The 144,179-nt window shown below is 41.9% G+C and overlaps 2 protein-coding genes across 2 annotated transcripts in view; one reads left to right on the top strand and one right to left on the bottom strand.

The window, feature by feature from the left end:
* Positions 1-6,747, top strand: part of PCNX4 (pecanex 4) — a 269,881-nt gene extending 263,134 nt beyond the window's left edge. The window contains exon 12 of the mRNA XM_053697302.1: positions 6,164-6,747. Within this exon, the coding sequence (XP_053553277.1) occupies positions 6,164-6,415 (252 nt within the window). The 3' untranslated portion in view covers positions 6,416-6,747. The remainder of the gene's footprint in view (positions 1-6,163) is intronic.
* Positions 6,748-34,259: 27,512 nt separating this feature from the next.
* Positions 34,260-137,360, bottom strand: DHRS7 (dehydrogenase/reductase 7). The gene is made up of 7 exons (XM_053697301.1): positions 137,164-137,360; positions 136,929-137,081; positions 131,996-132,102; positions 116,725-116,964; positions 80,115-80,237; positions 40,134-40,349; positions 34,260-35,215 (listed from the first exon to the last, which is right to left on the bottom strand). The coding sequence occupies exons 1-7, from the start codon at positions 137,294-137,296 to the stop codon at positions 35,177-35,179; spliced, it is 1,011 nt and encodes a 336-aa protein (XP_053553276.1). The 5' UTR covers positions 137,297-137,360; the 3' UTR covers positions 34,260-35,176.
* Positions 137,361-144,179: the final 6,819 nt, after the last annotated feature.

The following is a 144,179-nucleotide window of genomic DNA, read 5'->3' as shown; positions in this document are numbered from 1 at the left end:
TGTCATTTTCCCTCTTTGGGATCGGTAAGCCATTTTCTTAGACTCATAACAGAATGAAGGCTTATTAATGGACTATATACTGGTTGACACTATTGTGGGCTAAATCGATTGCTTTATTCAATATTTATATATGTTTTGAAGTGTTTTTAAAACTTGAGAATAATTGGTAACGTTTTTAAGCGCCAGGCAGTCGTTTAGACACCTTTCCCAGTCAGGAAGGGCCTTTCACTATAGTAGGCAGAGCCTCATTTTCGCGCCTTAATTGCGCAGTTTCTTTTGGATGCAGTGCATGCAGCTTCATGTGAGAGGGTCTGGTGGCCATTAAAAACGTTCCTGGAAGGCTTATTTCGGTGGCGAATAACCCCCAAGGACAGGTGAAGCTGCAGCAAACGCTGCGGCTGGGACTGTAGTGGGTTTAAAATTGTGAATTGATAAAACAGCTCCGGTTTCCTCATTTAAGGGGCTACAAACTTGAAAATTGGGGTGCAATACTTTTAAAGCATTAAGACACTAGGGTGCAAATTTGGTAAGAATCGGATATTTCCTTCATAGTTTTTCACACATGCAGAAATAAAGTGTGCTCTGTTTAACATTTAAAGAGACAGTAACAGTTTTGTTTAAAAACGGTTTTATTGCATTAATAGCCTGTATAAGCCTGTCTAACATGTCTGTACCTTCAGATAGAACATGTTCTGTATGTATGGAGGCCAAGGTGGTCCCCCCTTTAAATGTATGTGATAATTGTGCCATGGCGTCCAGACAAAGTAAGGACAGTACTGTCACATTTAATAAGGTTGCCCAAGATGATTCCTCAAATGAAGGTAGTGGGGGTAGTTCACCATCCTCTCCTTCAGTGTCAACTCCAGTTTTGCCCGCGCAGGCGACACCTAGTACATCTAGCGCGCCAATGCTTGTTACTATGCAACAATTAACGGCAGTAATGGATAATTCTATAGCTAATATTTTATCCAAAATGCCAGCATTTCAAAAAAATTGCTCAGTTTTAAATACAGTAGAGCAAGAGTGCACTGACGATAATTTATCCGTCATACCCTCACACCAGTCAGAATTGGCAGTGAGGGAGGGTTTGTCGGAGGGAGAAATTTCTGATTCAGGAAGAGTTTCTCAACAGGCAGAACCTGATGTTGTGACGTTTAAGTTAGAGCATCTCCGCGCCTTACTTAAGGAGGTACTAACTACTCTGGATGATTGTGACTCTTTGGTCATTCCAGAAAAATTGTGCAAAATGGACAAATTCCTAGAGGTCCCTGTGCACCCTGATGCCTTTCCGATACCTAAAAGGGTGGCGGACATAGTGACTAAGGAGTGGGAGAAACCAGGCATACCTTTTGTCCCACCTCCTATATTTAAGAAAATGTTCCCCATGGTCGACCCAAGGAAGGACGCATGGCAAACAGTCCCTAAGGTTGAGGGGGCAGTTTCTACGCTAGCCAAACGCACGACTATTCCCATTGAGGACAATTGTGCTTTCAAAGATCCTATGGATAAAAAATTGGAGGGTTTGCTTAAAAAGATTTTTGTTCAGCAAGGTTTCCTCCTCCAACCAATTTCGTGCATTATTCCTGTGACTACGGCGGCGTGCTTTTGGTTCGATGAACTAGAAAAGTCGCTCAATAAAGAGACTCCATATGAGGAAGTCATGGACAGAATTCACGCACTTAAGTTAGCTAATTCCTTTATTTTAGATGCCACTTTGCAATTGGCAAGGTTAGCGGCGAAAAATTCAGGGTTTGCAATTGTGGCGCGCAGAGCGCTCTGGCTAAAATCTTGGTCGGCGGATGTATCTTCCAAGACAAAATTGCTTAATATTCCTTTCAAAGGTAAGACCCTTTTTGGGCCAGAATTGAAGGAGATTATTTCAGACATCACTGGGGGAAAGGGCCATGCCCTCCCACAGGATAGGCCTTTCAAGGCTAAGAATAAGTCCAATTTTCGTTCCTTTTGTAACTTCAGGAACGGACCGTCTCCTAACTCTGCAGCCTCTAGACAAGAGGGTAACGCTTCCCAGGCTAAGCCAGCTTGGAAACCAATGCAAGGCTGGAACAAGGGTAAACAGGCCAAGAAGCCTGCTGCTGCTACCAAGACAGCATGAAGGGGTAGCCCCCGATCCGGGACCGGATCTAGTAGGGGGCAGACTTTCTCTCTTTGCTCAGGCTTGGGCAAGAGATGTTCCGGATCCCTGGGCACTAGAAATAGTCTCTCAGGGTTATCTTCTAGAATTCAAGGAACTTCCCCCAAGGGGAAGGTTCCACATGTCTCGCTTATCTTCAGACCAGATAAAGAGACAGGCATTCTTACATTGCGTAGGAGACCTATTAAAGATGGGAGTGATACACCCAGTTCCAACAGCGGAACAAGGTCAGGGGTTTTACTCAAACCTGTTTGTAGTTCCCAAAAAAGAGGGAACTTTCAGACCAATTCTGGATTTAAAAATTCTAAACAAATTCCTCAGGGTTCCATCATTCAAAATGGAAACCATTCGAACGATTTTACCTACAATCCAGGAGGGTCAATACATGACAACCGTGGATTTAAAGGATGCGTACCTACATATTCCTATCCACAAAGATCATCATCAGTTCCTAAGGTTCGCCTTTCTGGACAAACATTACCAGTTCGTGACTCTTCCGTTCGGTTTAGCCACTGCTCCCAGAATCTTCACAAAGGTGCTAGGGTCCCTTCTAGCGGTTCTAAGACCGAGGGGCATTGCAGTGGCACCTTACCTAGACGACATTCTAATCCAAGCGTCGTCTCTTTCCAGATCAAAGGCTCATACAGACATTGTATTAGCCTTCCTCAGGTCTCACGGGTGGAAGGTAAACGTGGAAAAGAGTTCCCTGTCCCCGTCTACAAGAGTTCCCTTTCTGGGAACAATAATAGATTCTGTAGAAATGAAGATCTTTCTGACAGAGGTCAGAAAATTAAAGCTTCTAAAGGCGTGTCAAGTTCTTCATTCTATTCCTCAGCCTTCCATAGCTCAGTGCATGGAAGTAATAGGTCTAATGGTGGCAGCAATGGACGTGGTTCCTTTTGCTCGAATTCATCTAAGACCATTGCAACTGTGCATGCTCAGACAGTGGAATGGGGATTATGCAGACTTGTCTCCCCAGATTCAAGTAGACCAGTTAACCAGAGACCCACTCCGTTGGTGGTTGACTCAGGATCACCTGTCTCAGGGAATGAGTTTCCGCAGACCAGAGTGCGTCATTGTCACGACCGACGCCAGTCTATTAGGCTGGGGCGCGGTCTGGGACTCCCTGAAAGCTCAGGGTCTATGGTCTCGGGAAGAGTCTCTTCTCCCGATAAACATCCTGGAACTGAGAGCGATATTCAATGCGCTCCGGGCTTGGCCTCAACTAGCGAAGGCCGGATTCATAAGATTCCAGTCGGACAACATGACGACTGTAGCTTACATCAACCATCAGGGAGGAACAAAGAGTTCCTTGCGATGATAGAGGTATCCAAGATCATCAAATGGGCGGAGGATCACTCCTGCCATCTATCTGCAATTAAACATCCCAGGAGTAGACAACTGGGAGGCGGATTATTTGAGTCGTCAGACTTTCCATCCGGGGGAGTGGGAACTCCACCCGGAGGTCTTTGCCCAGTTAACTCAATTATGGGGCATTCCAGACATGGATCTGATGGCGTCTCGTCAGAACTTCAAGGTTCCTTGCTACGGGTCCAGATCCAGGGATCCCAAGGCGACTCTAGTGGATGCATTAGTGGCGCCTTGGTCGTTCAACCTAGCTTATGTGTTTCCACCGTTTCCTCTCCTTCCCAGGCTCGTAGCCAGGATCAAACAGGAGAAGGCCTCGGTGATTCTGATAGCTCCTGCGTGGCCACGCAGGACTTGGTATGCAGACCTGGTGAATATGTCATCGGCTCCACCATGGAATCTACCTTTGAGACAGGATCTTCTAGTGCAAGGTCCATTCGAACATCCAAATCTAGTTTCTCTGCAGCTGACTGCTTGGAAATTGAACGCTTGATTTTATCCAAGCGTGGGTTTTCGAATTCAGTGATAGATACTCTGGTCCAAGCCAGAAAACCTGTGACTAGAAAGATTTACCATAAAATATGGAAAAAAATATATCTGTTGGTGTGAATCCAAAGGATTCTCCTGGAGTAAAATTAAAATTCCTAAGATTCTTTCCTTTCTCCAAGAGGGTTTGGATAAAGGGTTGTCAGCGAGTTCTCTAAAAGGACAGATTTCTGCTTTATCTGTTTTGTTACACAAACGCCTGGCAGCGGTGCCAGATGTACAAGCTTTTGTACAGGCTTTGGTTAGAATCAAGCCTGTTTACAGACCCATGACTCCTCCTTGGAGTCTAAATTTAGTTCTTTCAGTTCTTCAAGGGGTTCCGTTTGAACCTTTACATTCCATAGATATCAAGTTACTATCTTGGAAAGTTCTGTTTTTGGTTGCTATTTCTTCTGCTAGAAGAGTTTCTGAATTATCTGCTTTGCAGTGTGATCCACCCTATCTGGTGTTCCATTCAGATAAGGTCGTTTTGCGTACCAAACCTGGTTTTCTTCCAAAAGTAGTTTCCAACAAGAATATTAACCAGGAAATAGTTGTTCCTTCTCTGTGTCCGAATCCAGTTTCAAAGAAGGAACGTTTGTTACACAATTTAGATGTGGTCCGTGCTTTAAAGTTCTATTTAGAAGCAACAAAGGATTTCAGACAAACTTCATCTTTGTTTGTCGTTTACTCTGGTAAGAGGAGAGGACAAAAAGCTACTGCTACCTCTTTTTCTTTCTGGCTGAAAAGCATCATCCGATTGGCTTATGAGACTGCCGGACGGCAGCCTCCTGAACGAATCACAGCTCACTCTACTAGGGCTGTGGCTTCCACATGGGCCTTCAAGAACGAGGCTTCTGTTGATCAGATATGTAAGGCAGCGACTTGGTCTTCTCTGCACACTTTTGCCAAATTTTACAAATTTGATACTTATGCTTCTTCGGAGGCTATTTTTGGGAGAAGGGTTTTGCAAGCCGTGGTGCCTTCCGTTTAGGTAACCTGATTTGCTCCCTCCCTTCATCCGTGTCCTAAAGCTTTGGTATTGGTTCCCACAAGTAAGGATGACGCCGTGGACCGGACACACCAATGTTGGAGAAAACAGAATTTATGCTTACCTGATAAATTTCTTTCTCCAACGGTGTGTCCGGTCCACGGCCCGCCCTGGTTTTTTAATCAGGTTTGAAAAATTTCTTTCTCTATACACTACAGTCACCACGGCACCCTATAGTTTCTCCTTTTTTTTCTCCTAACAGTCGGTCGAATGACTGGGGGGCGGAGCCAGAGGAGGGGCTATATGGGCAGCTTTTGCTGTGCTCTTTGCCATTTCCTGTTGGGGAAGAGAATATTCCCACAAGTAAGGATGACGCCGTGGACCGGACACACCGTTGGAGAAAGAAATTTATCAGGTAAGCATAAATTCTGTTTTTTTACAACTTTCCAATTTACTTCTATCTGAGATGTTTCATTCTCGTGGTATCCTTTGTTGAAGAAGCAGCAATGCTCTACTGGCAGCTAGCTGAGCACATTGGGGAGCCAATAACAAGAGATATACATGTGCAGCCACCAATTAGCAACTCCTGAGCCTACCTAGGTATGCTTTTTGACAAAGGATATCAAAAGAACAAAACAATATAGAAAATAGAATTAAATTGGAAAGTTGTTTAAAATTGTTGCTCTATCTGAATCGTGGAATTAAAAAATGTGTGCTTTTGTCCCTTTTTAAGTTTAAACAGCAGCACTGAATACATTGTTACCATTTAGGAAGTACAGACTTGCCATACTTTCTCAATGCCTGGGGGAGGGACCTTGGTGATAGTAAAGTGTTAGTAGCCCCTCCTACACACACACTTTTTTTCATTCCTTTATTGAAGTGGGCAGTATAGCCAATGGGAAGCCGCACCGCTTGGTCTATTGCTGGCAGTGTAAGCGCACTCCTGAGCCTTGCAAAACAAATGGCCTAGCAAATGAATTAAAGAGACATTTCATGAGTTTTATGCTTGTTTAGCTAATACAGGAGAGCCTATTACATCTGTAGAAATACATCCTTAATAAAATAAGCTGTGGCTGACCAAGATGTATGCACTTTGTATTGTTCTAACCTACTTTATTCTGTCTTAGGGGGTCTACACTGGAAGAGTCCTCACCCTTCAGGAGCAATTGGTACAAATAGGCAAGTTAAACGCAGAAGCAGTTCGTGGCCAGTGGGCGAATCTGTCATGGGAGCTGTTGTATGCCACAAACGATGACGAGGAGCGCTACAGCATTCAGGCACATCCTGTGCTCCTGCGGAACCTAACGGTGCAAGCTGCTGACCCTCCCCTTGGATACCCGATTTATTCTTCTACACCCATCCACGTGCCTTTGTATTAACCCGGTTACACTTTTCTATACTGTGCTCTCTGCATGTCAGGTCGCGGCACTAGATGCCACTGTTGGACTTGGTGTTCCTTCATATTTTGTGTTTTTTATCTTACTTGCCTGTTTATTTTATAATTATCTGCATGTAAATATTCCTTCCCAAATATTTGCTCTTCACGTTACCTCTAGACAAGTGCACCGAGTTGCATTTACATGAATACTATAGCAATTTGACAAGTTACTTGTTTTCCTTGTAAATATGTACACTTACAAAACCTGTAACATTTGTGCAAAATGTGTATAGTCGGATTTTTGTTAATAAAATAATTTTTGATTCTAGTAAATTTAATGTTTGTCTTAAATTTATTTTCTGTGCGTTGGGCTGGAGTTTAACTTCCTCGTAGGTGAATAGCAGGATTTAGTGAAACACTGTCAATCAGAAGCATATTTACAGGAGTTTCATTTAAATGTAGGTATTTTTCTCCAACATAGGTGTGTCCGGTCCACGGCGTCATCCTTACTTGTGGGATATTCTCTTCCCCAACAGGAAATGGCAAAGAGCCCAGCAAAGCTGGTCACATGATCCCTCCTAGGCTCCGCCTACCCCAGTCATTCTCTTTGCCGTTGTACAGGCAACATCTCCACGGAGATGGCTTAGAGTTTTTTAGTGTTTAACTGTAGTTTTTATTATTCAATCAAGAGTTTGTTATTTTGAAATAGTGCTGGTATGTACTATTTACTCAGAAACAGAAAAGAGATGAAGATTTCTGTTTGTATGAGGAAAATGATTTTAGCAACCGTCACTAAAATCCATGGCTGTTCCACACAGGACTGTTGAGAGCAATTAACTTCAGTTGGGGGAACAGTGTGCAGTCTCTTGCTGCTTGAGGTATGACACATTCTAACAAGACGATGTAATGCTGGAAGCTGTCATTTTCCCTATGGGATCCGGTAAGCCATGTTTATTACGATCGTAAATAAGGGCTTCACAAGGGCTTATTAAGACTGTAGACTTTATTTGGGCTAAATCGATTCATTATTAACATATATTTAGCCTTGAGGAATCATTTTATCTGGGTATTTTGATATATTGATATCGGCAGGCACTGTATTAGACACCTTATTCTTTAGGGGCTTTCCCAAAGCATAAGCAGAGCCTCATTTTCGCGCCGGTGTTGCGCACTTGTTTTTGAGAGGCATGGCATGCAGTCGCATGTGAGAGGAGCTCTGATACTTAGAAAGGACTTTCTGAAGGCGTCATTTGGTATCGTATTCCCCTTTGGGCTTGGTTGGGTCTCAGCAAAGCAGATACCAGGGACTGTAAAGGGGTTAAAGTTCAAAACGGCTCCGGTTCCGTTATTTTATGGGTTAAAGCTTCCAAATTTGGTGTGCAATACTTTTAAGGCTTTAAGACACTGTGGTGAAAATTTGGTGAATTTTGAACAATTCCTTCATGTTTTTTCGCAATTGCAGTAATAAAGTGTGTTCAGTTTAAAATTTAAAGTGACAGTAACGGTTTTATTTTAAAACGTTTTTTGTACTTTGTTATCAAGTTTATGCCTGTTTAACATGTCTGAACTACCAGATAGACTGTGTTCTGAATGTGGGGAAGCCAGAATTCCTATTCATTTAAATAAATGTGATTTATGTGAAAATGACAATGATGCCCAAGATGATTCCTCAAGTGAGGGGAGTAAGCATGGTACTGCATCATTCCCTCCTTCGTCTACACGAGTCTTGCCCACTCTGGAGGCCCCTAGTACATCTAGCGCGCCAATACTCCTTACTATGCAACAATTAACGGCTGTAATGGATAATTCTGTCAAAAACATTTTAGCCAAAATGAACACTTATCAGCGTAAGCGCGGCTGCTCTGTTTTAGATACTGAAGAGCATGACGACGCTGATAATAATATTTCTGAAGGGCCCCTAACCCAGTCTGATGGGGCCAGGGAGGTTTTGTCTGAGGGAGAAATTACTGATTCAGGGAACATTTCTCAACAGGCTGAACCTGATGTGATTGCATTTAAATTTAAGTTGGAACATCTCCGCATTCTGCTTAAGGAGGTATTATCCACTCTGGATGATTGTGACAAGTTGGTCATCCCAGAGAAACTATGTAAAATGGACAAGTTCCTAGAGGTGCCGGGGCTCCCAGAAGCTTTTCCTATACCCAAGCGGGTGGCGGACATTGTTAATAAAGAATGGGAAAGGCCCGGTATTCCTTTCGTCCCTCCCCCCATATTTAAAAAATTGTTTCCTATGGTCGACCCCAGAAAGGACTTATGGCAGACAGTCCCCAAGGTCGAGGGAGCGGTTTCCACTTTAAACAAACGCACCACTATACCCATAGAGGATAGTTGTGCTTTCAAAAATCCTATGGATAAAAAATTAGAAGGTTTGCTTAAAAAGATGTTTGTTCAGCAAGGTTACCTTCTACAACCTATTTCATGCATTGTCCCTGTCGCTACAGCCGCATGTTTCTGGTTTGATGATCTGATAAAGGCGGTCGATAGTGATTCTCCTCCTTTGGAGGAGATTATGGACAGAATCAATGCTCTCAAATTGGCTAATTCTTTCACCCTAGACGCCACTTTGCAATTGGCTAGGTTAGCGGCTAAGAATTCTGGGTTTGCTATTGTGGCGCGCAGAGCGCTTTGGTTGAAATCTTGGTCGGCTGATGCGTCTTCCAAGAACAAGCTACTTAACATTCCTTTCAAGGGGAAAACGCTGTTTGGCCCTGACTTGAAAGAGATTATCTCTGATATCACTGGGGGTAAGGGCCACGCCCTTCCTCAGGATCGGCCTTTCAAGGCCAAAAATAAACCTAATTTTCGTCCCTTTCGTAGAAACGGACCAGCCCAAGGTGCTACGTCCTCTAAGCAAGAGGGTAATACTTCTCAAGCCAAGCCAGCTTGGAGACCAATGCAAGGCTGGAACAAGGGAAAGCAGGCCAAGAAACCTGCCACTGCTACCAAGACAGCATGAAATGTTGGCCCCCGATCCGGGACCGGATCTGGTGGGGGGCAGACTCTCTCTCTTCGCTCAGGCTTGGGCAAGAGATGTTCTGGATCCTTGGGCGCTAGAAATAGTCTCCCAAGGTTATCTTCTGGAATTCAAGGGACTTCCCCCAAGGGGGAGGTTCCACAGGTCTCAGTTGTCTTCAGACCACATAAAAAGACAGGCATTCTTACATTGTGTAGAAGACCTGTTAAAAATGGGAGTGATTCATCCTGTTCCATTAAGAGAACAAGGGATGGGGTTCTACTCCAATCTGTTCATAGTTCCCAAAAAAGAGGGAACGTTCAGACCAATCTTAGATCTCAAGATCTTAAACAAGTTTCTCAAGGTTCCATCGTTCAAGATGGAAACCATTCGAACTATTCTTCCTTCCATCCAGGAAGGTCAATTCATGACCACGGTGGATTTAAAGGATGCGTATCTACATATTCCTATCCACAAGGAACATCATCGGTTCCTAAGGTTCGCATTCCTGGACAAACATTACCAGTTCGTGGCGCTTCCTTTCGGATTGGCCACTGCTCCAAGGATTTTCACAAAGGTACTAGGGTCCCTTCTAGCTGTGCTAAGACCAAGGGGCATTGCTGTAGTACCTTACTTGGACGACATTCTGATTCAAGCGTCGTCCCTTCTTCAAGCAAAGGCTCACACGGACATTGTCCTGGCCTTTCTCAGATCTCACGGATGGAAAGTGAACGTGGAAAAGAGTTCTCTATCCCCGTCAACAAGGGTTCCCTTCTTGGGAACAATAATAGACTCCTTAGAAATGAGGATTTTTCTGACAGAGGCCAGAAAAACAAAACTTCTAGACTCTTGTCGGATACTTCATTCCGTTCCTCTTCCTTCCATAGCTCAGTGCATGGAAGTGATCGGGTTGATGGTAGCGGCAATGGACATAGTTCCTTTTGCGCGCATTCATCTAAGACCATTACAACTGTGCATGCTCAGTCAGTGGAATGGGGACTATACAGACTTGTCTCCAAAGATACAAGTAAATCAGAGGACCAGAGATTCACTCCGTTGGTGGCTGTCCCTGGACAACCTGTCACAAGGGATGACATTCCGCAGACCAGAGTGGGTCATTGTCACGACCGACGCCAGTCTGATGGGCTGGGGCGCGGTCTGGGGATCCCTGAAAGCTCAGGGTCTTTGGTCTCGGGAAGAATCTCTTCTACCGATAAACATTCTGGAACTGAGAGCGATATTCAATGCTCTCAAGGCTTGGCCTCAGCTAGCGAGGACCAAGTTCATACGGTTTCAATCAGACAACATGACAACTGTTGCGTACATCAACCATCAGGGGGGAACAAGGAGTTCCCTAGCGATGGAAGAAGTGACCAAAATCATTCTATGGGCGGAGTCTCACTCCTGCCACCTGTCTGCTATCCACATCCCAGGAGTGGAAAATTGGGAAGCGGACTTTCTGAGTCGTCAGACATTGCATCCGGGGGAGTGGGAACTCCATCCGGAAATCTTTGCCCAAGTCACTCAGCTGTGGGGCATTCCAGACATGGATCTGATGGCCTCTCGTCAGAACTTCAAGGTTCCTTGCTACGGGTCCAGATCCAGGGATCCCAAGGCGGCTCTAGTGGATGCACTAGTAGCACCTTGGACCTTCAAACTAGCTTATGTGTTCCCGCCGTTTCCTCTCATCCCCAGGCTGGTAGCCAGGATCAATCAGGAGAGGGCGTCGGTGATCTTGATAGCTCCTGCGTGGCCACGCAGGACTTGGTATGCAGATCTGGTGAATATGTCATCGGCTCCACCTTGGAAGCTACCTTTGAGACGAGACCTTCTTGTTCAGGGTCCGTTCGAACATCCGAATCTGGTTTCACTCCAGCTGACTGCTTGGAGATTGAACGCTTGATTTTATCGAAGCGAGGGTTCTCAGATTCTGTTATCGATACTCTTGTTCAGGCCAGAAAGCCTGTAACTAGAAAGATTTACCACAAAATTTGGAGAAAATATATCTGTTGGTGTGAATCTAAAGGATTCCCTTGGGACAAGGTTAAGATTCCTAGGATTCTATCCTTCCTTCAAGAAGGATTGGAAAAGGGTTTATCTGCAAGTTCCCTGAAGGGACAGATTTCTGCCTTGTCGGTGTTACTTCACAAAAAACTGGCTGCTGTGCCAGATGTTCAAGCCTTTGTTCAGGCTCTGGTTAGAATTAAGCCTGTTTACAAACCTTTGACTCCTCCTTGGAGTCTCAATTTAGTTCTTTCAGTTCTTCAGGGGGTTCCGTTTGAACCCTTGCATTCCGTTGATATTAAGTTATTATCTTGGAAAGTTTTGTTTTTAGTTGCAATTTCTTCTGCCAGAAGAGTTTCAGAATTATCTGCTCTGCAGTGTTCTCCTCCTTATCTGGTGTTTCATGCAGATAAGGTGGTTTTACGTACTAAACCTGGTTTTCTTCCAAAAGTTGTTTCTAACAAAAACATTAACCAGGAGATTATCGTACCTTCTCTGTGTCCGAAACCAGTTTCAAAGAAGGAACGTCTGTTGCACAATTTGGATGTTGTTCGCGCTCTAAAATTCTATTTAGATGCTACAAAGGATTTTAGACAAACATCTTCCTTGTTTGTTGTTTATTCCGGTAAAAGGAGAGGTCAAAAAGCAACTTCTACCTCTCTCTCTTTTTGGATTAAAAGCATCATCAGATTGGCTTACGAGACTGCCGGACGGCAGCCTCCTGAAAGAATCACAGCTCATTCCACTAGGGCTGTGGCTTCCACATGGGCCTTCAAGAACGAGGCTTCTGTTGATCAGATATGTAGGGCAGCGACTTGGTCTTCACTGCACACTTTTACCAAATTTTACAAGTTTGATACTTTTGCTTCTTCTGAGGCTATTTTTGGGAGAAAGGTTTTGCAAGCCGTGGTGCCTTCCATTTAGGTGACCTGATTTGCTCCCTCCCTTCATCCGTGTCCTAAAGCTTTGGTATTGGTTCCCACAAGTAAGGATGACGCCGTGGACCGGACACACCTATGTTGGAGAAAACAGAATTTATGTTTACCTGATAAATTACTTTCTCCAACGGTGTGTCCGGTCCACGGCCCGCCCTGGTTTTTTTAATCAGGTCTGATAATTTATTTTCTTTAACTACAGTCACCACGGTACCATATGGTTTCTCCTATGCAAATATTCCTCCTTAACGTCGGTCGAATGACTGGGGTAGGCGGAGCCTAGGAGGGATCATGTGACCAGCTTTGCTGGGCTCTTTGCCATTTCCTGTTGGGGAAGAGAATATCCCACAAGTAAGGATGACGCCGTGGACCGGACACACCGTTGGAGAAAGTAATTTATCAGGTAAACATAAATTCTGTTTTTTCCTTCAAAATATTAAATTTCAGGATTCAGATAGAGCACTGGTTTCAAACCTGTCCTCAGGGCTCCCCAACAGGCCAGGTTTTCAAGATTACCTTGGGTGAGAGCAGGTTAATAACTAGGTTTACTAATCAGCTGATTGTTTCACCTGTGCTCAAGTTCAGATATCCTCAAAATGTGCCCTGTTAGGGAGACCTGATGACAGGTTTGAAAACCAATGAGAGCATGAAATTGTAAACAAATGTCGCCAATTTAATTTATTCTGCTGGTATACTTCATTGAAAAGCATATACATGTAGCTGAAAGTATTGGTACCCTTCCACTTTTTTAGGAAAACGCACAATTTCCTTCCTAAGATAGGGAGAGTCCACGGCTTCATTCCTTACTGTTGGGAAATACAACACCTGGTCACCAGGAGGAGGCAAAGACACCCCAGCCAAAGACTTAAATATCCCTCCCACGTACTCATTAACCCAAGTCATTCTTTGCCTTTCATCACATTAGGAGGTGGCAGAGAAGATTCGGAGAGTCCTGAAAAAGGGTATCTACCTTCTATATAGGACTGGAGTTTTAAGTAGTCATGTCTAGAGTATTGATGAAAGTTAGAGTCTGGAGATGCAGGGAAAGTTTTTCTGCAAAACCATCCAGACTACTGCTAACAGCTCCTAAGCCATCAGTGTTGACGAGTTTCACTGCCTGCTTTCTCTCACTCAAGACCATGTCAGGAGCACTGCTATAAGACTGTCATACTGAGCTCAATAACATTGTTAGCCTGGGTTTCCAGTGGGCGGGTCGGATGTGTAGCAAGATGGCGCTGCAGCTGTATCCGTGATACCCGCGCTTGTTTCCTCTAGGCGGTTGGGACCCTAAAAATCGCTGAGGACTCTGTTGCAGCCAGGGCGCAAGATTGAGGGGAGACTACAATATCTAGAGCCCCTCTCACTGTGAAGTCACAAGTGCGGCGCAGCACGCACGAACCAACAAACCGTAGGAGAACGGGCTATATGCGGCAGGAGAGCTGCACAGCAGGAGAGCAACTTTAACTGTTTACAATACCTCCAGGCTGCGGTCACCACCCTCACCAGACTCACAGATCAGACAGGGGCCAAATCCGTTCACTTCTTTTAGGTCTTATACCAGTGCCTGGAGGTATTGTAAACAGTTAAAGTTGCTCTCCTGCTGTGCGGCGCAGCACGCACGAACCAACAAACCTTAGGAAAACGGGCTATATGCGGCAGGAGAGCTGCACAGCAGGAGAGCAACTTTAACTGTTTACAATACCTCCAGGCACTGGTATAAGACCTAAAAGAAGTGAACGGATTGGGCCCCTGTCTGACCTGTGAGTCTGGTGAGGGTGGTGACCGCAGCCTGAGACGCAAAAAAGGCGAGGGTATGTGAGTATTAATGTGATACCACCTTGTTTGAGAGGTTAGGTCTTAAATACCTTTTAGGAATAAAGGGGCCACTAGCTATGAAAGCCATGTGAAGATGTCGGCAGGGGCTGAAGAAGAAGGTAAAGAAATGTAAACAATTATCTGTTGTTGCAAAAAATCACTGGAGTCTGGCTGGACTGAGCTAAAAAAGGAAAGAAGGGCTGGTATAAGCAGATAGGAGAAGGGGGTCTTGAGTGGCACCTCTCCCTTGTATTCAACTCTAGTCTACATGCCCCCCTCCTTTTATATCCACTATTCTCTTCTATAAATTTACTTTGTCTGGGGAGAGCTTTAAGGAACTATGATTGTTTAAAACCCTGTACCTGTTCACACAGCTAGGAAAAGCATAAACTCCCTATACTCTTTGTTTGCCACGTTACTTAAAGTTTTGAAAGAAGAAGGCCAAAGTAACATTTATAGCTTTAAGTACGGGGACTTGTTCACCCCAACATGGGACTATACAGAAATATAATTGATGGTTAAAAGAAAGTTAGCAGCTATTATTTTTTTATTTTTTGTTGTTTTGTTTGTTGTGAGGTCTCTTAGAGAGATCAAAACTGAAATATAGAGAATTCTTGCTGGGCCTTTATTCTCACAGTCAGGTTAAGGTTATCCATATACACACTTTTTTCTTTTTTCTCTTTTCTTTTCCTCTTCACTTTTTTTTTTTGCTTCCGTGATCCACACATGTACACAATATAGTGTCATTAAATTAAATACACAACACAACTATATATTGGAAAACTTTCACTAAAAAAAAAAAAAAAAATCACTTCCTCAGAGCACACTAGCTCTGTCAATATCTTTTTGTCAGATTGTCACTTTTTTTCAAAATCCCACTTCTGCACATTTTTTCTTTTTACTATGGATAAGTATATAAATCAAACTAAAAATAAGTCACCAGCAATGACTTCTAGGAGTAAGGAAAAATAAATAAAAATAGTACTGAAACCTTAACAGAACCTGCAACAGAAGGTAACATGCAGATAGACATGCAATTACTTATGAAAAATATGACAGATGTATTTTTTCCTAAATTTGAACAAATTAAATCTGATAAACACATTGACTAGTGAAATAAGACAATTCTCTTTAAGATTAGCTGAGGCCGAACATCGGATCTCTGGGCTAGAGGATAGTCAAGTAGAGGTTAAAGACAAAGTTGAATCTAATGAAAAGAGAATTACTATGTTACTACAGAAAGTGGATGATTTAGAAAATAGATCCCGTAGAAATAATGTTAAGCTAATAGGGGTGCAGGAGACCATACACCATAATGATCTAGCAAAGTTTGTAACAGTAACATTACCCAAAATGCTGGAAATACAAGAGATAGATAAACCACTTATTATAGAAAGGGTACATCTTATAGGCCCCTTCAATGAAGAAAGGCATACTGAGAGGCCAAGACCTATCATTATGAAACTTTTGAAATTTCAAGACAAGGTTAAGCTTATGCAAGGATATAGAAGAAAGAAAGAAATATTTTTTGAGGATAAAATAATTTTTCTCTTTTCAGATTACTCTAGTGAAGTAACAAATAAAAGAAGAGATGTCTCCATTTTGTACTAGGATGATTAAGGAAGGCATCAATGCAACAATGCTATACCCTGCTAGAATTAGAGTACAGACAGGCTTGGAAAGTGAAATATTGGAAAATATTAATGAAGTTAAGATATTTGTCTAAACTTGTAAAGGAGTAGATTCTGAACGGTTTGATGATCTGGGATTTAGTTATGTGGATAAATGTATTTATTGTTAGGGTATCGTGTTTTTTTTTTTTGTTTTTTTTTTCTCTCTCGCTCCTCTTCCCCTCTCCTTTCCCCTCCGCCCTTCTCTGTCTACCTCTACGCTTATCTTAATTAGAGTCCAAAGAAAATGACACAGCATATAAACAATAAACCAGGATTTAGATGTGTCTCCTGGAATGTCGGCGGCATCACCTCCCCCAAAAAAAGGAAGGCTAAAATTAAACATTGTAAAGATATGGGAGCAGATGTAGCCCTCATTCAGGAGACGCACCTTAAGGGTGAAGAACTTTTAAAATTAAAAACAGGATGGGTGGGAGAGGTGGTAGGAACCCCCTGCAAGAAAAGAAAAAAAGGTGTTGCTATATTACTGAGAAAAGGCTTCCTTTACTCAACTCTGGCAGCCGAGTTAGATCCAGAAGAGATATATGTTATCTTGAAAATAGAAGTAGGTAAGGAAAAATTTACATTATGTAATGTTTACGGCCCGAATGAATATTCCCCAGAATTTTGGGTTAACTTACAAATTAAACTAATGGAAAGTCAGGAAGGAAGTTTGATTGTGGGAGGTGACTATAACATGGTTTTTCAAACACCGTTGGATAGATACGGGTTAATAAAAATGGCAAGAAGAACAAAAAGAGATAAGTTAGAGGCCAAACTTTTGAAAGTCTTCATGACTAGTCTTGATTTAAAAGATATATGGAGAATAAATTACCCAATAAAAAGAGAATATACTTGTGCTTCTAAGGCACACAAAACCTTTTCTAGATTAGATATGTTTTTAGTTTCAGATAAAATGATGGGGGCAAACACTAAAGCCGCTATCAATAACATTACAATCTCAGATCACAGCCCCATTCTGTTAGACATTAATTTAGATAGCTCTCGGTATTTCTTTAGAAGATTTTGCTTCCCAACATATCTGATAAATAACCCTGAATTTAAGGAACATCTTAATCAGAAATGGCAGGAATATATCTCCCTAAACCGAACCTATATAGATAAACCTGAGATAATGTGGGAGGCCTCTAAAGCAGTAATGAGAGGAGAAATAATATCATACATTAGTAAATATAAGAACAAACAAAAGAATAGAGAAAAAGAAATAATAAACAATCTCACTTTATCATATAATAACTACTTAGAAAACTCTACGTCTCAAAATTGGCGTAAATATATAGAGGCAAAAAAAGCTAGGGACACATGGCTGATATATTCCTCCACTCAACAAGAACTGAGACAGGGAGCAAATTTCTATAGATATAGGAATAAGTCAGGGAAATGTTTGGCAAAAACAGTTAAGAAAGCTCGGAAATCCACATTTATAGAGACAATAAAATGGGATCAGAGGGTGTGTAAAAATACAGAAAACATAATGGAGGGTTTTTTAGATTATTATCAAAAAGTATACACCTCACAGAAACCAGATACTAAAAATAAGACATAATTTTGGGCTAAGATAAAATTACCTAAAATTACTCAGGAGATAATGTCCAAAATTATGCTTCCCATAACAGAGGAGGAAATTAAGAAGGCAATTAATAAGTTAAAGTATTGTAAGTCTCCAGGACCGGATTTGCTTCCAAATGAATATTACAAAATGATGGTAGAATATATAACACCGACCCTGGAGTCCTTATTTAACTCGTATTTTATAAATAATAAAGGGATGTCCTCAAACTTTACAGCATCATGAACAACTTTAATACTTAAACCCTATTAAACACTGATTACAAACTATTAACAAGTATAATTGCCGAAAGATTTAAAAATTCTTTGAATTCCCTAATTCACCCAGACCAAACAGGTTTTATAAGAGGAAGAAATTCGACATCTAACATAAGAAAAGTATTTGTTGCGTTAGATTATATTAACAGAGAAAAGAAAAAGAAAAACATCCAGAAAGAAGCAGCCCATGATGCGGCTATAATTTCCTTAGATGCGGAGAAAGCTTTTGACTCCGTAGAATGGGATCATCTATTTTCGGTAATGTCTCAATTTGGCTTTCATGATAAACTCATTAGCTTTTTTAAAGAACTATATAATTTTCCAACAACGACCTTACTAATAAACGGCAATTATCCAAAAATATTAGGTTAGAAAGAGGAACGAGACAGGGCTGTCCACTGTCTCCACTTCTTTTTGACCTAGCAATTGAACCCCTAGCAATTAGTTTCAGAGAAAGAATTCAAGGGATAAATATAGGCAAGTTTGAGCTCAAAGTATCATTGTACGCAGACAATTTACTTTTGTTTGTTAGTAATTTAGAGAAAAACATCCCGATAATTGTAGATACTATAGCAAAATATAGCTCATTCTCTGGCTATAGAATTAACAATTCTAAGTCACAAATGTTGTGGTTGCATAAAACTAGTAAAATGGATGAAAAGAAAAAAGTTTTTGATGATTCTCATGAACACATAAAATACTTGGGAATTCATATTGCCACATCAGAAAAGAACTGGTACAGGTTGAACTTTTCTCCATTGATAACCAATGTGAGAGAAGACATTAAATGGGTTAAATTACCAATTTCACTTACTGGGAGAATAAACCTTGTTAAAATGATAGTTATTCCTAAAATCTTATATTTGATGCAGAACATCCCAATCCCAATGTTAAAGAGGGACATAAAAATACTAAATAAAGTAATCGTACACTTTATATGGAATAACAAAAAACCCAGAATAGCTCTTAAAAAATTATGTTATCCTAAGGAAATGGGAGGCCTGGCCCTCCCTCATCTAGAGTTCTATAACTGGATTGCTCTGGGAAAGTTCGTAGTGGAATGGTTAGCAGGCAATACGTACTATACAGTCCCGTAGCTGGAAGAAAATCTAGCCCATCCGTATAGGGTTCACAACCTCCTCCATATTACATGGAACAAACTCCCAGTCGAAATTAAACAAATCAAGACACTTTCGTGTCCAATTAAAGCCTGGCAAAAGATATGTGAGAAACTAGAAATCAAATTTGGGATGTCTAAACATATCTCTTTTCAAAAAAAATCCTGACTTCCCAGAAGCTATTAACTCAGCTATATTTAGCAACTGGAATACTAAAGGTTTGAGATACACTTATCAATTGCTGAATGAAGCTGAGGGAAATATTAAACCATTTGACATGGTGAAGCAAGAATTTCAAATTTATAATAAAGATTTCTCTTGTTAAGTGTATCCAGTCCACGGATCATCCATTACTTGTGGGATATTCTTCTTCCCAACAGGAAGTTGCAAGAGGATCACCCACAGCAGAGCTGCTATATAGCTCCTCCCCTCACTGCCATACCCAGTCATTCTCTTGCAACTCTCAACTAAGATGGAGGTCGTAAGAGGACTGTGGTGTTTTATACTTAGTTTATTTCTTCAATCAAAAGTTTGTTATTTTTAAATGGTACCGGAGTGTACTGTTTATCTCAGGCAGTATTTAGAAGAAGAATCTGACTGCGTTTTCTATGATCTTAGCAGAAGTAACTAAGATCCTTTGCTGTTCTCACATATTCTGAGGAGTGAGGTAACTTCAGAGGGGGAATAGCGTGCAGGTTTTCCTGTAATAAGGTATGTGCAGTTAAAATATTTTTCTAGGGATGGAATTTGCTAGAAAATGCTGCTGATACCGAAGTAATGTAAGTAAAGCCTTAAATGCAGTGATAGCCACTGGTATCAGGCTTATTAATAGAGATACATACTCTTATAAAAGTGTATTTCAAAAACGTTTGTTGGCATGTTTAAACTTATTGGGGCCTAGTTTTTTCCACATGGCTGGCTTGTATTTTGCCTAGAAACAGTTCCCTGAGGCTTCCCACTGTTGTAATATGAGTGGGAGGGGCCTATTTTAGCGTTTTTTTGCACAACAAAAATTACAGACACAGACATCCAGCTTCTTCCTGCATGATCCAGGACTTCTCTGATGGGCTCAAAAGGCTTCAAAAGTCGTATTGAGGGAGGTAAAAAGCCACAGTAGAGCTGTGGCAGTTGTTGTGACTGTTTAAAAACGTTTTTGTCATTTGTTATTCCGTTTTTGGTATTAAGGGGTTAATCATCCATTTGCAAGTGGGTGCAATGCTCTGCTAACTTATTACATACACTGTAAAAATTTCGTAAGTGTAACTGCATTTTTTCACTGTTATTTCAAAATTTGGGAAAATTTGTGTTTCTTAAAGGCGCAGTAACGTTTTTTTATATTGCTTGTAAACTTGTTTTAAAGTGTTTTCCAAGCTTGCTAGTCTCATTGCTAGTCTGTTTAAACATGTCTGACACAGAGGAACCTACTTGTTCATTATGTTTGAAAGCCATGGTGGAGCCCCATAGGAGAATGTGTACTAAATGTATTGATTTCACCTTAAACAGTAAAGATCAGTCTTTATCTATAAAAGAATTATCACCAGTGGGTTCTGTCGAGGGGGAAGTTATGCCGACTAACTCTCCCCACATGTCAGAACCTTCGCCTCCCGCTCAAGGGTCGCACGCTAATATGGCGCCAATTACATCAGGGACGCCCATAGCGATTACCTTGCCAGGACATGGCTGCAATCATGAATAATACCCTGTCAGAGGTATTATCTAGATTGCCTGAATTAAGAGGCAAGCGCGATAGCTCTGGGGTTAGGAGAGATACAGAGCACGCAAATGCTGTTAGAGCCATGTCTGATACTGCGTCACAGTATGCAGAACATGAGGACGGAGAGCTTCAGTCTGTGGGTGACATCTCTGACTCGGGGAAACCTGATTCAGAGATTTCTAATTTTAAATTTAAGCTTGAGAACCTCCGTGTATTGCTTGGGGAGGTATTAGCTGCTCTGAATGACTGTAACACAGTTGCAATTCCAGAGAAATTGTGTAGGCTGGATAGATACTATGCGGTGCCGGTGTGTACTGACGTTTTTTCTATACCTAAAAGGCTTACAGAAATTATTAGCAAGGAGTGGGATAGACCCGGTGTGCCCTTTTCCCCACCTCCTATATTTAGAAAAATGTTTCCAATAGACGCCACTACACGGGACTTATGGCAGACGGTCCCTAAGGTGGAGGGAGCAGTTTCTACTTTAGCAAAGCGTACCACTATCCAGGTTGAGGACAGTTGTGCTTTTTCAGATCCAATGGATAAAAAATTGGAGGGTCACCTTAAGAAAATGTTTATTCAACAAGGTTTTATTTTACAGCCCCTTGCATGCATTGCGCCTGTCACTGCTGCGGCGGCATTCTGGTTTAAGGACCTGGAAGAGGCCATCCAGACAGCTCCATTGAATGAAATTATTGACAAGCTTAGAACGCTTAAGCTAGCTAACTCATTTGTTTCTGATGCCATTGTTCATTTGACTAAACTAACGGCTAAGAATTCCGGATTCGCCATCCAGGCGCGTAGGGCGCTATGGCTTAAATCCTGGTCAGCTGACGTGACTTCAAAGTCTAAATTACTCAACATTCCTTTCAAGGGGCAGACCTTATTCGGGCCTGGCTTGAAGGAAATTATTGCTGACATTACTGGATGCAAGGGTCATACCCTTCCTCAGGACAGGGCCAAATCAAAGGCCAAACAGTCTAATTTTCGTGCCTTTCGAAATGTCAAGGCAGGAGCAGCATCAACTTCCTCCGCTTCAAAACAAGAGGGAACTGTTGCTCATTCCAGACAGGCCTGGAAACCTAACCAGTCCTGGAACAAGGGCAAGCAGGCCAGAAAGCCTGCTGCTGCCCCCAAGACAGCATGAAGGAACGGCCCCCTATCCGGAAACGGATCTAGTGGGGGGCAGACTTTCTCTCTTTGCCCAGGCGTGGGCAAGATATGTTCAGGATCCCTAGGCGTTGGAGATCATATCTCAGGGATATCTTCTGGACTTCAAAGCTTCTCCTCCACAAGGGAGATTTCATCTTTCAAGGTTATCAGCAAACCAGATAAAGAAAGAGGCATTCCTAAGCTGTGTGCAAGACCTCCTAGTAATGGGAGTGATACATCCAGTTCCGCGGACGGAACAAGGACAGGGATTTTATTCAAATCTGTTTGTGGTTCCCAAGAAAGAGGGAACCTTCAGACCAATCTTGGATCTAAAGATCTTAAACAAATTCCTCAGAGTTCCATCATTCAAAATGGAAACTATTCGGACCATCCTACCCATGATCCAAGAGGGTCAGTACATGACCACAGTGGACTTAAAGGATGCCTACCTTCACATACCGATTCACAAAGATCATCATCGGTTCCTAAGGTTTGCCTTTCTAGACAGGCATTACCAATTTGTAGCTCTTCCCTTCGGGTTGGCCACTGCCCCGAGAATTTTTACAAAGGTTCTGGGCTCACTTCTGGCGGTTCTAAGACCGCGAGGCATAGCGGTGGCTCTGTATCTAGACGACATCCTGATACAGGCGTCAAGCTTTCAAATTGCCAAGTCTCATACAGAGATAGTTCTGGCATTTCTGAGGTCGCATGGGTGGAAAGTGAACGTGGAAAAGAGTTCTCTATCACCACTCACAAGAGTCTCCTTCCTAGGGACTCTTATAGATTCTGTAGAGATGAAAATTTACCTGACGGAGTCCAGGTTATCAAAACTTCTAAATGCTTGCCGTGTCCTTCATTCCATTCCACGCCCGTCAGTGGCTCAGTGCATGGAAGTAATCGGCTTAATGGTAGCGGCAATGGACATAGTGCCATTTGCGCGCCTGCATCTCAGACCGCTGCAATTATGCATGCTAAGTCAGTGGAATGGGGTTACTCAGATTTGTCCCCTCTACTAAATCTGGATCAAGAGACCAGAGATTCTCTTCTCTGGTGGCTTTCTCGGGTCCATCTGTCCAAGGGTATGACCTTTCGCAGGCCAGATTGGACGATTGTAACAACAGATGCCAGCCTTCTAGGTTGGGGCGCAGTCTGGAACTCCCTGAAGGCTCAGGGATCGTGGACTCAGGAGGAGAAACTCCTCCCAATAAATATTCTGGAGTTAAGAGCAATATTCAATGCTCTTCTAGCTTGGCCTCAGTTAGCAACACTGAGGTTCATCAGATTTCAGTCGGACATCACGACTGTGGCTTACATCAACCATCAAGGGGGAACCAGGAGTTCCCTAGCGATGTTAGAAGTCTCAAAGATAATTCGCTGGGCAGAGTCTCACTCTTGCCACCTGTCAGCGATCCACATCCCAGGCGTAGAGAACTGGGAGGCGGATTTTCTAAGTCGTCAGACTTTTCATCCGGGGGAGTGGGAACTCCATCCGGAGGTGTTTGCTCAACTGGTCCATCGTTGGGGTAAACCAGAACTGGATCTCATGGCGTCTCGCCAGAACGCCAAGCTTCCTTGTTACGGATCCAGGTCCAGGGACCCGGGAGCAACGCTGATAGATGCTCTAGCAGCTCCTTGGTTCTTCAACCTGGCCTATGTGTTTCTACCGTTTCCTCTGCTCCCTCGACTGATTGCCAAAATCAAACAGGAGAGAGCATCGGTGATTCTGATAGCGCCTGCGTGGCCACGCAGGACCTGGTATGCAGACCTAGTGGACATGTCATCTCTTCCACCATGGACTCTGCCTCTGAGGCAGGACCTTCTAATACAAGGTCCTTTCAATCATCCAAATCTAATTTCTCTGAGACTGACTGCATGGAGATTGAACGCTTGATTCTATCAAGGCGTGGCTTCTCCGAGTCAGTCATTGATACCTTAATACAGGCTCGGAAGCCTGTCACCAGGAAAATCTACCATAAGATATGGCGTAAATATCTTTATTGGTGTGAATCCAAGAGTTACTCATGGAGTAAGGTTAGGATTCCTAGGATATTGTCCTTTCTCCAAGAGGGTTTGGACAAAGGCTTATCAGCTAGTTCTTTAAAAGGACAGATCTCTGCTCTGTCTATTCTTTTGTACAAGCGTCTGGCAGAAGTTCCAGACATCCAGGCATTTTGTCAGGCTTTGGTTAGGATTAAGCCTGTGTTTAAAACTGTTGCTCCCCCGTGGAGCTTAAACTTGGTTCTTAAAGTTCTTCAGGGAGTTCCGTTTGAACCCCTTCATTCCATTGATATTAAACTTTTATCTTGGAAAGTTCTGTTTTTGATGGCTATTTCCTCGGCTCGAAGAGTCTCTGAGTTATCTGCCTTACATTGTGATTCTCCTTATCTGATTTTTTATTCAGACAAGGTAGTTCTGCGTACCAAACCTGGGTTTTTACCTAAGGTGGTTTCTAACAGGAATATCAATCAAGAGATTGTTGTTCCATCATTGTGTCCTAATCCTTCTTCAAAGAAGGAACGTCTTTTGCATAATCTGGACGTAGTCCGTGCCTTGAAGTTTTACTTACAGGCTACTAAAGATTTTCGTCAAACATCTGCCCTGTTTGTCGTTTAATCTGGACAGAGGAGAGGTCAAAAAGCTTCGGCAACCTCTCTCCTTTTGGCTTCGGAGCATAATACGCTTAGCCTATGAGACTGCTGGACAGCAGCCCCCTGAAAGGATTACAGCTCATTCTACTAGAGCTGTGGCTTCCACCTGGGCCTTTAAAAATGAGGCCTCTGTTGAACAGATTTGCAAGGCTGCGACTTGGTCTTCGCTTCACACCTTTTGAAAATTTTCAAAATTTTACACTTTTGCTTCTTCGGAGGCTGTTTTTGGGAGAAAGGTTCTACAGGCAGTGGTTCCTTCCGTTTAAGTTCCTGCCTTGTCCCTCCCATCATCCGTGTACTTTAGCTTTGGTATTGGTATCCCACAAGTAATGGATGATCCGTGGACTGGATACACTTAACAAGAGAAAACATAATTTATGCTTACCTGATAAATTTATTTCTCTTGTAGTGTATCCAGTCCACGGCCCGCCCTGTCCTTTTAAGGCAGGTCTAAATTTTAATTAAACTACAGTCACCACTGCACCCTATGGTTTCTCCTTTCTCGTCTTGTTTCGGTCGAATGACTGGATATGGCAGTGAGGGGAGGAGCTATATAGCAGCTCTGCTGTGGGTGATCCTCTTGCAACTTCCTGTTGGGAAGGAGAATATCCCACAAGTAATGGATGATCCGTGGACTGGATACACTACAAGAGAAATAAATTTATCAGGTAAGCATAAATGATGTTTTCTTTACTTTTCTACAGGCCAGGCACTATGTGGGAGAATTAGTTAAAATAAATGGTTATGAATGGGGATGGGAAACAATTAACCCTTTAATAAAGTTAGTTAAAGTCGGGATCTCCTCTATCTCACCGTGGTATAGACTAATTATAGATAAAGAAGGGAGAAATAATCTTGAATTTCTTCTAGAAAAATGGCTTGTTGATATTCCGACTAAAGAAGGAAAAGTAGAAAGTATAAGTGAATCTTTGAGTAGAATTGAAAAAGTAACTCTCTCTACTACCTGGAGAGAAACACATCTTAAACTTCTATACAAAGCATACTATACTCCTAAAAAGGGGGTAGCCTGGGGAACTCACAATTTATAAAATGCCCAAAATGCAGACTTCATGCAGCAAATTTAATACATCTTATATGGTCTTGTCCAATTATTAGGCAGCTTTGGTACAGGCTTGAATTTTGGATGAGAAAATGGGTTAACAGAGACATTAAGCTAGATTTGGACCAAATAGTTTTTTTGGCAAAGCATGAAGAAGTGGGAGAGGAGTGGAGGTTTGTAAATGCGGCTATCTTATCGCTTAGAAATATAATTTTTAGTAATTGGAATAATGAACAAAAGATTACATTTGAAGAATGGAAAAATTATATTATAAAACAGATAGTTATAGAACAATATGATACCCCTCGCTTTAATGAATTTGAAGTACAGAAATTTTTTAGAAAGTGGTTTATATTTATACGAACACTTCCGGAAGATACTAAAAAGCAGCTGATATACCCATTTAGGAATTCAGAGACCATGCTCAATTTAAATTTAAGAGAGAGACAAGACAGAACATAATCTTGGAGGGGTAGGGTGAGGGGAGGGAGTTTTTTTGTTGTTGTTTTTTTGGTTTGTTTAGTTATGTTTTGTTCTAACACAATATCCATTTACATTATATTTTGTTTTGGTTTTTGGGAAAAATAAGGGAGAAAGCAGATTCTAATTACGGGTTACATATGCTATCCGGGCCATTGGAAAATAAGAAGAGACGAATTGGTACTTAGCACTGCACTGTTTATGATTAGGTATATTCCTTTGTTTTGTTTTTTTGGTTTTTTTTGTAAAAGATGGTGATAACTGTATTTCAATGTATAATTGTTAAACCCATACCATTCTGTGGCAATTGTTTAAAATAAGATATATTGTTTATGGATCTGCTTTAACCTAAGGATACCCAAGTTGGTGTCCGAAAATAAAAAGTTAAAAAAAAAAAAAAAAAGACTGTCATACTTGAGAGGCTGTTTTCTGTTCCACAGCATGGTTTCTGGAGGTAAAATTGTTTCAATTTTTACACATAAAACACTATAACAGGGTCACAGTGTAGCTCCTTTATACCTTCATAGGATCCAGGGTTAATATCCTCTAAAGGGGGTTTATTACAGTTAGGGTTAATTAATCAGTGTATTAATTATTTACATGCTGCATTGTGTGATTTCTTTCCTGGGCTGATAGACTGTGTGTTTTTGGCTGAAACAAACAGGTTTCACTTTTAAGTTTCACTTTCTTTTTGAAAGTGTTGCACAGCTATTACTTGCTGTACTTGTAATAACGGGAATAAGAAGCCTTCCAAAAACAAATCGGCATGAAGGGGCGGCCCCCGGTCCGGGATCGGATTGTGTAGGGGGCAGACTGTCTCTTTTATCAGATGCCTGGTTCAAGGACGTACAGGATCCGTGGGTCCTGGAGTTGGTATCTCAGGGATACAAGATAGGCTTCAAATCGCAGCCGCCAAGGGGCAGATTCCTTCTCTCGAATCTGTCTACCAGACCAGAAAAGAGGGATGCCTTTCTAGGTTTGGGGTTTTATTCAAACCTTTTCGTGGTCCCAAAGGAAGGAGAGAACTTTACGCCCAATTCTATACCTAAAGTGCTCAGTGTCCCTTTCTTCAAGATTATGACGATAAGGTCCATGGTGGTTATGATTTTTGTATAAAAGCACAATTATATTTCCAGTTCCTCTTTTTGTATGCTTTTTTACTCCTTATTTTATCACCCCACTACTTCGCTATTCGTTAAACTGAATTGTGGGTGTGGTGAGGAGTGTATTTATAGGCATTTTGAGGTTTGGGAAACTTTGCCCCTCCTGGTAGGATTGTATATCCCATATGTCACTAGCTCATGGACTCTTGCCAATATGAAAGAAATGAATTTATCAGGTAAGTTCTTACATAAATTATGTTTTTCTTCCTAAGGTTGTGTCAGATCGCAACATCAATAAGGAGATTGTGGTTCCTTCCTTGTGTCCTAATCCTTCTTCATCAAAGGAACGCTTACTTCACAATTTGTATGTGGTTCGCGCCTTGACGTTCTATCTTCAAGGTACTAAGGAGTTTAGACAATTTTCCTCTTTGTTTGTTGTCTATTCTGGGAAGCGTAAGGGGCAGAAGGCTACTTCGACTTCCCTATCTTTTTGGTTAAGGAGCGTCATCCGCTTAGCTTACAAGACAGCGGGACATCGTCCTCCTGAAAGGATAACGGCTCATTCCACTAGAGCAGTGGCTTCCTCTTGGGCCTTTAAGAACGAGGCCTCTATGGATCAGATTTGTAAGGCGGCTACCTGGTCCTCCTTACATACTTTTTAAAAATTTTACAAGTTTGATATTTTTGCTTCGGTTGAAGCAGCTTTTGGGAGAAAAGTTTTGCAGGCTGTGGTGCCCTCAGAATAGGGTCCGCCTCTTCAATTTGTTTCCTCCTGTTATTCAATCAGTGTCCTCTGGAGCTTGGCTATAGTTTTCCCAACAGAAAGGAATGAAGTAATGGACTCTCCCTATCTTAGAAAGGAAAACCTAATTTATGCTTACCAGGGAGATTCCACGACCCCTGCCCGTTTTTTTCTTGTCTATGGGCGGTCCCTATTATTTATTTTATTCTTCTGGCACCATTTATACCCAAATGTTTCTCCTAATTTTCCTTGTTCCCTCAGCAGAATGACTAGGGTAATGAGGAAGTGGGAGGGATATTTAATCCTTTGGCTGGGGTGTCTTTGCCGCCTCCTGGTGGTAAGGTGTTGTATTTCCCAAAAGTAAGAAATGAAGCTGTGGACTTTTTTTGGTATATTTCACATGTAATAGAACAGAAACTTCACTTTTATAACTTCACATATAATTTTAAACAGTAAAACAAAAGAACGGCACAAAAAAATATATATTGTTACTTTTAACCTAATATTTCATAGTACAGGCCTTTGCAGACAATAACTGCATCAAGTGCTTTCTGTAGCTCTGAATAAGATTTCTACACTTTTCTACTGGGATTTTGTCCCACTGTTCTTCAGCAAACTGCTTCAGTTCTCTCAGGTTTGGTGGGTGACTTTTCCCAATTGCAATTTTCAGCTCTTTTCACAGATGTTTGATGGGATTCAGATCTAGGCTAACAGAAGGCCACTTTGTAACGGTCTAATGTTTTCTTTTTATCCATTCTTGGTTGCTTTTTGAGGTATGTTTAAGGTCATTATCTTGCTGTAGGACCCATGACCTGTGACTAAGACAGAGCTTTCTGACACTGGGCAGTACGTTTTGCTGCAGAATGCCTTGATAGTCTTCTGATTTCATCATGCCCTGCACATATTCTAGGCTCCTGATGGCAGATGCAGCAAAGCAACCCCAAAACATCACTGAGCCTCCTCCATGTTTCAAGGTAGGGATGGTGCTCTCTTCTTTGAAGGCTTCTTTTTTTCCTTCTGTAAACATGGAGGAGTTGTGATTTGCCAAAAAAGCAGTACTTTTGTTTTGTGTGTCCAAAGGACATTTTTCCAGAAGGACTGTGACTTGTCAACATGCATTTTTGCTAACTCCAGATGGGCTTTTTTTGTGATTCTCTCTTGTTTGAAGTTGTTGGTTCTTTCTCCACCAATTGAACAATCTGTATCATTCTTGGGTCAATTTTCCTCTTGTGGCCACCTCCAGGGATGTTGGCTACAGTCCCATGTGCCTTAAACTTCTTAATAACATTGGCAAAATTTCTCACAAGAACATCAAGCTCTTTAGATATGGTCTTTGACTATGCTTGGCTGTTACTTTCTTTCTACTCTCCTTTGGTTCTTTTCCATGTTCAGTGTAATACACAGTGACACACAACAGCAGAGTGAGTACTTTTGTCCATTTAAACTGGCTGAGTGAGTGATTATAAGACTGAAGACACCTGTGATACTAATTAAACGAGAATAGTCTGCTCCAAGTGTCACTACAAAACATTTCTTTATTGTAACGTCTAAAGGGTATCAATAGTATTGTCCAGGTAATTTTAGAATTTCTTTATAGAATAAGTATTTGCTCCATGCATTGTGCACAATTTATGGATGACAAAAGATATTTTAATTTCAACACATTTCAAGGCGAATGATGCATTATTTGATTAAAATGCAAGGGTACCAATACTTTTGGCTACATCTACCTAGATAGGCTCAGAAGCGTGATTCCATATGCTCAACATCGTATAACACTGTGTTGAGCATAAATAGTTAAAAACACTGCTGACATATAGACCTTAGGACATGTGCAAGCTCCTCAGCCTGCCTAGGTTTGCTCTTTAACTGAGGTCACCAAAAGAACAAAGTAAATTTGATGCTAATTGGAAGGTTATTTATACTAATATTTCAGTATCCTTTATGCATTTTCTGCAAATACTTATTGGCTTTATAGGTATTTATAACTGTGGCTCAGTGACCATTAACAAGAAGTATGCACCAGCCAATGAGCATTAGTAGAAAGTGACCATCAGCCAATGAGAATTGGTAGAAGGTACAAAACTGACAGCGCAATCAGTTTCATTTTATATTTAAAAAGCTTTTTTAACACAATGTATTTGCATACATTTACAGTATATAAACTATAATAGTCATTTAAAGCTTTTTATGTTTTCAGATGTATCCAAAAATGTTTGTTAGAGGTGTCTGTTATGTGCATATTTATTACATACTGTATATTCTGTTGCCATTTATTTCTGATATGGATACTGTTTTTCAGTGAATTTTATTGTGGTCCTTTGAGTTTACAACTTATAACACTGGATATACATTATACAGGAGTTAGTTTGAGAACTAAATTGGGGTAAAAAATGGGGTAAATTCAGATTTTAACATTTATAAAAGAAAGTAAGGAGAAGGAGCTAAGGGAGTACAGCCGGAGATGTTAGAGAAAAATGCCCCCAAGATTACCGGCCAATAGCTGGATATCTCGGCGTTGGGTGGGGACACACCTCACACACCCCTCAACAGGCAGAAAAAGACTTCTGGAATCAAGGCGAATTCAGATTTCACATCAGCATACAACCAGCAATATAACTTTTATCTGACCTGTATTTGCACAGGAATGGTTTTATATTTGCCATGGTCTGTAAAGACTTAATCATTTTAGATGAACTAGAAGAGGACTTTTGCATTTGTATTGCAAATTTTACAATTCCATTTATATAATTTAATCAGTGCAGTGCGCATGATCTCTGATTTTAGTAGCAAAAATGGTACGGAATGTGGGCTAATTACTAATGGCACATACATAAAGACATATACTGTTTACACACATAAATATGTACACATATATAGACATATACTGTATACACATATATAGACATATATGCAAGTACATTGGAGCCCTTTGCAGTCAAGTGGATAAAAACATGTAAAAACATATTTATGCAATATTCATATTTAATTTAGGTTTTAACTATGTATTTACTGTAAATATTTTACATTCCAATGTTCTTCACATAGGGGAATATGTTCTATGAATTTTTAAATAGATATTCTTATAAATATATGTATATATCTATACCTATATATATAATAGTGTATATATATATATATATATATATAGCAACGAATGGGTTTGTGATATCAGCGCAAATTAGGTGTAAGTCTCAGAAAATTCCTATTAAAGAATGCTAATATAACACTATGCAGCCCCAAATTACCTATTAGGACTGTGGGATCCCCAAACCCCACAATCCTAATATAGAGAAAATATTGAGCCAAGACAAAGTAAAATATGAGGGGCGCTCAGTGTGAAGAAGAGTGTATGTTGACAGAAACTGGGTGGTATGAACTCAGCCGAGAATATTGTCAATAATCGCAATAAGAACAAAAGAAAGTGGGAACAATGTATCAAGTGGTATAAAAAGTGTTCCCACAGTTGGTAATAACCCAATGATTGAAGGTCGGAGGGGTCTAGTTGTAGTCGCTATAAATTGTTACAATATACAATATTAGACTACGATTCAAATATGGAGCACACGATAATAAACCATAAACAATAAACACTCATATATAATATATTGTGCAAAAGACCCCAAGTGACAAAAATACAAATGAAATGCGCAAAGTACAAGTGTTAGACACACAAATAGTGATAAAATGACAGTCCTTAGATGATACTAAGTAAAAGTGGTGAGAGTCCCAAAACTGTGTGGCACACTTTCCCCTCAGGGGATTCAACTTACTCTCCTTAACCTCAATCAGTATGAGGTAAGTGTCGCACAGGGTAAGTAGAATAAGCTCCTTCGTGGTATCAGGTGTCCACCGGCTTGGAAATGTCTCCCGGCACCTCCGCTCACGGTCAGCCGCACACAGCACTCACAGATCAAAACTGCGCTTTTGTTCTTATTGCGATTATTGACAATATTCTCGGCTGAGTTCATACCACCCAGTTTCTGTCAACATACACTCTTCTTCACACTGAGCGCCCCTCATATTTTACTTTGTCTTGGCTCAATATATATATATATATATATATATATATATACACACACAGTATCTTACAAACGTGAGTACACCCCTCACATTTTTGTAAATATTTTATATCTTTTCATGTGACAACACTGAAGAAATGACACTTTGCTACAATGTAAAGTAGTGAGTGTACAGCCTGTATAACAGTGTAAATTTGCTGTCCCCTCAAAATAACTCTACAGGATATCATCTATGTACCTTGAGTACAGGACCAGGTCCGCGCTGGCTGGGCATGAGTTCCAGAATATCTGTTCCCATTGGCCTATATAGAGATTAGCGTAGCTCGGCGCGAACCTGGTCCCCATTGCTGTACCACACAATTGCTTGTAGAATTTTTTGTCATTAAAAAAGTAATTGTGGTTTAGAATGTAATTTATACTCTCTAGTATAAATGTATGTTGTTCCTCAGGTACTTCTGGGTCTTTTCTGAGAAAGACGTTCACAGCTTCCATACCTGCTTCGTGTGGTATGCTTGTATAAAGCAGTGTCACATCGCACGTGGCCAGTATGTATTTCTTGTCCCAGACCAGTGTGGCTAGGACTTGGGTGGAGTCTCTAAAATATGATGGAAGTCTAGTGACGTATTTCTGTAAGTTCTTGTCAACATACTCAGAGAAGTTTCCTGGATAAGGACCCTATTCCTGATATGATGGGCCTTCCTGGCGGATTTTCTAAAGATTTGTGGATTTTTGGCAATTGGTAGAAAACTGGAGTGATCGGATGTGATACTTTGATGTAATTGAACTCTCTTTCATTAAGTACTCCTTGTGTTTTGGCCTTTATAAGCAGATCTTCTAGTTCTTTCTTATATTTCGCCACTGGATTATTACAGAGTCTTTGATAGGTCTTTCCATCGTTTAGAATTCTTCTGCATTCTTTGTCATACTTGTCTCTATCCATGATGACTATACCGCCACCTTTTCTGCCGGTTTTATTATCAAGTCGTAGTTCTTTTCTAATTTTCTAATGGTCTCTATTTGGGATCTTAATAGGTTGTGTTTAATGCGTTTGGTCTTCGCAGAACTTAAATTTCTGATGTCTTGGCAGACGTTAGCCTTGAATGTTTCGATGGCGCTACCTTTACTACTAGTTGGATAGAAGCTTGATGGTTCTGCCAAATAAGGCAGTAAATAAGTAAGTGGGTGGAGTTTCACTATAGAAAAACAACTGCAGTGAAGTGTTAATTTGTTTTCAAAATGTTTACCCACAGCTGATATGTTATTCTATAGCAAGACAACAGAAATGTCTTGTGATCACAATTTGTTTAGTGTCCTTTTAATTGATCCAAATTAAAGGGACATTCCAGCCTAAATTGGAGTCTATGGATGCATTTCAGTTTGGAATAGAAGACATTGTGTAATATAAATGTATTAGCAAAAATGCTTCTGATAGAAGCTATAGCTGTTTCAAAAGTGTATTTAAGTATGCACCGTGCACCAGCATTTTATACACAGCACTTGCTCACAGAGCCTAAGATGCTGGCACCATCTATTAATGACGCATTTTATTCTTTGCTGAAAGCTTTGAGCAGCTACACTATTTAAAATGCTGGTGCACTGATAATATCTAGGTATGCTTCACATGCACGTGCAGAGAAAATAACACTACAGTAAAATAGTGATAACCTTTACTAGAAGCATTTTTGGAAATGCATGCATATTGCAGTAATTTCTATATAAAGATGTAATTTATCTATGCGCTTTTAAATTTTGACTGGAATGTCCCTTTAAATGCTGTAAAAAAGAAAAAGGTGAAGTCTGTCAATCATCTCAGGTATTTTCATATTACGACTGTCCCAGACGAGGTAGAATATGTTAATGTTAGCCGCATTTGCCAGGTAGTTTGAAGAACAGCCAAGAGGAGAATTAATGAAACACAATTTTTTTTTCTTTCATGATTTAGAAACATCAGCAATTTTAAGCAACTTTACAGTTTACTTCTATCATCTAATTTGCTTCATTCTCTTGATATCCTTTGTTGAAAAGCAAATCTAAATAGGCTCAGTAGCTGATTATTGGTGGCTGCATATAGATGCCTCGTGTGATTGGCTCACCTTGGTGCATTGTTATTTCTTCAACAAAGGATATCTGACTAAAGAATGAAGCAAATTAGATAATGGAAGTAAACTGGTATTCTGAACCATGACAGAAAAATGTTTCATGTCCCTTTAAGTCCATGCTATTGAAAGGCTATGTAAACACAACCAGCAGAAGAAATTACACTCCCAGTGGGGTGTAGAAGAGAAAACTAATAAAATAATTTTCTATTGCTCTCTCTAAGTATATACCTTTGGTTTACAGACAAATATAAGATAAGCAGCAAGTGTGTGTACACAAAGCGATAACATCATGAGATCTGATTTTACCTGCAAGCTCAGCCCATTGTAATAGGCTGTGGTTTAAAAGCACAAAACCATCTGTTTCATATACACAAATAAACCTGAAGATGTAATTTCTCATGCATTTTATACTCTGCAGCTGGCATAACAAGTCATTAGAACTACAAATGTGCAATACACTGTTCCTTTAACACATTTTTTTTATTATACAGTTTCACATAGGAGTATAAAGAATAAATGGGAAGGCAATTTAAAGGGACAATCTAGTCAAAATCAAACGTTCTTGATTCAGATAGGGTATTCAATTTTAATCAACTTTCCAATTTACTTTATCATCAAATTTGCTTTGTTCTCTTGGTATTCTTAGTTGAAAGCTAAACCTAGGTAGGCTCATATGCTAATTTCTAAGACCTTGAAGGCCGCCTCTTATCTGAATGCATTTTGACATTTTTCACATCTAGAGGGTGTTAGCTCATTTTTGTCATATAGATAGCATTGTGCTCATGCCCGTGGAGTTATTTATGAGTCAGCATTGATTGGCTAAAATGCAAGTCTGTCAAAGAAACTGAGATAAGGGGCAGTCTGCAGAGGCTTAGATACATGGTGATCACAGAGGTAAAAAGTATATTAATATAACTGAGATAAGGAGCAGTCTGCAGAGGCTTAGATACAGAGTGATCACAGAGGTAAAAAGTATATTAATATAACTGAGATAAGGGGCAGTCTGCAGAGGGTTAGATACAGGGTGATCACATAGGTAAAAAGTATATTAATATAACTGAGATAAGGGACAGTCTGCAGAGGCTTAGATACAAGGTAAAAACAGAGGTAAAAAGTATATTAATATAACTGAGATAAGGGGCAGTCTGCAGAGGCTTAGATACAAGGTAATCACAGAGGTAAAAAGTGTCTTAATATAACTGAGATAAGCAGCAGTCTGCAGAGGCTTAGATACAAGGTAATCACAGAGGTAAAAAGTATATTAATATAACAGGGTTAGTTATGCAAAACTGGAGAATGGGTAATAAAGGGATTATCTATCTTTTAAAACAATACAAATTCTGGTGTAGACTGTCCCTTTAAATTCTTTTTCACTCTGCTAGGATTTCTTTTTTCCGAAATATGAAGAATCGGCATCCTGTAAAAAATACAAAATAAATAAATTAGATTATAAAACATCATTTTCAAGAATTAATCAGGTGAGCAAATGACAAGAGACAAATGTGTGTTGTGGCCAACCACCAGTTAGCTCCTAGTAGTGCATTGCTGCTGCTAAGGACATATGCTTTTCAACAATGGATACCAAGAGAACAAAAATAATAGAATTGTCTTAACATTTTTTGGTGTATCCTGAATTATGAAAGTTTAATTTTGACTTTCCTGTCCCTTTAAATATGTCCTTTTTCTACTACAATGTTTTTTCCAAATATATTGATATTATCTAAAAATATCCTATTATATAAAAAGCAAAGTGTGTTTGTCCGAAGCTGTCATGCGAAGTAGAGACAGCACGAGGACAAACACACCTGGCTTTACCTGTCATGCTGTTGCGGCGAAAGTGGGCATGGGTGTGGTCGGGGGCGTGGCCGGGCGCAAGAGAGGGGAGACAAATAGAAAGAGAGGGGGAGAGACAAAAAGAGATAGGAAAGAGGTAAAGAGAGGGGGAAGAGCAGAAGAGAGGGGGGAGAGAGAAAAAGAGAGGAAAGAGAGACAGAGCAAAAGAGAGCAAAAAAAGGAGAGAGAGACAGAGCAAAAGAGAGGGGGGAGAGAGCAAGAGAGGGGGGAGAGAGAGAGCAAAAGAGAGGGATGGAGAGAGAGCAAAAAAAAGGAGAGAGCGCAAAAGAGAGGGGGGAGAGAGCGCAAAAGAGAGGGGGGAGAGAGACAGTAAAAGAGAGGGGGGAGAGAGCGCAAAAGAGAGGGGGGGGAGAGCGCAAAAGAGAGGGGGGAGAGCGCAAAAGAGAGGGGGGAGAGACGGCAAAAGAGAGGGGGGAGAGACCGCAAAAGAGAGGGGGGAGAGCGCAAAAGAGAGGGGGAGAGAGAGAGAGCGCAAAAGAGAGGGGGAGAGAGAGAGTGCAAAAGAGAGGGGGAGAGAGAGTGCAAAAGAGAGGGTGAGAGAGAGCGTAAAAGAGAGGGTGAGAGAGAGCGTAAAAGAGAGAGAACACAAAAGAGAGGGGGGAGAGAGCGCAAAAGAGAGAGGGGGGAGAGAGAGCGTAAAAGAGAGGGGGAGAGAGAGCGCAAAAGAGAGGGGGGAGAGAGAACAAAAGAGAGGTGGAGCGAGAGAGAGTGCAAGAGGGAGGGGGAGACAGCAGAAAAGAGAGGGGGAGAGAGAGAGCAAGGGGTGGGAACGCTGTTCTGCAAAAAATGCCCTGTGTGAATGGGCTTTAGGACTAGTCTTTATATATTTTACTAATTGCCATTTTATTTATATTTTTCTTATGGCTATGCATATTTATTTGTTTAATGCATATCAATCCCTTTAAATTCTTATCCAAAATGTATCTACAAAACTTCCAATAGACTTTAAAGTTGAACTTTGCAAAAAAGTCATCAGGTAAGATTTTCTAAAGGATTGCAATATGTCACTGGGTGTATTTGTAACATATTTAGGGGTCTATTACAATTATTTAGAAAAGTTATAACACTTTGTTTTACAAAATTCATTATTAAAGTCTATGAGATTTTTGCACATAAAAATTTTGATAAAGAACTGTAATAGCTGTTTATTTTTCAAATATACTATACACATGGGCAGTAATAGACAGATACATGCACACACAGACAGTAATAGACAGATACATGCACACACACAGACAGTAATAGACAGATACATGCACACACAGACAGTAATAGACAGATACATGCACACACACAGACAGTAATAGACAGATACATACACACACAGACAGTAATAGACAGATACATACACACACAGACAGTAATAGACAGATACATGCACACACAGACAGTAATAGACAGATACATGCACACACAGACAGTAATAGACAGATACATGCACACACAGACAGTAATAGACCGATACATGCACACACAGACAGTAATAGACAGATACAGGCACACACAGACAGTACTAGACAGATACAGGCACACACAGACAGTACTAGACAGATACATGCACACACAGACAGTAATAGACCGATACATGCACACACAGACAGTAATAGACAGATACATGCACACACACACAGACAGTAATAGACAGATACATGCACACACAGACAGTAATAGACAGATACATGCACACACAGACAGTAATAGACCGATACATGCACACACAGACAGTAATAGACAGATACAGGCACACACAGACAGTACTAGACAGATACAGGCACACACAGACAGTACTAGACAGATACATGCACACACAGACAGTAATAGACCGATACATGCACACACAGACAGTAATAGACAGATACATGCACACACACACAGACAGTAATAGACAGATACATGCACACACAGACAGTAATAGACAGATACATGCACACACAGACAGTAATAGACAGATACATGCACACACAGACAGTAATAGACAGATACATGCACACACAGACAGTAATAGACAGATACATGCACACACAGACAGTAATAGACAGATACATGCACACACACACAGACAGTAATAGACAGATACATGCACAAACAGACAGTAATAGACAGATACATGCACACACACACAGACAGTAATAGACAGATACATGCACACACAGACAGTAATAGACAGATACAGGCACACACAGACAGTACTAGACAGATACATGCACACACAGACAGTAATAGACAGATACATGCACACACACACAGACAGTAATAGACAGATACATGCACACACACACAGACAGTAATAGACAGATACATGCACACACAGACAGTAATAGACCGATACATGCACACACAGACAGTAATAGACAGATACATGCACACACACACAGACAGTAATAGACAGATACATGCACACACAGACAGTAATAGACCGATACATGCACACACAGACAGTAATAGACAGATACATGCACACACAGACAGTAATAGACAGATACATGCACACACAGACAGTAATAGACTTTTTGAAATGGAATGTAGCACAAATGTCTGCATCTACCAACCAGCTTGAAAGTACTGTACAGTGGGTATTGAAAATAATCACACGTTGTTGCTTTGAAGCCTGAAATAGAGACAGACACAGTTTTTGTTTATCCAGTTGTAATTACTCAGTGCAACTTATAACATCGAAGTAAAAGATATACAACCAACATGTCAGGCAAAAATAAAGACAATTCAAAAACAGAATCACTGTGTTTGAAAAAGGATCACCCCCTTGTGTCAGTATTTTGTTGAACCACCTTTTGCTTTAATTACAGCATTTAGTCTGTTGGGATATATCTATACTAATTTTGTACATCTAGCCTGTGCAATATTTGCCCACTCTTTGCAGAACTGCTCCAGTTCCGTTACATTTGATGGTGAGCGTTTGGGGACTGCAATCTTTAAGTAATGACACAGATATTCAATGGGGTTTAAGTCTGGGCTCTGACTACGCCATGCAAGGACATTCACATTTTTTTCCTTCAACCACTGTGTGGTCATTTTTGCTGTGTGCTTTGGGTCATTGTCATGTTGAAAGGTAAACTTTCTTCCCATTGACAACTTCCTAGCAGATGGCAGAAGATTTTCCTCAAGAATTTGACGGTATTTTGCCCCATCCATTAGACCTTCTATCCTGACAAGTGCTCCAGGGCCTGCTGCAGAGAAACACCCCATAACAGGATATTACCACCTACATGCTATACTGTAGGTATGGTGTTATTTGGATGGTGAGCTGTATTAGATTTCCTCCAGACATATAATTTGGTTTTGAGGCCAAATAATTAAATTTTACTCTCAGTTGACCATAACTCCTTTTTCCATGTGGCCTCAGAATCTCCTAGGTGTGTTATGGCAAAGCTCAGTCGTTACTGCATGTGGCCTTTCTTGAGGAGTGGCTTATTTCTTGCAACCCTACCATACAAGCCACATTTGTGGAAAATTTGTTATATTGTTGTCACATCCACACAATGACCACTCTTTGTCATAAATTCCTTCAACTGCTTCACAGTTGCTATGGGGCCTCTTGGTAGCTTCTTTGACCAGTTTCCTCCTGGCTCTTTCATCCAGTTTGGAGCGACATCCTGATCCAGAGAGGGTCTGTGTTGTACCAAATACCTTCCACTTCTAATAATAGACTTCACTGTGCTTCTAGGCATTGATAAAGCCTTTGATATTTTCTTGTATCCATTTCCTGACCTGTGCCTGTCTACATTATCCTGGAGATCTTTTGACAGTGCCTTGCCACCCATAGTTGATTGTTTGCTTTAGTTGCACTACCAGGGACTGAGATGCTCCAGGAAAGCTATTTTCATACTGTGCTAATCAATATGCCAGCAGCTGATCCCAGTTGAAGGTCAAATGGCTTTGTGTGTGCCGTTGAGAAGGTGATTAGCTACACCTGATTGAGTTTACAAGTAATTTTAGGCGGGGGTGATCCTTTTTTCAAGTCAGTGATTCTGTTTTTGAATTGTCTTTATTTTTGCCGGACATGTTGGTGTTATATCTTTCACTTGGATGTCATAAGTTGCACTGAGTTATTACAACTGGAGAAACAAAAACTGTCTCTGTCTTTATTTCAGGATGCAAATTAACTAAATTTGATTATTTTCAAGGGGGGATTCTTCATAATACCCACTGTAACTACGACAAAGAATACATGATGCACAAAAAAAACTAATTTCAAACCAAAATAGTCTCTTGAAGTTTTTACTTACAAAAATGTATAAACTCAACTCTCATTGGGGCTGATGATCAAAAACTAGCCGCCATGGAGAGAAATCACACAAAATCTTTGTGATTTTTTAGGCCTTATATTTTAATATAGGAGTCTCCCCCCATCTAAATTCTTTGAGGGGTCTCGCCTTACTGACAAGACTTCTTAGATCATCTCACCTGAGAGGAGAGGTTTAGTTCATCGAGCCCCTTGTCTTACTCTGTAAAATTATACATACCACTCCACTCTTGAAGTTTTCTATTCTTTTCTGGCCTATTTTTCCAGTAAGCCACCATGCCCATGTAGGTGCGTATTGCCAAAGGTAACATATCATCAAATATGGCTGGTCTGAAATCCAGGATTCCTTCAGATCATTTGCAGTTGTAACTAAAATAAGCCGTGCGCATCGTTCAGTTGGCATTTTATATGATTGATCTGCTTTAACTGCGAATACCTAAAAAAAAAAAATGTACAAGGACTGAAGGTTTGAAAAAAAGGTTTGAAGCTATAATAAAACAAAAAACTAACTAAAAGGAGAACCAATTATTTGAAAATGTTTGTAAACACACTATTGTTATATAAAAATAAAAAACCTTAGAATGTCACATGTAAGAACATGACAGCTTTTGTCATTTGTATGCCATAAAAACATTTTTTTTTCTTGCGCGTTTTCTACTATTCAGGTATCAAGACAGACGGCTGCTACCCATTAGTATACTATACAATAATCCTCTACCAGGGTGACAGATTAAGTTGTGTTATGCACTGCTGCTATTGTATTCTAGCATAAACCTTTCATATTATTCTGCAAAAAAATCTATTTTTGGTCAGAATGCTGACAAGTCCCTTAGGGGCCGATTTATCAAGTGTCTGGCGGACATGATCTGCTGTAGCGATCATGTCCGCCAGACATCGATAAATGTTTCTGGCGAGCCTGAAGGTTTGTGCGGAAACAGATGTATTTAGCCCAATTCGGGCCGTGATAAATTGGCCCCTTAGTGTCTAAAAGCCCTCTTATGAAGCATAAGTAGATATCCTAGTATAATAGCACTTGTTATATTGTGGTTCACAGGAAGTATAAATACAGAGCTTCCTATAGTTTATAATATGTAGAATCCTCACTCAGGGACTATACTTCCTTTGGGGACGGCACTTCTACATACATTTTGTATTCAAACCTTTTGCAATAAAGGCTTTATTGCTAACATATACTAGACATATTGTCTGGTTTATTTCTCCTGTGCCTGCTTTGCAAAATCTGTTATATAATCTTTGTTGCTTCTGATTTTGTTTTACTTTTTTATTGAGTATATAGTCAAAATACAGAACATAGGCTTATTCAAATACAACTTCCTACAGAGTCTGCGAAGTAAGCAAATAGTGACATGCATAGCATATAGTTCAACAAACATCCATGTTATTCTTCCAGATGAAGTTGTGTCCATATCCCAATAAGTCCAGATAAAAACGAGGATTGACCCCAGAGGCTTTATAGCTAAAGCAAGGCATTGCTGAAGAAAAATACATTGACTCAATAATAATATATTCCGTTTTCTGTCAATTAACAGATTAAGCCCTTTAATGAAGAACAAACAACGTCATTAAACATAGACTATCATTAAACATACACTAACCACGATAAAGATGTATTAACCACAACCCGTCTATTTGAAAGACATTGATCAGTGTAAGAAAGAGGAAATTATACATAAAGATGGTTATGTTATTAAATGTATAGTGATTATCCCAACTCTCTTTATTCTACATTTCTTTAACCCCTTAAGGACCAGACCATTTTTCAATTTCTTACCCTTAAAGAAAAAGTAAACTAAGGCTAATGGCTAATCAGATAATAAAAGCATAGGAGAAATAAACCTTACTTCATCATTTTTTTGTAATCGTTTTGTAAATGTATTTTTTTCCACAATCATTTAGCCCAAGTGACTCGCCGATCCTCCACCCGCTTGAAAAATTTTTTTTCCCTTTGCTATGACGATTCGATCAATATTGATCTGATTGGTTCCCCCAGTGGCGTCTTAATCAGTTCAATATATGCCTCCTGTTTGAAATGCGCATGCGGCTAACTCCGAACTTCGTCTGTATTTAGAAGCTCGTTCATGCGCATTGTTAACAAATGGAATCCCAGAGTTTCATCACTGCTTTCTCCCTCACACGGAGCACACTACTATGGACCATCTCCGCTGAAATAGTAAAGAATGAATCTAGTGATTCATGGTTTGTTTTAGCGGAGATCGTGATGTTGTTTTATTAATTAGGTTGTCGAGAACTAGCACGCTTCCTGGCGTATACTGCAGGTGGGACCGCTAGTCAGAGTAAGAATGATAAACCAGGAAGAAAGCGAGGGGGCGTAGGAACATAGCTAAAAGTAATATCACAATTTCATCCATATTACCAAAATCGTTGTAAATATAAAAAAATTACTTAGGAACTATACTAGTTTATACTAGATTAACCAATAGCCTTATTCTTATATACTAAAATTGACTTTCACTTTAAGGACCAGGGCTATTTGTAAATTTCTGCAGTGTTTGTGTTTAGCTGTAATTTTCCTCTTACTCATTTACTGTACCCACACATTTTATATATCGTTTCCATCTAAAGGGGAGGAGAGTCCACGGATTCATTCATTACTGTTGGGAATTAAGAACCTGGCCACCAGGAGGAGGCGAAAACACCCCAGCCAAAGGTTTAAACACCTCCCCCACTTCCCTCATCCCCCAGTCATTCTTTGCCTTTCGTCACAGGAGGATGGCAGAAAAGTGCCGAAGATCAGAGTAGTCTCTTATGGAGGGTAGTACTCCGCATTGGGACCGGAGTTTTAAGTAGTCCTGTCAGCCTCTCAGTGTGAGCCTGGGCGAAAGTTAGAGTCCGGAGATGCAGGGAGAGTCTTTCTGTGAAACCATCCCGACTCATATTAACAGATCCACAAGCAATCAGCGTTGACGAGTTTCTCTGCCTGCTTTTTACACTCAAGTCCATGTTAGGAGCGAGGCTACTAACCTGTCACATTTGAAGGGCCGTGTTCCTGTTCCACGGCGTAGATTCTGGTAAAATCGTTTAATTTTTTATTACATAATGATAACACGGAAGACAGTGTCACAGTGTGACACCTTTTATCTTTTAAGAATCAAGCGTTAATATTCCTGGAAAGGGGATTATTGAACAGGGGGGTTTATACATGATATTGTTTATTGTGTCATTGCTGCGTTATGTGGGAAATGAGGCTCTGGCAATGTGTGGAACTTTCAGGTGACTTACTGGAGTATGGCGTGGCCGTTTTTGGCGCGTTTTCTCCTTTGGCAGGGTGGTCCTGTTGGGCATTCCATGTGACCGGGTGTGGCTATCTCTCTTCCTCTTGATCAGCGGCGCAGGAGACAAAGCGAATTATATAGTCCGGGTCATAGGAGGTAGTGAGTGCCCCGGCCATTGGAGGTTTAAAGGTGCCTATTTATTAGGTTAATCTAGTCCATAATAAAGGCGCAAGCTATGGAGGACTCTGACGCGTTAGAGGGTACTCCCTCTTTAACAAAGTCTTATTCCTGTGTTTATTGTGAGGAGGTTCTGGTAGATCAGCCTGCTCAACTATGTTCCACATACCTTAGTAAAGTTACAACATCTAAAAGCAAACGGATGTCTAGTACTACTGAGCCGTCCACCTCTTAGGGTTCCCAGTCCCGTGAGGTGTGTGCCCTGCATCCATCTCCAATTGCACATGCAGCGCCCCAGGATCCAACCATTACTCCTGCGGGAGAGATTCGTTGGCCTTCAGATTTTGCGGATCAACTGCAAATGGCGGTATCGAAAGTGATCCATGCCTTACCACGTTCTGCTAAGTGCAAGCGTAGGGTGTATCATGGCGGCCCAGCCCAGGGGTCCTTCCTTTTGGTCTGGCGACAGCCCCAAGAGTCTTCACAAAGGTTGTGGGGGCGCTACTGGCGGTGGCCAGATCCAGAGGCATTGCTGTGGCGCCCTATCTGGATGACATCCTAGTCCAGGCACCATCGCTCAATCTCGCAGAGGATCATTCGAGGGCGCTTCTTCTTTTGCTCCAATCTCACGGTTGGAAGATCAACTCAGGAAAGAGTTTTCTGGTTCCCAGCAACAGGGTGGAGTTCCTGGGCACGGTTATATACTCTATGTCCATAAAGATATTTCTTACAGACCATTGATGCCGGAAGATTGCGTCATCTTGTCTTGCCCTTCAGTCCTACTCAAGCTCCTCGGTGGCTCAGTGTATGGAGGTGATCGGACTCATGGTCTCCAGCATAGACTTCATTCCATTTGCCAGGTTCCATCTCAGACCTCTTCAATTGTGAATTTTGAGACAGTGAAACGGCGATCATTAAGATCTGCCACAGCAGATATACATGGATGCTCAGACTCGGATTTCCCTTTCTTAGTGGATCTGTCCAGAGCACCTGTCCATGGGGACATCCTTCTTGAGACCGTCCTGGGAGATTGTGACCACGGACGTGAGTTTAGTAGGATGGGGAGCTGTTTGAGTGCCAGGATGGCACAAGGAAAATGGTCCTAGGAGCAGTCTCTCCTCCCGATACATATTCTGGAACTCCAAGCAATCTACAATGCTCTGAAGGCATGGCCTCTGCTGGGGGCGTTCAGATTTATCAGATTCCAGACCGACAACATAACCTTGGTGGCCTACATCAACCATCAGGGGGGTACGAGGAGCTCCCTAGCCATGAGGGAGGTGTCTCGGATATTGGAGTGGGCGAAGTCCCACAGCTGCTCGCTCTCAGCGATTCACATTCCAGGTGTGGACAACTGGGAAGCGGACTTTCTCAGCAGGCAATCCTTCCATCCGGTAGAATGGACTCGTCACCCCGAAGTGTTTGCAGAGATTTGTCTCAAGTGGGGGACACCAGACTCAATTGCAAGCTACCCTATTACGGGTCGAGGTCCAGGGATCCTCAGGCAGAGTTGATAGATGCCTTGGCAGTGCCTTGGGGATTCAGCCCAGCTTACATTTTCCCACCATTACCACTTCTACCTCGTGTAGTGGCTCGCATCAAACAGGAGCGAGCCTTGGCCATCGTGGCCGCGGAGAACGTGGTTTGCGGATCTGGTGGGGATGTCATCCTCTCCGTCGTGGACGTTACCTTGTCACAGGGATCTGCTGGAACAAGGCCCTTTTCAACATCAAAATCTAGATTCTCTGAGGCTGACTGCGTGGAGATTGAACGTCTAGTCTTGGCCAAGAGAGGATTTTCCGAAGGTGTGATCGATACTCTAATTCAGGCAAGGAAGCCAGTCACTCGACGCATCTACCATAAGGTGTGGAGGACTTACTTGTCCTGGTGTGAGAACCATGGATATCCTTGGCATAAGGTTAAGGTATACAGGGTTCTGTCTTTTCTCCAAGATGGTTTGGAGAAGGGTCTTGCCGCCAGTTCCTTAAGGGGACAGATTTCAGAATTATCGGTCTTGTTGCATAGGAGACTCGCTGAGTTCCCTGACATCCAATCTTTTGTTCAGGCTCTGTCTAGAATCAGGCATGTCTTTAGACAGTCTGCTCCACTATGGAGCTTAAACTTGGTCTTTAAGGTATTGCAGAGGGTTCCGTTTGAGCCTATGCATTCCATTGACATTAAGATTCTATCCTGGAAGGTTCTCTTCCTGTTGGCCATTGCATCGGCACGCAGAGTATCTGAGCTGGCTGCATTGCGAACCTCATTATTATTATACTTTATTTATGAAGCGACAACATATTCCGCAGCGCTGTCCATGGATACAATTCATTTAAATAAAACAACACAAGACTTGTAAGAGACGGGACAAAATTTACAAACACATACAGGAGGGATTGAGGGCCCTATTCCCGTGGGAACTTACAATCTAGAAGGGTAGGAGGTTGAGAAACAGGAGGTGAGGACTGCAAGATTTGTAAAGATGTTAATACAGAGTTAGATGAGGGAAATGTTAGGTAAGTGAAGTTAATTTATTATTGAGTTGGGTGGTAGGCTTCCCTGAACAGAAAAGTCGTCAGGGAACATTTAAAGGAAGAAAGATTCCAGAGGGTAGGTGCTGCACGACAGAAGTCCTGTAGTCTAGCATGAGAGGAGGAGATAGTTGCCGATGCAAGGAGCAGGTCATTGTTCGATCTAGTTTTTTTACGCGGATAAGGCGATGCTTCGCACTGGTTTGGGGTTTCTTCCCAAGGTGGTGTCTAACCGTAACATCAATCAGGAAATAGTGGTTCCTTCCTTGTGCCCCAAGCCTTCTTCCAAGGAGAGGTTACTTCATAACTTCATAATCTGGATGTGGTTTGTGCCCGGAAGTTCTATCTTTAGGCTACGAAGGATTTCAGACAGTCTAAATCTCTTTTTGTAGTATATTCAGGGAAGCGCAAGGGGCAGAACGCCTCTTCTACTTCTTTGTCCTTTTGGTTGAGGAGCTTGATTCGCTTGGCCTATGAGACAGCGGGACATAAGCCTCCTCAGAGGATCACGGCTCATTCAACTAGAACTGTGGCTTTGTCTTGGGCCTTCAAGAATGAGGCCTCTATGGAGCAAATTTGTAAGGCGGCTACCTGGTCCTCCTTACACACTTTTACAAAGTTTTACAAATTTGACGTTTTTGCTTCTGCAGAAGTTGTTTTTGGGAGAAAGGTTTTGCAGGCTGTGGTGCCCTCAGATTAGGATCCACCTTTTTACCCTCCCGGTTTCATTCAGTGTCCTCTAAAGCTTGGGTATATGATCCCAACAGTAATGAATGAAGCCGTGAACCTTCCTCCTCTTTAGATGGAAAACATAAATTATGCTTACCTGATAATTTCATTCCCATCGAGGGGAGGAGAGTCCACTGCTCCTGCCCGTTTCTCCGATGGGCGGACCTAAATTTAATTTATCTTTTGGCACCATTTCTATCCTGATATTTCTCCTACTGTTCCTTGTTCCCTCGGAAGAATGACTGGGGGATGAGGGAAGTGGGGGAGGTATTTAAGCCTTTGGCTGGAGTGTCTTTGCCTCCTCCTGGTGGTCAGGTTCTAAATTCCCAACAGTAATGAATGAAGCCATGGACTCTCCTCCCCTCGATGGAAATGAAATTATCAGGTAAGCATAATTTATGTGTTTTCTTGCGAATAAATTGACTTTCTAAAGATACCATTATTTTCATCATATCTTATAATTTACTATAATTTTTTTTTAATAAAATATGATGAAAAAATTGAGAATTTTTTTTTTCTAACTTTGAACCCAACATCTGTTACACATCTACAACCACCAAAAAACACAGATGCTAAATAGTTTCTAAATTTTGTCCTGAGTTTAGACATACCCAATGTTTACATGTTCTTTGCTTTTTTGCAAGTTATAGGGCAATAAGTACAAGTTTCCAAACCATTTAGCTTGTGCTTTTATGGCAAAAATGGTTGTAAATACTTCTTTGGACTCCCCTTTGTTCAGAAATAGCAGACATTTATGGCTTTGGCATTACTTTTTGGTAATTAGAAGGCCGCTACATTCGCTGCGCAACACACTTGTATTATGACCAGCAGTGAAGGGGTTGTAGGGTTAATTTTAGCTTTAGTGTAGTGTAGTAGACAACCTAAAGTATTGATCTAGGGCCATTTTGGTATATTTCATGCCACCATATTACCGCCAAATGCGATAAAAAAAAAAAAAAAAAAAGTTCACTTTTTCACTAACTTTTTCACTGAAATTATTTACAAACAGCTTGTGCTATTATGGCAAAAATGGTTGTAAATACTTCTCTGGGATCCTCTTTGTTTTGGTAATTAGAAGGCCGCTTATTGCCGCTGCGCACCACATCCTTTTTTAAGGTGTGTATACATTGTTCATATAAGTCGTAAAATGTATGTATTTATTCATTTTTGTAATTTACTAAGATGAGCTAAAGTGTCATGGGTGGGAAGTTTGGAGGATATAAAAAAAACCTTGAGTAAAAGCATCATCTTGACTGCATGGATACGTCCCAACCATGATATTTTTTTTTTGGTTACCAACTAGAAATGAAGTGTTGGAACTCTGATATTAAATTTACCATAATTTAACTCAAACGACTTGTTCAGATCTTGCGTTTATTTGATTCCGAAGTATTTCAAGGAGTTAAGTTGGATTTTAAAAGGACATTTGTGCTTTAAAAAGGATAACTCCTCTGATGGATATTTATGGGAAAAAACATAATTTATGCTTACCTGATAAATTCCTTTCTTCTGTAGTGTGATCAGTCCACGGGTCATCATTACTTCTGGGATATTAACTCCTCCCCAACAGGAAGTGCAAGAGGATTCACCCAGCAGAGCTGCATATAGCTCCTCCCCTCTACGTCACTCCCAGTCATTCGACCAAGGACCAACGAGAAAGGAAAAGCCAACGGTGAAGTGGTGACTGGAGTATAAATTAAAAAATATTTACCTGCCTTAAAACAGGGCGGGCCGTGGACTGATCACACTACAGAAGAAAGGAATTTATCAGGTAAGCATAAATTATGTTTTCTTCTGTTAAGTGTGATCAGTCCACGGGTCATCATTACTTCTGGGATACCAATACCAAAGCAAAAGTACACGGATGACGGGAGGGATAGGCAGGCTCTTTATACAGAAGGAACCACTGCCTGAAGAACCTTTCTCCCAAAAATAGCCTCCGATGAAGCAAAAGTGTCAAATTTGTAAAATTTGGAAAAAGTATGAAGCGAAGACCAAGTTGCAGCCTTGCAAATCTGTTCAACAGAGGCCTCATTCTTAAAGGCCCAAGTAGAAGCCACAGCTCTAGTGGAATGAGCTGTAATCCTTTCAGGAGGCTGCTGTCCAGCAGTCTCATAAGCTAAATGAATTATGCTACGAAGCCAAAAAGAAAGAGAGGTAGCAGAAGCTTTTTGACCTCTCCTCTGCCCAGAGTAAACGACAAACAGAGAAGACGTTTGTCGAAATTCCTTAGTTGCCTGTAAGTAAAATTTTAGAGCACGGACTACATCCAGGTTGTGCAGTAGACGTTCCTTCTTCGAAGAAGGATTTGGGCATAAAGAAGGAACAACAATCTCTTGATTGATATTCCTGTTAGTAACTACCTTAGGTAAGAACCCAGGTTTAGTACGCAGAACTACCTTATCCGAATGAAAAATCAAATAAGGAGAATCACAATGTAAGGCTGATAACTCAGAGACTCTTCGAGCCGAGGAAATAGCCATTAAAAATAGAACTTTCCAAGAAAACAACTTTATATCAATGGAATGAAGGGGTTCAAACGGAACGCCCTGTAAAACATTAAGAACAAGGTTTAAACTCCATGGTGGAGCAACCGTTTTAAACACAGGCTTAATCCTGGCCAAAGCCTGACAAAAAGCCTGGACGTCAGGAACTTCTGACAGACGTTTGTGTAACAGAATGGACAGAGCCGAGATCTGTCCCTTTAATGAACTAGCGGATAAACCCTTTTCTAAACCTTCTTGTAGAAAAGACAATATCCTAGGAATCCTAACCTTACTCCAAGAGTAACCTTTGGATTCACACCAATATAGGTATTTACGCCATATCTTATGGTAAATCTTTCTGGTAACAGGTTTCCTAGCCTGTATTAAGGTATCAATAACTGACTCAGAAAACCCACGTCTTGATAAAATCAAGCGTTCAATTTCCAAGCAGTCAGCTTCAGAGAAGTTAGACTTTGATGTTTGAAGGGACCCTGTATCAGAAGGTCCTGTTTCAGAGGTAGAGACCAAGGTGGACAGGATGACATGTCCACCAGATCTGCATACCAAGTCCTGCGTGGCCACGCAGGTGCTATTAGAATCACTGATGCTCTCTCTTGTTTGATTCTGGCAATCAATCGAGGAAGCATCGGGAAGGGTGGAAACACGTAAGCCATCCTGAAGTCCCAAGGTGCTGTCAGGGCATCTATCAGGACTGCTTCTGGATCCCTGGATCTGGACCCATAACGAGGAAGCTTGGCGTTCTGTCGAGACGCCATGAGATCTATCTCTGGTTTGCCCCAACGTCGAAGTATTTGGGCAAAGACCTCCGGATGAAGTTCCCACTCCCCCGGATGAAAAGTCTGACGACTTAAGAAATCCGCCTCCCAGTTCTCCACTCCCGGGATGTGGATTGCTGACAGGTGGCAAGAGTGAGACTCTGCCCAGCGAATTATCTTTGATACTTCCATCATAGCTAGGGAGCTTCATGTCCCTCCCTGATGGTTGATGTAAGCTACAGTCGTGATGTTGTCCGACTGAAACCTGATGAAACTCTGCGTTGTCAACTGGGGCCAAGCCAGGAGGGCATTGAGAACTGCTCTCAATTCCAGAATGTTTATTGGCAGGAGACTCTCCTCCTGACTCCATTGTCCCTGAGCCTTCAGAGAATTCCAGACGGCACCCCAACCTAGAAGGCTGGCGTCTATTGTTACAAATGTCCAGTCTGGTCTGCTGAATGGCATCCCCCTGGACAGATGTGGCCGAGAAAGCCACCAAAGAAGAGAATTTCTGGTCTCTTGATCCAGAGAAGGAATGTTTATTGGCAGGAGACTCTACTATGTCCATTGCCGCTACCATTAAGCCGATTACCTCCATGCATTGAGCCACTGACGGGTGTTGAATGGAATGAAGGGTGCGGCAAGCACTTTGAAGTCTTGTTAACCTGTCCTCTGTCAGGTAAATCTTCATTTTTACAGAATCTATAAGAGTCCCCAGGAAGGGAACTCTTGTGAGTGGAACGAGTGAACTTTTCTTTTCGTTCACCTTCCATCCATGTGACCTTAGAAATGCCAGTACTAACTCTGTATGAGACTTGGCAGTTTGAAAGCTTGAAGCTTGAATCAGAATGTCGTCTAGGTATGGAGCTACCGAGATTCCCCGCGGTCTTAGTACCGCCAGAAGAGCACCCAGAACCTTTGTGAAGATTCTTGGAGCTGTAGCCAATCCGAATGGAAGAGCTACAAACTGGTAATGCCTGTCTAGGAAGGCAAACCTTAGGTACCGGTAATGATCTTTGTGAATCGGTTTGTGAAGGTAAGCATCTTTTAAATCTACAGTGGTCATGTACTGACCCTCTTGGATCATAGGTAAAATTGTCCGAATAGTCTCCATCTTGAACGATGGAACTCTTAGGAACTTGTTTAGGATCTTTAAGTCCAGGATTGGTCTGAAAGTTCCCTCTTTTTTGGGAACCACAAACAGATTTGAGAAAAACCCCTGTCCCTGTTCCGATCGTGGAACTGGGTGGATTACTCCCATTAACATGAGCTCTTGTACGCAGCGTAGAAACGCCTCTTTCTTTGTCTGGATTGTTGACAACCTTGACAGATGAAATCTCTCTCTTGGAGGAGAGTATTTGAAGTCCAGAAGGTATCCCTGAGATATTATTTCTAGCGCTAAGGGATCCTGGACATCTCTTGCCCAAGCCTGGGCGAAGAGAGAAAGCCTGCCCCCCACTAGATCCGATCCCGGATCAGGGGCCCTCAATTCATGCCGTTTTAGGGGCAGCAGTAGGTTTCCTGGTCTGCTTGCCCTTGTTCCAGGACTGGTTAGGTTTCCAGCCTTGTCTGTAGCGAGCAACAGCTCCTTCCTGTTTTGGTGCAGAGGAAGTTGATGCTGCTCCTGCTTTGAAATTACGAAAGGAACGAAAATTAGACTGTCTAGTCTTAGTTTCGGCTTTGTCCTGAGGCAGGGCATGGCCTTTACCTCCTGTAATGTCAGCGATAATCTCTTTCAACCCGGGCCCGAATAAGGTCTGCCCTTTGAAAGGTATATTAAGCAATTTAGACTTAGAAGTAACATCAGCTGACCAGGATTTTAGCCACAGCGCCCTGCGTGCCTGAATGGCGAATCCTGAATTCTTCGCCGTAAGTTTAGTTAGATGTACTACGGCCTCCGAAATGAATGAATTAGCTAGTTTAAGGACTCTAAGCCTGTCCGTAATGTCGTCCAGAGTAGCTGAACTAATGTTCTCTTCCAGAGACTCAATCCAGAACGCCGCTGCAGCCGTGATCGGCGCAATGCATGCAAGGGGTTGCAATATAAAACCTTGTTGAACAAACATTTTCTTAAGGTAACCCTCTAATTTTTTATCCATTGGATCTGAAAAAGCACAGCTATCCTCCACCGGGATAGTGGTACGCTTAGCTAAAGTAGAAACTGCTCCCTCTACCTTAGGGACCGCTTGCCATAAGTCCCGTGTGGTGGCGTCTATTGGAAACATTTTTCTAAATATCGGAGGGGGTGAGAACGGCACACCGGGTCTATCCCACTCCTTAGAAACAATTTCAGTAATTCTCTTAGGTATAGGAAAAACCTCAGTACTCGTCGGTACCGCAAAATATTTATCCAACCTACACATTTTCTCTGGTATTGCAACTGTGTTACAATCATTCAGAGCCGCTAACACCTCCCCTAGTAATATACGGAGGTTTTCCAGTTTAAATTTAAAATTTGAAATATCTGAATCCAGTCTGTTTGGATCAGAACCGTCACCCACAGAATGAAGTTCTCCGTCCTCATGTTCTGCAACCTGTGACGCAGTATCTGACATGGCCCTAATATTATCAGCGCACTCTGTTCTCACCCCAGAGTGATCACGCTTACCTCTTAGTTCTGGTAATTTAGCCAAAACTTCAGTCATAACAGAAGCCATATCCTGTAATGTGATTTGTAATGGCCGGCCAGATGTACTCGGCGCTACAATATCACGCACCTCCCGAGCGGGAGATGCAGGTACTGGCACGTGAGGCGAGTTAGTCGGCATAACTCTCCCCTCGTTGTTTGGTGAAATTTGTTCAATTTGTACAGATTGACTTTTATTTAAAGTAGCATCAATACAGTTAGTACATAAATTTATATTGGGCTCCACTTTGGCATTGCAACAAATGACACAGGTATCTTCCTCTGAATCAGACATGTTTAACACACTAGCAAATAAACTTGCAACTTAGAATACAATTCAATTAGAATAATATTAAAAACGTACTGTGCCTTTAAGAAGCACAGAAAATCTATGACAGTTGAAAATTAATAAATTGAAACAGTTATAGCCTCAATCCTTGTAAACAACACAACTTTAGCAAAGGTTTAATCCCAATAGCAAAGATAACAAATTCTGAAAGCAGGAAACAATTACAGAATAAACGTTTTTTATCACAGTCAACTATAATTCTCACAGCTCTGCTGAGAGAAATTACCTCCCTCAAAATAAGTTTGAAGACCCCTGAGTTCTGTAGAGATGAACTGGATCATGCAGGAAATACAATGAGCTGCTGACTGAAATAACTGATGCATAGAAAAGGCGCCAAAAAAACGGCCCTTCCCCCTCACACACAGCAGTGAGAGAGAACAGAAACTGTCAGAAAAAGATTAAGCAACTGCCAAGTGGAAAAATGGTGCCCAAACATTTATTCACTCAGTACCTCAGCAAATGAAAACGATTTTACATTCCAGCAAAAATGTTAAACATAATTTCTAGTTATTAAACAGCTTAATGTACTTCTTACAGTGTAATTCTAGTGAAGTACCATTCCCCAGAATACTGAAGTGTAAAGTATACATACATGACATTATATCGGTATGGCAGGATTTTCTCATCAATTCCATTGTCAGAAAATAAAAGCTGCTACATACCTCTATGCAGATTCATCTGCCCGCTGTCCCCTGATCTGAAGTTTACCTCTCCTCAGATGGCCGAGAAACAGCAATATGATCTTAACTACTCCGGCTAAAATCATAGCAAAAACTCTGGTAGATTCTTCTTCAAACTCTGCCAGAGAGGTAATAACACACTCCGGTGCTATTTTAAAATAACAAACTTTTGATTGAAGATATAAAACTAAGTATAATCACCATAGCCCTCTCACACCTCCTATCTAGTCGTTGGGTGCAAGAGAATGACTGGGAGTGACGTAGAGGGGAGGAGCTATATGCAGCTCTGCTGGGTGAATCCTCTTGCACTTCCTGTTGGGGAGGAGTTAATATCCCAGAAGTAATGATGACCCGTGGACTGATCACACTTAACAGAAGAAATATCTGACTTATTTAAGTTGACTAAAAAATTGGAGACCCTACCAAAGTGCAATCTAATTTTCTTTTTGTCTTCCAATCTAATGTCAGTGTCAGAAAGCTTCCAGATTTTTGTAGCCAATTGTATTTGTTCTGTGATGCCGATAGCTTATGAAAAAGCTGGAGTTTATTTTTTTCCACTTGGATGGATGCATTCTCCTAAGCCTGCATTCATGAACGCTCACGGCAACGGTTATATATAATGGTCACATGGACTTCCTTTCATATCTTCACTATATCAAACAGTTTAGTATGTTGTCCATCAGCTCAGACTTTAGTATAACGGTATCCCAGACCAACCCCAGACCAGATAAAGGTTGTTTTTATGCGCTGTTACCTTATTACAATCCTGTTATGTGAGAGAAAATAAGATTTATTCATACCTCATTTCTTCTCGTGTGAAGCTCCCCCTTTTCACTTTTTTCTTTGTTGTGGCTATGCTTATGGGTTGTTTCAGGGTCAAATCCCTTTCTCTTTTCTCTCTCTCCAGGTTCTTGCTTAGCTGTACGTGAACTGACTCAAGCAAAAAGGGATGGTAGGCATTTCCTCCTACTCCAGTCATCGGAGTCCACGTGCCCACCAGTTCTGTTATGGTTCTACTTTAAAGTGAAGGTAAACTTTGATGAATGAAAGTCCATTTTTTAAAAATACTATTAAAAACAGGGGCACTTTCATTCATCAAAGTTTACAAAGCAGCCGTTTTGATTAAAAACTTACCTTTGGGGGCGTGTCCAAGTAGCGGCTCTGAGCAGTCGCATGTTTCATGAGCTCCGGGTGAGATGGCAATAATCCGCTGATTATAGCTCAGATTATACAGCTTATACTTATAAAAGAGTGAACTATCAACTGCAGCCTGCTGTGCTTATGACCCCTGGGTTGAAACTGGACAAAAGAGGCCTGCAGCGGCGGCTAATCTCGCAGGCAGATTCCCCCCCCCGGACCTCCGTGGTAATTTGCTGGAGCTGATCGTCTATCACAGGAAAAGTTTTTCTTTAGACTTTGCACAGCCTTTACCACCTAACAAAGAAAACGCACATTAACATAAGATATAAGGGCGTTAAAGAGAACTTTATTTCAAAGGAACATCGCAATGGAGACCAGAGAGTTTACTGATATAACAGACAGCCGCTTTGCCAAGCTTGAAGCTATGTTGTTGGCACTAATCGAAAAAGCACCCTCAGAGCGAGAATTGCAGCTCCTTATTAACAGAGTGAAGGGGTCAGATTGTACAGCACTACCGGACCAGCCAGCTATAGCACAAGAGGCTGAAATGGCTCTGCACTGTGATGAGCCCGATCTAAACCATACACCCATACAGGGAAAACCCGCGCTCCTATACACTAAGATGGCTTCGATGAACGCACAACAGCTAACTACCATCAAATATGTGATGCCTGACACTGATCTGGAGATGGTGGATGGAACTGCGCTCCGATAGCTGCTGCTGGAGCCCCCGCGGCGGGAAAAATTAACAGACAAAACCAAAATGGAGTCTACCCCACGCGACTGTCAGCGGGCAACTTTTGGTATTTCTATGATGCAGGACTGCAGGGATGAATGGGGAAGTCGTTTTTACAAGCGGCAGAAGCAGCAACTCACAGAAACTTTGGATTCAAATATACTCAATTACCTGCTTCAAATACAACATCTGAGCAACCCCACTGTCACCGCATGTTATGAAGGAGTGTTAACTATGGAGCCGGGCACTACGCCTAACACACACTCAAAGATGGACATGTGTGAACTCTCAGACATGAGCTATTCTACCCAGGTGAGAAGATGTGCTGGCGATCTACCGGTCATTAGCCTGGTGGAATCTAGTGGTACTTTGGCCTCATCGTTACAATTTGAGGGGGGCTAGATTTTTCATGTGTGCTGACAAGGCACGGACACGCAATGACTAAAAAATACTTTAACATAAGCTCTAACCAAGTTTTGTTTATGTGTTTCTTCTACATTTTAATTGTTATGTGCTGATATGTATGTACTCGCCCCAATGGTTAGATACGCTAAAACCGAACACTGACTAATTGTATTATAACATAACTCTATAAATAATATTCAAGGGGAAGCACTGAAATGTAAACAATATTGCCCTGTATCCCAGATTGTTTTATGAGGGGGATGGGGGGCCCCCATAGTGATTTTAATAGTCTGTGAGGGTTTGGATGCATAATACATAGTTTTGACTCCACGGTGAAAAGATGAGGTGTGGCTGGGATCATGGCGCGGCCCGCGGCCGGGGTTGCGCTTGGGCTCTCAGCAACAGACACTATACTTGCAAGCAGGGGAGTTATACATTGATAGTGCATTTTGTGACAGATTCTGAACATTTTTGGGCTAGTATGAAACGCCACCTGAAACCTTGACCTAGACACAGCGCGCTACATTTTCTATATAAAATATAAGCACAGCTAACTTAAAGCATACAGAGCAACATAACTAGGGGAATGTAGCAAAAGTCTTCTTGCTGATTATGATATTATGATATGATATGTAACTGCGAATATCATTTCAACGTCTATGTGCGAGTCTAACTAAATGGAGGGGATCAGCTCAGGTTTAGGCATCTACAATATCAAAACGTGTTATGCTTTGTACTTTACTATTTTACTTCAGATGTCTACTGTTTTATGTTGTTTTGTTTTTCAGGTATAATATAACCCCTTGGACATTTACAAGATAACAGACAAGGTCCAAAAGTGACCTGTATTAGTGTTATTAGGGGTAGAAAAAGGAGGATTAGCATTATCTTTGTACACCAAATGACTGTTATATGGTTGATTTATTTGCCCTGTACACACTTATCTACTTATTCTTTCCTCAATAAAAAAATTGAAATAAAAAAAAACAAAAGAAAACCTTACCTTTGTTTTTTTTTTTTTTTACAGCCAGAGCAGCTTCCCCCACACAGAGATCCTCTCTTCACACGTCATCAATGACTAATCCAGCTTCCTCCAATCATGGCTTTCCCCCCAGGGTAGTCATTGCCTCTGGCCATGCCGTGATTGGAGGAAGCTGGATTAGTCATTGATGACGTGTGAAGAGAGGATCTCCGGGTGGGGGAAGCTGCTCTGGCTGTGCAAAGAAGAGAGGTAATTTTTTTAACAAAACGGCTGCTTTGTAAACTTTCATGAATGAAAGTGCCCCTGTTTTTAATAGTATTTTTAAAAAACGGACTTTCATTCATCTAAGTTTACCTTCACTTTAAGCATCATGAACTTGATTTATCAGTAAATATAAATGGTTTTTAGCTATACATAAAAAAGTAACCCATTACTCCTGCTTGGCGCCCTTGAGAGCTGGATTTACTGCACTGCTATTGGCTAAGAGATAGAAACATCACCTCTTAGCAAAACAGCGATCTGCCATGGGCCGCCTTAGCCGCTTAGAGCAGCGATCACTTGAAACAAAGGAGCTTTCTGCATGAAGTATGTTATACGTCATTAATGAAAGTCCCCTTTATTTGTTTCAATAGTCAATACTAGGGATTCACAAACGCTAGGCTTGACTTTCACTTTAAGCATTGGGTTCACTAAAATATAATAATAATGCATCAACCTATAAAGACCAACCCATTGGTAAAGTAGCTGCCCCCAAGGCAGGCCCTAGAGTTATACATAATGTTAACAGAGTATTGTAGGTAAAAGTACATGTCTTGTTAGTACGTGATTATCTCACTTTTATGAGATTTGGCTGCTGAACTGGAACAAAGGCAATATTTGTATCAAGATCATGCGCTATAAACAGGCCGTTGTAATTGGAATTGTAGACTCCTGGAAAAACTCTATAAACCCAAGAACTGAGCACAAAATAATAACCTGTATTTCATGGGTGTTTGGAGAGACATAAGACTGTGTATTGACACAGCACAAGAAAAGATCCTCAGTAAGGCAGGAACTGCTTACTTACAAGACCAGTTGTCAAATACAAATATTTTTACAATAATCTAAAAAACAGAATTTATGTTTACCTGATAAATTACTTTCTCCAACGGTGTGTCCGGTCCACGGCGTCATCCTTACTTGTGGGATATTCTCTTCCCCAACAGGAAATGGCAAAGAGCCCAGCAAAGCTGGTCACATGAAAACCAGGGCGGGCCGTGGACCGGACACACCGTTGGAGAAAGTAATTTATCAGGTAAACATAAATTCTGTTTTCTCCAACATAGGTGTGTCCGGTCCACGGCGTCATCCTTACTTGTGGGAACCAATACCAAAGCTTTAGGACACGGATGAAGGGAGGGAGCAAATCAGGTCACCTAAATGGAAGGCACCACGGCTTGCAAAACCTTTCTCCCAAAAATAGCCTCAGAAGAAGCAAAAGTATCAAACTTGTAAAATTTGGTAAAAGTGTGCAGTGAAGACCAAGTCGCTGCCCTACATATCTGATCAACAGAAGCCTCGTTCTTGAAGGCCCATGTGGAAGCCACAGCCCTAGTGGAATGAGCTGTGATTCTTTCGGGAGGCTGCCGTCCGGCAGTCTCGTAAGCCAATCTGATGATGCTTTTAATCCAAAAAGAGAGAGAGGTAGAAGATGCTTTTTGACCTCTCCTTTTACCAGAATAAACAACAAACAAGGAAGATGTTTGTCTAAAATCCTTTGTAGCATCTAAATAGAATTTTAGAGCGCGAACAACATCCAAATTGTGCAACAAACGTTCCTTCTTTGAAACTGGTTTCGGACACAGAGAAGGTACGATAATCTCCTGGTTAATGTTTTTGTTAGAAACAACTTTTGGAAGAAAACCAGGTTTAGTACGTAAAACCACCTTATCTGCATGGAACACCAGATAAGGAGGAGAACACTGCAGAGCAGATAATTCTGAAACTCTTCTAGCAGAAGAAATTGCAACTAAAAACAAAACTTTCCAAGATAATAACTTAATATCAACAGAATGCAAGGGTTCAAACGGAACCCCCTGAAGAACTGAAAGAACTAAATTGAGACTCCAAGGAGGAGTCAAAGGTTTGTAAACAGGCTTAATTCTAACCAGAGCCTGAACAAAGGCTTGAACATCTGGCACAGCAGCCAGTTTTTTGTGAAGTAACACCGACAAGGCAGAAATCTGTCCCTTCAGGGAACTTGCAGATAATCCTTTTTCCAATCCTTCTTGAAGGAAGGATAGAATCCTAGGAATCTTAACCTTGTCCCAAGAGAATCCTTTAGATTCACACCAACAGATATATTTTTTCCAAATTTTGTGGTAAATCTTTCTAGTTACAGGCTGTCTGGCCTGAACAAGAGTATCAATAACAGAATCTGAGAACCCTCGCTTCGATAAAATCAAGCGTTCAATCTCCAAGCAGTCAGCTGGAGTGAAACCAGATTCGGATGTTCGAACGGACCCTGAACAAGAAGGTCTCGTCTCAAAGGTAGCTTCCAAGGTGGAGCCGATGACATATTCACCAGATCTGCATACCAAGTCCTGCGTGGCCACGCAGGAGCTATCAAGATCACCGACGCCCTCTCCTGATTGATCCTGGCTACCAGCCTGGGGATGAGAGGAAACGGCGGGAACACATAAGCTAGTTTGAAGGTCCAAGGTGCTACTAGTGCATCCACTAGAGCCGCCTTGGGATCCCTGGATCTGGACCCGTAGCAAGGAACTTTGAAGTTCTGACGAGAGGCCATCAGATCCATGTCTGGAATGCCCCACAGCTGAGTGACTTGGGCAAAGATTTCCGGATGGAGTTCCCACTCCCCCGGATGCAATGTCTGACGACTCAGAAAATCCGCTTCCCAATTTTCCACTCCTGGGATGTGGATAGCAGACAGGTGGCAGGAGTGAGACTCCGCCCATAGAATGATTTTGGTCACTTCTTCCATCGCTAGGGAACTCCTTGTTCCCCCCTGATGGTTGATGTACGCAACAGTTGTCATGTTGTCTGATTGAAACCGTATGAACTTGGCCCTCGCTAGCTGAGGCCAAGCCTTGAGAGCATTGAATATCGCTCTCAGTTCCAGAATATTTATCGGTAGAAGAGATTCTTCCCGAGACCAAAGACCCTGAGCTTTCAGGGATCCCCAGAATGCGCCCCAGCCCATCAGACTGGCGTCGGTCGTGACAATGACCCACTCTGGTCTGCGGAATGTCATCCCTTGTGACAGGTTGTCCAGGGACAGCCACCAACGGAGTGAGTCTCTGGTCCTCTGATTTACTTGTATCTTCGGAGACAAGTCTGTATAGTCCCCATTCCACTGACTGAGCATGCACAGTTGTAATGGTCTTAGATGAATGCGCGCAAAAGGAACTATGTCCATTGCCGCTACCATCAACCCGATCACTTCCATGCACTGAGCTATGGAAGGAAGAGGAACGGAATGAAGTATCCGACAAGAGTCTAGAAGCTTTGTTTTTCTGGCCTCTGTCAGAAAAATCCTCATTTCTAAGGAGTCTATTATTGTTCCCAAGAAGGGAACCCTAGTTAACGGGGATAGAGAACTCTTTTCCACGTTCACTTTCCATCCGTGAGATCTGAGAAAGGCCAGGACAATGTCCGTGTGAGCCTTTGCTTGAGGAAGGGACGACGCTTGAATCAGAATGTCGTCCAAGTAAGGTACTACAGCAATGCCCCTTGGTCTTAGCACAGCTAGAAGGGACCCTAGTACCTTTGTGAAAATCCTTGGAGCAGTGGCTAATCCGAAAGGAAGCGCCACGAACTGGTAATGTTTGTCCAGGAATGCGAACCTTAGGAACCGATGATGTTCCTTGTGGATAGGAATATGTAGATACGCATCCTTTAAATCCACCGTGGTCATGAATTGACCTTCCTGGATGGAAGGAAGAATAGTTCGAATGGTTTCCATCTTGAACGATGGAACCTTGAGAAACTTGTTTAAGATCTTGAGATCTAAGATTGGTCTGAACGTTCCCTCTTTTTTGGGAACTATGAACAGATTGGAGTAGAACCCCATCCCTTGTTCTCTTAATGGAACAGGATGAATCACTCCCCTTTTTAACAGGTCTTCTACACAATGTAAGAATGCCTGTCTTTTTATGTGGTCTGAAGACAACTGAGACCTGTGGAACCTCCCCCTTGGGGGAAGTCCCTTGAATTCCAGAAGATAACCTTGGGAGACTATTTCTAGCGCCCAAGGATCCAGAACATCTCTTGCCCAAGCCTGAGCGAAGAGAGAGAGTCTGCCCCCCACCAGATCCGGTCCCGGATCGGGGGCCAACATTTCATGCTGTCTTGGTAGCAGTGGCAGGTTTCTTGGCCTGCTTTCCCTTGTTCCAGCCTTGCATTGGTCTCCAAGCTGGCTTGGCTTGAGAAGTATTACCCTCTTGCTTAGAGGACGTAGCACCTTGGGCTGGTCCGTTTCTACGAAAGGGACGAAAATTAGGTTTATTTTTTGCCTTGAAAGGCCGATCCTGAGGAAGGGCGTGGCCCTTACCCCCAGTGATATCAGAGATAATCTCTTTCAAATCAGGGCCAAACAGCGTTTTCCCCTTGAAAGGAATGTTAAGTAGCTTGTTCTTGGAAGACGCATCAGCCGACCAAGATTTCAACCAAAGCGCTCTGCGCGCCACAATAGCAAACCCAGAATTCTTAGCCGCTAACCTAGCCAATTGCAAAGTGGCGTCTAGGGTGAAAGAATTAGCCAATTTGAGAGCATTGATTCTGTCCATAATCTCCTCCAAAGGAGGAGAATCACTATCGACCGCTCTTATCAGATCATCGAACCAGAAACATGCGGCTGTAGCGACAGGGACAATGCATGAAATTGGTTGTAGAAGGTAACCTTGCTGAACAAACATTTTTTTAAGCAAACCTTCTAATTTTTTATCCATAGGATCTTTGAAAGCACAACTATCCTCTATGGGTATAGTGGTGCGTTTGTTTAAAGTGGAAACCGCTCCCTCGACCTTGGGGACTGTCTGCCATAAGTCCTTTCTGGGGTCGACCATAGGAAACAATTTTTTAAATATGGGGGGAGGGACGAAAGGAATACCGGGCCTTTCCCATTCTTTATTAACAATGTCCGCCACCCGCTTGGGTATAGGAAAAGCTTCTGGGAGCCCCGGCACCTCTAGGAACTTGTCCATTTTACAAGTTTCTCTGGGATGACCAACTTGTCACAATCATCCAGAGTGGATAATACCTCCTTAAGCAGAATGCGGAGATGTTCCAACTTAAATTTAAATGCAATCACATCAGGTTCAGCCTGTTGAGAAATGTTCCCTGAATCAGTAATTTCTCCCTCAGACAAAACCTCCCTGGCCCCATCAGACTGGGTTAGGGGCCCTTCAGAAATATTATTATCAGCGTCGTCATGCTCTTCAGTATCTAAAACAGAGCAGCCGCGCTTACGCTGATAAGTGTTCATTTTGGCTAAAATGTTTTTGACAGAATTATCCATTACAGCCGTTAATTGTTGCATAGTAAGGAGTATTGGCGCGCTAGATGTACTAGGGGCCTCCTGAGTGGGCAAGACTCGTGTAGACGAAGGAGGGAATGATGCAGTACCATGCTTACTCCCCTCACTTGAGGAATCATCTTGGGCATCATTGTCATTATCACATAAATCACATTTATTTAAATGAATAGGAATCCTGGCTTCCCCACATTCAGAACACAGTCTATCTGGTAGTTCAGACATGTTAAACAGGCATAAACTTGATAACAAAGTACAAAAAACGTTTTAAAATAAAACCGTTACTGTCACTTTAAATTTTAAACTGAACACACTTTATTACAGCAATTGCGAAAAACATGAAGGAATTGTTCAAAATTCACCAAATTTTCACCACAGTGTCTTAAAGCCTTAAAAGTATTGCACACCAAATTTGGAAGCTTTAACCCTTAAAATAACGGAACCGGAGCCGTTTTGAACTTTAACCCCTTTACAGTCCCTGGTATCTGCTTTGCTGAGACCCAACCAAGCCCAAAGGGGAATACGATACCAAATGACGCCTTCAGAAAGTCTTTTCTAAGTATCAGAGCTCCTCTCACATGCGACTGCATGCCATGCCTCTCAAAAACAAGTGCGCAACACCGGCGCGAAAATGAGGCTCTGCTTATGCTTTGGGAAAGCTCCTAAAGAATAAGGTGTCTAAACCAGTGCCTGCCGATATTATTATATCAAAATACCCAGATAAAATGATTCCTCAAGGCTAAATATGTGTTAATAATGAATCGATTTAGCCCAAAAAAAGTCTACAGTTTTAATAAGCCCTTGTGAAGCCCTTATTTACGATCGTAATAAACATGGCTTACCGGATCCCATAGGGAAAATGACAGCTTCCAGCATTACATCGTCTTGTTAGAATGTGTCATACCTCAAGCAGCAAGAGACTGCACACTGTTCCCCCAACTGAAGTTAATTGCTCTCAACAGTCCTGTGTGGAACAGCCATGGATTTTAGTGACGGTTGCTAAAATCATTTTCCTCATACAAACAGAAATCTTCATCTCTTTTCTGTTTCTGAGTAAATAGTACATACCAGCACTATTTCAAAATAACAAACTCTTGATTGAATAATAAAAACTACAGTTAAACACTAAAAAACTCTAAGCCATCTCCGTGGAGATGTTGCCTGTACAACGGCAAAGAGAATGACTGGGGTAGGCGGAGCCTAGGAGGGATCATGTGACCAGCTTTGCTGGGCTCTTTGCCATTTCCTGTTGGGGAAGAGAATATCCCACAAGTAAGGATGACGCCGTGGACCGGACACACCTATGTTGGAGAAATTGTCATGTTGCATATGAAAAGATTTGAGGTATTGAGACTCCTAACCACACATGAAGGCTCTGTGGTGTTGTAAAGGTATGATAGGACATTTAAATCATTGTGCACTACAATCTATAATGAAAACATGTTCAGTTTACATGAGCCCGGCAGCCTTATGGGGTTGACAAGTCATGGTACATCAAGTACTGGATGGTCTCTTTTACTGGCGAGGCTTGCATTAATTGCCTTTACTGGTGAGGCTTGCATTACTTGCCTTTACTGGTGAGGCTTGCATTAGATGCCTTTACTGGTGAGGCTTGCATTAGATGCCTTTACTGGTGAGGCTTGCATTAGATGCCTTTACTGGTGAGGCTTGCATTAGATGCATTTACTAGTGAGGCTTGCATTAATTGCCTTTACTGGTGAGGCTTGCATTAGATGCATTTACTAGTGAGGCTTGCATTAATTGCCTTTACTAGTGAGGCTTGCATTACTTGCCTTTACTGGTGAGGCTTGCATTACTTGCCTTTACTGGTGAGGCTTGCATTAGATGCCTTTACTGGTGAGGCTTGCATTACTTGCCTTTACTGGTGAGGCTTGCATTACTTGCCTTTACTGGTGAGGCTTGCATTACTTGCCTTTACTGGTGAGGCTTGCATTAGATGCCTTTACTGGTGAGGCTTGCATTAGATGTCTTTACTGGTGAGGCTTGCATTAGATGCCTTTACTGGTGAGGCTTGTATTAATTGCCTTTACTGGTGAGGCTTGCATTACTTGCCTTTACTGGTGAGGCTTGCATTAGATGCCTTTACTGGTGAGGCTTGCATTACTTGCCTTTACTGGTGAGGCTTGCATTAATTGCCTTTACTGGTGAGGCTTGCATTACTTGCCTTTACTGGTGAGGCTTGCATTACTTGCCTTTACTGGTGAGGCTTGCATTACTTGCCTTTACTGGTGAGGCTTGCATTACTTGCCTTTACTGGTGAGGCTTGCATTAATTGCCTTTACTGATGAGGCTTGCATTAGATGCCTTTACTGGTGAGGCTTGCATTAATTGCCTTTACTGGTGAGGCTTGCATTACTTTCCTTTACTGGTGAGGCTTGCATTACTTGTCTTTACTGGTGAGGCTTGCATTAGATGCCTTTACTGGTGAGGCTTGCATTAGATGCCTTTACTGGTGAGGCTTACATTAGATGCCTTTACTGGTGAGGCTTGCATTATATGCCTTAACTGGTGAGGCTTGCATTAGATGCCTTTACTGGTGAGGCTTGCATTACTTGTCTTTACTGGTGAGGCTTGCATTAGATGCCTTTACTGGTGAGGCTTGCATTAGATGCCTTTACTGGTGAGGCTTGCATTAGATGCCTTTACTGGTGAGGCTTGCATTAGATGCCTTTACTGGTGAGGCTTGCATTAGATGCCTTTACTGGTGAGGCTTGCATTAGATGCCTTTACTAGTGAGGCTTGCATTAGATGCCTTTACTAGTGAGGCTTGCATTAGATGCCTTTACTGGTGAGGCTTGCATTAGATGCCTTTACCAGTGAGGCTTGCATTAGATGCCTTTACTAGTGAGGCTTGCATTACTTGCCTTTACCAGTGAGGCTTGCATTAGATGCCTTTACTAGTGAGGCTTGCATTAATTGCCTTTACTAGTGAGGCTTGAATTAGATGCCTTTACTAGTGAGGCTTGAATTAAATGCCTTTACTAGTGAGGCTTGAATTAAATGCCTTTACTAGTGAGGCTTGCATTAGATGCCTTTACTGGTGAGGCTTGCATTAGATGCCTTTACTGGTGAGGCTTGCATTAGATGCCTTTACTGGTGAGGCTTGCATTAGATGCCTTTACTGGTGAGGCTTGCATTAGATGCCTTTACTAGTGAGGCTTGCATTAGATGCCTTTACTAGTGAGGCTTGCATTAATTGCCTTTACCAGTGAGGCTTGCATTAGATGCCTTTACTAGTGAGGCTTGCATTACTTGCCTTTACCAGTGAGGCTTGCATTAGATGCCTTTACCGGTGAGGCTTGCATTAGATGCCTTTACTGGTGAGGCTTGCATTAGATGCCTTTACTGGTGAGGCTTGCATTAGATGCCTTTACTGGTGAAGCTTGCATTAGATGCCTTTACTGGTGAGGCTTGCATTAGATGCCTTTACTGGTGAGGCTTGCATTAGATGCCTTTACTAGTGAGGCTTGCATTAGATGCCTTTACTAGTGAGGCTTGCATTAATTGCCTTTACCAGTGAGGCTTGCATTAGATGCCTTTACTAGTGAGGCTTGCATTAGATGCCTTTACTAGTGAGGATTGCATTAGATGCCTTTACTAGTGAGGCTTGCATTAATTGTCTTTACTAGTGAGGCTTGCATTAGATGCCTTTACTAGTGAGGCTTGCATTAGATGCCTTTACTGGTGAGGCTTGCATTAGATGCATTTACTAGTGAGGCTTGCATTAATTGCCTTTACTGGTGAGGCTTGCATTAGATGCCTTTATTAGTGAGGCTTGCATTAGATGCCTTTACTAGTGAGGCTTGCATTAGATGCCTTTACTAGTGAGGCTTGCATTAGATCCCTTTACTGGTGAGGCTTGCATTAGATGCCTTTACTGGTGAGGCTTAAATTAGATGCCTTTACTGGTGAGGCTTGCATTAGATGCCTTTACTGATGAGGCTTGCATTAGATGTCTTTACTGGTGAGGCTTGCATTACATGCCTTTACTGGTGAGGCTTGCATTAGATGCCTTTACTAGTGAGGCTTGCCTTAGACGCCTTTACTGTTGAGGCTTGCATTACATGCCTTTACTGGTGAGGCTTGCATTAGATGCCTTTACTAGTGAGGCTTGCATTAGATGCCTTTACTGGTGAGGCTTGCATTAAATGCCTTTACTAGTGAGGCTTGCCTTAGATGCCTTTACTGGTGAGGCTTGAATTAGATGCCTTTACTAGTGAGGCTTGCATTAGATGCCTTTACTAGTGATGCTTGTATTAGACACCTTTACTAGTGAGGCTTGCATTAGATGCCTTTACTGGTGAGGCTTACATTAGATGCCTTTACTGGTGAGGCTTGAATTAGATGCCTTTACTGGTGAGGCTTGCATTAGATGCCTTTACTGGTGAGGATTACATTAGATGCCTTTACTGGTGAGGCTTGCATTAGATGCCTTTACTAGTGAGGCTTGCATTAGATGCCTTTACTGGTGAGGCTTGCATTAGATGCCTTTACTAGTGAGGCTTGCATTAGATGCCTTTACTGGTGAGGCTTGCATTAGATGCCTTTACTGGTGAGGCTTACATTAGATGCCTTTACTGGTGAGGCTTGCATTACTTGCCTTTACTAGTGAGGCTTGCATTAGATGCCTTTACTGGTGAGGCTTGCATTAGATGCCTTTACTGGTGAGGCTTGCATTAGATGCCTTTACTGGTGAGGCTTACATTAGATGCCTTTACTGGTGAGGCTTGCATTACTTGCCTTTACTAGTGAGGCTTGCATTAGATGCCTTTACTGCTGAGGCTTGCATTAGATGCCTTTACTGGTGAGGCTTGCATTAGATGCCTTTACTGGTGAGGCTTACATTAGATGCCTTTACTGGTGAGGCTTGCATTAATTGCCTTTACTGTGGTGAGGCTTGCTTAAAGTAAATTGCACATGAAATGGTTTTCTGCTCCTTAAGATGTTGCAGAGTTGTTTAGTTCACTTTTGCTCTTCTCTCGCTTGTTTCTTATGCAAATAAGCACTTGGAATTTGTCTAAGGGTGAAGGGTCAGCTAGATGTGGTTTCCTTGCTAACTACACCTAGTGCAAACTTTTAAAAGGACACGAAAACCAACTATTTTCTTTCATGATTCAGACAGCTCATCCAATTGACTTCTATTATCTAATTTGTTTCATTCTCTTGGTATCCTTGATTGAAGAAGCAGCAATGCAATACTGAGAGCTAGATGAACACATTAAGTGAGCCAATAACATGAAGCTTATATGTGCAGCCACGAATCAGCAGCTTCTGAGCCTACCTTGGTATCCTTTTCAACAAAAGATGCTAAGAGAACAAAACAAATTGGATAATAGAGGTAAACTGGAAAGTTGTTTAAAGTCTATCTGAATCATGAAAGAAAAACGATCTCCCTGGTGCACATGCCTCACAAGCTTATAAATAACCTTTTTTCCCTTAGTACCTCCATTTCTTATATGCAACAAATAAAAAACAATCTTTGTGTCCATTTAAATGTTGCTGTTAGTGTTAGCAACCATGCATTGATCACTGTGATTGCTTGATGCAGAGATCACTTTATCAATAACAAGGTACAACATGCAGAAAGGATGCAGAAACATATAATATAGGGCATAAGAGCATATAACATAGGACATCAATCTGGATGGACCTAAAAAATGCAGGACAGTCTGAACCTCTGGCACATGGCTGTAAAAATCTCCTGTTTAGTGGTATTGGCTGGGTATTTTAGCACTAGACTGTCCTGTTATATAGAAACAGCTGCTTGATTCAAACAGATCCACCATTATTCTAATACAGTACACTATTTGTGCAGGCAGGTTAAGCCGTTCACTTGTATTTCAAAACGAATACAACAATTAACTTACTTGTAATTCATGTGTATGGATGTGTATGGTACAGCGATTAAAAAAACATAATTTATCCTTACCTGATAAATTTATTTCTCTTGTAGTGTATCCAGTCTACGGATCATCCATTACTTGTGGGATATTCTCCTTCCCAACAGGAAGTTGCAAGAGGATCACCCACAGCAGAGCTGCAATATAGCTCCTCCCCCAGCTGTCATATCCAGTCATTCGACCGAAAACAAACAGAGAAAGGAGAAACCATAGGGTGCAGTGGTGACTGTAGTTTAATTAAAATTTAGACCTGCCTTAAAAGGACAGGGCGGGCCGTGGACTGGATACACTACAAGAGAAATAAATTTATCAGGTAAGCATAAATTATGTTTTCTCTTGTTAAGTGTATCCAGTCCACGCATCATCCATTACTTGTGGGATACCAATACCAAAGCTAAAGTACACGGATGATGGGAGGGACAAGGCAGGATTAAGCGGAAGGAACCACTGCCTGAAGAACCTTTCTCCCAAAAACAGCCTCCGAAGAAGCAAAAGTATCAAATTTGTAAAATTTGGAAAAGGTGTGAAGCGAAGACCAAGTCGCGGCCTTTGCAAATCTGTTCAACAGAGGTCTCATTTTTAAAGGCCCAGGTGGAAGCCACAGCTCTAGTAGAATGAGCTGTAATCCTTTCAGGGGGCTGCTGTCCAGCAGTCTCATAGGCTAGGCTTATTACGCTCCGAAGCCAAAAGGAAAGAGAGGTTGCCGAAGCTTTTTGACCTCTCCTCTGTCCAGAGTAAACGACAAACAGGGAAGATGTTTGACGAAAATCCTTAGTAGCTTGTAAGTAAAACTTCAAGGCACGGACTACGTCCAGATTATGTAAAAAAAATTCCTTCTTTGAAGAAGGATTAGGACACAATGATGGAACAACAATCTCTTGATTGATATTCTTGTTAGAAACCACCTTAGGTAAAAACCCAGGTTTGGTACGCAGAACTACCTTATCTGCATGAAAAATCAGATAAGGAGAATCACATTGTAAGGCAGATAGCTCAGAGACTCTCCGAGCCAAGGAAATAGCCATCAAAAACAGAACTTTCCAAGATAAAAGTTTAATATCAATGGAATGAAGGGGTTCAAACGAACTCCTTGAAGAACCTTTAGAACTAAGTTTAAGCTCCACGGGGGAGCAACAGGTTTAAACACAGGCTTAATTCTAACCAAAGCCTGGCAAAATGCCTGGACGTCTGGAACCTCTGCCAGACGCTTGTGCAAAAGAATAGACAGAGCAGAAATCTGTCCCTTTAAGGAACTAGCTGATAATCCTTTGTCCAAGCCCTCTTGGAGAAAGGACAATATTCTAGGAATCCTAACCTTACTCCATGAGTAATTCTTGGATTCACACCAATAAAGAAATTTACTCCATATCTTGTGGTAGATTTTCCTGGTAACAGGCTTTCGTGCCTGTATTAAAGTATCAATGACTGACTCGGAGAAGCCACGCTTTGATAGAATCAAGCGTTCAATCTCCATGCAGTCAGTCTCAGAGAAATTAGATTTGGATGATTGAAAGGACCTTGTATCAGAAGGTCCTGTCTTAGAGGCAGAGTCCATGGTGGAAAGAATGACATGTCCACTAGGTCTGCATACCAAGTCCTGCGTGGCCACGCAGGCGCTATCAGAATCACCGATGCTCTCTCCTGTTTGATTTTGGCAATCAGTCGAGGGAGCAGAGGAAACGGTGGAAACACATAAGCCAGGTTGAAGAACCAAGTCGCTGCTAGAGCATCTATCAGCGTCGCTTCTGGGTCCCTGGACCTGGATCCGTAACAAGGAAGCTTGGCATTCTGGCGAGACGCCATGAGATCCAACTCTGGTTTGCCCCAACGATGAATCAATCGAGTAAACACCTCCGGATGGAGTTCCCACTCCCCGGATGGAAAGTCTGACGACTTAGAAAATCCGCCTCCCAGTTCTCCACGCCTGGGATATGGATTGCTGACAGGTGGCAAGAGTGGTACTCTGCCCAGCGAATTATTTTTGAGACTTCTAACATCGCTAGGGAACTCCTGGTTCCCCCTTGATGGTTGATGTAAGCCACAGTCGTGATGTTGTTCGACTGAAATCTGATGAACCTCAGTGTTGCTAACTGAGGCCAAGCCAGAAGAGCATTGAATATCGCTCTTAACTCCAGAATATTTATTGGAAGGAGTTTCTCCTCCTGAGTCCACGATCCCTGTGCCTTCAGGGAGTTCCAGACTGCACCCCAACCTAGAAGGCTGGCATCTGTTGTTACAATTGTCCAATCTGGCCTGCGAAAGGTCATACCCTTGGACAGGTGTACCCGAGACAACCACCAGAGAAGAGAATCTTTGGTCTCTTGTTCCAGATTTAGCAGAGGGGACAAATCTGTGTAATCCCCATTCCACTGACTCAGCATGCATAATTGCAGCGGTCTGAGATGAAGGCGCGCAAATGGCACTATGTCCATTGCCGCTACCATTAAGCCGATTACCTCCATACACTGAGCTACCGAAGGGCGCGGAATGGAGTGAAGAACATGGCAAGCATTTAGAAGTTTTGATAACCTGAACTCCGTCAGGTAAATTTTCATTTCTACAGAATCTATAAGAGTCCCTAAGAAGGAGACTCTTGTGAGTGGGGATAGAGAACTCTTTTCCTCGTTCACTTTCCACCCGTGCGACCTCAGAAATGCCAGAACTATCTCTGTATGAGACTTGGCAACTTGAAAGCTTGACGCCTGTATCAGGATGTCGTCTAGATACGGAGCCACCGCTATGCCTCGTGGTCTTAGAACCGCCAGAAGTGAGCCCAAAACCTTTGTAAAGATTCTCGGGGCTGTAGCCAACCTGAAGGGAAGAGCTACAAATTGGTAATGCCTGTCTAGAAAGGCAAACCTTAGAAACCGATGATGATCTTTGTGAATCAGTATGTGAAGGTAGGCATCCTTTAAGTCCACTGTGGTCATGTACTGACCTTCTTGGATCATGGGTAGGATGGTCCGAATAGTTTCCATTTTGAAAGATGGAACTCTGAGGAATTTGTTTAAGATCTTTAGATCCAAAATTGGTCTGAAGGTTCCCTCTTTTTTGGGAACCACAAACAGATTTGAATAAAAACCCTGTCCTTGTTCCGTCCGCGGAACTGGATGGATCACTCCCATAACTAGGAGGTCTTGCACACAGCGTAGGAATGCCTCTTTCTTTATCCGATTTGCAGATAGCCTTGAAAGATGAAATCTCCCTTGTGGAGGGGAAGCTTTGAAGTCCAGAAGATATCCCTGAGATATGATCTCCAACGCCCAGCGAGAGAAAGTCTGCCCCCTACTAGATCCGTCGCCGGATAGGGGGCCGTTCCTTCATGCTGTCTTAGAGGCAGCAGCAGGCTTTCTGGCCTGCTTGCCTTTGTTCCAGGACTGGTTAGGTTTCCAGGCCTGCTTAGATTGAGCAAAAGTTCCCTCTTGTTTTGAAGCGGAGGAAGTTGATGCTGCACCTGCCTTGAAATTTCGAAAGGCACGAAAATTAGACTGTTTGGCCTTTGCTTTGGCCCTGTCCTGAGGAAGGGTGTGACCCTTACCTCCAGTAATGTCAGCAATAATTTCCTTCAAACCAGGCCCGAATAAGGTCTGCCCCTTGAAAGGAATGTTGAGTAATTTAGACTTCGAAGTCACGTCAGATGACCAGGATTTAAGCCATAGCGCCCTAAGCGCTTGGATGGCGAATCCGGAATTCTTAGCCGTTAGTTTAGTCAAATGAACAATGGCATCAGAAACAAATGAGTTAGCTAGCTTAAGCGTTCTAAGCTTGTCAATAATTTCATTCAATGGAGCTGTATGGATGGCCTCTTCCAGGGCCTCAAACCAGAATGCCGCCGCGGCCGTGACAGGCGCAATGCATGCAAGGGTCTGTAAAATAAAACCTTGTTGAATAAACATTTTCTTAAGGTAACCCTCCAATTTTTTATCCATTGGATCTGAAAAAGCACAACTGTCCTCAACCGGGATAGTAGTACGCTTTACTAAAGTAGAAACTGCTCCCTCCACCTTAGGGACCGTCTGCCATAAGTCCCGTGTAGTGGCGTCTATTGGAAACATTTTTCTAAATATAGGAGGTGGGGAAAAAGGCACACCCGGTCTATCCCTCTTCTTGCTAATAATTTCTGTAAGCCTTTTAGGTATAGGAAAAACATCAGTACACACCGGCACCACATAGTATTTATCCAGCCTACACAATTTCTCTGGTACTGCAACTGTGTTACAGTCATTCAGAGCAGCTAATACCTCCCCAAGCAACACACGGAGGTTCTCAAGCTTAAATTTAAAATTAGAAATCTCTAAATCAGGTTTCCCCGAATCAGAGATGTCACCCACAGACTGAAGCTCTCCGTCCTCATGATCTGCATATTGTGACGCAATATCAGACATGGCCCTTACAGCATCTGCGCGCTCTGTATTTCTCCTAACCCCAGAGCAATCGCGCTTGCCTCTTAATTCAGGCAACCTGGATAATACCTCTGACAGGGTATTATTCATGATTGCAGCCATGTCCTGCAAGGTAATCGCTATGGGCGTCCCTGATGTAATTGGCGCCATATTAGCGTGCATCCCCTGAGCGGGAGGCGAAGGGTCTGACACGTGGGGAGAGTTAGTCGGCATAACTTACCCCTCGTCAGAATCTTCTGGTGATATTTCTTTTACATTTAAAGACTGATCTTTACTGTTTAAGGTGAAATCAATACATTTAGTACACATTCTCCTATAGGGCTCCACCATGGCTTTCAAACATAATGAACAAGTAGTTTCCTCTGTGTCAGACATGTTTAAACAGACTAGCAATGAGACTAGCAAGCTTGGAAAACACTTTAAACAAGTTTACAAGCAATATAAAAAACGTTACTGCACCTTTAAGAAACACAAATTTTGTCAAAATTTGAAATAACAGTGAAAAAAGGCAGTTACACTAAAGAAATTTTTACAGTGTATGTAACAAGTTAGCAGAGCATTGCACCCACTTGCAAATGGATGATTAACCCCTTAATACCCAAAATGGAATAATAAAAGACAAAAACATTTTTTCAAACAGTCACAACAACTGCCACAGCCCTACTGTGGCTTTTTACCTCCCTCAAAAACGACTTTGAAGCCTTTTGAGCCTTCCAGAGATGTCCTGGATCATGCAGGAAGAAGCTGGATGTCTGTGTTTGTGGTTTTTGCTGTGCATAAAAACGGCAAAATAGGCCCCTCCCACTCATATTACAACAGTGGAAAGCCTAAGGAAACTGTTTCTAGACAAAATTCAAGCCAGCCATGTGGAAAAAAACTAGGCCCCAATAAGTTTTATCACCAAACATATATAAAAACGATTAAACATGCCAGCAAACGTTTTATATTACATTTTTATAAGAGTATGCATCTCTATTAATAAGCCTGATACCAGTCGCTCTCACTGCATTTAAGGCTTTACTTACATTAGTTCGGTATCAGCAGCATTTTCTAGCAAATTCCATCCCTAGAAAAACTTATAACTGCACATACCTTATTGCAGGAAAACCTGCACGCCATTCCCTCTCTGAAGTTACCTCACTCCTCAGAATATGTGAGAACAGCCATGGATCTTAGTTACTTCTGCTAAGATCACAGAAAACGCAGGCAGATTCTTCTTCTAAATACTGCCTGAGATAAACAGTACACTCCGGCACCATTTAAAAATAACAAACTTTTGATTGAAGAATAAACTAAGTATAAAACACCACACTCCTCTTACGGCCTCCATCTTGGTTGAGGCTTGCAAGAGAATGACTGGATATGACAGTTGGGGGAGGAGCTATATAGCAGCTCTGCTGTGGGTGATCCTCTTGCAACTTCCTGTTGGGAAGGAGAATATCCCACAAGTAATGGATGATCCGTGGACTGGATACACTTAACAAGAGAAATCTAAGTGCTAAACGTATGTAGAACCACATGAGAGTCTAGTTGTTCATTCATGGGGGGGGGTAGGGTTGAAAGGGGAAAACAGTATTTTCTGCATATTGTTCTGCTACAGTTATATGTATTTGTTGTTGCTGGGTGCTGCCATTAAACACATTTAGATACTATTTTGTGTGTGTGCTGTTGTCTTGCCTCTGTTAGCCCCTTGGCTTATACTGAAACTCACCAACAAGCAGATCAGGAACTTTTATACCATGGTTAGATGCAAATGCTTGTGGTCAGGAGAAGCCTGTGTGGTTTTTGAATACAGGGTGCCTGTATTTCCCTATACTTGATTTTGAACAGGACTGAATACTGATGTACTGCAGCAAACTTCTGGGCTAGAAGACACTATACTCTGAGTAAGCCCCTTCTTCCTTCTATAGAACAAGTTAACAATTTATATCCGTTCCCACTTGATCGACTCTTATGTTGAATGCAGACAGGGTCTCTTGCAGGAATCTCATTTTATTACAGACGTTAATAAGTTTATTGGAATTTCTGAATGCTATAATATATATCAGATACCTTGTGATGGGTTCTAGATATTTTTTTAACTATGTGCATGCTGTAAATCTAATGTTGTTAAAGGGATAGTCTAGTCAAAATGAAGGCCGGAGGTTTAGGGGTTAATAACTTTATTATAGTGGCGGCGATGTCGGGGAGCGGCGGATTAGGGGTTTATATATATTTAAATAGTGTTGGCGATGTGGGTGAGCGGCAGATTATAGGTTATTAGGTTTATTTAATAGTCGCGATGTGTGTGGGCGGCAGATTAGGGGTTAATAAATTTTAAATAATGTTTGTGATGCAGGGGGGAGGCGGTTTAGGGGTTAATAGGTAGTTTATGGGTGTTAGTGTACTTTGTAACAGTTTAGTTACGAGTTTTGTGAAATTTTTGTTTTGCAAAATCCATAACTACTGCTCTCAGATGGCGGTATGGATCGTGTCGGTATAGGCTGTAACGCAAGATTTGTAGCCTGAACAAATCGGCACTATAAAAATCCCATACAAAAACTTCATTTTTTTGAGTGCGGAATGGACGTTGCGTTACAGGCTAAAATGCTTGCGGTATAGCTATACCGACACGACTCGTAATATGTGTTCCTGGCCTTTACGCTGGAGTAGCCATTATTTAGCGTTAAAAGCCTTACCGCAACACTTGTAATCTAGCCGTTGGTATCTTTATTTGAAAAAAATGGAATATAAGCTTAGGAGCTGGCCCGTTTTTGGTTCAGAACCCTGGGTAGCGCTTGCTTCATTTAGCCACCAATCAGCAAGCGCTACCCAGGTTCTGAACCAAAAATGGGTTGGCTCCTAAGTTTACATTCCTGCCTTTTCAAATAATGATACCTAAAGAACAAAGAAAAATTGATAATAGGAGTAAATTAGAAAGTTACTTAAAATTGCATGTTCTATTTGAATCATGAAAGTTTCATTTTGACTAGACTATCCCTTTAATGTAAAATAATCTGTTTTACTGAAACAGAGGCAATAAGCTGCAGTTTTTTAGTGATATACTGTACCTTTTCTGTTACATTGGAAGCAACATTTGCGGATTTTGCATCACAGACAGGATCATACTAGACACAGTAATTAACCCATCATGGCCATTTACCCCCCACAGTCCCAGCTGTCCATAATATTAAAGGGACACTGAACCCAAATTTTTGTGATTCAGATAGAGCAGGCAATTGTAAGCAACTTTCTAATTTACTCCTATTGTCAATTTTTCTTCGTTCACTTGCTATCTTTATTTGAAAAAGAAGGCATCTAAGCTTTTTTTTTTGGTTCAGAACTCTGGACAGCACTTTTTTTATTGGTAAATGAATTTATCCACCAATCAGCAAGAATAACCCAGGTTATTCACAAACAATGGGCCAGCATCTAAACTTACATTCTTGCATTTCAAATAAAGATACCAAGAGAATGAAGAAAATTGGCTAATAGGAGTAAATTAGAAACTTGCTTAAAATTGCATGCTCTTTCTGAATCACAAAAGAAAAAAATTGGGTTCAGTGTCCCTTTAAGTAATTCTCTGATAAGTCAGATGGAACAGCCAATCAAAAGCTAAACAGTTCCTATGACTGATACCCCCATAGCAAATATGCAGCAGAACTATAGGCAGCCAGGAGGGGATATAAGCAGTCATGTTAGGGGTGGTCCCTAAATCTTGGGACAGATCATCACTGGACTACAGCCGACACCTTCCTAGAAACAACAATAAATGCAATGGCACCATTGAGAGGCTTGGAGACTCTGTGAGGAAATGGCAGTTTTGTGCAGCTGGACTGTTGATTTCCCAGGTTGGCTGTAATATCTTTAATTCTCATACTCCTAGGCTTGTGAGATCTGGGGTGGGCTAGACTTGATCATCCTAGTGAGGACGCCTTTTTGGTTACCCACCCGCTGAGTTCCTAGTCTTACTAGCAACCCACACTTGGAAATGGCGACACTAATCTTGTTATAGATAAATGATTATGCTTTGCCAAATAGTGCTGTGTAACTGTTTTTGATGCACATATATTTAACGGTTTATGCTTGTTTAATGTTATGACTTTAATAACCCAGTTCATTTACAACCCTGCTCTATGAATCTAAGGCCTGCTAGGGAGAGGCTAGATTATTTTGAAGGAAAACATCTTTAGATACTGTTAACTCATTTTAGAAAACTCTATATTTTGCTTTGGTTTACAGGGTATTGAGCCACGAAACAATAACATCCCTACCAGATGTCATGAATCCAATGTTATGTGTTATGGCTTAAATCTGTTAATATTTTTTCTTAGCCTTAACCCTAGACTATGTCCCACTGTTTATAATTCAGTCCTACCTTGTCCGAGACATATTTGCCTGCTCCTCTGGTATAGATGAATGACATATACGTTACGTCACCTTGCCCATTTATTCCTACCTAAGCCTCTTAGAATTGGTCATATTCCCCTCTCCTTCAACTGCTGATATTTTTTAGCCGACAGGGTCTACCTGCGCTGGGTGTAGGGCCCACACTCAGTAGACGGGTCCCAATTAAGGGAAAAGGAGAATTATAATTTTCTTCTATAGCATAGATGCCTCTATATTTTGCCTTACGCTAACAAAGGACAATAATCCTTTCCATACAGAGATAATGGCAATACTGCATTATATACCTAGCTTATCCCTCTTATACTTATGAGGGCAATGGGATATACCTATACAGAGTATACATGGTTTGTGAGGCAGGCAGTTACTATTCACAGGTGAGGAACTATAACTGGACTCTCCTTGGATAATTATTATACTGGGGTTGAAGAGCAATGTCGCTGGGATGTTAGTGGATTTAATCCTATTATCAATGTTTACTGTCTGTGTGCACACACATTTGAGCCTTGTTCATCTCGATGAAATTGCTATCAGTTGATTTGGTACTACTTTCCTATTAACCGCACATGTTAAGCCCAAATGCGCCATATTATCTCCTCTCTAGATCATTTGCATGCTGGCATGCTAATACAAATTGATATAAAACCTATATCCACCCATTATGCCAAAGAATTCCCTAATTTCATAGCAAGCTCCCCCAGCTAACTGCTAACCTTAGCTAGATATATTTTAGCCTCTCAATGCTAATTTAGACTCATAACCTTTCATATTCACTATCGCCTGACTATACCATAAGCCGTTCAGAGGACGACAAGTGGTTTAGAGAAGTTCAGAGTCCTTTAGTAAATTAGCCCTAGTAAATTTTCCCTATTCCAGTAGCATAAGTAAGAACGCATCTATCCCGCCACCTCCCCCCCCACACCATATAATGAGCCCCCAAAATTAGGAGGACTACAGACGCGGTTTTTCCTGTATATACCGCAACCTTAACAACTCCTTTAGTACTTACTCTCATATAATCCTACATTGTTGACTTTAACTACTTTATTTAGTCTAGCTAATGTATCCCTATATCCCATTACATATATTATATCTAACTTTTCATTAGCTTTTTATCTGCTTCTGACATTACATTCTAATTAGATGTTCATGTTTGAGAGGTTCCTATAAACTCTTATTTTTCTGACTTTTCTCATATATTGGGAGCCCCAATTTAATAATTTAATCTTTAATTTTTTCACACCTTTTATTGGATGTTCATGAAGCTCTCTTGGCCTTTCGGCATGTCATAAAATATGCTATATATATGTTCAGAATATCCCAAAGCAGGGAAAAAAATGAAAAAGTGAGGTTAAGTTATTTTTTACATGGTTGGATTTTTCTGTGATGCAACAGAAACGACTTTATGTTCTTAACAATGTGCATACTGTGATTCTTTTCTCCTGTATTCATGTATATTTTGATGTATCACAGTTGTGTTGTATTGTGACTTTAACCTCAATAAAAATTTAAAAAAATCACATATAGAGATACAAATGGAATTAGCGATATATAAGTAATTTAAAGGGATAGAAAGGTCAAACTTAAAATGTGCATAGGTGAATTTAATTTAAAATAGAAGCATTTCTGCAATATACTTCCATTAGGAAACAATGCTTCTAGTAAAAGTTATTCCTGTTTTTCTGCGGCATACTCACATATCCTGCGAGGACCCGTGCACCAGTATTCAAACACCACACCTGCTCAGAGGGTCAGCAGTGGCTTGTATGACACAAATGATGTCTTCACAGAAGAAATACAACGCAAGCTATGATGTTTGAATACTGATGCACTGCCCTCACAGCATATGTGCATATGCCGCTGTAAAATAGTAATAACTTTTACTAGAAGCATGTTTGCTAATGAAAGTATCATGCAAAAATACTTCTATTTCTAATTGAAATGCACTAGTGCACATTTTATTTTTTTATTTTCTATCCCTTTAAAGGGACACTCAATCAAAATTAAACTTTCATTATTCAGATTGAGCATGCCATTTTAAACAACTTTCCAATTTACTTCCATTAACTAAATGTGCACAGTCTTTTTATATTTAAACTTTTTGAGTCACCAGCTCCTACTGAGCATGTGCAAGAATAAGTGTGTATGCATTTGTGAATGGCTGATGGCTGTCACATGGTACGTGTATGCATTTGTGATTGGCTGATGGCTGTCACATGGTACAGGGGGAGTGGAAAAAGACATAACTTAAAATTGTCAGAAAAAAAATCTACTACTCAGTTGAAGTTCAGACTAAGTGCTATTGCATTGTCTTGTTATCTTGCATTTGTTGATTATGCAAACCTACTGTGTTGACTGGTCCTTTAACAATAATAATGATCTCTTGGCATTACCTTGTCTAGAAAAAAATAAAAATATAGGTTTACCCAGAGCTGTGTAGTCGTCATAATAATGTATCAGACAATTATGTCTCAGGGGAAAAGAAAGGTTGTTAAGATAACACAGATTTTGATGTATGCAATTTAAAATATAACAATTGTTTGTATATGATAAGAAAAAAGTAAAAAAAAGGTATTTTAATCTCCCTAAGGGTAATGAGCAACCAGACGTGAACCCCTTGCTCACTGTGCCTAGAGGGATACAGCTGCACCTCCACTGACGAGGCCCATATGGGCCGAAACGTACGCCTGGAGTTAGCTGTACAAATCCTTTGTTCAGATGAGAATTGCCTGGTATTTCATGGCTTGACTGTCCTTTTGGATGGGGTCAGACTGATATATTACAAGAAAGTTCTCTTCTGTGGAAAGCACAGCTTGGGCAGAAAGAAGCCCCTCCCTGGGTGAGTATCGTACCATAGGGTGGGCTATTAAGCACCATCCGTCCCCATTTAAGCACTTTTTTATGCATTTTAAATCTATAAAGTAACTTATTTCAGCAATTAATGACGTAATTTATGAACAAGATGAGTACACTGCACATATCACATAAATGCTGTAGCTCAGATCTCTGTGTAACTAATTCTGATGCATTTTTAGAGGAAATATTCTCATTCTAGATCACCACTATATAATATAATATAGGAAACGTTACCTTATCTGCATCTTCAGTAAAGGCATTTTCCACAATATTTGATTGCACAGGTCCAGGGCATATATTTGTGATGGTTATATCTGGATAGGCTGCCATTTCCACTCTGAGACTATTGAAAACTCCCTAAGAAGATAAAAAATAATTAAGAAAAGAAAGCAAACACTTCACAATAATATAACATTTATTTTTTTCTCCACCAACAAAAACAAGTGTTTTCAAGCTGCATATTATATATATATATTTTATATCAAATGAGAGGATAAGCACTAACAAGTAAATATATGTATAAAATATGAACAAGAAATAAACAGTGCTCGAGACTATGGTGTACTACTACCAATTACACCAAGAAATAGTATAAATTTAAATATTAGACTCCGCACTTAATGTAAATAAAAAATGAATGCATAAATGTGCAAAGCAAGAAATAACTTTTAATGTACAAAGAGAAACAGACAACTTCGTAATTGTACTGCATACACAAAATCAAAATGCCACAATCATCCATACAAACTGGGCGTCCCCAGTTATCAAGCAACAATGGAGTGGAGGAGGTCAGATGGAGAGCAAAAAAGCAACCCCAGGTTATATATGCAAAACCATGGGTATATCTGTGCAGGATACAAACACTATGAGATTGAGGCAGTTCATGCATAAGCAGTTCATGCAAATGGCAAAGAAGCAATGGTTAGGTAGCTGGCAATTGCAGAGGTAAAAAGTATAGCAAAGAATCACAGATGTATAATGATAAGAGCAGTTCATGCACTTCAGAAAGTTCATACATCAAAAAGATGGTAACCGTTGTCAGGATAACACGTAATATCAAGTATCACCAAGGTGTAACAAAGTGTTTCCTTTTACGTATAAACCTTGTTTCCATATATGTATCAACTTTGATAGTATATTTTATGCCACTCCGGCACTCAAGGATAAAGTCTGCCGTGAGGATAAAGAGCTGTGCAATTATAACGCTCACCCAAACCGTGTCGGGTATGTAGTAGAAAGCGTCCGTGATGAAGTCACAAATAGCAGTGGTGATTCTAGCTGTTCTCCGCATACATAGAAATGTCAGCGACCCAAAGCAGCATGTGAGTATTCAACTCCCTTTGCGTCTGACGTCACATCCACCAGTCAGGCAACGCGCGTTTCGGGCTCCGCCCTTCAACTTGGCCTGTCGTCATCCGGATAGCCACCTCCTTTTTAAGCTTGAAACCTGTTATCTGTAAGTCATGCCCACTCGGCGTCACTACTCCACGGCTCATACATAAAAAACAGCCATCACACAGACATGCGCAAATGTATTAAGTAACAATGCAAGTAATCAATGAAATTTGTTCATAGTGTGTTTTTACGATTAAGCTGTGGCCATTTATATTAATCTCAGGTACTGAGCTACTATTTATGGAGGGACCCAAAAGCTACAAGATAATAAAAATAAGGAAAAACTCTCAAAAAAACAAACTAATAATGAAAAACACAAAATATAAAAATTTAAACTGAAAAAAAGGATGGTTTAAGTGTCTATATAAGGACCTTCATATCTCTTACCGAAGAGAACAGATAAACCAACATACCCTATACAAAAGTGCCCCATGTAATTTCCCTATTAAGGCCATAGGGAGTCAAAGAATCCATTTTTTGGATCCAAAGTGCTTCTTTTTCAAATAGTAATTTTTGCCTATTACCACCTCTTCTTAAAGGGCCAACCCCATCCACCACCTGAAATTTATGTTGACTTTTATTATGCCCTAAAAGTGTAAAATGATGGGCAACAAGGGCAGAGGGGTCAAGTTTGCCAATAGCTACTTTATGTTGTTTGATCCTTTCACGAATGGGTTTCGTGGTTTCACCCACGTAGGCTAGCCCACATGGACATTTGATGACATAGACTACATAATTGGAGTCACAGGTAAAATGTCCTCTAATCGTCAGACGTTTGCCCGATCTAGGGTGTGTAATTGTATCCCCCAATTGTATAGAGTTACATTGTTCACAGTTGTTACAGGGGAATGTGCCTTGTGGAACAGAATTCTCAGCTACTCTCATTGACCCAGTACCTACATCTGCTTTAACCAGGGTGTCTCTCAGATTCCGGTTTCTCTTATATGAAAATACAGGAAAATCCTTGAATGTGCCAGCAAGCAATCTGTCGTCTGATAGTAGACCCCAATGTTTCCTAAAAATCCTTTTTAGGGGAGAAATATAACCATAGGGCAGTGTTTTTCAACCAGTGTGCTGTGGCACACTAGTGTGCCGTGAGAGATCCTCAGGTGTGCCGCGGCAGACTGACAACAGTGCAGGGGTGTCCCTCTTTCAAATTTTTAAATATTGGGAGGTATGTGACAGGCTCATCAGGCATCATTTACAACCATGACATTTACATTCATTCAAAGACAATCATTATGATTGTTTGTGAATGAATGTCAATATGTCATGTATAGTTTGTAGGAAGCATGGCATGACAGCACAGAACAGTGTGTGTATATATATCTATATATACATATATACTGTGTGTGTGTATATATATATATATATATATATATATATATATATATATATATATATATATATATATATATACATACATACACTGTATATATATCCTGTATTAGGCTACAATGTGTGATTTTGTAAAATTTTGGGATGGTGGTGTGCCACAGGATTTTTTAATGTAAAAAAGTGTGCCACGGCAAAAAAAAGTTGCAAATCACTGTCATAGGGTACCACAACTGGAATCCTATCATTTAGAGTTTTCTTAGAGGATTTTTTCTGTATGAGGTCAGCACGGGGATAAGATCTACCTTAGATTTATGTGTATGTAACAGGTCAATAGGATATCCCCTGCTCTCAAAACGATCAAAAAAATTAACAAATTGTTCATTCAGGCGTGATGTGTCATTAACTATACGTTTAGCCCTTAAAAGTTGGCTGAAAGGAAGGCTCCTAATGGTCCGTGGAGGATGAAAACTAGAAAAAAACAACAGGTTATTTCTATCCGTGTCCTTTCTAAACACATCTGTGAACAAGGAACCATTTTTCAGGGAAACAGTTATATCAAGAAAATGTTGTGTCTTAGAGTCATAATTGATGGTAAATTGAAGGTTTGGATCAAAAGTATTCAATTCCTGAAAGAAAGACATTAAGGAAATATTGTCACCTGTCCAAACCATAAAGACATCATCAATATATCTTTTCCAAAAACTGCAGAATGTCTTAAAGCTCTGGTTGTTATAGAGAAATTTGTATTCAAATTCATGTACATACAAGGATGCGTATGTGGGGGCCATATTGGCCCCCATCGCCGTACCCTTTGTTTGCAAGTAAAAAGATTCTCCAAAGAGAAAATAGTTCCTTGTTAACACTATTTCAAGTAAATCCATAATGAACATCCGTTGCCTGGGCGAATAGAGAATCATTCTGTTTAATTGTTCACCAATGCATTTCATACCCTCACGATGTGGTATATATGTATACAATGATTTAATATCCAAAGTCACAAGGATTGAGTCCTTATTAAATTCCAAATTTTCATTCTGTCTCAAAAAGTCTGAGGAGTCTTCCAAATGTGAAGGAACATCCTCCAGCAGAGGTCGCAAAAGCTTATCAAGAAATATTGAGATTGGTTGAAAGATGGAATTTGTGCTAGCCACGATAGGCCTACCTGGAGGATTATTTAAACATTTATGTATGTTTGGCAAACAGTATATTACTGGTATAACAGGATCTTTTTGAATTAAGAAGTCTGCTTGTTTCTTAGTGATGATACACTGATCTAATGCCATATCTACTGTGGATTGTATATAAGATTGAAATTTACTGGTAGGGTTGAAAGTTAACTTCAAGTAGTTGTTGGTCACATCCAACTGACTTTGGACCTCTGTTATTGATCTCTATCCATGATGACTAGGGCCCGCCCTTGTCGGCTGGTTTGATGATTAGGTCTTTTCTAGATCTCAGATCCTCAAGAACCTTCCTTTCAGCCACGGTCAAATTTGGGGAACCCTTTTTTGTGCCCTTCAACTTTAGTTTATCAAAGTCTTTTTTGATTAATGTAATAAAATATTCTACTGTGCTATTAGTAGCTGGTGCATATGCTGAACTTTTAGGTCTAAGGCCTTGGACCTGTGTATGGAATTGACTCAAAGTGTCCACAAATGCTTCATGTCTACTTTCCTGGGGATGAGTGGCAAAAAAAGCTTTGAACCGGAGATTCCTAAAGAATCGCTGTAAGTCTGCTTCAATTTTAAAAAAATTGGGGCCTGTTGTTGGAATAAAGGATAAGCCTTTTTGTAAAACAGAGGTGGTAACAGGATCAAGTGTGGTGGAAGAAATATTAATTACTAGGGCCTAGATTTGGAGTTTGGCGGTAGCCGTGAAAACCAGCGTTAGAGGCTCCTAACGCTGGTTTTAGGCTACCGCCGGTATTTGGAGTCAGTCAAAAAAGGGTCTAACGCTCACTTTTCAGCCACGACTTTTCCATACCGCAGATCCCCTTACGTCATTTGCGTATCCTATCTTTTCAATGGGATCTTTATAACTCCGGTATTTAGAGTCGTGGCTGAAGTGAGCATTAGAAATCTAACGACAAAACTCCAGCCGCAGAAAAAAGTCAGTAGCTAAGAGCTTTCTGGGCTAACGCCGGTTCATAAAGCTCTTAACTACTGTGCTCTAAAGTACACTAACACCCATAAACTACCTATGTACCCCTAAACCGAGGTCCCCCCACATTGCCGCCACTCGATTACATTTTTTTAACCCCTAATCTGCCGACCGCCGCCTACGTTATACTTATGTACCCCTAATCTGCTGCCCCTAACACCGCCGACCCCTGTATTATATTTATTAACCCCTAACCTGCCCCCCACAACGTCGCCGCCAGCTACCTACAATAATTAACCCCTAATCTGCCGACCGCAAAGCGCCGCCACCTACATTATAGCTATGTACCCCTAATCTGCTGCCCCTAACACCGCCGACCCCTATATTATATTTATTAACCCCTAATCTGCCGCCCTCAACGTCGCCTCCACCTGCCTACACTTATTAACCCCTAATCTGCCGACCGGACCGCACCGCTATTATAATAAAGTTATTAACCCCTAATCCGCCTCACTAACCCTATAATAAATAGTATTAACCCCTAATCTGCCCTCCCTAACATCGCCGACATCTAACTTCAAACATTAACCCCTAATCTGCCGACCGGAGCTCACCGCTATTCTAATAAATGTATTAACCCCTAAAGCTAAGTCTAACCCTAACACTAACACCCCCCCCTAAGTTAAATATAACTTAAATCTAACGAAATTAATTAACTCTTATTAAATAAATTATTCCTATTTAAAGCTAAATACTTACCTGTAAAATAAATCCTAATATAGCTACAATATAAATTATAATTATATTATAGCTATTTTAGGATTTATATTTATTTTACAGGTAACTTTGTATTTATTTTAACCAGGTACAATAGCTATTAAATAGTTAAGAACTATTTAATAGCTACCTAGTTAAAATAATTACAAAATTACCTGTAAAATAAATCCTAACCTAAGTTACAATTAAACCTAACACTACACTATCAATAAATAAATTAAATAAAATACCTACAATTACCTACAATTAAACCTAACACTACACTATAAATAAATAAATTAAATACAATACCTACAAATAACTACAATGAAATAAACTAACTAAAGTACAAAAACTAAAAAAGAACTAAGTTACAAAAAATAAAAAAATATTTACAAACATAAGAAAAATATTACAACAATTTTAAACTAATTACACCTACTCTAAGCCCCCTAATAAAATAACAAAGCCCCCCAAAATAAAAAAATGCCCTACCCTAGTCTAAATTACTAAAGTTCAAAGCTCTTTTACCTTACCAGCCCTGAACAGGGCCCTTTGTGGGGCATGCCCCAAGAAGTTCAGCTCTTTTGCCTGTAAAAAAAAACATACAATACCCCCCCCAACATTACAACCCACCACCCACATACCCCTAATCTAACCCAAACCCCCCTTAAATAAACCTAACACTAAGCCCCTGAAGATCTTCCTACCTTATCTTCACCATACCAGGTTCACCGATCGATCCAGAAGAGCTCCTCCGATGTCCTGATCCAAGCCCAAGCGGGGGGCTGAAGAGGTCCATGATCCGGCTGAAGTCATCATCCAAGCGGGAGCTGAAGAGGTCCATGATCCGGCTGAAGTCTTCATCCAAGCGGGAGCTGAAGAGGTCCATGATCTGGATGAAGTCTTCTATCAACGGCATCTTCAATCTTCTTTCTTCGGGAGCCATCATCTTCCATCCGACGCGGAACATCCTCTTCTCCCGACGCCTACTAGCCGAATGACGGTTCCTTTAAATGACGTCATCCAAGATGGCGTCCCTCGAATTCCGATTGGCTGATAGGATTCTATCAGCCAATCGGAATTAAGGTAGGAAAATTCTGATTGGCTGATGGAATCAGCCAATCAGAATCAAGTTCAATCCGATTGGCTGATCCGATCAGCCAATCAGATTGAGCTTGCATTCTATTGGCTGATCAGAACAGATTAGGGGTTAAAAATAATATACAGGGGTCAGCGATAGCGGGGGCGGCAGAATAGGGGTTAATAAGTGTAAGGTTAGGGGCGTTTAGACTCGGGGTACATGTTAGAGTGTTAGGTGCAGACGTAGGAAGTGTTTCCCCATAGGAAACAATGGGGCTGCGTTAGGAGCTGAACGCGGCTTTTTTGAAGGTGTTAGGTTTTTTTTCAGCTCAAACAGCCCCATTGTTTCCTATGGGGGAATAGTGCTAGAGCACGTTTTTGAGGCTGGCCGCGTCCGTAAGCAACTCTGGTATCGAGAGTTGAAGTTGCGTTAAATATGCTCTACGCTCCTTTTTTGGAGCCTAACGCAGCCATTCTGTGGACTCTCAATACCAGAGTTATTTTAAAGGTGCGGCCAGAAAAAAGCCAGCGTTAGATACGCGGGTCCTTACCGACAAAACTCTAAATCTAGCCGTAGGTCTTCAGTTATCTTTTGCTGTGCCTTGTTTGCATGTGATTTCCTGTTCCTCTTCCCCCCTCTGTGTGTTCTCTTTTTTCTTTGGGTTTGTGTTTGTAAGTACTTTGACCTAAAGGGGAGGGACTTCTAGAATCTTGGTCAGATGACGAATCACCTGAATTATCGAAACCCATTCGTGAAAGGATCAAACAACATAAAGTAGCCATTGGCAAACTTGACCCCTCTGCCCCTGTTGCCCATCATTTTACACTTTTAGGGCATAATAAAAGTCAAATTAAATTTCAGGTGGTGGATGGGGTTGGCCCTTTAAGAAGAGGTGGTAATAGGCAAAAATTACTATTTGAAAAAGAAGCACTTTGGATCCAAAAATTGGATTCTTTGACTCCCTATGGCCTTAATAGGGAAATTACATGGGGCACTTTTGTATAGGGTATGTTGGTTTATCTGTTCTCTTCGGTAAGAGATATGAAGGTCCTTATATAGACACTTAAACCATCCTTTTTTCAGTTTTATTTTTTATATTTTGTGTTCTTCATTATTAGTTTGTTTTTTGAGAGTTTTTCCTTATTTTTATTACCTTGTAGCTTTTGGGTCCCTCCATAAATAGTAGCTCAGTACCTAAGATTAATATAAATGGCCACAGCTTAATCGCAAAAACACACTATGAACAAATTTCATTGATTACTTGCATTGTTACTTAATACATTTGCGCATGTCTGTGTGATGGCTGTTTTTTATGTATGAGCCGTAGAGTAGTGACGCCGAATGGGCATGACTTACAGATAACAGGTTTCAAGCTTAAAAAGGAGGTGGCTATCCGGATGACGACAGGCCAAGTTGAAGGGCGGAGCCCGAAACGCGCGTTGCCTGACTGGTAGATGTGACGTCAGACGCCAAGGGAGTTGGATAATCACATGCTGCTTTCGGTCGCTGACATTTCTATGTATGCGGAGCACAGCTAGAATCACCACTGCTATTTGTGACTTCATCACGGACGCTTTCTACTACATACCTGACACGGTTTGGGTGAGATCGCTCAGTGAGCGTTATAATTGCACAGCTCTTTATCCTCACGGCGGACTTTGTCCTTGAGTGCCGGAGTGGCATAAAATATACCATCAAAGTTGATACATATATGGAAACAAGGTTTATACGTAAAAGGAAACACTTTGTTACACCTTGGTGATACTTGATATTACGTGTTATCCTGACAACGGTTACCATCTTTTTGATGTATGAACTTTCTGAAGTGCATGAACTGCTCTTATCATTATACATCTGTGATTCTTTGCTATACTTTTTACCTCTGCAATTGCCAGCTACCTAACCATTGCTTCTTTGCCATTTGCATGAACTGCTTATGCATGAACTGCCTCAATCTCATAGTGTTTGTATCCTGCACAGATATACCCATGGTTTTGCATATATAACCTGGGGTTGCTTTTTTGCTCTCCATCTGACCTCCTCCACTCCATTGTTGCTTGATAACTGGGGACGCCCAGTTTGTATGGATGATTGTGGCATTTTGATTTTGTGTATGCAGTACAATTACGAAGTTGTCTGTTTCTCTTTGTACATTAAAAGATATTTCTTGCTTTGCACATTTATGCATTCATTTTATATTTACATTAAGTGTGGAGTCTAATATTTAAATATATATGTGTGTATTTTATTATTAAATATATATATGTGTGTATTTTATTCTGTTGTAATTTTTATGTTTTATTTTCCTTTTGTATTTTTTTTTTACAAATGTATTTTGTTGTTAAGTTGATAAAATACGTAATATCAAATTATTTTACTCTTTATAAATTGGCAACATTGAATAAATCCACTTCTGCATATGTCAGTTGGAAACATTCAAAAGCAAAATTGTAAGACAAAGGTTACTGTGTTCTTCCAACACCTATTTCTTATGAACTTAAAAAAAAAAGGACAGTATAATAATAGTATACATTGCACAATATTGGAAAATATATTGTTAAAAAAAGGACAGTGTACCGTAATCCCTCCTATACAATAATAATATTCCAATACCTGGTGAGTGAAAAGCTAAGTAAACAAGAAGATTAAACCGGTGGGTAGTCGGATAGAGAGATAATAAAAGGTTCATTTTTCTATGTTCTCTCTGAAGCCCTGATATTCAAAACCTCTCTGCTCAGATGAGATATTCTAAAATGATCCTCCAGGACTGCGAGATCACTAGTGAAATATTTAAAAGGCAGATTTTGTTTTGCTTCTCCAAGGGGCATTCTCTGCATTTCTGTATGCGAAGGAGAGACAAGCCCAGTGCAATATAGCACTGCATGACATGACAGTTCTGCTGCATTTACACTTTGTGCTTCGTATTTTATATCTCTTTATACTTCAGATTCACTATTGTTACATTTAAACTTTGCACTTTCTATTTTGTATTTTATTTTGTATACATCAGTGCATTTAGGATTGTGATTTTTCAAATTTTGATTATGCCTTCACAGTTTCTGTGCAACTTTAACAAATTAGACTCATACTTTGAGTATATATATATATATATTTTTATATATATATATATATATATATATATATATATGTGTGTGTGTGTGTGTGTGTGCGCATCTTTTATAAATTAGATTGCACTTTGCATGTCTTTTATTTAAATTAAAACTCAAAAACTGTCAGCTTCAGTTTTCCAGAGAGTGTCATTACTTTCTATGGGCCAGATTATCAAACATTCTCTTTGGAAAAGGGAATATAGTACTGACCTCAGAGGAGCAGAACTCACTGAATTTTCAAAGAAAAGGGGAGTAACCTGGAAATTCCAGAGAGATGAGAAATGCCTTCCATAGAAAGTAATGAAGCTCTCTGAGATAAAAAATTTCACATGGGAGAGAGAAGGTAACTGGAGCACCCCTGGGGCTGATATATATGAATATATGAAGGCTTACTTTGCATCAATTACAAATGAAACTGAGATGCTTTTACTAATTTAACTTGCTTTTGTCTATATTTTAATATTATTACTTTTCTGTTAGTTACAATAAGTGTATTGTGAATGTTGAGCAAACTTCACCTGCATACAGCTGGCAAGATAAATCAGTGAGACCAGCTTGTATAAAATGCTAAGAAAATTTCACAAGACTTGTGAGAGAGCTTCAGGCAAACCCTGGGAAACTCTTCTGTTCAGTCCAGGGAACTGCCCGGTCTCTCCCAATTTCTGAAATTGTCAGTTTACAATGGAGACAATACAAAGTGCAATGTAAGTATGATCCTAAGTTATTAAAGTAACACAGGAACTTTCAAAGCATAATCAGAATGTGCAAAATCACTGCTAGAGCTAAATCTAAATGTATTAAATTACTTATGAGACCGTGCAAAGCTTAAAGGGACACTCAATCAAAATTAAACTCTCATTATTCAGATAGAGCATGCCATTTTAAACAACTTTCCAATTTACTTCCATTAACAAAATGTGCACAGTCTTTGTATATTTAAACTTTTTTAGTCACTAGCTCCTACTGAGCATGTGCAAGAATAAGTGTGTATGCATTTGTGAATGGCTGGTGGCTGTCACATGGTACTGTATGCATTTGTGATTGGCTGATGGCTGTCACATGGTACAGGGGGAGTGGAAATAGACATAACTTTTAAAATTGTCAGAAAAAAAATCTACTACTCATTTGAAGCTCAGACTAAGTGCTATTGCATTGTCTTGTTATCTTGCATTTGTTGATTATGCAAATCTTCTGTGTTGACTGGTCCTTTAAATGCAATAATACTGAACAGACACAATCTGAAATGTATCTATACTATAATCGCGTTTGTAACGCGTCCGTCGGTCTCGCCAGTTGCGCACACATCCTCAAAGGAATGTTAGCTGTGCCAGGCAGCCAAAAGAATGTTGGCTATGCACGCAGCCAAAAGATACCACCTGGAAGCAGCAAAGTTGCATGCTGGTGGATTCCGAAAATGGCTAAACATTTTCACACCGCCACATGAAATAACTAAAAAACACCTAACCGCCCGCAAGAAATAGTAAAAAAACGCCCGTACGAAGTATTAAGAAAAAAAACCTACCAGCCCGCAAGAAGTATAAAAAAAAAAAAAAACTAACCGCCCGCACAAAGTATTAAAAAAAAAATTAACCACTCACACAAAGTATTAAGAAAAGAAAATAAACATAACCGCCCGTACTAAGTATTAACAAAAAAAACAACCCTTAAATCGCTAAACTCCTACAACAGAAACTACCTAACTCTTATACTGCCAAACTCCCACAACGCCAACTAAATAAATGACAAGATTAACCCCTAAACCTCCAAACACTACAATGCCAACTAACTAATTATACTATTAACCCCTATACCGGCAAACCACCACATCGCAATAAACCTAATTAATCCCTAAACCCCCCACATCGCAATAAAGCAAATTAACCTATTAACTCCTAAACCCCCAACCCCCACAATGCAAATAACTAATTTAATTACTATGCCCCCTAACCTAACACACCCTAAATTAACCCTAATTACTACTAAATTACACTTAAAATAAAAAATCCTAACATTAAATTACAAAAAATAATCTAACATTAAAAAAAATAAAAAAGTCTAACATTACAGAAAAAAATAAACAAAATGATCAAAAATAAAAAAATTAAACCTAATCCCTATGAATATAAAAGCCCCCCAAATAAAAACACCCCCTAATCTAAACTAAACTATCAATAGCCCTTAAAAGGGCCTTTTGTAGGGCATTGCCCTAAATTACGATTCAAGAAGTCAATATCAAGAGTACTTAGTCCTCTCTTGGTATAGATATAAGAAAGCCAAAAGTAAGCCAAAAGACTGTCTTAAAAATACATTTTTTTTAAAGCTAAAAAGTGGTACAGGAAGGGTCAAACACGTTTCGTCTGGTTGTACTTTGTCAATGACCCATGTGACACTCTGATACGAATCCCTATTTAAAGGCAAAAAAGGACAAATGTATGCCCTAACATAATCAGAGTGTACACATGTGTTAACAATATGTGTGATTTCAGTGCAGCAATTTAGTATGTTCCATTATATTATTCATCCTTAGGAACATCTAGTTTAAACATAAACATATATCTCTATTTAATAATCTTGCTGCAAAGTTAATCTGTGTACATACAACAAAATCTAATGAATGTCTATTAATAGTATGACTCAATATAATAATTATAATTTCTAAAACAATTTAAAATTTTAAATTTCATTCATCGTTTTTACACTTGTACATAATATAGCATATTAACTGCTTTGATCATTTTGTGACATTTTAAATTAAAGTATAGCAAATAACATAATGTTGCCAAATCAGATAGCAACACTTAAGTAAGGAATGTTACCTATGTACATATGCCCCTAAATAGCAAGTAATGGGCAAAAGATTCAACATGGGGGGCGGAGTCAGCCGGGGACTGAAGCAGTCATGTTTTATCATAGCTCCTCTGTGAATATAGCTAAATGGTCAACTTAGGGCAGCAATCTGAGTGGAAATTGTTATTTCTAGGCTGCCTAACTCATTGGAGTTAAAGAATATCTTATGGATGGTCTGCTGAGACATATGCAAAGCTGGACAGATTTTTCAGCCCCTGATCAGAGATTCAGACACTCGAGTGGCGGCCCTTTTGCTTGAACTTTTCTAAACACCACTGCCTATTAACGTTTGGTGATGGCGGAATACATTCTAATGGAGATAGGGAGTCTCCTGCAACAACACCATATTGCTTTGACTAAGTCCTTGCGGTCGGCCGCTCAGTCCCCAATGCTAGTTGTGCAGCTTCCTTCTGTGGGCACTTCCATAATGGTGACGCAGGGGCTAAACACCGACATGCCTGGAGAGCCGTCTAATAATACGCAACGGGAATGGAGTGATACCTGCACAGAGATGGAACGGAACACTGTTTTGCCTATGAGACAGACTTTGGTGGCTATAATCAACATCCCTATCGCACTGTTTCCTGAACGGTGTGGGTCAGATTCACAGTCTGGGGAGAAAAGTGCAGAGTCAGTGATATTGTCCGCCGGAATAAGCTCAGAATGTAAAGGAACTAACTATAGAAGACAAGGGGGCACTGATCTCAGGCAAGGGGGCACTGTGACTTTATTGCGATGGAATGTGGATCTGTACTCGCTATCTTATAGCCAAATGTATGACTTTCCCTCACTGTTTTCTCTCCAGGATGATTTCAGACGCGGTATCGTTTAGGGATCTAATGGGTCTGGACTCTCACTATGGCTCAGATTGAATGATCCTGGTCAGGTATCTTGGAAGTGCTTTGGTGTTAATGGCTGAAAATTGGCATCAGGCGACTTTCCCTGAGACCCGGATTAGGCTGACATGAGCTATAATAATCCTCCCACGAATGTATTATGTTTACATGGTTGGACATACTGTAGTACTTCTAGGAAGACATTTAATGTTTCGATTGGTGTGTTGTAACGGTGTCCCTTTTTGTCTATTACATTTGTATGCTGTTCCATGTAAATGAGGACCACGTGGGTCAGATTTTTATATATCTGTTATTTATTAAGCTGTTTAGTCCTATAATAGTTGAGCTATTTATATAAATATAAGCCATTCTGCAAAATAGAGTTTTAAACTTAATACCCATAGGATATATTGCCTGCCACACATATTGTTAACTCTTTAAAACAAGGCTTAGTCAGCCACATAATATTTCTGTCTCGGGGTTTGCTCTCAGTTTACATTTATAGATTGCGTGTTTATCTACTATAAACTGTGCACATGCTGCTACACTTATACATGTACTCCCTTGACAAGCAACCATTAACAACTTTTTTGCTATATAATGATAAACCCAACAGCCTTTTTTTTTTATATATAATAAGGTTCTATAACAGGTATGAAAGTCATTTTTTATAGTGCAGTGACCAGACAATTTTATTTAACTTTAATCTCCCGTGATTTGAGCATTTAAAATCATCAGGCTGGTTTATCTCGTATTTCTTGCACAACGAAGTATATTTATGATGGCTAAGGTCCTGGGTTACTGCACAAAGTTAACGTTTTAGTTGAACAATGTTTTAATGAGTTGTGACATGCATGCGTCAGTTATTATTTATCGTAAAGGTTAACTCCAAAGATTGGTAACTTATTTTTATACTGTGCCTTTCTTCGTGCCTGTCCCTCTCCACTTTCTCTTATAATTTTAGCAACTTTACTGTGCATGGTACTTGCCCTCTGATACAGAACACCACTTTACTAAGCCTATTTCCTTTATACATCTAATTAGTGATAAAAGGGTTTTGTCTGTGTATTCCAACCGATTTTATATTAGGTGCACCGCATTAATTTACACTCCTAGTTGGGTATAAACATTAACAGTGCTTATTATACCACTCTCCCTTTGGCTATGGTCACTAATGTCTTCATATGGTACTCCTGCTGTTGGGTGTAGGGCCCGCATCTGACTAGCGGGATTTACTTTTCTTCTTATATGAATATATATATATGATTGTGCAATAATACTGTAGCTTATGTTATACCTTTTTAATACGGATACGGCTGCACCTTTATAATGGAGTAAACGTGATTTGGAACCTGTTTTTCTCCTTTCGCTATTTATTTCATATTGTGTATTTCTTGCATATTGAATGTTTCGGTCTCTAGACTAAAACTTAAAGTTAGCATTAGGGTAAGTTGCCATCTGTTAGTAAGACCAGTAACAGTTGTTTAGTTAAAAATGTGAATTTTGTATAAAATTATCGCTTCCTAGATATATTTTTTTAAATTTTATGTGGATGAGTAAGGCTTTCAAAGTTATCAGAATTTGGATGATACCTTGGTATGTCATAGGATCAATCTCCGCTCCCCCACCTTCCCTTTCCCTTTCCCCTTCCATTTGCCCCCCCCCCCCCTTCCTTCCTTTTTGGGGTGTCCTGGCTCCGTGGAACGGTGTCAGGGGTTCCCTCAAGTGGTTTTCCTTGCAATATACCACAATGTTACCCCCCCTTTTGTATTTGAATATTTCTTAGATGCCCTTTTTTAGGAGGCCTTGCTGTGTTTAGACGTATGCTTGATGGTTTTCTTTTATCATGGGCCTCAATTTGATATATATGTTCTATATTATCCTGGGCCAATTTATGTTCTTTCTGCAATGAAATAGAAAATGTGAGGTTTATTTTTACTAATATACCTGTGATGTAACAGAATTGTTTATTTTTTGTGATTGATATGCTCTCCTTTAATATTTGTATATGACTTCTGCAACTCAGTTGTGTCTGGATTTATGTTTGACGGTTTCTTGCTGCTATGGGCCTCAATTTGACATTTTCGCTCTATATTATTTTAGGTTATCTTATGTTTCTCATGCAATGAGATAAAATAGTAAAAATAAACCTCACATATTCTAGCACAACTGTGGTGTAATAGAACTGTTCATTTTGTGAGCGATATGTTCTCTTTTATTATTTGTATATCACTTTTGTAATTCAATATGTCTGTTATTTTATTTTTCACCTCAATAAAAATTATTAAAACAAAAAAAAAAAAAAAGATTCAACATATTACATATATATATAGCCACAATTATTTTCCTATTTGAAAAAGAAAAATAAGTTTACAGAGATCCATCATTACCATTACTCTACATATAACTTTACATCCCAATCTGAGTTTAATCCATAGGGGACCCTGGTTCCCAATTGGAATATCCAGTATACTTCTTTATGACTAAGTGTCTTCAATCTATTACCACCCCTGACATGTCTGGTCACATGTCGAATACCTTGAAACTGCAAAAAGGTATCATCCCCATTATGATGGTTACGAAAATGAAGAGCAACTGGAGTGTCAGAGTCAATATCTCCAATAGAACGCAGATGTTCTAGAAATCTTTTCTTTAGTAGCCGAGTCGTTTGACCAACGTACTTTATATTGCAAAGTTTACACGTTAATAAATAGATAACGTATTGTGTGTTGCAATTAATGTAATTATTAATTTTATAGGTTTTCTTTTCATCAAAGGAGAAAAAAAAACATCACCAAAAATAGCATGGGTGCATGATGGTGTGAGCCAATTGCCTGTTTTATCACTATGTAACATTGAGGGAGACAATATATTTGATAATGTCCTAGACCTCCTGGTGACAAATTGACATCCATTCTCCAGAATTTTACAGAATGTGTCATCAACATTCAATATAGGTAAAGCTTTCTTGACTATCTCACATATGTGATTGTGTTCTCTACTATGGGTTGTAATGAAAAATGGTTTCTTTTGAAAATCACTATTCCTGCCCACCTTCTTTTTCTTTGATATGAACAGATCTTTTCTGTCCATAGAATCCACCTCTTTGTTTGCTATCTGCAACTGGTGTGCTGAATATCCTCTTTCTAAAAACCTTTCTGTTGTCTCTTTGGAATGTGTCTCATAACATTTTTCTGTGGTGCAATTTCTTTTCATGCGCATAAACTGCCCCTTCGGTATTGCACGTGTTACATGTTTGGGGTGGCAAGAATTTGCTTTTAATAAGGTGCCCTAAGTTAAACAGCTCTTTTACGTTTAAAAAATACTAAGCCCCCCCTAACATTAAAAAAAAACACTCACCAAAACCCAAATCCCTAAAATAAAAAACCCCAAGCTAATTTTACTAAAAATAAATAAATGTAAAATTACAGAAATAAAATGTAAACCTAAACTAATACCCCTATAAAAATAAAAAATCCCCCCAAAATATAAACACCCCCTAATCTAATACTAAACTACCAATAGCCCTTAAAAGGGCCTTTTGTAGGGCATTGCCCCGAGTTAAACAGCTCTTTTACTAAAAAAAAAATACCTAAAAGTAAAAACCCCCACCGACCAAACGCCCCAAAATAAAAAAAAAACTAACACTAAAAAACCCTAAACTACCCATAGCCCATAAAGGACATTTAGCTCTTTACTCTTTTACAGCTGACCGCCGCTCCGGATCCGCGCCTCGGGGAAGACTGCTCCGCGCCGCCTTCACAAAGGATGAAGATAGAAGATGATGGAGCCGCCTGGAAGAAGACCTTCTCCGCCGGACTTCAGGAACGGTGAGTACCTATTTGGGGCTTAGTTTTAGGATTTTATTTATTTTTTAAGATTAGGGATTTAATGGACTGTAAAAGAGCAATGCCCATACAAATTCCCCTTTAGGGGCAATGGGTAGTTTAGGTCTTTTTTTTTTTTTTTTTTTGAGGGGGTTGATTGGTTGGGGGGTTACTGTTAGGGGGTAATTGGTAAAAATGTTTTAAGTAAAAACATAAATTATGCTTACCTGATAATTTTCTGCACAGCTGCATTGATTAATTTTGGGAAATAAGAACCTGGCCACCAGGAGGAGGCAAAGACACCCCAGCCAAAGGCTTAAATACTCCTCCCACTCCCCTCATCCCCCAGTCATTCTGCCGATGAACAAGGAACAGTATATCAAGGTGAAAAGGTGCCAGAAGAATAAAAATGCAGACACCCCACATAAAAAATACGGGTGGGGAGCTGTGGAAGAAAAGAAAATTTTCAGGTAAGCATAATTTATGTTTTTCTTCATAAATGGAAAGAGTCCACAGCTGCAGTCATTAATTTTGGGAAAACAATACCCAAGCTTTATAGGACACTGAATGCCAAGACGGTAGGGTACAAGAGATAGCCCATTCTGAGGGCACCAGGCCTGAAACCACTACCCAACAAAACCCTGCATCGTCCAAAGCCGAGAACATAGAAAGAAAAAAGCCCCCAAAACACTGACCAACAGATAGTCCGGAGCCTAGCTAGAGACCGCAAAAATAGACCCACTGAGCCAACAGTCCTCCAGGACACCGTCGTACAGCGGTTGGTCCCTATCACACACCCTTTACTAGAGAAGGGAACACCAGCCCAGCACTCCCAAAGGGACAGGGCAAGAAAAATTCAAAGGAAATCGAAAGGACACCTAAAATTCCGTAAAGGAAGACCCCTAGAACAAGCCCAGCTCATAAAGACCCAAATTGGTCCAAATCAAATAAGGGGGGGTAACGCCCAGACCAACATACACAAGGTCTAGGACCGGGCATCCAAACAGCGATTTCCACTCTCAACGTCGAGATAAGCACCGAAACAACAACTGAAGAGTTTATCTATAAGTCGTCAGCACTTAGATAATGTAGTATTCTACACAAATACGTGTAGCAGACCCGGACGAGGTAATATCCAAGACAAGAACACGCAGCTGTCATCAGGACGACCCAGCGAGAGAAAACTTTACCAAGAAGTAAAATGCAGTAAAATAAGATATCGGATTGTAAAAACTCCAAGACAGAGGGCACCCTCTAAACATCTCAGCCGCCAGACCGACACATAGGTCCTAAAAGGGGAGAAGTATAGAACCTCAACTAGGCCTATTACACCCCCGAGGAACAACATCTCAGGACCTACTCCGAGCCAGGCCAGCCCAAGCGTCAGTAGGTCCAAAAACAGGGGAACAGAAGAACCCCGGCACCCGCTCACAAAAAAGCTGACAAAAAATGGCTTCAGCCATTCCACCGAAACAGTCTACAAGGCCGAAGACCCTGAAGAATCTAGCAAAGGCCCATCTTAACGCGGAGCCAGCAAGACTCCCTCTGTTCCATCCCCTGAATCTAGGAAAAATCCTAAACAAGGCCTCCATAGGAGAAAAAGCCCCCCCTAAGAAAAAGGGGGCCATTAGAGAGAGAGCACTTGCTCACGAGGCCCAAGGCCACGGGCTGAATAAAAGAGCACTCTCCAACGCATATGAACCTGGAAGGAATCCCCTGAAAACTTAGCACACAGAAGGGTGCAGTAGCTGCAGCGGTTACCCTATAACCCTTTGCCTGCAGAACCGCTAAGCCATCAGGTTACTTCAGCAACCATCCAAGGGAAACCGTTCATTGAGCGTAGGCAAAGCCAAGCAATAGGGACACACAGGAAATCTGGCCAATCGTGACCAAATCTACTAGCCAGCCCAAAGGTCATGGCCCAAATTCCCGGAACTGTGGAAATCCGAACCCGCCCTAGATCCAGCAAGACCGGTTAATGGTGCTTTAGGCAAGGATAATCAAATGACATGTGTTACGAAGAACACAGTCACAGCTTGATTTGAACCCTTGACCTTCAGCTATCAAGGAAGCATAGTTTCCCACTAAGCTATTGTGGGACACCATCAACGGGATCCAAAAGGGAAGATGCTGAGCAAAAGCCTCAGCAACCGGAAAAACCAGGGCGATGACAGGTTCGAGCACCCAATTGTGTAAAACAAACAATATCCCAGAACTTGAAATACCCCGTCTGACATAGAAATCAGACCCACAGGCGGATATTAAGGTAATTTCCAGGAGAACCCGGAGAACGAGAACACCTCGCAAGTCCCGACCCAAGGAAGAGACCACCCCATGCCGAAGTCCAATGCTCCAAAGGAGCTAAGGCATCTCGAACCAGACACTAGAGTCCATAGGCATTCGACTGCCACAAGACGACCAAAGCAAGGGCAAGATCACTCGATCAAAAGCTAGTCTCCACCTCACCATATGAGGCAGAGGAGTACCTGAAACCAAGGGTACGGAGCATCCCCAGATCCAGAAACATCCCAAGCAGAGTCCAAAAGAACTCTCTCGAAGGGAAATTCAGGTCCTCAAAGGAGACCCAACTCACATGGAGGAACGGACAAAATCCAAAGGGTCTCAAGAAGAGAGTAATCCTCTCCCTAACGAAAACCCAGGGCCCCCTAAGGAGATCTAACCCACATGGGAAAGTCCAAAGGACTCACTGACCAGAGAACCACAGGAGGAACACGTCCCACAGGACAATTCCTAGGGCCTCCGAAGGCCAAACCGCCTTAAACCAGCGGTAAAGAGGCGAGAAACCCCCAATCGCCACGTGAGGAGACAACTCTAGGTCCGGAAGGGAATTGGAAGCAAACGGTGTGAAGGAGCGGAACGCCGCTGACCCAGTCAATCAACCTAAAGGCTCATAAGGACTGAAACAATCCTTCCAGCCACACGGACCCACAAGTCCTCGTTAGAATGCTTAGCTGAAACTTGTAAAAGAAAAACAAGAAACACAAATAATAAAGCAGGCACTCGGCGCCTCAACCGGACCAGCCAGGCCGAACAGGCGCCACGTGTCTGAACAGGCCACGAGACAGAAGATCTGAACCCAAGCAGGACCAGCCTCCCTCAGAGGGGAAGAGAATAACAGACAGAGGACTAACATGTACCTTAACAACTTCCGCAGAAGTAAATAGCGAGAATCGATCCCAGAGATAGTACCCAAAGGAAACATATAATCAAACTAAAAGTCATCCTAACCGAATAAAACAAAATATAAGGCAGCCCGTAGGTAAACACCTAAGAAGAAAACAGGCATACCCACAGGACCAGCCAAACGGAACCCTGATCTTCCAACAAAAACTGGGAAGGATCTCAACCGCCGACAATCAGGAGATTACGCCATCCCCACATGTCTAATGAGGTGAACCATTCGAAGCAGAATACTGCAGATTCCCGTATCCATTAAGGATAGGATCCTCTAATAACTCAAAAACGTGTCTGAGTAAAAAACGAAAGGCACGCTATTCTGTAACGTAAGGCACAACACTCAGTAACAGCTACACCCACAGGGAACTGTATAGGCCCTCCCAAGGCCGGGAGACCCGGGACAATCGGGCACGAGCACAAACACAAATAAACGTCTGGGCTTTGCAGACACATAATCGCCAAAGATATGTGGAAGAAAAAACGAGCTCCAACCTCCGGGGGGGGAGGGGGGGAAACAAGGCGCCCTGCAAGGAGGGAGAAACATAATCTGGGTTACCCGCATGTGTAGTAGGGAGCGGTAGGGAACTCGCATCTCAGAGGACAGAACCCCCAGAGGTGGAAGGTTCAGCGGACCCTTGATTCCCCGAGCCCAAGGAACAAGGCGCTGTAATATGGCATATCGAACATAACTGATTGACCTGGGCCAATTCGCATTCTTCCCAAGTCGAAGAATCTGAAATTTGAACAGTCTCAGCATCAGAATCCTCCATAACTGGATAGAGAATATATTAATATGGACTAAAGAAAAAATCTAAACGACACCTGACACCCACAATGGCTGGAGCACTCACCAACTTCTAGAACCAGACACTAGCAGACCCAAATTCCAGGAATGTGGAAATGGAAGATCAGAATGTAAACACTTCCAGTCACAAGGTGAACCGTACAGTCCCAAAAGCACGCCCAACCATAAGGTTGTGTCACTTCCATGACCCCTATGTTCTAGCCAATAGCCCAGATAACACTACGCATAAGCAGATTGAATCACATAACAAACATGATTAAAAATCCCCCTGTTCAATAACCCCCCTCGGGAGATATTAACCCTCGATTCCGAGAACCAAAGGAGCCTCACTGAGGCCCTATTTTTTATACTTAATAAGTCCCGCAGGATCGTACCTTACAGGAAACAATTAAGATACAGTACATTCAGATAAAGTAACATGAAACAATCTTACCGGAATCTACGTACTCGATCGGGTTGATTTCCGACGATTCCTGTCCGCCTCATCAGAGCAGGCGGACAGGGTTATGGAGCAGCGGTCTAAAGACCGCTGCTTCATAACTGCTGTTTCTGGCGAGTCTGAAGACTCACCAGAAACACGGTCCCACAACTCCGTTCGGAGCTTGATAAATGGGCCCCAATGAGTTCAGCCTTTGTGGAGTCTAAACTACAATTTCTCTCCAAGCTGGAGAATCAGAGTCTAAGGGTTTAATGAGCAAAAGAGAGAAATCACACAACGTCTTTGGGGGCTTTTTATGGTCATTATACTTCAATGTGTCTCTTCACATCTAGAACCGTATATAACTATATAAACAACTCCCAGGATAAAATCTGCCTTTCTAACATGATTTGAGGGACCTCACTGTAGTGACGTAATGCCTTACATCATCTCGCCAGAGTGGAGAGCTTTAGATCACTGGTCTCACTGTGTATAGAGAGATAAGATAAGGAGAATTTTGTGTAAATATGGACAGATAAGCCAATGAGGTCTTCTCTCCCTGGCAGGTCAGTCCATTGAATTCGGTTGTGGTTTCAGTTAGCAGAAACAGCTATTTCATATACAAAAAATACCTAAAGTAGCAAATTCCCATACATGCATGGGATATAACAAATTATATAATAAATTATTGTAAACACATTAAGGGAAACAATTTTACAGTACACTGCCCCTTTAACTGTGAGGTTGGCACCTCATTTTTCAGTGCCAATCTCAGAGCCTTACAATCCTATGATTACTACATGCACCATACATTCGCCTGCCAATCAAATAAAGCTTGTGCATGGGGAGCATTCACCAACTAGAGGGAGTGAATGGTAAAATACTTTTTTTTCCCAATTAAGGGTCAGATTACAAGTGGAGCGGTATTTTGCGTTTCCGCTATAGCGAAAACTCCTCTAGAATTAAAATCTTTGCGCTAGTCGGTTTGCGCTGGTATTACAAGATGAAAGTAAACTGTTTTTGCTTTAGCGGTTACCTGACTAGCGCAAAAATTAGAACTTAAATATTGCGTACGGATTCACGTATTCCCCCATAAAAGTCAATGGAGAAATTTTTTTTTGGAAAGAAACAGCCCACTCTTGCACAAACACCATCACATATTCTTATTAGCACTAACCAAACATGAAAATATAAATATTTCATATTCCAATGTTCTTTACGTAACGGAAAATTATCTATATATACAGATATATACAGATATATATATATATAGTAATATATATTTATAAATACTTAGAACATATTATGCTATGTACAGAACATTGGAATGTGAAATATGTACAGTAAATACATAGTTAAAACCATTTATTAAATACTAGTCCTAAAGCCTGTTTACATGGGTCATATTTTGCAGTACAGCGGTCCCACCCCTTGCTCTCTCCCCATCTCTTTTGTGCTCTCTCCCCCTCTCTTCTGTGCTCTCTCCCCCCTCTCTTTTGCACTCTCTCTCCCTCTCTTTTGCGCTCTCTCTCGTTCCACCTTTCTTTTGCTCTCCATTTCCCCCCTCTCTTTTGCTCTCCCCCCCCTCTCTTTTGCTCTCTCTCCCCCCCTCTCTTTTGCTCTCTCTCCCCTTTCTTTTGCGCTCTCTCTCCCCCCTCTCTTTTGCTCCCTCTCTCCCCCCTCTCTTTTGCTTTCTCTCCCCCCTCTCTTTTGCTCTCTCTCCCCCCTCTCTTTTGCGCTCTCTCTCCCCCCTCTCTTTTGCTCCCTCTCTCCCCTTCTCTTTTGCAGTCTCTTTCCCCCACTCTTTTGCTCCCTCTCTCTCATTTGTGCTCTCTCTCCCCTCTCTTTTGCTCTCTCTCCCCCTCTTTTGCGCTCTCTCTCTCCTCCCTCTCTTTTGCTCTTTCTCTCTCCCCCTTTTTTTTGCTCTCTCTCCATCCCTCTCTTTTGCTCTCTCTCTCCCCCCTCTCTTTTGCTCTGTCTTTCTCCCCTCTCTTTTGCCCTCTCTCTCCATCCCTCTCTTTGCTCTCTCTCCATCCCTCTCTTTGCTCTCTCTCCATCCCTCTCTTTTGCTCTCGCCCCCCCCCTCTCTTTTGCTCTCTCTCTTCCCTCTCTTTTGCTCTCCATCATCTCTTTTGCTCTCTCTCTCCATCCCTCTCTTTTGCTCTCCATCATCTCTTTTACTCTCTCTCCATCCCTCTCTTTTGCTCTTTCTCCATCCCTCTCTTTTGCTCTTTCCCCTCTCTTTTGCTCTCTCTCTACATCCCTCTCTTTTGCTCTCTCTCCCCCTCTCTTTTTTCCTCTCTCTCTCTCTCTCTCTCTCTCTCTCTCCCTCTCTATTGCTCTCTCCCCCTCTCTTTTGTTCTCTCTCCCCTCTCTTTTGCTCTTTCCCCTCTCTTTTGCTCTCTCTTCCCCCTCTCTTTTGCTCTTTCCCCTCTCTTTTGCTCTCTCTCTTCCCCTCTCTATTGCTCTCTCTCCACCCTCTTTTTTGCTCTCTCTCCCCCCACTCTCCCCCTCACTTCTTTTGCTCTCTCTCCCCCTCTCTTTTGCTCTCTCTCTTTCCCCCTCTTATTTTCTCTTTCCTCCTCTCTTTCGCTCACTTTCCTCTCTCTTTTTCTCGCTCTTCCCTCTATTTTGCTCTCTCTCCCCTCTCTCTTCTGCTCTTTCCTATCTCTTTTTGTCTCTCCCCCTCTCTTTATATTCCTCTCCTCTCTCACGCCGACCACGCCCGGTCACACCCACGCTCACGTTCAGCCACACCTACTTTCGCCCCACCGCCGCAAACAGCATGTCAGGTAAGGCCAGTTGTGTTTGTCCTCCTGCTGTCTCTACTGCATATGACAGCTTCGAACAAACACACTTGGCCTTTTATATTATAGGATGAATATTGCATGTATATGTTTTTTTCATGTTTTCCTCTACTTAACAGAAGAAGGCTCTACTGAAGTTATATATGACTATATATGTATACATATAGATTTATGTATTTATACGTGTATATATGTCTGTAAATACATATATACACATATAAATACATATGTACACACATATATAGACATACATATATACATAGATATACATCTTTAGACATTTTTTTTCTAACACCCGAGATCTCATATCTTTGAGCCCTTAGAATTTTTAGAACTTTGTAATGTATTTTTAAAGTGTTTTGTGCAACTTTTTGTTTTCACCAAACAGTTAACTACAGCTCTAAAATCGCGGTAATGATTCTAGTGTAAATCACGACTGTGTTCACGAGATCACTTTCAACTTGTAATACCAGGGGTAAACGATTGCGCTCCACTTGTAATCTGGCCTGTTTTTGTCCCTTCAATTACAAATCCTCTACAGGAAGGCATATCTAGCTTGATATCATCAATCTTCTAGAGTAACATGAGCTTGTTTAGTATTCAGTGAATGCCAGAGTCAGTCTTTTGCCCATGCTCAGAAAAGACAGAATGCAACTTAAGTTCTCAGCATGTCTGCTTCCTTATCCAGCTGTGACAAGAGAATTTTTAAATTCTCATTTAGCAAAAAATCTAGTACATTGTTGGCTGATTTTTAAAACAACTTGTTCCTTTTTATGTTTGCTTTGATATAACATATTTGTTTACTAAAGGAGCACTGTTTAATATCCCTTTAATTTACTTGCTGATGCATACTATGTATATATCAACAGAATGTTATATGCCTTTAAATGTGGAGCCCCAGGTTATGGCTGTGTGCACACAACCAGTGGGGAGCAAACCTTATAGGGACATAGAAATCACAATGACATTTTCATGATTACAATGCAAAGTACAATTTTGAAATATTATCAAATTTACAACTTTGTCTTGGTCCCTTTTGTTAAGACTTCGTTCCTTTCCATGGGAATATACTAAGGTAGGCTCAGGAGCGTGCATGTGTTATTGAGCTGTGTTTGTAACAATGGTATAGATAAGCTACAAAACTAGGAGGACATTTACTGTGCCCATACCGGACTGCCTGGCCTTGGCGGGGCTGGAGTTCACTATTATAGGCTGCAATACTCTGCTATATACTATAAGGGGCTTTATACTTACCAGCCCACTGTGGATCCTCTGGGACATTGTGCTCGATAATACATACTTTGGACCTGCCACAGAGCCACATAGTTCTGTGTAGGGCATAGCATCACTCAGTTTCTACCAGTGGCACCATATCTTCTTCTCTTACCACATTTGAAGGCTCCTAACTCCTAAATAATGGAATAAATATCTTCCATGTCCGAAAGCGCCTGCCCTGCGCTCAGTGTTTAATTTCTCAACCTTTGTGTTTGGATAACTTGAAGTGATGGGTCTCTGTTCAGTGCACACTCCTATACCCCACCTGACGGCCATGACTTTTGCCCATACCTCATATTGGTCCTCTTAATACTACCTATCTAGTGGAAGCATGTCGCACTCACAAAAGAGGAAGAACAGACCGCAATTCCCACCCAAGAAGACGGTTATGGACCATTTCAGCCCACCTCAGATCTTCATGCTGCCACTGAGCCCCCTGACTCTCCGGGGTCTGAATCTGCTGACTTTGCTCTATCTGCTCTGAAAAATATACATAATGGCAACCTGGAGACAGTAGTCACCCCTACTTTTATTCTTGACTCTCTCAAATCTATGCTAGATGACCATCACTCATCGTTCTCTGCTAAACTTTCTGCTTCAACTGCCGAGATGAAAAATATCTCCTCTACAAATGAACGCATTGATATGCTCGAAAGAAATTATGAAGATCTTGCTACAGAGCAATCTAATGGGCTGACCTTCTCCCACCACCTCTCAGAATACCTGGATTCTGTTGAAGATAAAATAGCCGACATAGAAGAAAGATCTCGGCGCAACAACCTTAGGATCCGGGGGGTGCCTGAGTCTGTCTCCTCATCGACCTCTAGCCTTATCTCAAAGAACTCTTTCACAGCCTAGCTCCAATAACATCAGAATCTGAAGATTTACTTGATCGAGCCCACCAAAGGGCTTCCCGAGGGGCAGCCTCGTGATGTCATAGTCAGGCTTCATTACGTTACATATAAAGAGAGGATACAGAGAGAGCACTTCCAGAGACTCCCACTCCCAGAGAAATTTCAAAGCCTTCAGATTTTCCCGGACCTGTCTGCATGGACTTTGGAGCAGAGAAAAACCTTTTCAAATGTCACTGCGACCTTACGAAAGAAGAACATCAGCTACCGTTGGGACTACCCGATTAAATTATTGATCTTCAAGGATAATCAGACACACACAATTCACAATGTCACACAGGGTCTTGAACTCCTCAACTCCTGGAACATTGAGAGAACCCACACTGGTGATCCTCAGAGGCCACAGAAACAAACTCGCCAGCTAAGCGCCACAGCGTCTGAATGGACAGCTCTTCCCCAAAGACAACCCAACTCACCAGACACTTAAGTTCCTTGTATATGGACATTCTCTCTGCACTTTCTGGGAGTGCATACACTGCCCAGAACTTTAGCCTTAGGATTCTGGTCCCTCTTTACGGGGACGTTTGGTGGGATTTTAACCTCTCCGGGTTGCTCTACGACATGAGACTGATAAGTATAAGTTGAACTTTGAAGTGGTGCCTGTTTAATATGCCTTGCCTGTTTAATATGCCTTGTTCTATGTATAACTGTTGTTCCTCCTGTTTATTCCACACTAAATTATGCCCCTAGATCACCATAGTGAGTAGGTTGACTAATCAAGGCCCGTGTTCAGATAGCCCCCTTTAGCAGCTAAACCATAGCTTAATTGGGCCACATAGATTCTCAACCCCCGCCATTAAGGAGGAGCAAGAGGTTACCAGATTAACAAAATCTATCCTTTTTTATGCCATCTATACGCATGACATGCCTGTAAATATTTTAGCTCCGCCCTGAGTATGCAACCCCTGTACTATATACATGGTAATGCACAGCTGCGAATACCTGCCTAAAGCACTATATTCGTATGTGGCGCGATTCCCACGAGGGATGTTTTCTCTCAAGCCTCTCCCTTATGTGCCTCCGTGAAGAGCATGTTAAGCTAAATTAAATATATGTTAAAACTTGAATTGTTATTTGTTTACTATACCTCACTATATGACCAGAAAATGTTTAACTGTGTTACCTTTAGGCTGTTTAGCTTCTGTGCTCTTAATGAACCACTTACCTATCTAAACACTATACAGGTATATATCACCTCCTTCTCCTGTTGTGCCAAGGTTTGGTCTAGCCACGTAGTCTATTGACTATGTAGCAAAGGTGGGCAGTTAATAAGTTCATGTACCCAATTATCCTTATACCCTTTTATGCTACTTACAATGCACACCAATTAATGTCTAGTGTCTTGCTTCACCCCCCCCATGCCTTCACCCATGAGCCCACCAATTGAGCATGAGACAGCTTAATTTCAAGATATGATATGTATTGAGACATACAACATTACATACTAGGATAGATCATTTGCTAGATAACTTATCTAGATGTGTACACTAGGTGGCATGAAGGAGGCCTGCAGAACCGTAAGACTGAGACATGGAATTAATAACTAACTTGTGGTTTAATTATTGAGATACCTTTTGCAGGCATTTTTTAATGCCATCTCTAAGACACGGGACTGATAAGAATAAGTTGAATTGAATTGCTACTTCTTTAATATGCCTTGTCGTGTAAATGAATGCTGTTCCCCCTGTTTATTCTATGATTAACTATGCTCCTTGATTAAGATGGCTAGCAGATGAACTACTCAGGGCTCCCCTCAGCAGCTAAATCACAACCTAATTTAGCTACACAGATTCCCAACCCTCGCCATAATGTAAGGCCACGGGGTTATCACATTAACAAAATCTATTCTTTTTGGGCCACATCTATGCATGACAGATCTGTAAATACTTGAGCCCCATCCTAATGAGTATTCAACCTCTGTATTATATACACGACCATGCCCAGCTACGAGTACCTGCATTGTGCTCTTTTGTGCCATGATTCCCACAAGGAATATTTTCTCTCAAGCCTCTCCCCTAGGTGCTCATGCGAAGAGCCTGTTAAATATTTGTTAAAAACTTGAACTTTTAACTGTTTACTATACCTCACTATATGGCCAGGTAATGTTCAATTTTGTTCAAGTTTGTTACCTTTAGGTTTGTTCAACTCCAGTGATCTCAATGAACCAGGTATCTATCCACACACTACCCAAGCACACCTAACATCCTTTTCCTGCTCTGCCACGGCTTGTTCTAGACACGTAGTTTATTGACCTTAGCTATGCAGTATGGTTAGGTGGTTAAAAGATTTACATACTCAGCTATCCTTATACTATGTTATGCTATTTGCAATACACACCAGTTAAGATCTTATGTCACATTTCGGCCCCCACCTATGCCCTTACCCCTGAGCCCACCACTTGAACGTGAGATTATTTGACTAGGATCATCTACTGAACCCTCAAGATCCCCTGTATACACTGTGTGCAGAATTATTAGGCAAATGAGTATTTTGACCACATCATCCTCTTTATGCATGTTGTCTTACTCCAAGCTGTATAGGCTCGAAAGCCTACTACCAATTAAGCATATTAGGTGATGTGCATCTCTGTAATGAGAAGGGGTGTGGTCTAATGACATCAACACCCTATATCAGGTGTGCATAATTATTAGGCAACTTCCTTTCCTTTGGCAAAATGGGTCAAAAGAAGGACTTGACAGGCTCAGAAAAGTAAAAAATAGTGAGATATCTTGCAGAGGGATGCAGCACTCTTAAAATTGCAAAGCTTCTGAAGCGTGATCATCGAACAATCAAGCGTTTCATTCAAAATAGTCAACAGGGTCGCAAGAAGCGTGCGGAAAAACCAAGGCGCAAAATAACTGCCCATGAACTGAGAAAAGTCAAGCGTGCAGCTGCCAAGATGCCACTTGCCACCAGTTTGGCCATATTTCAGAGCTGCAACATCACTGGAGTGCCCAAAAGCACAAGGTGTGCAATACTCAGAGACATGGCCAAGGTAAGAAAGGCTGAAAGACGACCACCACTGAACAAGACACACAAGCTGAAACGTCAAGACTGGGCTAAGAAATATCTCAAGACTGATTTTTCTAAGGTTTTATGTAATGATGAAATGAGAGTGAGTCTTGAAGGGCCAGATGGATGGGCCCGTGGCTGGATTGGTAAAGGGCAGAGAGCTCCAGTCCGACTCAGACGCCAGCAAGGTGGAGGTGGAGTACTGGTTTGGGCTGGTATCATCAAAGATGAGCTTGTGGGGCCTTTTCGGGTTGAGGATGGAGTCAAGCTCAACTCCCAGTCCTACTGCCAGTTTCTGGAAGACACCTTCTTCAAGCAGTGGTACAGGAAGAAGTCTGCATCCTTCAAGAAAAACATGATTTTCATGCAGGACAATGCTCCATCACACGCGTCCAAGTACTCCACAGCGTGGCTGGCAAGAAAGGGTATAAAAGAAGAAAATCTAATGACATGGCCTCCTTGTTCACCTGATCTGAACCCCATTGAGAACCTGTGGTCCATCATCAAATGTGAGATTTACAAGGAGGGAAAACAGTACACCTCTCTGAACAGTGTCTGGGAGGCTGTGGTTGCTGCTGCACGCAATGTTGATGGTGAACAGATCAAAACACTTACAGAATCCATGGATGGCAGGCTTTTGAGTGTCCTTGCAAAGAAAGGTGGCTATATTGGTCACTGATTTGTTTTTGTTTTGTTTTTGAATGTCAGAAATGTATATTTGTGAATGTTGAGATGTTATATTGGTTTCACTGGTAAAAATAAATAATTGAAATGGGTATATATTTGTTTTTTGTTAAGTTGCCTAATAATTATGCACAGTAATAGTCACCTGCACACACAGATATCCCCCTAAAATAGCTATAACTAAAAACAAACTAAAAACTACTTCCAAAAATTTTCAGCTTTGATATTAATGAGTTTTTTGGGTTCATTGAGAACATGGTTGTTGTTCAATAATAAAATTAATCCTCAAAAATACAACTTGCCTAATAATTCTGCACTCCCTGTATATTCCACCTTGCCCCATTCCCACCGAATTCCGTGATGAGGCCCATTAGACATCCACACAAAGATTCTTTTATGCTAAAGTAGAATTTTTTCCCCCCTCGAAAGACACTGTACAATCTCTTCATAATTGGCTTAACGCCATACCGACATACCATCTTGGGAGGTAGATATACAGCGGCCACTCATCCTTACCTCTCCTATACTTCCCTACCCCCATCCCTCTCCTCATGCCTGCGACTAATCCTTCCATACTCAAGTTGCATTTGACACGCTGTGTCTATACTTAATGTACCCTAACCTCCCCCCCATATAAAGTGCCTCTCCTCTGGATACCAATACCGCACCCTTATTATTCCCTCATTTTAAAACTCTATTATAACACCTAATGTAGGACGCCCGCTTTATTTAGCAAAATGAAAAGAGGGCAAAATAAATAATGAAATTATATTATAAAGCGGTTTTACCACACATAACTATACATGTTATTTAAATATCACATGGTGTGCTGATATTCCACTGTAAAATAACGTTTATTAAAAAAAATCTCAAGATGTTTACTGTCCCTTTAAGGAATACGAGAAAGCTTAATTTTCCCTGCTTTATCACATACGAGAATAAACTTGTGCAAAAACATAAATTATGTTTACCTGATAAATTTATTTCCACCGTGGGGAGGAGAGTCCACGGCTTCATTCATTACTTTTGGGAAATAAGAACCTGGCCACCAGGAGGAGGCAAAGACACCCCAGCCAAAGGCTTAAATACCTCCCCCACTCCCCTCATCCCCCAGTCATTCTGCCGAGGGAACAAGGAACAGTAGGAGAAATATAAGGGTATAAATGGTGCCAGAAGATAAATTAAATTTAGGTCCGGCAACCGGAGTTACGAGTGAGAGCCGTGGATTCTCCTCCCCACGATGGAAATAAAATTATCAGGTAAGCATAATTTATGTTTTTCATCTAAAAGGGGAGGAGAGTACACGGCTTCATTCATTACTTTTAAGAAACATATACCCAAGCTTTAGAGGACACTGAATGAAATCGGGAGGGTAAAAAGTCGGACACTAAACTGAGGGCACCACAGCCTGTAAAACCTTCCTCCCAAAAACAGCTTCCTGAAGAAGCAAAAACATCAAATTTGTAAAACTTTGTAAAAGTGTGTAAGGAGGACCAGGTAGCTGCCTTACAAATCTGCTCCATAGAGGCCTAATTCTTGAAGGCCCAAGACGAAGCCACAGCTCTAGTTGAATAAGCTGTGATCCTCTGAGGAGGCTTATGTCCCGCTGTCTCATAGGCCAAGCGAAGCAAGTTTCTCAACCAAAAGGACACAGAAGTAGAAGAGGCCCTCTGCCTCTTTCGCTTCCCGGAATACACCACAAAGAGAGATGTAGACTGTCTGAAATCCTTTGTAGCCTGAAGATAGAACTGTAAGGCCCGAACCACATCCAGATTATGAAGTAACCTCTCCTTAACAGAAGAAGGGTTAGGACACAAAAAGGAACAATTATTTCCTGATTGATGTTACGGTTAGACACCACCTTGGGAAGAAACCCCAAACCGGTGCGAAGAACAGCCTTATCCACATGAAAGACCAGATAAGGAGGCTCGAATTGTAAGGCAGCCAGCTCAGATACTCTGCGTGCCGATGCAATGGCCAACAGAAAAAGAACCTTCCAGGACAGAATCTTAATGTCAATAGAATGCATAGGCTCAAATGGAACCCTCTGCAATACCTTAAGGACCAAGTTTAAGCTCCATGGGGGAGCAAACTGCCTAATAACAGGTATGATTCTACACAGAGCCTGAACAAAAGATTGAATGTCAGGAAGCTCAGTGAGTCTCCTGTGCAACAAGACTGATAAAGCCGAAATCTGTCCCTTTAAGGAACTGGCGGCAAGACCCTTCTCCAAACCCTCTTGGAGAAAAGACGGAATCCTGGATACCTTCGCCTTGTGCCAAGGATATCTGTGTTTCTCACACCAGGACAAGTAAGTCCTCCACATCTTATGGTAGATGCGACGAGTGACTGGCTTTCTTGCCTGAACTAGAGTGTCAATTACACTTTTAGAAAAACCTCTCTTGGCTAAGACTAAGCGTTCAATCTCCACGCAGTCAGCCTCAGGGAAACAAAATTTTGAATGTTGAAAGGGACCCTGTTCCAGCAGATCCCTGCGACAGGGTAGCCTCAATGGCGGAGAGGATGGCATTCCCACCAGATCCGCAAACCATGTCCTCCGCGGCCACGAAGTAGCAATCAGGATGGCTGAAGCTCGCTCCTGCTTTATTCGTGCCACTACACGAGGTAAAAGTGGTAATAGTGGAAAAATGTAAGCTAGGCTGAATCCCCAAGGCACCACTAAGGCATCTATCAGCTCTGCCTGGGGATCCCTCGACCTCGACCCGTATTGGGGTAGCTTGCAATTGAGTCTGGACGCCATGAGATCTATCTCCGGCATTCCCCATCTGAGACAAATCTCCGCAAACACTTCAGGGTGAAGAGCCCATTCTCCCAGATGGAAGGATTGACTGCTGAGAAAGTCCGCTTCCTAGTTGTCCACACCTGGAATGTGGATCGCTGAGAGCGAGCAGCTGTGGGACTCCTCCCACTCCAAAATCCGAGACACCTCACTCATTGCTAGGGAGCTCCTCGTCCCCCCCTGGTGGTTGATGTAAGCCACCAAGGTAATGTTGTCGGTCTGGAATCTGATAAAGCTGAACGACCCCAGAGGAGGCCACGCCCTCAGAGCATTGTAGATTGCATCAAAGTTCCAGAATATTTATCGGAAGGAGAGACTCCATTTTCCTTCTGCCAGTCTGGCACCCAAAAACGGCTCCCCATCCTGCCAGACTCGCGTCCGTAGTCACAATCTCCCAGGACGGTCTAAGGAAGATGCTCCGGACGGATCCACCAAGATAGGGTGTCCCTGGTCCGAGAATCCATGGATATCCGCCGTGATAGATCTGAATGATCGCCGTTCCACTGTCTCAACATGCACAATTGAAGAGGTTTGAGATGGAACCTGGCGAAAGGGATGACATCTATGCTGGAAACCATGAGCCCGATCATCTCCATACACAGAGCCACCTAAGGGCTTGAGTAAAACTGAAGGGCAAGACAGGTGGACGCAATCTTCCTGCGTCGTTGATCTGTAATATGTTCATGGACATAAAGTCTATTATCGTGCCCAGGAACTCCACCCTGTTGCTGGGAACCAGGGAACTCTTTTCTGAGTTGATCTTCCAACCGTGAGATTGGAGTAATAAAAGAAGAGCCCTCCAATGATCCTCTGCGAGGCTGAATGACGGAGCCTGGACTAGGATGTCGTCCTAATAGGGCGCCACAGCAATGCCCTTGGATCTGGCCACTGCAAGAAGTGCCCCCAGAACCTTTGTGAGGACTCTCAGGGCCATTGCCAGGCCGAAGAGGAGGGCCACAAACTGGAAGTGTTGGTCCAGAAACGCAAATCTTAGGAACTTGAAGTGGTCCCTGTGAATTGGAACATGAAGGTAAGCATCCTTCAAGTCTATTGTCGTCATGAACTGTCCCTCTTGAACTAGGGGCAGAATAGATCTGATAGTTTCCATTTTGAACGATGGAACAGAATCGGGCAGAACGTGCCCTCCTTCTTTGGAACCACAAAGAGATCTGAATAGTACCCTAGACCCCTTTCTGCTCGGGGTACTGGTACGATAACACCTAGAGAGGAGAGATCCCTCACACATTCTAGAAAGGCCTCTCTCTTTTCCGTTCTTGAAGACAGGCGGAATCTGCCCCTGGGCGGATGGGACCTGAACCCTATCTTGTAACCCTGGGCGACAACCTCCAGAACCCAAGGGTCCTGAACATCCTGCAACCAGGCTTCGAAGAAGAGAGACAATCTGCCCCCTACTTGGTCCGGAGACCGGTCGGGGGCCACCCCTTCATGCCGATTTAGTCTCCGCTGGCTACTTGTTCTGCTTGGACTTATTCCAAGACTGAGCAGGTTTCCAAGTTCCCTTTGACTGATCCGCTTTTGCGACGGGCTGCTGGCACTGGGCCTTGTCCGCGTGAAAGGGCCGAAAAGTAGATCCTTTAGGCTTCACATTCTTATCCTGCGGTAGGCAAGCTCCCTTGCCTCCTGTAACCGTGTATATGATCGAATCCAATCCTGGACCGAACAGAATCTTTCCTTGAAAAGGTAGGGACAACAGCCTCGACTTAGAGGTCATGTCTGCAGACCAAGACTTTAGCCACAGAGCCCTGCATGCTAAAACGGAGAATCCTGAAACCTTTGCGTTCAGGCGAATAATTCGCATATTGGTGTCACAAATGAAAGAATTGGCGACCTTCAACGCCTTAATCTTATCCTGTATCTCGTTGATGGAAGTCTCCCTCTCGACCATATAACACAGGGATTCACATCAATATGTTGCCACTCCGGCAACTGCAGCTACAGCCGCTGCCGGTTAAAAAACAAAGCCCATATGTTGAAACATTTTCCTTAACATTTTTTCCAATTTTTTATCCATGGGCTCTTTAAACGATGAACTATCCTCAAGAGGAATAGTCGTCCGCTTTGCGAGCATAGAGATGGCACCATCCACCTTAGGGACAGTCCCCCACAGCTCGAGCTGAGAGTCCGGAACGGGGAACAGTTTCTTAAAGGAAGAAGAAGGGGAAAAGGAAGAACCAAATTGCTCCCATTCATTCTTAATAATATTAGCCATCTTTACCGGAACCGGGAAGCTCTGAGGCACCACCCTGTCCTCGTATACCTTATCAAGCTTAGGAATCGAAGTTTCCCCTGGAAGCTTCGGTTCCGGAACCTCCAGAGTAGCAAGCACTTGCTTCAGCAAAAAGCTCAAATTCTCCATCTTAAAGTCAGGCTCTTCCGCTGGAGGATGAGATGACACGGACTCTGACCCAGAAGGAGCCTCCTCCAAAGAGTCGGAGTAGGCCTCATCATTGTATAATGCCTCTGATATTTCCATAGGCGTAGACAACCCCTGGGTCGGGCCGCAATGATACCCTACGCTTGGACTTAGCAGAACGTGGTAAGGCATGGATCACTTTCGATACCACCGTTTGCAGTCGATCCGCAAAATCTGACGGCCAACAAATCTCTCCCATAGGAGTAATAGCTTAAAAAACAAGCACCTTTATACTCCAATGGCCAGGGCACTCACCACCTCCTATGACCTGGACTACAGAAACCGCTTCGTCTCCTATGCCACTGATCAACAGAGGAAGTGAAACTCACACCCGGTCACCTAGGATGCCTCGCAGGACCTCCCCTGCACTAAGGAGAAAATGTGCCAAAATCGTCCGCACAAATACTCCCGGAAGTCAACCTGAAGTTCCACCATTGCCAGAGCCACATCTCGCACATAATGCAGAAATAACACAATAAATATTATTATGTATAAACCCCCCTGTTCAATAATCCCCACACTAGGAATATTAACCCTTGATTCCATAAGATAAAAGGCGCCACACTGTGACCCTGTCTTCTGTATAATCATTATGTATAAAAAATTAAACGATCTTACCAGAATCAACGCCGTGGAACAGGAACACGGCCCTTCAAGTGTGACAGGTAGAAGCATCGCTCCTGACATGGACTTGAGTGCAGAAAGCAGGCAGCGAAACTCGTCAACGCTGATTGCTTGTGGAGCTGTTAATATGAGTCTGGATGGTTTTGCAGAAAGACTCTCCCTGCATCTCCGGACTAACTTTCATTCAGACTCTCACTGAGATGCTGACAGGACTACTTAAAACTCCAGTCCCATTCCGAAGAGTACTACCCTCCATAAGAGACTACGCCGAATCTTCGGCACTTCTCTGCCATCTTCCTGTGACAAAGGCAAAGAATGACTGGGGGATGAAAGGAGTCGGGGGGGGGGGGGTATTTAAGCCTTTGGGTGGGGTGTCTTTGCCTCTCCTGGTTGGCTGGGGTGTCTTTGCCTCCTCCTGGTGGCCAGGTTCTTATTTTACAAAAGTAATGAATGAAGCCGTGGACCCCCTCCCCTTTAGATGGAAAATGTAAATTTTTTGTGATATATATATATATTTTATTAATTTGATCAATTAAGTTCATACCCAAGGTTCAACTGGTGCCAAAAGATAAACGTGTTTTACCTGTAGGGCGTGCTTGCTGGCAGCATACCCAGACGACAGAGGTGCGCCTATAATCCCTGTGACGCTGCTTATCGTTACAATCTTCCCTCTCTTCCTCTCTATCATGTGTTGCAGGACGTGCTTCGTTATAGAAATAGTCCCCACAAAATTGAGATCCATCAGGGAACGAAAAACTTCCAAGTTTGTATCCACAAAGAGTGACCTCTGTGACCGGCCACTGTTATTAATCAAAATATCAATCTGAAAAAGAAGATTCAAAATATTTAGTCTAAATATTGTCATATTTAACTGGAGGCTGCAGCTACTGTCTGTGCTTGTGTGTGTAATGTTATGAGATACTGTCTGTGCTTGTGTGCGTAATGTTATGAGATACTGTCTGTGCTTGTGTGTGTAATGTTATGAGATACTGTCTGTGCTTGTGTGTGTAATGTTATGAGATACTGTCTGTGCTTGTGTGTGTAATGTTATGAGATACTGTCTGTGCTTGTGTGTGTAATGTTATGAGATACTGTCTGCGCTTGTGTGTGTAATGTTATGAGATACTGTCTGTGCTTGTGTGTGTAATGTTATGAGATACTGTCTGTGCTTGTGTGTGTAATGTTATGAGATACTGTCTGCGCTTGTGTGTGTAATGTTATGAGATACTGTCTGCGCTTGTGTGTGTAATGTTATGAGATACTGTCTGTGCTTGTGTGTGTAATGTTATCAGATACTGTCTGTGCTTGTGTGTGTAATGTTATCAGATACTGTCTGTGCTTGTGTGTGTAATGTTATCAGATACTGTCTGTGCTTGTGTGTGTAATGTTATCAGATACTGTCTGTGCTTGTGTGTGTAATGTTATGAGATACTGTCTGTGCTTGTGTGTGTAATGTTATGAGATACTGTCTGTGCTTGTGTGTGTAATGTTATCAGATACTATCTGTGCTTGTGTGTGTAATGTTATGAGATACTGTCTGTGCTTGTGTGTGTAATGTTATGAGATACTGTCTGTGCTTGTGTGTGTAATGTTATGACATACTGTCTGTGCTTGTGTGTGTAATGTTATGACATACTGTCTGTGCTTGTGTGTGTAATGTTATGACATACTGTCTGTGCTTGTGTGTGTAATGTTATCAGATACTGTCTGTGCGTGTAGTAATGTTATCAGATACTGTCTGTGCTTGTGTGTGTAATGTTATCAGATACTGTCAGAAAGCAAATAATACAGATTGGGATGAAACATTAAATTCTTCTCTGTCAAAATGACAAAAAAAAATTGCTCAGCAATGCAACAGAGGCCTCTAGCAGCAAGGTGACTAATGTGTTAAAGGGACAGTCAACACCAGAATTTTTGTTGTTTTAAAAGAGATAACCCCTTAATTACCCATTCCCCAGTTTTGCATAACCAACACTGTGATATTAATGCACTTTTTACCTCTGTGATTACCTTGTATCTAAGCTTCTGCAGACTGCCACTTATTTCTTTTGGCAGACTTGCATTTTAGCCAATCAGTGCTGACTCCTAGGTAACTCCACAGGCATGAGCACAATGTTATCTATATGACACACATGAGCTACCGCCCTCTAGTGGTGAAAAACTGTCAAAATGCATTCACATAAGAGGCGGCCTTCAAGGTCTAAGTAATTAGCATATGAGTCTACCTAGGTTTAGCTTTCAACTAAGATTACCAAGAGAACAAAGCAAAATTGGTGATAAAAGTAAATTGAAAAGTTGTTTAAAATGACATGCCCTGTCTGAATCATGAAAGTTTATTTTGGACTTGACTGTCCCTTTAAGTGCTCTCCAATTTTTCCAGCCAGGTGGCATTATGAAGTAGCTGGATGAGGACAGTGTAATATTTTATAATATACTTGTCCTAAAGTCCGTGTACACGGGCCATTTTTTGTAGTACAGCGGTCCCACCCCTTGCTCTCTCCTATCCCCCCTCTCTTTTGCTCTCTCTTTCTCCCCTCTCTTTTGCTCTCTCTGTCTCCCCTCTCTTTTACTCTCTCTCTCCCCCCTCTCTTTTACTCTCTCTCTCTCCCCCTCTCTCCCCCCTCTCTTTTGCTCTCTCTCCCCCTCTTTTGCTGTCTCTCTCCCCCTCTTTTGCTGTCTCTCTCCCCCTCTTTTGCTGTCTCTCTCCCCCTCTTTTGCTGTCTCTCTCCCCCTCTTTTGCTGTCTCTCTCCCCCTCTTTTGCTCTCTCTCTCCCCCTCTTTTGCTCTCTCTCTCCCCCTCTTTTGCTCTCTCTCTCCCCCTCTTTTGCTCTCTCTCTTCCCTCGTTTGCTCTCTCTCTCCTCTCGTTGGCTCTCTCTCTCCTCTTGTTGGCTCTCTCTCTCCCTCTCTTTTGCTCTCTCTCTCCCTCTATTTTGCTCTCTCTCTCCCTCCTCTCTTTTGCTCTCTCTCTCCCCCCTCTCTTTTGCTCTCTCTCTCCCCCCTCTCTATTGCTCTCTCTCTCCCCCCTCTCTTTTGCTCTCTCTCCCCCCTCTCTTTTGCTCTCTCTCTCCCCCTCTCTTTTGCTCTCTCTCCCCCTCTCTTTTGCTCTCTCTCCCCCTCTCTTTTGCTCTCTCTCTTCCCCCCTCTCATTTGCTCTCTCTCTCCTCTCGTTTGCTCTCTCTCCCTCTCTTTTGCGCTCTCTCCCCCTCTCTTTTGCGCTATCTCCCCCTCTCTTTTGCGCACTCTCTCCCCCTCTCTTTAGCGCACTCTCTCCCCCTCTCTTTTGCGCACTCTCCCCCTCTCTTTTGCGCACTCTCCCCCTCTCTTTTGCGCACTCTCCCCCTCTCTTTTGCGCACTCTCCCCCTCTCTTTTGCGCGCTCTCCCCCCTCTCTTTTGCGCACTCTCCCCCCTCTCTTTTGCGCACTCTCCCCCCTCTCTTTTGCGCACTCTCCCCCCTCTCTTTTGCGCACTCTCCCCCCTCTCTTTTGTGCTCTCTTCCCCCTCTCTTTTGCTGTCTCTCTCCCCCCTCTCTTTTGCTGTCTCTCTTCTCCCCTCTCTTTTGCTGTCTCTCTCCCCCCACACTTTTGCTGTCTCTCTCCCTCCTCTCTTTTGCTGTTTCTCTCCCCCCTCTTTTGCAGTCTCTCTCCCCCCTCTCTTTTGCTGTCTCTCTCCCCCCTCTCTTTTGCTGTCTCTCTCCCCCCTCTCTTTTGCGCACTCTCCCCCCTCTCTTTTGCGCACTCTCCCCCCTCTCTTTTGCGCACTCTCCCCCCTCTCTTTTGCGCACTCTCCCCCCTCTCTTTTGCGCACTCTCCCTCCTCTCTTTTGTGCACTCTCCCCCCTCTCTTTTGTGCTCTCTTCCCCCTCTCTTTTGCTGTCTCTCTCCCCCCTCTCTTTTGCTGTCTCTCTTCTCCCCTCTCTTTTGCTGTCTCTCTCCCCCCACACTTTTGCTGTCTCTCTCCCTCCTCTCTTTTGCTGTTTCTCTCCCCCCTCTTTTGCAGTCTCTCTCCCCCCTCTCTTTTGCTGTCTCTCTCCCCCCTCTCTTTTGCTGTCTCTCTCCCCCCTCTCGTTTGCTGTCTCTCCCCCCTCTCTTTTGCTGTCTCTCTCCCCCCTCTCTTTTGCTGTCTCTCTCCCCCTCTTTTGCTCTCTCTCTCCCCCTCTTTTGCTCTCTCTCTTCCCCTCTTTTGCTCTCTCTCTTCCCTCGTTTGCTCTCTCTCTCCTCTCGTTGGCTCTCTCTCTCCTCTTGTTGGCTCTCTCTCTCCCTCTCTTTTGCTCTCTCTCTCCCTCTATTTTGCTCTCTCTCTCCCTCCTCTCTTTTGCTCTCTCTCTCCCCCCTCTCTTTTGCTCTCTCTCTCCCCCCTCTCTATTGCTCTCTCTCTCTCCCCCCTCTCTTTTGCTCTCTCTCCCCCCTCTCTTTTGCTCTCTCTCTCCCCCTCTCTTTTGCTGTCTCTCTCCCCCCTCTCTTTTGCTCTCTCTCTCCCCCCTCTCTTTTGCTGTCTCTCTCCCCCCTCTCTTTTGCTGTCTCTCTCACCCCTCTCTTTTGCTGTCTCTCTTCCCCTCTCTCTTTTGCTGTCTCTCTTCCCCTCTCTCTTTTGCTGTCTCTCTCCCCCCTCTCGTTTGCTGTCTCTCCCCCCTCTCTTTTGCTGTCTCTCTCCCCCCTCTCTTTTGCTGTTTCTCTCCCCCCTCTCTTTTGCTGTCTCTCTCCCCCTCTCTTCTGCTCTCTCTGTCCCCCCTCTTTAGAGCTCTCTGTCTCTTGGCATCTGGCCCCGTCCGCGTCATGCCCGCCCAGCCCATGCCACACCAGCCCGGCCACGCCCACTCCACCACACGACGCCAGGTCAGTTGGAAGGCCAGGTGTGTTTGTCCTCAGGCGCAGTCTCTACTGCACATGACAGCTTCAGACAAACACGCTTTGCCTTTTATTATATAGGATCATTTTCTGCTATCCAAAGCACAAATTAATTGCATTATTTAACATAAATTTATTTAAAGGGACACTGAACCCAATTTTTTTCTTTCATGATTCAGATATAGCATTCAATTGTAAGCAACTTTCTAATTTACTCCTACTATTAATTTTTCTTCGTTCTCTCACTATCTTTATTTAAAAAGCATAGGTTGGTTGAGAACCTGGGTTATGCTTGCTTGTTGGTGGGTAAATGTCAGCCTCCAATAAGCAAGCTCTATCCATAGTGTTGAATCTAAAATGGGCTGGCTGCTAAGATTTACATTCCTGCTTTTAAAATAAAGATAGCAAGAGAAGGAAGAAAAATTTATAATAGGAGTAAATTAGAAAGTGGATTAAATTGTCATGCTCTACCTGAATCATGAATTAAATAATTTGGGTTCAGTGTCCCTTTAATGATAAATTCTGCAATAAAAATTGAACTTTTTAATATTAGCTCATTTTAGCTCAGTATTGGCTAAAAATTTTGGCCAGGTGGTCAGTAACATCAGTTGGGTGGTGCACCCGCTAAAAAGATCCTGGGGAGAACACACACACACACACACATAAAACCGCACATTTTTATAATATTGTCATACATTAGCAAGAGCAGTATATGGCAGCAGTTTTATAATAATGTTATACATTAGCAAGAGCACTAGATGGCAGCAGTTTTATAACAATGTTATACATTAGCAAGAGAACTAGATGGCAGCAGTTTTATAACAATGTTATACATTAGCAAGAGCACTAGATGGCAGCAGTTTTATAATAATGTTATACATTAGCAGGAGCACTATATGGCAGCAGTTTTATAATAATGTTATACATTAGCAAGAGCACAAGATGGCAGCAGTTTTATAATAATGTTATACATTAGCAAGAGCACTAGATGGCAGCAGTTTTATAACAATGTTATACATTAGCAAGAGCACTAGATGGCAGCAGTTTAATAACAATGTTATACATTAGCAAGAGCACTAGATGGCAGCAGTTTTATAATAATATTATACATTTGCAAGAGCACTAGATGGTAGCAGTTTTATAATAATGTTATACATTAGCAAGAGCACTAGATGGCAGCAGTTTTATAACAATGTTATACATTAGCAAGAGCACTAGATGGCAGCAGTTTAATAACAATGTTATACATTAGCAAGAGCACTAGATGGCAGCAGTTTTATAATAATATTATACATTAGCAAGAGCACTAGATGGGAGCAGTTTTATAACAATGTTATACATTAGCAAGAACACTAGATGGCAGCAGTTTTATAATAATGTTATACATTAGCAAGAGCACTAGATGGCAGCAGTTTTATAATAATGTTATACATTAGCAAGAGCACTAGATGGCAGCAGTTTTATAATAATGTTATAAATTAGCAAAAGCACTAGATGGCAGCAGTTTTATAACAATGTTATACATTAGCAAGAGCATTAGATGGCAGCAGTTTTATAATAATGTTATACATTAGCAAGAGCACTATATGGCAGCAGTTTTATAACAATGTTATACATTAGCAAGAACACTAGATGGCAGCAGTTTTATAATAATGTTATACATTAGCAAAAGCACTAGATGGCAGCAGTTTTATAATAATGTTATACATTAGCAAAAGCACTAGATGGCAGCAGTTTTATAATAATGTTATACATTAGCAAGACCATTAGATGGCAGCAGTTTTATAATAATGTTATACATTAGCAAGAGCACTAGATGGCAGCAGTTTTATAATAATATTATACATTAGCAAAAACACTAGATGGCAGCACTATTGTGTTGTCCCCAGGACCTTTTTATTGGGTGCACCACCCGGCTGATTTTACTGAACACCTAGCTAAAATGATCTAAATTAAAAACGTTCAATGTTTATTGCACAAATTATCATTAAATACATGTATGTTAAATTATGCAATTAATTTGTGCTTTGGATAGAAGAAAACTATACAATATTCTAAAATATTACACAGCTCCCAACCAGCTACTTCATAATGCCACCCGGGTACTTCATAATGCCACCCGGCTACTTCATAATGCCACCCAACTACTTCATAATGCAACCCGGCTACTTCATAATGCCACCCAACTACTTCATAATGCCAACCGGCTACTTCATAATGCCACCCAGCTACTTCATAATGCCACCCAACTACTTCATAATGCCACCCGGCTACTTCATAATGCCACCTGGCTACTTCATAATGCCACCCAGTTACTTCCTAATGCCACCCAACTACTTCATAATGCCACCCAACTACTTCATAATGCCACCTGGGTTACTTCATAATGCCACCCAACTACTTCATAATGCCACCCGGCTACTTCATAATGCCACCCGGCTACTTCATAATGCCACCCAACTACTTGATAATGCCACCCGGCTACTTCATAATGCCACCCGGCTACTTCATAATGCCACCCAGTTACTTCATAATGCCACCCAACTACTTCATAATGCCACCCGGCTACTTCATAATGCTACCCGCTTACTTCATAATGCCACCCAACTACTTCATAATGCCACCCGGTTACTTTATAATGCCACCCAACTACTTCATAATGCCACCCGGCTACTTCATAATGCCACCCAACTACTTCATAATGCCACCCAACTACTTCATAATGCCACCCGGCTACTTCATAATGCCACCTAACTACTTCATAATGCCACCCGGTTACTTCATAATGCCACCCAACTACTTCATAATGCCACCCAACTACTTCATAATGCCACCCGGTTACTTCATAATGCCACCCAACTACTTAATAATGCCACCCGGTTACTTCATAATGCCACCCAACTACTTCATAATGCCACCTGGCTACTTCATAATGCCACCCAACTACTTCATAATGCCACCCAGTTACTTCATAATGCCACTCAACTATTTCATAATGCCACCCGGCTACTTCATAATGCCACCCAATTACTTCATAATGCCACCCAACTACTTCATAATGCCACCCGGTTACTTCATAATGCCACCCAACTACTTCATAATGCCACCCGGCTACTTTATAATGCCACCCGGCTACTTCATAATGCCACCTGGCTACTTCATAATGCCACCCAACTACTTCATAATGCCACCCAACTACTTCATAATGCCACCCGGTTACTTCATAATGCCACCCAACTATTTAATAATGCCACCTGGCTACTTCATAATGCCACCCGGTTACTTCATAATGCCACCCAACTACTTCATAATGCCACCCAACTACTTCATAATGCCACCCAGTTACTTCATAATGCCACTCAACTACTTCATAATGCCACCTGGCTACTTCATAATGCCACCCAACTACTTCATAATGCCACCTGGCTACTTCATAATGCCACCCAACTACTTCATAATGCCACCCAACTACTTCATAATGCTACCCGGCTACTTCATAATGTCACCCGACTACTTAATAATGCCACCCAACTACTTAATAATGCCACCCAACTACTTAATAATGCCACCCAACTACTTCATAATGCCACCCCACTACTTCATAATGCCACCCGGCTACTTCACAATGCCACCCAACTACTTCATAATCCCACCCGGCTACTTCATAATGCCACCCGGCTACTTCATAATGCCACCCGGCTAGCAACATTTTATGTAGAGAACACTGTATCTAGATCTATTTTCAACAAAAAACAACATGAGAATGAAACAAATTTGATAATAGAAGTAAATTGGAAACTAACAAATTGTATTCTATATCTCAGTGTTTTTCAACCAGTGTGCCGTGAGAGATCCTCAGGTGTGCCGCGGCAGACTGACAACAGTGCATCATTTACAACCATGACATTGACATTCATTCACAGACAATCATTATGATTGTTTGTGAATGAATGTCAATATGTCCTGTATACTTTGTAGGAGGCATGGCATGACAGCACAGTACAGTGTGTGTATATATATATATATATATATATATATATATACACACTGTATATATATCCTGTATTAGGCTACAATGTGTGATTTTGTAAAACTTTGGGATGGTGGTTGCCACAGGATTTTTTAATGTAAAAAAGTGTGCCACGGCAAAAAAAAGATTGCAAATCACTGCTCTATCTGAACCATGAAAGATAACAATTTGGGTTTCATGCAGTAAATATATACAAATAATGGACTTTATACCTTAATATCTCAGCAGTCATTGCTTGTTTTTTCACTAAACAAACAAAAAAAAGCAAATAGCAGAATCTAAAATAAATATGCTTTGCCAAATCTCATAAAGATTGTGCAGCGGTGTTTGCTGTGTGTTTGGATAAAGGGTTAAATAAAGAAGTTCATTTTCCTTAGCTCATAACTTTAATATTTAGACAATTTCTTTGAATTTTTTAGCATTTCTAGTTACTAAAACAAAATTAATTTGCACAATCAAACGTTATAAGCGCCTGAAAAACTGTGTGCAGATATAATATACAAGTATGGGGGTAAATTTATCAAGCTGCCCGTGATGCCCCTTCAGGCTCACTGGAAACAGAAGCAGCGGTCTCATAACCTGTAAGCCTGCTCTGAGGCGGCGGACAGAAATCAACCAGATCGAATACGCTCCCTCTGCAGGGGGCGGTATTGCACCAGCAGTTCACAAGAACTGTTGGTACAATGATATACGCTGTCGGCAGCCTGAACTCTTTATCGGAGATTAACACAGATAGCTAAATAGTACAAGAATGATGTTAAAGGGACATAAAACCCACATTTTTTTTTCATTTCATTTTTATTATCACATTTCCTTTGTTCTGTTGTTATCCTTTGTTGAAGGAGCAGCAATGCACTACTGGAAACTCGCTGAACAGATCAGGTGAACCAATGACAAGAGGCATATATGCGCAGCCACCAATCAGCAGCTAGCTCCAAGTACTGTTTTGCTGCTCCTTAGCTTACCTAGCTATTATTTTCAACAAAGGATAGCAAGAGAACAAACCATATTAGGTAATAGAAGTAGATTGGAAAGTTCTTTAACCCCTTAGTGACCAGACCATTTTTCAATTTTCTGGGACCAAGGGTATTTTTACATTTCTGCGGTGTTTGTGTTTAGCTGTAATTTTCCTCTTACTCATTTACTGTACCCACATATATTATATACCGTTTTTCTCTCCATTAAATGGACTTTCTAAAGATACCATTATTTTCATCATATCTTATAATTTACTATAAAAAAAAATATAAAAATATGAGGAAAAAAAACACACTTTTTCTAACTTTGACCCCAAAATCTGTTACACATCTACAATCACTAAAAAACACCCATGCTAAATAGTTTCTAAATTTTGTCCTGAGTTTATAAATACCCAATGTTTACATGTTCTTTGCTTTTTTTGCAAGTTATAGGGCAATAAGTACAAGTAGCACTTTGCTATTTCCAAACCTTTTCCCCCCCCAAAATTAGCGATAGTTACATTGTAACACTGATATCCGTCAGCAATCCCTGAATAACCCTTCACATGTGTATATTTTTATAGTAGACAACCCAAAGTATTGATCTAGGCCCACTTTGGTATATTCCATGCCACCATTTCACCGCCAAATGTGATCAAATAAAAAAAATTGTTAACTTTTTCACAAACTTTAGATTTCTCACTGAAATTATTTACAAACAGCTTGTGCAATCATGGCACACATGGTTGTAAATGCTTTTCTGGGATCCACTTTGTTCAGAAATAGCAGACATATGGCAGAATGCCCCTTTAATTAAAAAAAACCCCAAATAATATCGCTTTACAGGGACACAAAACAAAAAAATGTTTCTTTCATGATTCAGACGGAGTAAGCAATTTTAAAAAACTTTCCAATGTATGTCTTTTGTCTAATTTCCTTAATTCTCTTGCTATCCTTTGCTGAAAACCATCCCTAGGTAGACTTGGCATCCAGCTGCTGATTGGTGGCTACACATATATGCCTTTTCTCATTGTCTCACATGCAGTGGCGACTCTAGGAAAAATATATAGGGGGGGCACATAGGATACCACAGTCAAACTGGGGGGGCACTAATAATTTTTACCACTAAGTCATACCACTGAAAATAAACTAAATAAAAATACATAAATGGGATTCCAAAATACCAGAGTAATGCGGTATGCAATGATACCTTTTTATTGTACTAACCTAATACTTCTGGGGGGTTTTTAATGATTTTTTTAATGATTTTTTTTTTTTATGCTATTGCTTTTGTTTTAATGATTGTTGACCTGACCTGTTTCTGAAGTCAACTTGCAGACAGACCCAATTACCAAGCAGGAAGTAGCTAGATAAAAAAAAAAGTTGGTAATTCATATCATGGTATGTTATTACTAAATAATCCCTTAATTACCCATTTCCTAATTTTGCATAACCAACACAGTTATAATAATACACATTTTACCTCTGTAATTACTTTGTATCTAAGCCTCTGCAGACTGTCCCCTTATCTCAGTGCTTTTGACAGGCATGCAGTTTAGCCAACCAGTGCAGACTCCTAAATAATTCCACGGGAATCGCAACCCAGGTTCTGAACCAAAAATAGGCTAGCTCCTAAGCTTACATTCCTTTTTCAAATAAAAATACCAAGAGAACAAAGAAAAATTGATAATAGGAGTGAATTAGAAAGTTGCTTAAAATTGCATGCTCTATCTGAATTATGAAAGTTTAATTTTGACTTTAGTGTCCCTTTTAATTAGTCATGAAACCCCTGGTTCCTAGCATTTATATGAATACAAGAATATCTGTCTCCTAATTTTCATATACATTTGTCAAGCCTTATAAACATCAGATGTATATGGATATGCATTAAAACGGTACAGCAAACTAATGACAGCTAGAGATAACATGTTACCCCTCAGTCAAAGGAGATTGTTAAAAAAACATGTTTCAGACACACACACACTCATACATATAGACACACACACAGACATACATATATACACACACAGACATATACACACACACACACAGACATATACACACAGACATACATACACACACACAGACATACACACACACACATTAACACACAAACAGATAGACACATACATAACATATCTACACACACACACACACACACACACACACACACACATACACATACATAGATAAACACACACACACAAACACACATATCTATGATGGGTGTCAAAAGGTTCTATTTTTTAGGAAATGTGCTGTGGTTTAGCAGTGAGGGGAGAGGACAGAATAGTATGTTACTCTCTAAGGTCAAATTACAGTTTTTTTTATGAGGGGGGATAGGGGGCTGTGTGCAGAGATCTGGATTGTGCAAGCCCCTCAAGGTATTTAGTAAGATTTATGAAAAGGGCACAAGTTACATATGTATTTTAAAATAGCAAGTACATTAATTAATAATTTTGCATCTTATTCTACAAACTTTGTGTGCAACATCAAGACCTCTGAAGAGAATGGGTTAACTAATGACTGCACTAGCAATATCCGTTTAAATCATTTTAACGGTGCAGTCAGCTATCTGCATTCCAATCTATCCTAACATCATTTACAGCCCATAAACATTAGGAACTCCCCACAGCAAGTAAGAGGGAAATGTTTAACTAAACACTCTGCTGGTGTTACCCTCCTGATTCCAGCAAGGACTGTAACTGTCAGAGGTCTTTCCCGGGCTCACATTTCTGATAGAGAGCGAGGCAGATCAGGCAGTTACAGATCAATGAGCATGCTGGCTGCTCAAACATGCTACTTACTCAGATTTATTTGCTGAGGTGCTGGAATCAGGAGGGTTAACTCACTAGTCTGACAGAGGTCGTTCCCGGGCTCACAGTTCTGTTAGGAGAGTGAGGCAGCTCAGACAGGCACAGATTCATGCACACGCTGCTCAAACATGCTACCTAGATTTATTTGCAGAGGTGCTGGAATCAGGAGGGTTAACTCACTAGTCTGACAGAGGTCGTTCCCGGGCTCACAGTTCTGTTAGGAGAGTGAGGCATCTCAGACAGGCACAGATTCATGCACACGCTGCTCAAACATGCTACCTAGATTTATTTGCCGATGTGTCAGCAGCTTTGTTTTGCTGTTTCGCCACCAGTCACTCAGTCTCACTGCCGGCTGCCATTGGCTGTGTCACAAACAGTCCAGAGACTCACAGTTGCTGCTTGTCACCTCCACCTCAAAAATTGACTGTTGTCAATGTCACACTCACCACCCACGAGCACTGAGTCACCGACCATGCATATTTTCTGCCGTGCCAGCCAGGCTGCCCTCAGAGAGACTCCCGCCATGTCACCATTCCTCCTAAGTTTGTTACCTACCTCACTCTCTCTGTGTACTTAACTCATCTGCGGTGTGCGGTCTCGCCATCTATTATCTCCTCCATTTCGCTGGGTGGGCATCCTCACTCTCCTCTCCCACCTAATGTAGCATGGCTAATTTTCACAGTGGTGTCAAATGTGAGTCTCAATCACGCGGTGGAGCCAGGAAATTCATACCGCATTCCCTCTCAGGCCAGGCAGCGCAGCTGCGCAAGTGTGCTCCGCCTCCACTGTCACCGACATACATTCCCATAGGCTAACTAACACTTCTCCTCCTGACTCAGTCATCCTCCTGGTCCTCCAGAATTAAAAAGTGCCGGGGCTGGCGGGGGGGGCATGCAGGGGGGCAAGCCCTTTTCTTAGGGGGGCAAATGCCCCCCCTAGCCCCCCTGTAGTGACGCCACTGCTCACATGATGTGCTCAGCTAGCTCCCAGTAGTGCATTGCTGCTCCTTCAACAAAGGATATTAACCCCTTAAGGACCGGGCACTTCAGACAAAAACTTCCCTAAAAGACCAGAGCATTTTAAGCATTTTTATCATCACTACATTTAAACAAAAATAGAGCCTTTTTTTTTATTTTACCTATCAAAACTATAGATTTTTTTTAGTAGACAACCCAAAGTATTGATCTAGTCAGATTTTGGCCAAATGCGATCAAATAAAAAAAATTGTTAACTTTTTTACATTTTTAGGTTTCTCACTGAAATGATTTACAAACAGCTTGTGCAATCATGGCACAAATGGTTGTAAATGCTTCTCTGGGATCCCCTTTGTTCAGAAATAGCAGACATATATGGCTTTGGCATTGCTTTTAGGTAATTAGAAGGCCGCTAAATGCCGCTGCGCACAACACTTGTATTAAGCACAGCAGTGAAGGGGTTAATTAGGTAGCTTGTAGGGTTAATTTTAGCTTTAGTGTAGAGATCAGCCTCCCACCTGACACATCCCAAATCCTGATCCTTCCATGACCCCTCTCAAACAACTCTCTTCCCTCCCCACACCCTAAAGGTCACCCCCATCTTAAAGGGACACTGAACCCAAATTTTTTGTTTTGTGATTCAGATTATCAAATTTTCTTCATTCTCGTGGTATCTTTATTTGAAATGCAAGAATGTAAGTTTAGATGCCGGCCCATTTTTAGTAAACAACCTGAGTTGTTCTTGCTGTTTGGTGGATAAATTCATCCAGTAATTAAAAAGTGCTGCCCAGGGTCCTGAACCAACAAAGAAGTGAACAAAGAAAAATTGATAATAAGAGTAAATTAGAAAAAAAAATTGCACGCTCTATCTGAATCACGAAAGAAAAAAATTGGGTTCAGTGTCCCTTTAAGTATAGGCAGAAAGTCTGCCAGTATACAAATAAAAGGGTTTTCTTTTTTTTTTTTACATTTTTTTTTTTTAAATGATATAATTTCTGCAGGGTGGTATTCCCCCTTACCTCCCAAACAGCTCTCTAACCCTCCCCCTCTACCTATTTGCGGCTATCTTAGGTACTAGGCAATTAAAAAAATAAAAATATAAAATAAATATATATATATAACCCATTTTCCTGTAGTGTAGCTGCCCCCCTCAATACCCAAACCCCCTCCCATATCCCTTTTTCTGAAATTATCCCACATGTGATCCCCTCATTTCCCCTCCTCCCCTTTCAATGACGCAGGTTTAAGTTTTGTTTTTCCCCCCTGTTGTGTGGTTTAGCGGTTCCACCCACTCCCACCCTCCTCCCGCGATGGGCCGCCCACCCGTCTCCCTCCTTACGCTTCCACCCACCAAAGATCGGTCACAACTCTGTCCGATGCAGAGAGGGGCCACTCTCTGCTTCGGTAACTCTGCAACTCTATTTCTGCAGTGCCCACTCTTGAGGCATGCAGAAATAGCGCAATCTCGCAATTTTAAGTGAGATTGCGGCAGAGAGAAGCCCAGGACTGCAGCCACATACAGGGTACATCGCTGGTCCTTAAGGGCATAACGACCAGCATCGTACAGGGTACGGTGCTAGTCGTTAAGGGGTTAAGCAAACAAAGCAAATATGATACAAAAAGTAAATAGGAAAGTTGATTAAAACTGCTCTGAATCAGTTAAGAAAAAAAAATAGTATTTCATGTTCCTTTAAAGGGACAGTCTACAACTTAGTCATCTAAAAGTCTTACCTAAGATTAAGCTGCAAATAGCCTCGTGCACCCTTCCTATATCATGCAGCAAGGATGATAAGAAAGTTATTTTTAAAATGAATATTGTTTGTGGCCACTTTGAAATGTCTGCCAAGCTCTGCCCACTGATGACATCACGATCTGGGCTACATCTAGGCACTCTGCTGAATAGCATTGACAGTCTGTTGAATCCAATTAGTGAGCCTTTTGTGATTGGACTCCATATGCAGGCCCGATTGTGATGTCATCAGTGGGCGGAGCTTGGCAGACATTTTAAAGTGACAAGAAACAATATTAATTTTAAAATAACTTTTTTAATGCTCCTGCTGCATGATATAGAAAGGGTGCACGAGGCTATTTGCTGCTTAATCTAAGGTAAGACTTTAAGATGACTAAGGTGTAGACTGTCCCTTTAAGTATGATTTCTCCCTCGCACAAGAGCAATAAAGTAGCAGGTTGGTATTTTAGTTGCAAGCGAAGAGCGCAGCTGATTACTTACTCTCCCGAAGTGCTGCAGGACTTTGTCTGTTGCTGCTTTGTGAGAGTCTGTATTGGACAGATCCAGGGGAACGATAAAAATATCTTTCTCTTCCAAATGGCTCTTTTCTAAATTTCAGCACAAACATCAGTATCAGAATATTGTAACAAAACTTTATTTCCTACAGTATAGTCAGAATATTGTACACTAAAGATCAGTAACAAAATTTTATTTCATACAGTATAGTCAGAATATTGTACACTAAAGATCAGTAACAAAACTTTATTTCATACCGTATAGTCAGAATATTGCACACTAAAGATCAGTAACAAAATTTTATTTACACCATATTGTCAGAATATTGTACACTAAAGATCAGTAAGAAAAAATTATTTCATACCGTATAGTCAGAATATTGCACACTAAAGATCAGTAACAAAACTTTATTTACACCATATTTAACAAAACTTTATTTACACCATATTGTCAGAATATTGTACACTAAAGATCAGTAACAAAACTTTATACCGTATTGTCAGAATATTGTACACTAAAGATCAGTAACAAAACTTTATTTACACCATATTGTCAGAATATTGTACACTAAAGATCAGTAACAAAACTTTTTACCGTATTGTCAGAATATTGTACACTAAAGATCAGTAACAAAACTTTATTTCATATCGTATAGTCAGAATATTGTACACTAAAGATCAGTAACAAAACTTTATTTCATACCGTATAGTCAGAATATTGTACACTAAAGATCAGTAACAAAAATATATTTTATACCGTATGAATATTGTACACTAAAGATCAGTAACAAAACTTTATACTGTATTGTCAGAATATTGTACACTAAAGATCAGTAACAAAACTTTATTCATACCGTATTTTCAGAATATTGTACACTAAAGATCAGTAACAAAACTTTATTTATACTGTATTGTCAGAATATTGTACACTAAAGATCAGTAACAAAACTTTATTTATAGTGTATTGTCAAAACAGCCATGAGCAAAATGCAATTTAACAGATGTGTCCAAAAAGGAAAATCTACAGATATAACGACAAGGAAGTTGGTTTCTTATTCATGCTGTTTCTTATTCGTGAAATTCTGCTTCTTATTCATGGAAGTTGGTTTCTTATTCAATTTTTTTGTCAGACTGCTTTAAATTGACTTTAAAATAAAAAAATAGGTTTTATTAAAATAATAATATGATTCATATAATGTAGTTACACAGACGTGGAATCTCTTTATATAACAATGAGAATTATGTCACCTATGCCAGTGTTGGCATCAATTTCTGTGCCAAAAACACAATTGGGCCAGGCTAAAAACAATTGCATGTCATGGAAGGGGATCTACCCTGTAGATATTCATAGTGAAATCAGTGGCCCAATGGTTATTAACCCTTTGAAAGTATCTGTTACTTATTCAAAAATGAGAATTATATTATCTATGCCAGGGTTGGCATCAATTTCTGTGCCAAAAACACCATTGGGCCAAGATAAAAACAATTGCATGGCATGGAGGGGGATCTACCCTGTATATATTCATAGTGAAATCAGTGGCCCAATGGTTATTAACCCTTTGAAAATATCTGTTACTTATTCAAAATAGTAATATTTGTAGTGGTGCCAACGTATGCCCTTTTTTCAAGTTTGTATATCTAATTTTTGAATAAGTAACAGATATTTTCAAAGGGTTAATAACCATTGGGCCACTGATTTCACTATGAATTTATACAGGGTAGATCCCCCTCCATGTCATGCAATTGTTTTTAGCCTGGCCCAATGGTGTTTTTGGCACAGAAATTGATGCCAACCCTGGCATAGGTGATGTATATCTCGTTTTGAATAAGTAACAGATATTTTCAAAATGTTAATAACCATTTGGCCACTGATTTCAATATAAATATATACAGGTTAGATCTCCCTCCATGACATGCAATTGTTTTTAGCCTGGCCCAATGGTGTTTTGGGCACAGAAATTGATGCCAACACTGGCATAGGTGCTCTAATTCACATTTTTGAATAAGTAACAGATATTTTCAAAGGGTTAATAACCACTGGGCCACTGATTTCACTATGCATATATACAGGGTAGATCCCCCTCCATGACATGCAATTGTTTTTAGCCTGGCCCAATGGTGTTTCGGGCACAGAAATTGATGCCAACACTGGCATAGGTGACATAATTCTCATTTTTGAATAAGTAACAGATATTTTCAAAGGGTTAATAACCATTGGGCCACTGATTTCACTATGAATTTATACAGGGTAGATCCCCCTCCATGTCATGCAATTGTTTTTAGCCTGGCCCAATGGTGTTTTGGCACAGAAATTGATGCCAACACTGGCATAGGTGCTCTAATTCTCATTTTTGAATACGTAACATATTTTTAAAGGGTTAATAACCATTGGGCCACTGATTTCACTATGAATATATACAGGGTAGATCCCCCTCCATGCCATGCAATTGTTTTTAGCCTGGCCCAATGGTGTTTTTGGCAAATAAACTGATGCCAACCCTGGCATAGGTGACATAATTCTCATTTTTGAATAAGTAACAGATATTTTCGAAGGGTTTATAATTAGAATTAGAGCACCTATGCCAGTGTTGGCATCAATTTCTGTGCCCAAAACACCATTGGGCCAGGCTAAAAACAATTGCATGTCATGGAGGGAGATCTAACCTGTATATATTTATATTGAAATCAGTGGCCCAATGGTTATTAACCCTTTGAAAATATATGTTACTTATTCAAAACTAGAAATATTCACCTTTGCCAGGGTTGGCATCAATTTCTGTGCCAAAAACACCATTGGGCCAGGCTAAAAACAATTGCATGACATGGAGGGGGATCTGCCCTGTATAAATTCATAGTGAAATCAGTGGCCCAATGGTTATTAACCCTTTGAAAACATCTGTTACTTATTCAAAAATGAGAATTATGTCACCTATGCCAGTGTTGGCATCAATTTCTGTGCCCAAAACACCATTGGGCCAGGCTAAAAACAATTGCATGTAATGGAGGGAGATCTAACCTGTACATATTTATATTGAAATCAGTGGCCCAATGGTTATTAACCCTTTGAAAATATATGTTACTTATTCAAAACGAGAAATATGTCACCTATGCCAGGGTTGGCATCAATTTCTGTGCCAAAAACACCATTGGGCCAGGCTAAAAACAATTGCATGACATGGAGGGAGATCTACCCTGTATAAATTCATAGTGAAATCAGTGGCCCAATGGTTATTAACCCTTTCAAAATATCTGTTACTTATTCAAAAATGAGAATTATGTCACCTATGCCAGTGTTGGCATCAATTTCTGTGCCCGAAACACAATTGGGCCAGGCTAAAAACAATTGCATGGCATGGAGGGGCATCTACCCTGTAGATATTCATAGTGAAATCAGTGGCCCAATGGTTATTAACCCTTTGAAAATATCTGTTACTTATTCAAAAATGAGAATTATGTTATCTATGCCAGGGTTGGCATCACTTTCTGTGCCAAAAACGCCATTTGGCAAGGCTAAAAACAATTGCATGGCATGGAGGGGGATCTACCCTGTATATATTCATAGTGAAATCAGTGGCCCAATGGTTATTAACCCTTTGAAAGTATCTGTTACTTATTCAAAAATTAGAATTATGTCACCTATGCCAGGGTTGGCATCAATTTCTGTGCCAAAAACACCATTGGGCCAGGCTAAAAACAATTGCATGGCATGGAGGGGGATCTACCCTGTATATATTTATAGTGAAATCAGTGGCCCAATGGTTATTAACCCTTTGAAAATATCTGTTACTTATTCAAAAATGAGAATTATGTTATCTATGCCAGGGTTGGCATCACTTTCTGTGCCAAAAACGCCATTGGGCAAGGCTAAAAACAATTGCATGGCATGGAGGGGGATCTACCCTGTATATATTCATAGTGAAATCAGTGGCCCAATGGTTATTAACCCTTTGAAAGTATCTGTTACTTATTCAAAAATTAGAATTATGTCACCTATGCCAGGGTTGGCATCAATTTCTGTGCCAAAAACACCATTGGGCCAGGCTAAAAACAATTGCATGGCATGGAGGGGGATCTACCCTGTATATATTTATAGTGAAATCAGTGGCCCAATGGTTATTAACCCTTTGAAAATATATGTTACTTATTCAAAATAGTAATATTTGTAGTCGTGCCAACGTATACCCTTTTTTCAAGTTTGTATATCTAATTGTTATATAAAGAGATTCCACCTCTGTGTAACTACATTATATGAATCATATTATTATTTTAATAAAACCTATTTTTTTATTTTAAAGTCAATTTAAAGCAGTCTGACAAAAAAATTGAATAAGAAACCAACTTCCATGAATAAGAAACAGAAATTCACGAATAAGAAACAGCTTGAATAAGAAAGCAACTTCCATGTCGTACAGATATATCACAAGATAGTTGTGCTATTTTCCTATTTAGTCCACTCACTAAAGGTAATATAACAAAGTTACATGAAACTTAGGAGAAACTTAGAAAACAGAAAATCTAGTAACAAGTTTTACAAGCCAGAGAATTATAACATAGCTTGAATGTTAGCATATGTGGTTCCCTGGCAAGTGGGATTAGTCAATTTAGAAACGTGTAAATAGCTTCTGCATGTAACACAACCAAATAATACTTGTGAATGCTCAGTAAAAGTCATAGACTCTAAATGTCACAATTAGTCATATGCACAAGTAGATGTGATGCAAGAAGAACCTGCAGATCGTTATAGAGCCCATGATAAGTTAGCCAAGCAAACAACGGTGCCCAGTAGTATTCATTACATTCAGTTATATCACTGTGTAAATACATGTTAAATGCCACTTATAGATGGATGAGTGACTGTAATTCTGCACAACCTATACAGTAACATGGGCCAGTAACTAGAGTGTGTGCATAGACCTTACCCAGACATGTCTGCTTCACCCTCTGCAGTTCACCTTCTCTTCTGGCGGAGAGGACAAGGGGGGCACCCAGCCTGGCGAGCTGATAACATAACTCCTCTCCAATCCCACTGGAAGCACCGGTCACCCAGACAACCTTCCCAGCAAACTCGTGCTCTGTAAATATATAATGTGCAGAGGTCACACAGTGACAAAGTAAGGTGCCATCAGCTACACACAGGGAAGTACAAGTGCCTACCTGGCGCCCGACCGAAGCGCTCTGTCCACAGCAGGGTGAGATCAGCGTCCGCCCTAATAAACCTAACGAGCTGCACCAGGATATAGAGCAGCAGGCAGCCCCCTAACAGCAGCAACACGCACGTAGGGTCCATATCACTGTCACTGCTGGATAGTACTACTTGTGCCTGCCTGATATGTTACTTCCTGGTTCTGAGAGGAAACGGAGGTGTCACCCAGCAAATCCCCTCCTATTCAGCAACAGAAAGACAAAGACAAAGAACATCCACGTTATTGTGTAACTAATGCCCCCTCACTGTAACCTCCCTGTGCTAGTGCCCCTCACTGCAACCCCCCTGTACTAATGCCCCCTCACTGCAACCCCCTGTACTAATGCCCCTCACTGTAACCTCCTGTACTAGTGCCTCTCACTGTAACCTCCCTGTACTAATGCCCCCTCACTGCAACCCCCCTGTACTAATGCCCCCTCACTGTAACCTCCTGTACTAATGCTCCTCACTGTAACCTCCAGTAATAGTGCCCTTCACTGTAACCTCCTGTACTAGTGCCCCTCACTGTAACCTCCTGTACTAGTGCCCCTCACTGTAACCTCCTTGTACTAGTGCCCCTCACTGTAACCTCCCTGTGCTATTGCCCCTCACTGCAACCCCCCTGTACTAATGCCCCCTCACTGTAACCTCCCTGTGCTAGTGCCCCTCACTGCAACCCCCCTGTACTAATGCCCCCTCACTGCAACCCCCCTGTACTAATGCCCCCTCACTGCAACCCCCCCTGTACTAATGCCCCCTCACTGTAACCTCCTGTACTAGTGCTCCTCACTGTAACCTCCAGTAATAGTGCCCCTCACTGTAATCTCCTGTACTAGTGCCCCTCCCTGTAGCCTCCTGTACTAGTGCCCCTCACTGTAACCTCCTGTACTAGTGCCCCTCACTGTAACCTCCTGTACTAGTGCCTCTCATTGTAACCTCCTGTACTAGTGCCCCTCACTGTAACCTCCTGTACTAGTGGCCCTCACTGTAACCTCCTGTATTAGTGCCCCTCACTGTAACCTCCTGTACTAGTGCCCCTCACTGTAACCTCCCTGTACTAGTGGCCCTCACTGTAACCTCCTGTACTAGTGCCCCTCACTGTAACCTCCTGTACTAGTGCCCCTCACTGTAACCTCCTGTACTAGTGCCCCTCACTGTAACCTCCTGTACTAGTGCCCCTCACTGTAACCTCCCTGTACTAGTGCCCCTCACTGTAACCTCCTGTACTAGTGCCCCTCACTGTAACCTCCTGTACTAGTGCCCCTCACTGTAACCTCCTGTACTAGTGCCTCTCACTGTAACCTCCCTGTACTAGTGCCCCTCACTGTAACCTCCTGTACTAGTGCCTCTCACTGTAACCTCCTGTACTAGTGCCCCTCAATGTAACCTCCTGTACTAGTGCCCCTCACTGTAACCGCCCTGTACTAGTGCCCCTCACTGTAACCTCCCTGTACTAGTGCCTCTCACTGTAACCTCCTGTACTAGTGCCCCTCACTGTAACCTCCCTGTACTAGTGCTTCTCACTGTAACCTCCTGTACTAGTGCCCCTCACTGTAACCTCCTGTACTAGTGCCCCTCACTGTAACCGCCTGTACTAGTGCCCCTCACTGTAACCTCCTGTACTAGTGCCTCTCACTGTAACCTCCTGTACTAGTGCCCCTCACTGTAACCTCCTGTACTAGTGCCCCTCACTGTAACCTCCTGTACTAGTGCCCCTCACTGTAACCTCCTGTACTAGTGCCCCTCACTGTAACCTCCTGTACTAGTGCCTCTCACTGTAACCTCCCTGTACTAGTGCCCCTCACTGTAACCTCCTGTACTAGTGCCTTTCACTGTAACCTCCTGTACTAGTGCCCCTCACTATAACCGCCCTGTACTAGTGCCCCTCACTGTAACCTCCCTGTACTAGTGCCTCTCACTGTAACCTCCTGTACTAGTGCCCCTCACTGTAACCTCCCTGTACTAGTGCTTCTCACTGTAACCTCCTTTACTAGTGCCCCTCACTGTAACCTCCTGTACTAGTGCCCCTCACTGTAACCGCCTGTACTAGTGCCCCTCACTGTAACCTCCTGTACTAGTGCCTCTCACTGTAACCTCCTGTACTAGTGCCCCTCACTGTAACCTCCTGTACTAGTGCCCCTCACTGTAACCTCCCTGTACTAGTGCCCCTCACTGTAACCTCCTGTACTAGTGCCCCTCACTGTAACCTCCTGTACTAGTGCCCCTCACTGTAACCTCCTGTACTAGTGCCCCTCACTGTAACCTCCTGTACTAGTGCCTCTCACTGTAACCTCCTGTACTAGTGCTCCTCACTGTAACCTCCTGTACTAGTGCCCCTCACTGTAACCTCCTGTACTAGTGCCCCTCACTGTAACCTCCTGTACTAGTGCCCCTCACTGTAACCTCCTGTACTAGTGCCCCTCACTGTAACCTCCCTGTACTAGTGCCCCTCACTGTAACCTCCCTGTACTAGTGCCCCTCACTGTAACCTCCTGTACTAGTGCCCCTCACTGTAACCTCCTGTACTAGTGCCCCTCACTGTAACCTCCCATACTAGTGCCCCTTACTGTAACCTCCTGTACTAGTGGCCCTCACTGTAACCTCCTGTACTAGTGCCCCTCACTGTAACCGCCCTGTACTAGTTCCCCTCACTGTAACCTCCCTGTACTAGTGCCTCTCACTGTAACCTCCCGTACTAGTGCTCCTCACTGTAACCTCCCTGTACTAGTGCCCCTCACTGTAACCTCCTGTACTAGTGCCCCTCACTGTAACCGCCTGTACTAGTGCCTCTCACTGTAACCTCCTGTACTAGTGCCCCTCACTGTAACCTCCTGTACTAGTGCCCTTCACTGTAACCTCCCTGTACTAGTGCCTCTCACTGTAACCGCCTGTACTAGTGCCCCTCACTGTAACCTCCCTGTACTAGTGCCCCTCACTGTAACCTCCCTGTACTAGTGCCCCTCACTGTAACCTCCCTGTACTAGTGCCTCTCACTGTAACCTCCTGTACTAGTGCCCCTCACTGTAACCTCCTGTACTAGTGCCCCTCACTGTAACCTCCTGTACTAGTGCCCCTCACTGTAACCTCCTGTACTAGTGCTCCTCACTGTAACCTCCCTGTACTAGTGCCCCTCACTGTAACCTCCTGTACTAGTGCCCCTCACTGTAACCTCCTGTACTAGTGCCCCTCACTGTAACCTCCTGTACTAGTGCCTCTCACTGTAACCTCCTGTACTAGTGCCCCTCACTGTAACCTCCTGTACTAGTGCCCCTCACTGTAACCTCCCTGTACTAGTGCCCCTCACTGTAACCTCCCTGTACTAGTGCCCCTCACTGTAACCTCCTGTACTAGTGCCCCTCACTGTAACCTCCAGTACTAATGCTCCTCAATGTAACCTTCCATTACTAGTGCCCCTAACTGTAACCTCCTGTACTAGTGCCCCTCACTGTAACCTCCTGTACTAGTGCCCCTCACTGTAACCTCCTGTACTAGTGGCCCTCACTGTAACCTCCTGTACTAGTGGCCCTCACTGTAACCTCCTGTACTAGTGCCCCTCACTGTAACCTCCTGTAATACTGCCCCTCACTGTAACCTCCTGTACTAGTGCCTCTCACTGTAACCTCCTGTACTAGTGCCCCTCACTGTAACCTCCTGTACTAGTGCCCCTCACTGTAACCTCCCTGTACTAGTGCCTCTCACTGTAACCTCCTGTACTAGTGCCCCTCACTGTAACCTCCTGTACTAGTGCCCCTCACTGTAACCTCCTGTACTAGTGCTCCTCACTGTAACCTCCTGTACTAGTGCCCTCACTGTAACCTCCTGTACTAGTGCCCCTCACTGTAACCTCCTGTACTAGTGCCCCTCACTGTAACCTCCTGTACTAGTGCCCCTCACTGTAACCTCCTGTACTAGTGCCCTCACTGTAAACTCCTGTACTAGTGCCCCTCACTGTAACCTCCTGTACTAGTGCCCCTCACTGTAACCTCCTGTACTAGTGCCCCTCACTGTAACCTCCCTGTACTAGTGCCCCTCACTGTAACCTCCTGTACTAGTGCCCCTCACTGTAACCTCCCTGTACTAGTGCCCCTCACTGTAACCTCCTGTACTAGTGCCCCTCACTGTAACCTCCCCTGTAGTAGTGCCCCTCACTGTAACCTCCTGTACTAGTGCCCCTCACTGTAACCTCACTGTAATAGTGCCCTCTCACTGTAACCTCCTGTACTAGTGCCCCTCACTGTAACCTCCCTGTACTAGTGCCCTCTCACTGTAACCTCCTGTACTAGTGCCCCTCACTGTAACCTCCCTGTACTAGTGCCCCTCACTGTAACCTCCTGTACTAGTGCCCCTCACTGTAACCTCCCTGTACTAGTGCCTCTCACTGTAACCTCCTGTACTAGTGCCCCTCACTGTAACCTCCTGTACTAGTGCCCCTCACTGTAACCTCCTGTACTAGTGCCCCTCACTGTAACCTCCTGTACTAGTGCCCCTCACTGTAACCTCCTGTACTAGTGCCCCTCACTGTAACCTCCTGTACTAGTGCCCCTCACTGTAACCTCCTGTACTAGTGCCCCTCACTGTAACCTCCTGTACTAGTGCCTCTCACTGTAACCTCCTGTACTAGTGCCCCTCACTGTAACCTCCTGTACTAGTGCCCCTCACTGTAACCTCCCTGTACTAGTGCCCCTCACTGTAACCTCCCTGTACTAGTGCCCCTCACTGTAACCTCCTGTACTAGTGCCCCTCACTGTAACCTCCTGTACTAGTGCCCCTCACTGTAACCTCCTGTACTAGTGCCCCTCACTGTAACCTCCTGTACTAGTGCCCCTCACTGTAACCTCCCTGTACTAGTGCCCCTCACTGTAACCTCCTGTACTAGTGCCCCTCACTGTAACCTCCTGTACTAGTGCCCCTCACTGTAACCTCCTGTACTAGTGCCCCTCACTGTAACCTCCTGTACTAGTGCCCCTCACTGTAACCTCCTGTACTAGTGCCTCTCACTGTAACCTCCTGTACTAGTGCCCCTCACTGTAACCTCCTGTACTAGTGCCCCTCACTGTAACCTCCCTGTACTAGTGCCCCTCACTGTAACCTCCTGTACTAGTGCCCCTCACTGTAACCTCCTGTACTAGTGCCCCTCACTGTAACCTCCTGTACTAGTGCCCCTCACTGTAACCTCCTGTACTAGTGCCCCTCACTGTAACCTCCTGTACTAGTGCCCCTCACTGTAACCTCCTGTACTAGTGCCCCTCACTGTAACCTCCTGTACTAGTGCCCCTCACTGTAACCTCCTGTACTAGTGCCCCTCACTGTAACCTCCTGTACTAGTGCCCCTCACTGTAACCTCCCTGTACTAGTGCCCCTCACTGTAACCTCCCTGTACTAGTGCCCCTCACTGTAACCTCTCCTGTACTAGTGCCCCTCACTGTAACCTCCTGTACTAGTGCCCCTCACTGTAACCTCCCTGTACTAGTGCCCCTCACTGTAACCTCCTGTACTAGTGCCCCTCACTGTAACCTCCCTGTACTAGTGCCCCTCACTGTAACCTCCTGTACTAGTGCCCCTCACTGTAACCTCCCTGTACTAGTGCCCCTCACTGTAACCTCCTGTACTAGTGCCCCTCACTGTAACCTCCCTGTACTAGTGCCCCTCACTGTAACCTCCTGTACTAGTGCCTCTCACTGTAACCTCCCTGTACTAGTGCCCCTCACTGTAACCTCCTGTACTAGTGCCCCTCACTGTAACCTCCTGTACTAGTGCCTCTCACTGTAACCTCCTGTACTAGTGCCCCTCACTGTAACCTCCTGTACTAGTGCCCCTCACTGTAACCTCCTGTACTAGTGCCCCTCACTGTAACCTCCCTGTACTAGTGCTCCTCACTGTAACCTCCCTGTACTAGTGCCCCTCACTGTAACCTCCTGTACTAGTGCTCCTCACTGTAACCTCCTGTACTAGTGCCCCTCACTGTAACCTCCTGTACTAGTGCCCCTCACTGTAACCTCCTGTACTAGTGCCCCTCACTGTAACCTCCTGTACTAGTGCCCCTCACTGTAACCTCCTGTACTAGTGCCCCTCACTGTAACCTCCTGTACTAGTGCCTCTCACTGTAACCTCCTGTACTAGTGCCCCTCACTGTAACCTCCTGTACTAGTGCCCCTCACTGTAACCTCCTGTACTAGTGCCCCTCACTGTAACCTCCTGTACTAGTGCCCCTCACTGTAACCTCCCTGTACTAGTGCCCCTCACTGTAACCTCCTGTACTAGTGCCCCTCACTGTAACCTCCCTGTACTAGTGCCCCTCACTGTAACCTCCCTGTACTAGTGCCCCTCACTGTAACCTCTCCTGTACTAGTGCCCCTCACTGTAACCTCCTGTACTAGTGCCCCTCACTGTAACCTCCCCTGTAGTAGTGCCCCTCACTGTAACCTCCTGTACTAGTGCCCCTCACTGTAACCTCCCTGTACTAGTGCCCCTCACTGTAACCTCCTGTACTAGTGCCCCTCACTGTAACCTCCTGTACTAGTGCCCCTCACTGTAACCTCCTGTACTAGTGCCTCTCACTGTAACCTCCCTGTACTAGTGCCCCTCACTGTAACCTCCTGTACTAGTGCCCCTCACTGTAACCTCCTGTACTAGTGCCTCTCACTGTAACCTCCTGTACTAGTGCCCCTCACTGTAACCTCCTGTACTAGTGCCCCTCACTGTAACCTCCTGTACTAGTGCCCCTCACTGTAACCTCCCTGTACTAGTGCTCCTCACTGTAACCTCCCTGTACTAGTGCCCCTCACTGTAACCTCCTGTACTAGTGCCCCTCACTGTAACCTCCTGTACTAGTGCCCCTCACTGTAACCTCCTGTACTAGTGCCCCTCACTGTAACCGCCTGTACTAGTGCCCCTCACTGTAACCTCCTGTACTAGTGCCCCTCACTGTAACCTCCTGTACTAGTGCCCCTCACTGTAACCTCCTGTACTAGTGCCCCTCACTCTAACC

The sequence above is a fragment of the Bombina bombina genome, chromosome 1, assembly GCF_027579735.1.
Source record: "Bombina bombina isolate aBomBom1 chromosome 1, aBomBom1.pri, whole genome shotgun sequence".
Classification (NCBI taxonomy): domain Eukaryota; kingdom Metazoa; phylum Chordata; class Amphibia; order Anura; family Bombinatoridae; genus Bombina; species Bombina bombina.
This window is presented reverse-complemented; position numbering and strand designations above follow the sequence as displayed.

Coding starts and splice junctions, on each gene's coding strand:
- DHRS7 (XM_053697301.1), bottom strand. CDS start 137,296: ATGGACCCTACGTGCGTGTTGCTGCTGTTAGGGGGCTGCCTGCTGCTC. Junction 137,082..137,163: donor GCGCTTCGGTCGGGCGCCAG/GTAGGCACTTGT, acceptor ATATATTTACAG/AGCACGAGTTTGCTGGGAAG. Junction 116,965..131,995: donor TCCTGCAGCACTTCGGGAGA/GTAAGTAATCAG, acceptor CTTCTTTTTCAG/ATTGATATTTTGATTAATAA.